This window comes from Notolepis coatsorum (assembly GCF_963971535.1).
Source record: "Notolepis coatsorum genome assembly, chromosome: 5".
Taxonomy (NCBI): Eukaryota; Metazoa; Chordata; class Actinopteri; order Aulopiformes; family Paralepididae; genus Notolepis; species Notolepis coatsorum.
This window is the reverse complement of record NC_140169.1, coordinates 112,882,300-113,026,478: the sequence shown is the minus strand read 5'-3', so window position 1 is coordinate 113,026,478 and position 144,179 is coordinate 112,882,300. Positions and strand designations below refer to the sequence as shown.

The window sequence follows — 144,179 nt, the reverse complement described above, 5'->3', positions numbered from 1 at the left end:
TTGATCTGAGGTTATCTAATGCAACATAATGAGTTATTTGACAAATCAGGAGTCCATTTGTACACAATATAAAATACCTGCAAAGCATTCCTATGTACGAAAAAACCACGTTTTTTGGGGCAAAACGTAAAATCACACTGTGATAGGACTCCAATGAAGACGTTTGATGGTGTGGACTCAATTTGGCGACATCTTTGATGATCCTTGTGTTTAGCAAAACCTTCTCGAGCTGGTGGGCCGGTTTTGAGTCTAAAGTAAAAAAGAAATTGCATTCAGATATTTCATTAGAGTATATTACAGTAGATTAGAATTATTCAAGCAAGTATACATTTGTAAATCACACCAATCTAGAATGAGGACATAAATAAATATGTTGAGTATATATTCATGATGAAAGACAGACAGACATACCAGGTTTAACCCACTTGCTACTATCTCTTGATACACGGTCAGCATGAAGACAACGCGGATAGAGTGGTTCTTCGTCGTGTTCATGTACATTCATCATGTGATTGAGACATGACTTCCACCTAGCAACCCTCTCATCGGCAGACTTCGACGTGGCAGCTGTCCAGTAGAGGTGGTTAGAAATGTGCAGGCGCCACTTTTTTATGACCTTGCAGTCTTTCGCCTGTGCAATTTTGTCAAGCTTCTTAGACAGACCTTGAATTACATAACATAACATAACATTACATAACAGTCGTATGACATACATGACATACAGATAGACAGTACTGCTACATCTACATTTTTTGACATACCAGATTTGCAATTACAGTACTGGTTGGGTGGGTGGGTGGGGGGGGGGGGGGGGGGGGGGGTTGGTAGGAGGGGTGGAATTGAATGTGGGATGCCTCTCGACATACCTTTGGCCACGTGCCACACATCGTAGAAGTGTTTGATGTCGTGATCTCTCAGGTACTTTTGGATCTGCGGGTGACGGTCTGTGACAATACAGTCCAAGGTCACGGATTTGGCGTCCAGAAGAGCGAGGCTTCTCCTCAAGCCCTCCAGTTCCATATGGTAGCTGCCTCCCACCTCATTGCTCTGGAACAAGGAAGGGAAGATCAATGAAATAGCCTTTTCAAAATTCCACAATTAACATTTCCTAACCCCCGCTCACACACACAGCCAGCCAGACCACTTCACACCCCGCTCACACACACAGCCAGCCAGACCACTTCACACCTACAGCGATTCAAGATTCAAGACCGAGAGCTTTGTGTTCGTTTGAGCACAATGAAGGGTGCAGTGTCTCTTCAGACTTGTTAATTACCTGAATTAGTTGGACGTCTATGACATGATTGGTGGCGAGTTCCATCACAGAGTAACTTCCGTACTTAGCACTGTGGCCTGTTGAAAATAATAATAACAATTTCAATCAATGTAGTGCAATATTAAAAATGTATTCATAAAGTAGGAATTTGTCATTGGGGAGCTTTTTCTAACCTGGACTATCGGCTCGCATGTCACCGCCGATTATCACGCTTTCTTTCTCGCTTAATCTGGCGAGGGTAACGTCTTGGTCCTTGGTCCACAAACTTAGAACAGCAGGTTCCAAGAACTTCTTGGCGTGTTCCCGAAACGCTCTGTACTTTATTGTGGAGACGTGTAACGCATTTAGGACCTAAAAGAATAAATGAATAACGCTTTGTTAATATGCACGTGTGAATCACAAACAAAAACATAATGTATATCTGACTTGTCAATCAAATCAATCAAATCAAATACCTTCTCCATTTGGGTGAAAGATGAGCCAGTGAAAAATACTGCTGCAGAAAGCTGAATATTTCCAGCTGGTGTGATGCCGATGAGAGGCTGACTCGCCCATTTACGGCTGTATTTACAACCGGGGCAAACTTGGGAGACAGCCAAGAAGGTCCCTCGCGTAGTTTTGGTGATATGACATTGAGCATTGCACACCGGACACTGTTGAAATAATTCCAGTAGACTGTCTTCGTAAACGATGTATTTCTGGACCTCATAGATTGGTTTTGACGGTTCCCTGCTCGAGAAAAACACAAATAAATAACACGGCACAACTATATAGCTTTTGTATTTTTACGGGCCATGGAGATGTTTGTAACAACTAACTTACGCTAGAATCGAGGGCTCGCTAATCAAAGAGTCAATGTTGAAAGTGGAATCCTGCGGCGGCTCTGGAACATCGATCGAGCTGTCGGTCACTCCATCGTCATCGTCATCAGACTCCAGTCGTGGTCTTTTACTGGGTCTAAACCCCTTCACAGGTGTTGACGTGGATGGTCCCTGTTGATTAGACCAGTATCCAGTATTTTGTGTCCCCACCGAGACCGACACGACTTTCGCCTGAACACCTATTTACAAAACATAGTTTAGTCAAACAAGGGATTTATTGATAACTTTGCTCACTCACTCACTCACTCACTCACACACTCACACATTGTGACCTGCTCTGGCGTAACAGCAACATGGTCACCACACTAGAGCTAGCATTGTGACCTGTGTAACACCAACATGGTCACCACACTAGAGCTAGCATTGTGACCTGGTGTAACACCAACATGGTCACCACACTAGAGCTAGCATTGTGACCTGGTGTAACAGCAACATGGTCACCACACTAGAGCTAGCATTGTGACCTGTGTAACACCAACATGGTCACCACACTAGAGCTAGCATTGTGACCTGGTGTAACACCAACATGGTCACCACACTAGAGCTAGCATTGTGACCTGGTGTAACAGCAACATGGTCACCACACTAGAGCTAGCATTATGACCTGTGTAACAACAACATGGTCACCACTAGAGCTAGCATTGTGACCTGTGTAACGCCAACATGGGTCACCACACTAGAGCTAAATTTGATTTGCAAATACAGTACTGTTTGTGATACTGAAGGAGTCAAGAAAAGGGAGTATATACATTTGACTGTATATACTGTATATATACTGTATATTGACAACCATACTGGGTAATTTACATTGGAGGTGGGGGGGGGGGGGGGGGACACTATACAAACAATCCACATTCCTTTACAGCTTTGGGTGAAAGCGGTGGGTGAAGGGGGCCAATCTAAACAATTCTGGGTCACATTATTACACATTATTACATTACATCACACTGAGTTACAAACCTACCTTGACTCTTGACATGCGAACGAAGTGTTTTCATAGAAAGCTGTGTACCAACAGAACGAATCTTTGGGTTGTCTGTCTGGCAACTGAAGTCCCTTGAAGCAGGAGAAAGGCGTACATTGCCGCTGGAACTTGTGGTGGCCTAAGAGTTACCAAATCGTAAATCAATTACAATATAATACAAGCCACTAAATATAACGTTACCTTGTTTACCTCTCACTAGTTGTGTTCTTTTATTTAGAAGTTATGACTAGCTTGCTTCAATAGTTTTCTATAACGTTACTTTATAAAGAGCAGCAGTTACTATAACGTTAGATGGTATTTATGATAACATATCTCACACGACATATCTACTTACTATTTCTTGTGTCGGGTCGCGTATTGAAGGCACAGCTCTTTTGGTTAGCACCAACATGGAGACCACTCCAGCATCAAAAATACCTTGATTGGTGACGTCGTCGGCGGAGAAATGTGCAGTACAAACCCGAGTATTAGACGTTGCAACGGAACTTGGAGGGTCACCAAAAAGGAACTTGTTCCATTGTTGGCGAAGTTCGGCATCAACGGGGAAACTGTGCAAAGACTTCTCGGTAGCTCTACAACCAGGAACATTACATCTGCGGGGTTTGCTGCTCATCGTGAAATTGAGGCGAGTGACGGCAATTTCTGTTTCCAGGTTGTATCGGCTCCAGGTACCAAGAATGGAGGCGGGCATTAGGTAAAACCACACAGCCAATCACATCACCTTGCGCTATAAACAGCGCCCTGTGACGTTGCCCAGCTCGTCAAATCAACATGACCTGATTTACTAGAGGCAAACAGGGGATGGGCTGTAGCTGAGGAATTCGTCAATATAGTATTTAGGCCCAAAAACACATTGATACGAACTCCTATTACTATAATACAATGCTAGAGACTGAAAAATTACATTTATAACGCATAGCCCCTTTAAACCTGGGAGTGAGGTGGCCTGTAGTCTATCGATCCAGCGACTTTCTTTCTGGTTTAGAATTCTTTGTCTATTTCCTCCTCTAGACGTGAGTGGAACACTGTCAATTCCGCTGTAAATAAAACAGAGGTACTATGGTGAACTTCATGAATATGTTTAGCCATTGCATAATCCATGTTGTTAGTTTTGATAGCATATTTATGATCTGCCAGTCGATCAAGTAGGCGGCGTTTCGTACGACCAACATAAAAAGAGTCACATTTGGAACAAGACAGTATATAAATAACATGTGTCGTTTGACAATTAATAAAGCTGTTAGAAGTATATGTCTGTTTTGTAACTGGCTGGGTGGGTAAAACCTTTTGATCTTATCACCACATTGCATTGTTTGCAGTGACCACATCTATACGTTCCTATAGGAGGCTTTGGTAACCATGTAGATTTGACATCTGCCGGTAGTACTTGTATTTGGAAGTCTTGGCCATGTATACAAATGCACCATGACTGGTCTGAGCATTGCTGCAATTGTACAATACAGGGTTGATCTCACTCCCTCTGTCTCTCTGTCTATATATCTGTCTCTCTCTGTCTCTCTCTGTCTCTCACATTCATTCATTCATTCATTCATTCACTCTCTCTCTCTCTCTCTCTCTCTCTCTCTCTCTCTCTAATAATAGCCCTAATAATAATAATAGTATGTATTCAGGTGAACTTCTATCTAGCGTGTGTGTCACTCTAGGCCTCCTGGGCCCAGTCATTGGAATAACAAAGGAACGACAGACTACGTGTGAATTGGTCTAGTGACATTGATCACATTGAATTCTGGGAGGGAGTGTAGTTATTTCATCAAATTGCTGAATTCACTTGAATCCTTTCAAACCCCTGTGCTGCGATTTAGTCAGGATTTTACCAGAATGTTTCATAGGACATTGATTGAAAACTATCGGCTCAAATTTTACAATTGATGGCTTATTTTGAAGGTATGAACCTGTAGTTTCATATTATGTAAACATTTAATTTTGAAAATTCTGAGGGAGGAGGAGCATAAGCGGCTAGACTTCAGAGGGTTATCATACTGCATACTTATAATGGACTTTCATATTTCATAAAAAAAAATGTCATAAGAGTTCTTCCAAGCAAGAATCCTAGCCATGTTAACACTTTCAGTGGCAATCACGACTATAGTCGGGTTATCTCGCCATGCGTTGAGCGCCAAAACCCGAGTATAGTCTGGTTTTCATCGTTTTTTCTTTTATTCAATTTTTTTATTCTATAGTCTCACGGACCTCAGTGTATCATTGGGACTCATTCTGAGACCTCGAGATTGCAATGCCGGCCGAATCCTGCTAGGTGGCAGTATCGCCTACCCTTTGAAACCTTATTTCACACTGTGTGTTACATTTTATATGGTCCGGGCGGAGAAATGGTACCCGGGCAAGTGAAAGGCTTCATTCGAGCCACTTGGAACGCGTCCAGCACACTTGATGCTTAGTTTGTCCCATTTCATGTCAGGGACCCGATGGACATCAATACTGGAAATCGCGATCAGACAATTGGAATATTCCTTTTGGAATACCTCTTAGCAAAGGTAAGGACTATATGACATCAATCCTACTTTGATCCTACAATGATTTCACATCGATCGCAATGATATGACATACTCCAAAGCGTATGCCGTTGCTGACGATCAGAGCATCACAAACCGACCCCCCCCCCCCCCTTTGATGCCTTCATGATGAAACATAATACCTATTATATACCTTTGATTTGGAAATAGTATCGTGTCCAGGCGAGCAACGCGAACGACTTTCGCAAAATGCACATAGCGCTCCATAACTCAGCTTCCAGGAATGAGCCCAGATCACTCTGAAACTATACAATATTCACCACGGGAAAACATGCAAATGTATACATGACATATTATTATTTTTTACATGTTGGACGAGAGATAGTGACTGTCAAATGAGCCATAGTATTGTCTCCATAGCTATAATAGAGACTGCAAACATTGTGACGCACCGTGAAAATGCCTATCTTTTAAAGCGTGGCCCATTGACAGCAGGGATGGGGATACACGTTGGCACTGAATGAGTTAATAATGTTTGTAATAAACCAAACCGTTTGTAAATCCGTAAAGATTTCAGCGAGTTAAGAGTATTTTTGTTTGTGCAGATCACTCACCAGCAGTACCACCGTAGCAAGATGGCCGCCAGTGAACTACGCAGGAGACTCTGCCTTGCGCCATCTAGTTTTTATATATGGACGCACCGACCAGAAGAGCATGCATGGGCAGTTTCTCTGTCCAACTGTGAATTTGCTGCTAAAGAAACAATATCTTACCATAAAAAGTTCTATAGTGCAGCTTTAATAAAAAAATAAATAAAAAAAACTGGATGTTTCAACCATAGGGTCTTCATATGACACATTCAATTCACTGTTTAATAGGTCATCTGGTTCTGTGACCAATAACCCCAATAACCAGCGGACGATGGGGTGTCATCTTGTGTGAAATACATCTGAAATACACTGATATTATTATACAGCTGGGATGGGATTTTCTTCAAGATACTAGAACTTCTACTGTATAGCAACCGGAAAGTGTACTTTCACGAGTCAAAACGATGAGCGGGTTGTGCTTCTTAATGCGAAGAGACACTCCCTCAGCACGGTTTCCATGAAATCTATTGCGCACGGATCATCTCTGTACTGATCTGAAACCAGCGCCTCGAAGTGATGAGGGAAGGTTGCCCCCATCTGGAGAACAGCGGGCATGGCTTGGAAGTACGGTGGCCTACACCGTGTGTGTCTGTGTCTATTTGATACGACTTTGCTAAAAAAGGAAAAATATAGTAGAAGTAGGATCATTTATTGAAGAGAAGTGATCATTAACCCTTTCACTACCACATTACAGAAGGTTAACCTTTCACCACCACACTAGTGTGACCGTCTGTAGTGTGGTAGTGAAAGGGTTAACATTCTGTAGTGTGGTTAACCGTCTGTAGTGTGGTAGTGAAAGGTTAACCTTATGTAGTGTGGCTGTGAAAGGGTTAACCATTTGTCGGGTCTCGGGTGGCAGTGAAAGGGTTAACCTTCTGTATTGTCGCAGTGAACCCTTTGGTGGTGTGCCGCAGGGGCGTCGTTCTGGTATGGCAACCATACCTTGGCAAAAAAAAAATAAAAAAAAAGAAAAAGAAAAATTATAATTGCTATTTTTATGTTGATTTAGAATTCGAATGTCAACATTATGAACGAAGCTTTGAACTATTCGGTACAGCCCTAGCATGTTTTGATATTGTCAATTTTCTCACTTTTACTAGGTGACTTTTGCTGTGACTAACTGAAATATGCCACAAAAAAAAGGAAAATGGACATAGGGACGTTTTTTAATCAAAGGGCAGCAGAGACAAGTGATACAGGGACATAAGGTCTTACAATGGCTTAGTGATTATAACAGTGCAGTTCAGCATTCAGTAACCCATACTTTTTGTGAATGTGTTTTTGATACTACATTCTGTTGAACACACACCTCAAAACCGTACCTAAGGAAAATTGGCTCAATTGCAAGAAAAATAATAGACAGTTATGATATTACATTCTGCATAATTCGTATGCAAAATATTGTGGTTCCCTGCTTTAGTCTGTTGACACATTTCTATACTAAAAATGATTGTGTAGTCCTGTGTCATATGTCATATAACTGAATTGTATAGAAATAACTCACCAAAAGTGACTATTGCACAACTGATTTGACAAAAAAAATCCACCAAGGGGCCTTCACCCCCCCCCCCCCCCCCCTCTCTCTCCTCGCCATACCTTGGCTTTTACTGAAACTACGCCACTGTGGTGTGGTAGTGAAAGGGTTAAAAAAGAAAAAGCCAAACACAATATAAAAAATTCAGGAACACTGCAACGATTGCTACATAAGGATTTCTTGGCAGGATATAGAGGCCTCAGTCTGAAACAGCATTAAATGACGTCAAAAGATAAACTCTTCACTGAAACCAATTCAATTCCACCCCAGCACCAGTTCAAAGGCAGAGAAGACCTTACTGTCATCTTTACAAAGGTCTGTGTTGTGAATATGAATCTGAAAGGCCAGGTGTTCATTTCAGTGTCACAAATGTTGCTGATATGTAGTCAGGGGCCCTGCTGAAAGCCCAGGAACAGATGAAACAGAATCTATAACAATGGGTGGGTGCTGGATCCAAAAATATACTTTAATATTAGAGCCGCACACCAAATAGTTCATGCAGTGAGTGACGTTTTGAGCATGACGTGCGGTCATGGAACCTCAAACATAAACATTGTGTATGTTTTTAATTGATTATGGTGCCTAAAATACCATTATGTCAAGGTAACTAAGAGCAGTCGTCTGGTGAGGTTTCCGGTTCGATTCCCGCTCCTCGAAGTGTCCTTGAGCAAGACACTTAACCCCTAACTGCTCCCGATGAGCAGGTTGGCACCTTGCATGGTTGCAAAATGTAAGGAACAAATTGTAAAGCGCTTTGGATAAAAGCGCTATATAAATGCAGCTATTTACCATTTATTATTATTATTATTATTATTATTATTTTAGCAGTTTCCTCTCTAGGCTCTTAGCACTCTGGATTCTCCTTTTTCTTCTCCTGCCCCGCTCTCTCTGGAGATTAAATACTGTGTGTCACTAAAATACCCATGAAATAGGCTTCATAATCTGAAAAAACAGCCTCCTCCCCACAGTTAAAAAGTGTGAATCATTTCGGGATAAACTTTTGAATAGCAGCACTCTCAGGTTTCTAGAGCCTTTTGACATCTTGAATATTATATTGTATAACGAGAGCTGCCTCCATTCTTTCCAAACCCGTGTCTTTATCTCGGGTTCCACATTTTTTATTTGTTTTGCGAACAGTAAGAGCTTCTTATCAGGTTTGCCTGGAACATGTATGTATGACTGCCAATATTGCCCATTGAGTGACGCAATTCCAAAGCAACCTCACCGCCACCATTATCTTTGCTGTTGGTTTAAGTCTGAGTAGAGTCTGCCCTCTGGTGGCCGAAAAACAGATCTCGTCTGAAGTTCATTTGCAGTAAAAATGGTAAATGGTGTTTATATAGAGCTTTACAATTGTGCTCCTCACATTCACCCACTCACTCACACCGATGGCAGAGCAAACTATGCAAGGTGCCAACCTGCTCATCGGGAGCAATTAGGGGTTAAGTGTCTTGCTCAAGGACACTTCAACTGTCCTGGGAGCGGGAAGTAAACTGGGAACCTTCGATTACCAGACGACTACTCTACCTCCTGAGCCACTGTCGCCCTAGTTGACAGTTGACAAGGCAAGCATCATCACAGGTTTCCTGTATCCATTTTGTACTGAAGGCATTTTCTTATTCTAGCCTCATTGTGTCACAATTCCTATAATCTTTTAATCTACTTCACAACCCCCCCCCCCTCCTTTTTTTCCACACTAATATATATGCGCCCCACTAACTGCTCCTCAAAACGACAAGCATTGTTTTCCTACCAGGAATAAGGAACGTAGATTTGGAGGACAGGTTTATTGACATGTGTATAGTGATTGTCTGTGCACCCGAGGATTACAGAAAGGCATGATACAAAAAGAATACAAAACAACTGAACTGAACACGGGCCTACCTGGTACTCTGAAAAGGAATGTACTGTAATGGTGAGGTCTTGAGCTGTGTGGTAGTAGTGTCTGCCAGCGATAACACGAGCTGAGAAGACCGAAGTCGTCCACACAAGCTGAATGAACACATTTCTATACACCAACCAAGCATGATCTCTGCATAACTTCCAACCGAAGTGGATTCAAAACCAGGATAAAATACAAGCATAGCAATAATAATAATATTAATAATAATAATAATAAAAAGAGAAACAAATAACATCAAAATAAACTGACATTTTATGCTGAAAATATACATGGTGCTGCAACCATTTCTCCATCCACATGCCAATTTGTAAAACATTTGCATCTTTCCAAAGCAGGAGACACCGAAGTGGACCCCGGTGGTTTTGGCGTGCTTAATAAGGGGCTAGGTGACTGGAACGTTGTCATTGTGTCAGGATCCACCTAGCCCCTTGGAAGTGGCAACCCTATTATTACTACCCGTATGTGAAGCATAGAAGGACTGATCCTGGATCTGCTGTGAGCTACTGTGTGTCCTGAATGGTCAGGGCATTTGACAAGGTCAAGATTCAACCCATTCCTTTGAAGGACGTCCGCAAGCTTTTTTGAAGACCTGGTCTAATGTCCGCCTGACCTTTGTGCAATACTCTAATCCTGAGCTATTTGATACTATAAACAAATGTTCATCCGTGTTTTAACCTTGTATTCACACTTCTATTATTCACATCAATATATTATTCACAATAATATATTTCTTTTGTAAAACAAACGGGGGAAAATATATATATATATAATACGCTCATTTAACTTGTTTCAACCGAGTGGAAGTACAATAATGTGCCTCGGTCCGAAGCAAACGTTTGTTACAGTAGGAAGTACAAGATGAAAACACGTGTTAAGGGAGACCATTGCTTCTGCGGCGAGTCGGTTTGGTGGAAAGTATTGGCATAGTAACGGATAGGGTGGGAACATGTACTATAAGTGTATTCATGAACAACCAAACGTCTTCATCGAGTACCAAGAGCGCATTCTCTCAGCCAGGTCTCCCTCTGACAGAAACACTGTGAAATTTCTGTCTCTCCAAGAGGTCGTGTTGAGGTTTTGAGATATCAGAAGAGCTGTTCTAACAGCAGAGGGGTTTGAAGACGTCAGTCTCGTCTCTCTCCTCACCCGGGGACGAGGGATAACACTCTTGGCTTGAATGTTCAGTTTGGCAATCCACAGTGCAAAGTGGTAAGAGAGAGAGAGAGAGAGAGAGAGAGAGAGAGAGAGAGAGAGAGAGACAGAGACAGAGATACAGAGAGAGAGAGAGTGTGTACTGTGTAGTGTATGTGTAGTGTGTACGTACTGTATGTACGCGGTTGTACATGTTTACGTATACGTTCGGCATGTGCAAGCGGAGACATTTTTCCATGTGGCTGTGTAATATCAATCATACATCCGTCCGTATGTTTAGGCTTATTATTTGACACAATCTGAATTTTTCAAGCTAGACCATGATATTCACTTACAAAAATAGTATCATAATATAGAACGATTCAATACGAGCACCTGGGAAAAGGCTAAACGTAGCCTGAGTATTTGGCTACATTCATTGTCTGGGCAATGTTTATGGTCGCGTTGTGTGTGTGTGTGTGTGTGTGTGTGTGTGTGTGTGTGTGTGTGTGTGTGTGTGTGTGTGTGTGTGTGTGTTTGACACAGTGTTGGCAATCTTATCTCATTCACAAGCTCTCCTAGATTTGTCTACCACACACACACAACAATATTCAGAAACATACAGAACTTGCTTACACTGAGAAACCACAGTTTTCTTTTAACTAAAAACAGTTAGAAAAATAGTTATATATATTTTTTTAAACACAGAACATCTAAAACAATCCCTCCCTCCCTAATTCCCAGTCCCACCCCATTTTCTAACAAAATAGCTTTCTTTGAAATGAAAAAACAAAACAAAAAAAAAGAAACTGTAGTCTTTTGAGGTTACATAAGTGACCCCTTTGATCCCCGTCATACTGTCACTGACCCTGTTTAACATTACTTCAGTAACCAGAGGTGTGTTCAAATCAACACGCATGCAAAACACATCCTATATTTTGCCAACGCCGGCTAACCAGACAGCAACATTCCTGTCTGCACATTTAAGCTAGTTTACAATGCAACTCAAACGAGTATTTGCGTAAAAACGAACGCAGGGGAGCTCCAGTAGCTCACCGCGTACCTCGGACGCTATTTTGGCGTCGGGGACAACCGTGCGCGTCACGGATCTGGGGTACACGAGTTCGACTCCCGGACTCGCCGTATTTTCTCAGTGTCTTTCCCCCGATCTATACCCCATTCAACCTGTTTCTGTCGATCATGCTTGACCAGAAAAAGCGATAAACGCTAAAAGAACCAGCTGACTGGTCAAAGTTAAAAAAAAAAAAAAAAAAAAACGCAAATTGTCTATCACTGTTGTTTTTCTTGAAAATCAGAGAGCCATTCCTCATGATATCCAAATGAAGATCCCGCTTGGAGCGCGAGACCCTGACTGAAAACAAACTTCCAAAGACATGAACACACCTCTGGTTAAGCCCTTAACCTGGACAACATATTCAGCCACTTTGAAGCGTGCTACAATGCAACACGTGGCTGAAAAGTAGCGCAACATCTAGCTTATAGGAGTGTATTGCATGGGAGTGTTATTATTGCTGTTGAGAGTTAAATAGTGAATTTAGCCCAAGTTCCACACCGAGCCCTCGCCTACCACCTTTATCTGCCTGTAGATCTGAACAGACTTGTCCTCCACGTGACACACAATCTAAATGTCAGTAGGTGAAACCTCTCATTGATCTAATAATTTACTCATCGTATATTTAATCCACCAAATCCCTCTCCTATTCAGATAAGCAAACAGTAAAGTGGGCGAAGAGGGCGGAGTGAAACATCAGCCCAGGGATGCATTCAGCAACACAACGTTGGCCAATGTTCATACAGACTGTAACGCGACTCTCTTAAAAAAAGAAAAAGAAGAAAAAAACGCATCACATCCAACTCTACGAAGACATTGGACTTTTTTTCCCCAACATTGCTCAACGTTTGAGCCCCTGAATGAAAACCCCGGGGCGTCATCCTGCGGTTGTGTTAGTGGTTAGTGAGCTGTGCGGTGTGTGTGTGTGCGCTCTAGTCGATGGGGCCCTGGAATATGAGGCGCGTCCAGCCGGGGGTGCTGAGTGCGCTGGAGCAGAAGGGGCAGACGGGCCTGAAGGCGTGGGTCCCGTGCGGCAGCGGGGTCTCGGCCCAGTACTTGGCTGTCCTCTCCGAGCAGACGTGGCCGCACGGCACCAACGCATGCGTCGGCGCCCCGGCGTCCACGTACACCGCCGGCTCGCAGCCCAGCCACAGCGGCACGTAGGGGCCCACGCTCCGGCACAGCGGGCACTCTCGGCGGGCCGTGGGGCACCCGCCCCCGCCCTCCCCCTCCGCCTCTCCTCGCTCCTCCCCGCCCTCGGACCTCTGGCCCCAGTCGTGGCGTCCGTGGACGTGGCCGCAGGTGAGGTAGACCCAAGGCTGGCGCTCTTCAAGGCTGGAATGACAAAAAGACGCCGGGCGGTCTCACGTTAAACGTCACGTCAAAGAAGAGCACTTTGTTTTAAGAGCACTGGACTTCATCACCGCAGGTTAGCAGTTTCTCTAAGAGAGGGTGAATAGAAAGGGCACCATTTTGCTTTTAGGCAATGCTCAAATGTCATGGCAGCATGGAATGAGATGAGTGGTTTAATAAACTAACATAACAACCAGTCACTGTGGTGCAGTTTCCCCAGAGGCAACTATTTAGAAAGAGTTAAGTATAAGTCTTTATTTGTCATCACATTAACACACACACATGCGATGGGCGACAAACCGGAACACACGCACACACATGCACTGAGTCGCTGACTAAATGTTCTCTGCACCTCCCATCCCATCATCCCCCCCCCACCCCCAAGGGCAGCCGGGAGCAGACAAGGGCCGGGGACCAGTCCAAGTGCTCCTGTCCGTCTTCGTCAGGGATGTGACAGCGTTAGCGATCTGTTGTGCATGTTTCCATTGGGTTTCTCTTATCGAGATAGCCTTATAGCTTATAGCCGCCACGTTAAGCCATGGGTATCAGCAGCAACAGATGTATACCGCCCTTTTCCACAATTGCACTGCAGTGTAAAACACACCAGACCCGCCGTGTTGTTGGCTAAATCTGCTTCGTAGCTTAGCCAGTGCCAGCTGTCCAGCCAGTTGGAATGTTACCCTGAATCTAAGTGATGAAAGCAGACAAAGCTAAAGCGCTCCAGTGATGACAGGTGGTTGTTTACGTTTCCCGAAGTGATAAACCTGTTGTTTATTGTTCCAAATACTTCCTGATAGAATGCTGAATTAACTATTGTTACTTATGTTACCAGGAAACACGTACAATTCAAGCCAGTAAGTGGACATTTTGCTGCTGGAAGAGTTCCAGACTCCTGAGTGTTGAAACCTTGACAGCTACATGATCACCAGCGGTCACATGCTGCTACATGTTGTCTACTCTACTAGATAAACAACCTCACCCTTCTCTATTCAGTTTAGCACCTCTTATAAATACAATGTCTGGTGTGTGCGTGTGCGTATGTGGCGTCTCTACAATTCGTAGCCGCATTTCTGCAGACCCCTCTCTGATTGGTTGAGCTCCATTTCTGCAGACCCCTCTCTGATTGGTTGAGCGAAGCCCCTCTCTGATTGGAAATGTACTACCAGATTCGCGTATAACGTTATTTCGCATGACTTCGCGGTTTATTCATAACGTTATGCACATTTCACAACACAGCCAGCTGTCAGAAACTGTACATTGTAACGTTGTTATTTCGCGGCCTTCCCATTTGATGTTCCCAAATCATATTCAGAAAGTATCACAGAGACTTCTATTGACCAAGGAATTAGTTATTATTAGTAAGACACAACATTTCCGTAGCAATTGACCACCAGACTCTTTCTCTTAAGGCATTAACTGGGTTAATTAATATAAATGTTATATTGTAACTGTCTAGTTACACATTGGTTCCGAAACATGTATGTTCCAGGCTGCACTTAAAACTTTGAATCTGAGAGAGCTCTGGTCAGCGAAGCCGGCGAGCGATTATTATTGGTTTTTAATGACAAACCAATTACATAATCCTATCCAACATATGTGTAAAGGCACACACAACATATTCCAGTTAACGGTATATTTTTTTAATGATTCGTTATGGCGTAATCAATACTTCCATGCGTATAAATTGCGTTCGCGACCTCCATGTTTTGGGGCTATTCATCAGAAAACTCGGATCCGGGATTCGGCTCCCATCCGTCGGGCAACAACTGTGGGTTTTCAGCCTCTCTCTCTGGAGCTTAACGGAGTTTCGACTCCTGGCTAGAGGAGCTTGTCGCGGCTCATGCGCATGCGTGCGCTCGGCCAATCAGAGGGGTCTGCAGAAATGGCCTCAACCAATCAGAGAGGGGTCTGCAGAAATGCGGCTACGAATTGTAGAGACGCGCGCGCGTGTGTGTGTGTGTGTGTGTGTGTGAAAAACTTAAGTTCCCTGCCTTGATACAAAGCTCTGGTATATGATATATCCTCACACTCTGTACTGTACGTCAACAGCTCTGCTTGAGAGAGAGCCAAAATCGGAACCAAATTGGTTTGAAAGAAAATGCAGCAATGACGTTGCGGCAATGACAGAAAAGTAAATGGACTATGTTTTTTCTGCTTACCCTCTTAAGCCCAAAAGCACATCATACCCAAGTAAATGGAAGATTGCTCCAGTTCTACAAGGTCCATTTGGATCTATGGACCTCAGGGAATGTATTCCCAGTGTCAGAAATATTGTGTCTGTTACTATGCTTGAGTAAATTGTAATGAACCAAATGAGAATATCAATATTATTATTATTAAAGAATGGATCGAATGGAAATCTCCTATTTCCAATGGCAGAGTTAAATCTGGATTTAGTACAGGGCAGCAAAGACCGTGAATGAAATCGACTGTAAGTACAGTTACTTTTGTATTGATTGATTGAACACTTTATTAACAGATTGCAGATAGATATAATGTCCATAGCTCCACAATTTTTTACCGCATTGCGACAGTTTTTTTTCTAGACGTTCACAGAAAGGTAAAGAAACAATATATGTTGTATTTTATGGCAATAACGTTCAGGTTTGTTCGACCCGTGAGATATAAACATGAAAATCACGTCAGAAAAATTACATGAAAAATGGTAGAAATGGTGTGAGCTGGGTCTCCTCTTTCTTAGGACTACAACGGTTTCATGAATGCTTCTTCTTCTCGCATCTAAATCCTCAGTTTTCCGGTGCAATGTGCTCATATTTCGCTAATAGCACTAAAAATCATTGGTAAACAAACGTAGTGCTGACAATATACACTTTGACTGCAGTTATGATAGGGTTAGGGTCTTTACTCTTGGCTACATTTGAAAAAGAAACAACATTACTTAATACGGACTGTAGTGATCTATTTATGACGTGAAATAAATCTTGTGCCGATCAGGCTTAAGAGGTTAAGGAAATGCCTTTATGGCTGCAGTTCATCATCGTTTCCATGGACACAGTGAATAAACAAGATGCAGCACAGACGCCGTGAAATAAAATTATTGAACGTTTAAAAAGAATTCGTATTCATAAAAGAGGCTATAAGATATGGGTGGGGGGGCAATAATATAATATTATTTATTCAATAAGTTAAGAGTAAATAATAAGAGGAAAGGTAGCACCGGTTTTTGTTTACTTCCTCTTTGGGCAGAGACGTTCGACAGTGGAACACTGTCCAACTCTCTGCGTAGGAGGATGGTATATCCCACCTGTGACTGCGTGGGAGGCTCGGGAAGGCCAGGGTGCTGAGGCCTACGGGGCACTGGGGGCGGGCAGCATTCAGCTCCTGACGCAGCGCCTCCAGGTGGCGGAGGGTGGGAGCGCGGAGCAGCCCCTCTCCAGTGCGCCACAGCAGGGTGGCGCCACACAGGTCCACCAGGGAGCCGTCCCGCAGGGCACTGCTCTCCCCCTCAGCCTGCAGGGGACCAGGGACGTAGGAGTCAAAAGACCCTCTCTGACCCGACAACATACACATTCTAAACAGGCCCCTTTGTATTTCCTGTTTGTTAATACAGTTGCTGACAGAAAATAAACAGGGGCCAAAGCTGTTCCCCTAGCAACGGAATCTCTATACAGACACATGATTACACACACACACACACACACACACACACACACACACACACACACACACACACACACACACACACACACGGAACAAGGAGTAAGTATCAAGAGTACACATTTAGGTCTACACACACCACACCCTGACACATTTCACTTCACTTTAAAGTTACACAGCCAAGTCTAAAAATGGAAAATCATCCAAACCATAATTATGTTTTTGACAGCTCTTTCACTGCCTGCCTATCTCATACAAGAATACAATATCTCACAACAACCCAGCAAACAAATGACTACTTCATTTCATTGCCTGTAAGGTTTAATATAGCTTATTGTAATTCCTTATTTCATATTCATGAGCCATGGAAAATGTAGTTCTCTTTCTCTCCCGACAGCTCTGTATGTCAGATCACTTGACCAGTACTAGTTGACTAGTATCTTACCCAGCGATTCAATTATTATTTGGTTCATCATCATTGGTTCTCATCCGTAAAACACACACACACACCAGTTTTCCGCGGCTGGGTCCGGAGCGTGTCTCTCGGAGGGCGTAGACGTCTCCACAGACAGAGATCTCCCTCCACAGGCCCTGTCTGGAGTCCTCTGGGAAGCCCTCTGGGTGCATCACCAGCACCCCGTTGGTGGTCAGACCGTCCATGTGGCCATCCGGGTTCTTCCACTTAGTGGCTTTCTCCTGGGAGGGGGGGGGGGGAGGATGTTAGAATCATCTTGATAAGGCTATACCACAGAGGACCCCCATCTGAGAACATTATTGCTGCTAAACACGATTCAGTACAGAACTGTCTATTCTAGTTTGAGTGCCAGCCTCCGTGTCCTATTTACCCCCTTGAGTGCCACCACCCACTTCAATGATAGCGCTCTCATATTTGCGAACGCATAAACTATGTCTTAAATTATGGGTCTAATCTGCCCGTCGCTTATCAATGACTTGTTTGCAGTCAACATTGTCGAAACGGATTGTTTTTTTAATCGGTTCATTTCCGTTTTATACCATTTTGAAAAACTCTAGTTTTTGGAAAGTTTCAGGAAAATATAAAGATTCTGTGATAAACGCCCTTTACTGAATATTCTGGAATACACAAAAAACGTTGTAATTTTTCGGCCTATTTATGAATCGTTTTCAAATAAACGCTAGATTATCGATAGTATATGTGTACTTATGCACGCTATAGAAGCAGGCTGAAAAATCGATTATATTATTTCCTGATCGCACGCACACACAGTCATACACACACACACACGCACACACACACACACACATAGGGCACACGTTCAAATCGCTAATAAATTTAAAAAAAAATAGATCTCTCGTCATTGGCACTGAACGGTCGGCATGAACAAACGAGATATCTCGTCGTTGGCACTCAAAGTGTTAAACATCGTCTCATTGAGACAATGAGACACTTTTCAAGCAAAATACTCTTAAAGGAACACACCAACATTATGAATGGAAATGATATGGACTAGGTAGCCTAGATGTTCACCAAAAACACCTCTCCCGGAGTGGTCTATATCCGCTTCCATTAATTTGTGCTAAGCTAGGCTAGATGGTCCGCTTCCATTAATTTGTGCTAAGCTAGGCTAGCTGATCCGCTTCCATTAATTTGTGCTAAGCTAGGCTAGCTTGCAGCCGGATAGCTTTCTATCTATCTTCTTGTCTGACTCTGGAGAAGATGGTAAGCAAATCCCATAATGTTGGCGTGTTCCTTAAAGATGTACAAGAATAAACAAACATGCTCCTATTTCCCTCTTGCGTGATCATACTGGTTCGTTAGCTGAATTACTTCTTTGCGTTTGCCTCGTGTCCCAGTCACTGCTCCGATTCCTTTGAGAATTACAGCGTATCCACTCGAATTCAATTCAAAGTCACTGTGATAAGTCACTCCATCCGTGCATACTCACCCCTAGGAAGATGTTTTTAGACGAGTCAAAGCCGGCGGCGTAGATGCGTGCCGTGTACGGGGGGTTGCGCTCACACACCACTCTGCAGGCGAAGCGCGAGATGGTGCTGGGGGCCACCGAGGGGTCCTCGCCCTCCTTCCCCCCCCCGGAGGTGTCCGTCACCACGAAGTCAATGGGACTCTCTGTGGAGCGACCGATCTGTGGAGGTAAAACACACAGAGTGTTGTCTCCTATAATCCACAGATAGAAAAGGTTGATCATCCCTGGATGGCTAATAATAACCATGTATGTGATCAAGAGAACATACATCAGGTTGGGAATACTGAGGGGAAGACAGGACAATTAAAGAAGCAACATTGTGGGAAATGCGCTTGCCGTCTTCTCCAGAGTCAGACAAGAACATAGATATAAATGTCCTCTCTCTGTGCGTTCAGTACAAAGCTATCTGGCTGCAAGCTAGCCTAGCTTAGCACAAATGAATGGAAGTGAATACGGATCAGCTAGCCTAGCTTAAAACTCTGGGAGAGTTGTTTTTGGCCAACAGCTAGGCTAGCTGATCCGTATCCGCTTCCATTAATTTGTGCTAAGCTAGGCTAGCTTGCAGCCGGATAGCTTTGCACTGAATGCGCTGAGAGGACATTGGTATCTATCTTCTTGTCTGTCTCCCATAATGTTGCCATGTTCCTTTAAGATTTCCGGGAAATGTTTAGGAGTTGCGTGTCCAAAAGAAAATTAAACAACAACCTGAAATCCTAGAAAAGGAATAAATCAAGGGAAAAGCCACATCACTGATATTTGGTGAACATTTAGTGAACATTTGGCAGCACGTCCAGCTTCAGAGATAATGGCTATCCTAAGCTCTGGGTAACACTGTGCCAAAGTATCCATGCTTCTATTCCTAGAACACTCTTGCTTCTTTGAATGTTATCTGGGTCCCACTTCTAACCTGGCCCCCCTCCAGCCTATTCTCAGGCTGGCTGAACATCCATGCACCCCCCTGCCGTGCGAGAGCCCTGTGTACTGCGGTCGATGCCGCATGGCACAACCCCAGCAGCGCTTGGCTACTGGGATGGGTTTTTTTTAAGTATTTTTCAGTTAGACAAATGATACATGTATGTTTTTTCCCCACTGTGAATATTATTACTCTGAAATTACAGTGTTGTATTTAGGAGTTCACCAGCTTGATTCATCGTGAAATCCCTTCTGGTAGACAGGTAAGCTACACACCAATAGCAGTGAGGAGGTGAATGATAACAATATGCTGAAAAGGACCTTACAGACTAATGGACATATTGTAGCTTAGTTGGCAATTACATTACATTACAAGAAAATCCTATGGTTTTGTACATTAATGCGGAGAGGTGAACACCTGCCCCTGTTTAACCCATTCACTACCAAAAAAACACATTCACTGCGACAATACAGAAGGTTAACCCTTTCACTGCCGCATGACACACCGTCTGTAGTGTGGTAGTGAAAGGGTTAAGTCGGTCCGTTATGTTCTAGAGAAGGATCACTTACCTGGAACATGTCTGTGTCGTTGTCATGGCAATACTCCACGACCACCGTCTGGTTCCGGGACAGAGTGAAGGAGATGCTGTGCTGCCCCCTGCTGTGGACAGCCTGCAACAACAGCACAAAAACACCAGAGTCAGGTACTGCATTCAGAGAGCCGAGAACAATCTGTCCCTTCTTCTCTCCAGAACGACCGGTCGCTGCCAAGAGCTGTCAGTCTCTTACTTCTAACTCTCCAGAATGGAAAGCAGAGGAGGATGATGTCGTCGAGGGGAGACTAAACGTGTGGTACAACCCATACAGTGGGAATGGGAGCGTACTTGTGCATACGTTGCAAAATTTGCACTATACCATGTCTTTTGTGAGGAGGTGGCAATGGGTTAATGATTAGAAAAACAAGCTTATAAGACTGAAAGGTTGCTAGTTTGGTTCCTGCCCTGGACCAGGTGCAAGGAAATCTTGGCAGGGGGTAGTGAACGAGAAGATCTCTCACTTCCCTAAACAACCAACGCCGATGCACCACTGAGCAAGGCACTGCACTGCTCAGTGGCCAACAGTAGTATTTTGGACAGCTCTGTGGTGCGAGTGTCTAACTCCTCCCCCAGACACAAGAATGTGTTCCTAGTCAATTTAGCTGGTTTAAAAAGGGTTAGCAAAAGAATAGCCACAGACATCCTTTGTGAGTTGTGTTAAACACACATGTTGAGTGTTAAAGTAAAAACACAGATACACACTAGGGATGCACCGAATGGGAAATTCTTGGCCGAAACCGATACCGAAAATAGGAAACAGTTGGCCGAAAACCGAATGCCGAAAGGCCGAAAATGATTCATAGAATAGAATTTTTTTTACCAATGTTGTTCAGCTACCTGATTATGGAAAAATATATGATTATGGCCAAACTTAACTTAAATAATCACTATTATGGGTCCATAAAACATTTATTCAGCACTTCTGAATGCATACAGTACATTAATTCCAAGTCAAGTGGCGGACATCTGTGCTCTACTGAGCGCACCTTTCTAGTCCGCAGACTAGACTTTGGCACAGTAGACGCGCAACGTGTATTCTCGAGAATGATAATAATAATAATGCTCTTCAGATTATATTATCAACGACAGACAGCGTCAATGTGAGAAACACAATCCCCCCCCTCTTAAGTTAACCGCGACGGGCATATAGTAAATAAGGATATAAAGCATGTTAAAGACGTATTTATTGGACGCGTTGCGCGCTGAGTTTACATAGAAACAGCGCGACACATAGAAACAGCGCGCATGTAATGACTGAAGCCACGTTTTGATGACATCATCACAACGACACGCGTTAGGTTACAGGTTGTTTCTGTTTCTGTGATATATTTTCGGTGAAAAAACTCTTTCGGCCGAAAGGCCATTTTTGGCCGAAAACTTTCGGTGGCCGAAATTTCGGTGCATCCCTAATACACACATCATGCATACTGATCCTTTCCTACACTGTTTCACTAAAGGGGAAAGCAGCTACAGGAAGGAAACTGATGACGCACACGAGCCAATGAGATACAATCAAATACCCACACCCACAGACACACACACCCACAGACACACACACACACACCTTGCTGTCCTGGGGTGTGTTGAAGATGTGCACGGTGCTGGGTTTGACACCGTTGGCCTTGGTCCTCCGGTAGAGAGCGAAGCGGCTCTTTCTGCGCCCACGGTCTCCGCTGGGGAGAGAGCCATTGTACCTAGAGGACACACACACACACACACACACACACACACACACACACAACAAAACTGAGCCCATGGAAACAGACACATTATCTGTTGTTGACTTACTGTGCTTATCGTGATCGCTGGAGAGATACTCTTGTGAAAACAGAGTTAGCCGTCAGGAAATGGCAACTATACCAAGCACTGAGATAAGCTATCAAAAATAAACCTTCTTACAAGCACCTAACATCAGATACCTTAGTTTAGCTATTTCTCTTCAACAGGTACTTAAAACATTGCGAAAACATTCATACAATTAATCTTTGAGTTTAAATCTAGCCAGGACAACCGAAACCTGACACATTTTCCGCCGTTAACTAAAAACACACTTCTTCAATCAATATCTGAAATGAAAAAAATTACTTTTTACTGTATTTTACTAGTAGTATGCACGTTGCTGCTACTAAGTAATCTAACTTGCCTAGTACCTACTATGCTAATAGTAGAGTTGTACCCTTCCTGCTAACCTGTTGTACCAGAACTAAGTCGCTCTGGATAAAAGCGTCAACTAAATGACTAAATGTAAATGTAGTTACCCGAATAAACTTTCAGAACACATGGCACTGTCTTTGCATTTCCGTTGACCACAGCGGGTTAACAGTGGCTGGTCAATGAGTGAAAGGAAAACATAGCTTTTCCTGTTGATATACAGAACATTAGTGTGGCTAGCCTAGGCTAATGGGAAGGGTATGTGATGACAGCTGTGATGACAGCTGTGATGACAACTGTGATGTCTAGTGATAGTGTTAAGCTGACAGTGGATAGATACAAAGCATCATGCTTTACACACTCCTTAGTAGGGCTGCTCGATTATGGCAAAAATCATAATCAGGATTATTTTTATTGATATTGAAACCACGATTATTAAAACACGTTTACTCATTGATTTGACAACATCATATGATGACGACAGTATTTGTTTTAATTTTCTTCTTGACCAATGGCTGCCTTTCTGTCATCTTCTACAAGTTACCAATGACGCTTGAAAATAAATGGAGAAAAGACTCCCTCTCAACACGAGCTGAAACTCGTTTGGGCTTGAGGGGGACAAAATGAGAGCAACACGGCATGCGGCACAATAACCGTTTTATCTCCATTATCTTGTTTTCATGATCGTGGGAAGACGAGATCATAATTGAAACTCGATTAATTGCCCAGCCCTACTCCTTAGCCACTGAAAAGTGATTAACACGCAATATCCTTGCATGTTGACAAACGGGACTTCTTAAAAGCCAGCAAGTATAAACCCACCTCTTACCTTAACCCTAACTTCAGCCTAATGTTTAAACCCACTCCTTACCTTAACCTTAACTTCAGCCTAATGTATAAACCCACCTCTTACCTTAACCCTAACTTCAGCCTAATGTTTAAACCCACTCCTTACCGTAACCCTAACTTCAGCCTAATGTTTAAACCCACTCCTTACCTTAACCCTAACTTCAGACTAACCCACCTCTTACATTAAACCTAACCTTAACCTCACTGGGCCACGTGCCCAACTTAACCGCCCATTGGATGTGATACATGACGTGGTACATGAGATGTCTGGTTTTTAGTGAATCCTGTGGCCACTGAACCCTGATGTTTATTACTGGTGATAACTACAATATTACTACTGTATCCTCTATGATAAGGTTAGTTGGTCTTATTACTTTAGTCTCTCTCTACCGATAGACGCAATAATCGTAAAATGGTATCTGTATATCTATGAAGCCCTGGTTGGAAAATTACCATCATATATTCTCCTATGTTGCATTGGAACTCTGGTCCACTTTTATCTCACTCCAGTGGCTGGTTCTTCAAGTACCTCGTGCCAGGACTGATCTTGGAAAGACTGCTTTTAGTATTAGTGCAGCAGACTCGTGGAATCACATGACCTAATACTCTTATTTCTCTTGGACGCTTTAGGATTATACTTAATAACCATCCACTATCGGCTTGTAACTGTTTTAACTGATGTTTTGTACGATTCTTAACTGTTTTGCTCATTGACTGTATGTTTGATGTCTCTGTTCGTGCTTGGCATCATTGAAAATGAGGATCTCTCTCAATTGATTCTCAGAGTCTTAAATAATCAAGTGCAAATTCACAATACCACGACCTTGATGCAATAGGCCACTCCCATTGCCCCGTCCCCTTTTACAAACACACAAACACACACACACTTGACCGCCATGTCCAATTTCAGCCTCCTGAAGAGGGAGAAACCTGTGGCCTCTAGAGGGTGGGGACATTTTAGTGGACGAACCAACCGACGGAGTGACCTATAGAGCTGCTAGTCGCAGCTAAAAATAAAGGTTTGAACTTTTACTGTGTAAGAATACTGTGCTAAATAATTGTATGTTTGCAAGCAAAGTGCAAGGGGGTATTGTAATCATTGTATTGTGTGTGTGTGTGTGTGTGTGTGTGTGTGTGTGTGTGTGTGTGTGTGTGTGTGTGTGTGTGTGTGTGTGTGTGTGTGTGTGTGTGTGTGTGTGCAGGGAACAAAATTAACTTTTTGACTTACCAGCCATTTGGCTGGTAGATTTTAAAAACTACCAGCCAGGCAGATTTTTTACCAGCCAAAAATTTAAAATAGCTTTTTAGTATATCGCCATGTGTTATTATTACTATATAATACTCTCATATGCTATTTTCAATTAATATCATAAACAACATAAGGAATATTAGCATAATTTTGAGTGGACTGAAGGAATGAGTCAGCGTTAATAGTTTTAAATGCAAATAATTTATTGAAACATAGAAGTGGGGTCGGGGACACACCCACTGTTTCAACTCACCACCCCCGCATCATATTGTAGTCTAGTCTGTCTTCAAACTTCCACTCCTCTCGAAACCTTTTTATATTTGAATATCAACATTATCTGTGCATCCTCAGTAATCCTCAGTTTACTACAATATACTCCTCTCCTGAGTCCTGACTAGTGACTTCATCGTCTTTCCAAACGCACGCACACAAGGGAGAGTGCCCCCCCCCCCCATTTCCCTTTCCCCAGTCCACACTGTCTGCTGTTCTCTATGGCTCTGCCGCTGATCAGGATTAGCTTGTTAGCTTACGCTAACATAACGTTCATTTCGGGCGATGTGGGCATAAAGGAATGGCGACGATGCAATGCATGTTAGATGCATTTGACCCGTTGTGAGAAGAAGAAAAAACCACAGACTTATTTCGGCTCGCAAAATAGGCGCACTGCTGTGTAGCTCTGCTCTCAGGGAACAAACTTAACTTTTTGACTTACCAGCCATTTGGCTGGTAGATTTTAAAAACTACCAGCCAGGCAGATTTTTTACCAGCCATTGGCGGTTGGCTGGTACTTATTTTGTTCCCTGTGTGTGTGTGTGTGTGTGTGTGTGTGTGTGTGTGTGTGTGTGTGTGTGTGTGTGTGTGTGTGTGTGTGTGTGTGTGTGTGTGTGTGTGTGTGTGTGTGTGTGTGTGTGTGTGTGTGTGTGTGTGTGTGTGTGTGTGTGTGTGTGTGTGTGTGTGTGTGTGTGTGTGTGTGTGTGTGTGTGTGTGTATCAAATACCAACCACTGCTCAGTGTGATGGCTGACCTTGGGTATAGGTGTAGATATAGTGTACTTGTATTCGGAAGTCTTGGCCATGTATACAAATGCACCATGACCGGTCTGAGAATTGCTGCAATGTCTAAAAGAAAAGCCAAACAAATTGCCAAATATTGCTCTGTCTCAGCTATTATTGGCAGCTTAGCCACGTGGAGAAGGAGGTGCTATGTGTACCCTTAAGTGTTCAGTGCTGCTTGGCCCCGATACATTTGATTCCCTGTTTATGTAATATAATTTGTGGAACCAAATAAAGTATTAAAATGTGTGTGTAATAGGGGTGTAAAGGTACACGTATCCGTACTGAACCGTTTCAGTGTGTATCGTACCGTACCGAACGAATACAACGGTATGTTAACCAATAACGACCGCCCACCGGGGCTATTTCTTTCACAATCTAATATAATAATTATTATTTATTTTTTCTTTACAAGTCGATTATTAATTTCAATATAGAATATTCATTGACAGCCCTACAAGTACAATTAGTTACAGCACACTACATCACCCCTGAGTGGAACATGGTAAGCCAAACTTTCCCCCACTGTACCCGAAAACCTGTACCGAACCGTGACTTCAAAACCGAGGTACGTACCGAACTGTGGTTTTTGTGTACCGTTACACCCCTAGTGTGTAACTGCAATAACTTTAGCATTTCTTATCCAACTTGTCTCAGACACGTGGGCTAGATCCACAAAGAATGGATTGCACGGAGCAAGTTGCACCCTTACTTACAATTCATTATGAATTGAAAATGGGGGACCCCGAAAATCTTTCTCTGGTCTGCATCCCTTTAACAATTGTGTGTATTGAGCTGTACTGTATTGTACCCATTCTGCAATCTGTTAATAAAACTTTCATTCAATCAATCAATCTGCACGGTGATTGATTGAATGCACATTTTATTAACAGATTGCAGAATGGGTACAATACAGTACGGCTCAATACACACGACGTGCATGCGCGAGCGTGCGTGACAGCCCTGCGCAGGTATATCGACTGTGAGTCAATGTGTACTCAGATATTTGTGATCGACACTGTCTCGTAACTAAAGCACTTCCAGGGGGGGGGGGGACTTTCCAGGCCAAGCATATAAAGCTGATTTGATTCATTTAACCTGGACACTCGCAACTATGGTTTTAGAGCAGAGAAAACTGTGCTGAAAACGGCAACAACCGTCAACGAAAAAGGACTACATGCTTTGTTTATTGTTGCCAATTGGATCGCAAAGACTGGGAAACCCCACACGCTTGCAGAGAGCTTTTGGTTGCCATGTACCAAATATGTGGTTTCTGTCCTTTGTGGACAAAGTGTTGCAGAGCAGCTCCATACAATACTGCTGTCAGCTGACACTATTTCAAGAAGAATTGACTGCATGTCGGACGATGTTAAGAGCCAAGTTGTGGAAAAAACGTAAGCAGAGCCCGTATTTAATGATTTGAAGCCCATCATCTGTAGCCACATAGAAGGGCTCATTGATCAATTTCGGAATTATTTCTCCGAAAGAAAGAGCACGGACAATTTGAACAACTGGATCCAAGATCCGTTCATTGCGCATGACGCTCGCAACAGGCCTCCCTCTGTCTGAGCAGGAGGCGTTGATCGATCTTTCGTGTGACGAGCTACTGAAAGTCAAGTTCACTGGACAGGCCCTCGCAAAGTTCTGGATATCAGTCCGGAATGACTACCCAGTGCTGTGTAATGCTGCGCTGAAAAAGCTTGTCCCGTTTGCGTCAACATACCTCTGTGAAGCGGGATTCTCGGCTCTGACATTAATACAAAATAAATACAGATCTCGCCTCAGAGTAGAAGCGGATCTGCGCCTCTTTCTCAGCACAACGCAGCCACGTATCATGGAACTATGTTCAAATGTACAAGCACACCCTTCCCATTAAGTCTCGTTTTTGTTTATTCTTGAAAAGCGCATGTGAACGCATAAAAATGGCTAAATATGCCTTGATCGTTTTATAAATGTGTATACAGAAACAATTCCGTTAGAATCTTGTCATTCTTGTAGTTCCTACACTACACCGTTACAATGATATATAAAATATCATATTTTATTATATATAACCATTCAATATGCACATGACAGAAAATATTATATGCCATTATTAATCTACTATTACTACTAATACTAGCCGAGAATAGGTCAAATTTGGGCTGGTAGCATCGACTAGGTGGCAAATTTAAAAGTAGATCTTGGTTCAAAAAAGGTTGGGCACCCCTGCGTATAGGTTATTAATATTAGTCAACCAAATTAGCCAATAGACCTGCACTAGTATTTATCCAAATAAATGTTAATTGATGTACTACAGCACTAAAGACTAAGACAGCCACTGGCTAGGGTTGGATACCGAACAATGTAGTTTTAAGGGTAACGACCGAATTACATCGGTACTACCGAGTACCGATTCACGCTAGATCAATCGGTACCTTTACTTGTTTAGTAAGAGTGTAATATACTAGACAAGAGGGAGCCTTTTCCACAAATATTATATATTACTGTCCCATCTCTTGGGTCTTTGGAAAGACCAGACAAGGTCAGTTTGATAATATTTACTGAGGATGGCCAGATAATGTTGATATTTAAATGTGTAAAAACATAATACATGAATGATCATGCAATTTATTTTGTGTGGTGTGTGTTACAACAATAAATTACAAAATGTTCTAAATAAATAGCAATGTTGACAATAAGAACTTTGGACTTATTTGTACAACTAGAATAAAAATAAATGTTAAAACAGAGAGAGTTAAGTACCGGAAAAAGGTACCGTTGGGTGACGATACTGAATTCCAGGAGCTGGTACTGGTAGTCTGGTACCGGTTCAAATGTGAACGGTACCCAACCCCACCACTGGCTGCTTAGTATTCTCCAAATTATTCTCCACTAAAGGCCTGCTTAGCATCTCTCTAAGACTGTTAGCGCTCTCTCTCTCTCTCACTCTCTTTCTCTCACTCTCTCTCATTTTAATTGCACTTCACACGCCACGCTTCCCACTCAGGGACGTCCTTGTGCTCGAGCCACGTACACCTGCTGAACCTCAACCCACCCAGACAGACAAACACCACTTGAACTGCACTCACTCAGCTGCCACTTCAAGCTCACTCACAGTAGCGGGCTGAGCTATAGTGGATCCTCTTTTAGTCTTTTCTAACACTGCAACGCCAATGCAATGAAGTGGGCTTCAATGTCACTCCTCCACACTATTTCTCTATTAACATATAGCCTTAGGCAACCAGTCTACTTAAGATTCAGAGGTTCAGAAATGGACATTTGTCTTGAGCTCAGTGTGTGGCACGAGCGTGATCCGTGAACTAGTTTTAAACATTCAATTTCCAGATTCTCTCTGTAAAGATGATTATCTCTGGCTTCTGTTGTTTTTGATGGGCGTCCGTACGACTAAGCCAGTGTTTCCTCTCTGATGGGGGATCCGGCCAGAAAAGAAAATAGACTTCATCATAATCCGTCCTCCATTTCCCAGTGAATACGAGTGGAACTGCCTTGTCATGGTTGGAGTTCACAGAGAAAGCTGTATACTGGTTTTAGCCTTTAGCCAATCAGTGGCACACGGCACCTATTAAGAACTATTCATTGGCTGCCCAGTGGGACTGGGCCTTTGTGAGGGACATTAACTCTGCCTCCAAATAGAATCACTTCACCGGGCGACAGGGTCCACCTTTTTTCCTGTTCTTTTTGTCCTCTTCCAGAACTAGCCTATATCAGGATCTCTCTATCAGCATGTTAAGACTGAAGTACCTCTCGACTTAAAAGGGTGCCGTAGGAGGTTTTTGTTTGTTAAAATAAGTGGTCTACATGTTGAAATAATAGCTCTACATTCCTACACAGCCATCACTGATATAGAGTGTTTTGGTCAGTAACATGAGTCTCTCAGTCCCTCCGCTCTGCAGTAAACAGAAAATAGATTTTCTGGTATCATGCTCCCACTTCAGGAGAGAGAAAAAATGGTCTGACCAAAAATAAGAAATAAAAACGAGTTGACTGGAAGTAGGTGCAAAACGTTCCTGTAAACATTTTGTGACCTGTGTATTTCCCCAAATTCTTTTTTTTGACATTTTCGCTTTCTAAGCAGATATACTTTTATATTTTTTTGCTGAACCACTGCTGCCTGGGCGCAGTCATTTCATCACCTCAAAAGCCCTGTCGCCCAGGCAGCAGGTTTGCAGGTTTGGCAAAATACATTTCAGAGTATATATCTGCTTAGAAAACAAAAATGTCTAATTATTATATTACTTTTTATTTCTCCACGTGGTAAATACACAGGTCACAAAATGTTTACAGGAAAGTTTTGGAGTTGTATTTGGAGTGTATTTCGTGACTGTTAGGAACTACACACTGGCACACCTGCTTCCAGTGAATGACGCTAAGCTAGGCTAACGGTGCAGCTGTTCCCTAAGCCTAATGCATGCACAGAGAAGAAAAGTGTATGTATCTGCTTGTCTAACTCCAGGGTAGATGGCAAATAAGCAAATTTCCCAAAAAGTTGGCGTGTTCCTTTAAGCAAATGTGTCCTTGAAACAAGTAAAACAAATCTACCAGTGCAGTAAGCAAATTTGGCTTGGCAAGATTTCTTGAAATAAGTAAAAATATCTAGGGTTCTCTCTCCTGATTGGATAAAGTGGGAAGGGATACCAGAAAATAAAGAAAGAAAGGCTCTGGGGGGCATGGTACAGTAGAAAGGCTCTGGGGGGCATGGTACAGTAGAAAGGCTCTGGGGGGCATGGTACAGCAGAAAGGCTCTGGGGGCATGGTACAGTAGAAAGGCTCTGGGGGGGTGTTATGTACCAGGAGCTGATCACTCCTGTGTCACTGTGCAGGCAGGTGAGGGCTGCCAATTAGCCAATTAGTGCTGATTGGTTACCTGCTGGGAGCTTTAAAGCCAGCCCTAGTAACACACATGCAGAGTCTGTGCTTAGAGAAAGAGCTGTCAGGTTCTTCCAGTCCTTGTCCGTTGGGTTTACATTAGTACATTAGTTTACATTTACATTAATAGTTCCTTGATATAGTAGCACTTTGAGTTAGAGCACAGGGTTTTGGTGTTGGTTTGCACATAGGTTGCGTGCCCATGAGCCAGGGTCGTAACAGTTGGGCGCTCGTCCGGGATATTTTACCCCTAGAAATTTGTTTGGTGGTTTTTTTTTGTGTTACACGGGGTGTCATGGTATTATGGTTTGGGTGGTGTTCGTTACATATGGTGTAACGTGGGGGCTTGAGCCATTTCATCAAACAGGTGAGTATGCCGTATTTGTTTGTAATTTGATGTGACTACTTATGCTGTTAAAATATATAGTTTAGTGGGCACCACATGTAGATAGGGACATTATTTTCTGGTTGTTGGTTAGCGTCCTGTGCACCACATACTCCTGGGGCAGTCAGGGAAGGGATTAGCACCATCTGCTTGTCTGGTACCGTATCATGTACTGGACGGGTGGATGGTCAAGTATGATCTTTGACTGGTAGCAGGTGTGGTTGAAGATGGTTAGGTCTACAGGGCATTAGTTTAAGGGTAGGTAGATTAGGGCGGCCAGAAAACACAGGTAGTGTGGTAGGGCTTGATTTAGTGTTTCTTAGGGTAGACATGTGGTGGGCCAGTTTTGACTGCAGTTTAGACGTAGAAGCATATGTAGTCATATCAGGTTAGAAGGCGCACCTGTTTGGAATTGTTTGTTGGATTTATTTTGTTTGTTTGAGTGTTTGGTGAGCATACCTGGTAGCACCTAACACCCTGTGTGTATGACACGTCTATTTAGGGTGGGTGTGTTTTATTTTTATTTTTATTTATTTTTTTGCAACCTAGAAAGGTGCGCTCCGTAGAGCTCACATTTCCACCGCGTTCCCTTCTGGTTGTTATTATTGGCATTTAGCATTCTTCAGTGGTTCTTCAGTGGTTCTTCATGGTTCTTCAGTGGTTCTTCGTGGTTCTTCAGTGGTTCGTTAGGGGGGTCTTCGTGGTTCGTTAGTGGTTCTTCGTGACTGTGAGGTAAAGTGTGTAGCTTGTGGTGGCTGGTACAGTGACGATGGTTTCCATCAAGGACTTTGTTGATCGCCCGTCTCATGACATGTTGGAGAAGTTTTCCAAAGAACAACTTCTAGAACTTGCTGTACACTACGGGGTAGAGCTTGCTGCAAGTGAGAAACGTTTGAAGCCAACTGCCTTGAGTGCTTTAAGGGTGTTACTCATTAGAGAGCAGGTGCTTGTGGCGAGGGTGGAGGAGCCTCCTTTGTCTGACGTGTCTCCGCTATTATCTGGTGCAGAGGGTGAGTGGAGGATTAGGGAGTTGGAGTTTAAGGAAAGGCAGCTAGAGCGGGAGCGTGAGGAGAGGAGAGAGGAGCGTGAGCTTAAGGAGAGAGAGAGGAGAGAGGAGCGTGAGCTTGAGCATGAGCTTAAGGAGCGTGAGCTTAAGGAGAAACAAATGTTGCTGGAGCACGAGCGTGCACAGAAGGAGCTTGAATATAAGCATGCTGCCTTGCAGGCGGGTGCTCTGCATCCAGAGTCACGTTCCGGGTTTGATGTAGGCAGGAATATTAGGATGGTGCCACCATTTTTTGAGAAAGACGTGGAAAGATATTTTCCCCTTTTTGAACGGGTGGCAACCACATTGAAGTGGCCTGATACCGCCTGGACACTGCTGCTGCAATGTGTTTTAGTTGGTAGGGCACAAGAAGCCTACACTGCTCTGTCCCTTGAACAAAGCGCTGATTATGAGCTGGTTAAAGCTTCCATTTTGAGGGCTTATGAGTTGGTCCCCGAGGCCTATCGTCAGCGTTTTAGGGGTTATCGCAGGTCGGAGGGGCAGTCTTATGTTGAATTTGGAAGGGAGAAGGAGAACCTGTTTGACAGGTGGTGCACTTCTCAGAAGGCAGAGTTTAAGAGAGAAGCTTAGGCAGTTGATTCTCCTAGAGGAATTTAAAAGATGTGTTCCTGATACCGTTTCCACACATCTAAATGAGCGTAAGGTATCGAAGATAGGCGACGCCGCTGTCTTCGCTGATGAGTTTGTGTTGACACACAAGTCCGTGTTTTTGGAGGACTACCGTGTTGAGTCCGGGGATAGGCGTCCTGTTCAGGGGGGCCGTTTCCCAAAACCTGTGTCTGCTGGTCAGTTAACTTCACCTCCTAGGCGGGGTGGTTCTGCTGGTGCATTCCCAGAAGGGATTATCTGTTTCTACTGTAAAGAACCTGGTCATATCGTTGCTGGGTGCCCGGTGCTTGAGCAGAAAAATTTCAGAACCGTGGCTCTGGTAGAAACCAACGTTAGATGGGGATGGGGGAAGTATCAAACGTGTGGACAAAGAGCTCGAGGGTTCCTCAAGGTTTATGATGAATGGATTTGTTTCCCTGACTAATGCACTAGAGTCCAAACAGGCTATAACAATTTGGAGAGATACCGGTGCTTTTCAGTCCCTCATTCTGGAGGGGGTTTTGCCGTTTTCAGAAAACTCTTCTTTGTATTCCGGTGTCGTTGTTCGGGGCTTTGGGGGTGGATTTGTGGTTGCACCTTTGCATGAGGTCACGCTCAATTCTCCCTTAGTATCAGGCAATGTTGTTGTGGGGGTATGTTCTCACATTCCCATAAAGGGGGTGTCCTTCATTCTAGGGAATGATTTGACTGGTGACAAAGTGTTGGCTACTCCGGTTGTAACTCCCATTCCTGTGGTTTCTGAGGTCCCTAATGAGCTGGCACAGAAACATCCAGGAGTGTTTCCTGTGTGTGCTGTGGCTCGGGAAATGTCAAAGGACAAAAGTGATGTTGTTGATACTTCGACTTGGGACATTACACTTAGTGACACATTCTTTGTTGAATTAAAATGTGTACCTGTTGAGAATTTTGGAAAGCACACTGTGGATCTACCTCTGCATAATGATTCTCTTGATTGTGGCTTTGTGTTAGGCCCGGTGGTGAAATCAGAGTTGACATGCGTGCCGGAGAAGCATGTGGCAGGAGATGGTATGGCAGCGCAGTGTCTCAGGGTCTTCCCAGCCTGTATGGTGGCTGAGGCCACGAACGAATTGGAGGAGGAGTGTGGGAAGGATGCTATGAGAGGTGCTGTTGTTTCATGTGACACCGTTCTAGTTGGAGAGGCTACTAAGCCTGACTTAGGCTGCCAGCCTTCCCACAGTAGCTCTATTGTCCCTAATGTTTCACTTGTGGGCAGGGATGGTCCCAGTATGTCAGTTGATGATTCTGACATTGATCCACATGTCCACACTGATTCTCTGCCATGCACTAGGTGTGATGGTCAACCTAGTTACCTGTGTCCTGTGGAGCAGGAGCCGCCTTCGCGACCTGGTCTGTTGAGTGGCAGCCATTTTGATTTTGATCAGGACAAGGTTATTTTGGGTGACGCCATTTTAGATGGTGTTCCAGACGTTTTTGTGACTGTCGTACTGCCATGTTCCCGGTACGCTGGGGCTGTACCTGAGGCGGTACATCCTACTCTGGATGTTCACGGTTTGCAGTGTCCTGAACTGCCAGTGCCAGGTGGGATGGATATGGGCGCGGTGGTGGTATCAGTGATCTATGGTTTTTGTTGTGCTGTGTTCTGTTCTGTTGAGCGCAGTTCTCGGGTTGATTTTGGTTTGCAGTCTGTTTTTGACAGATCGGTATCGGTGGAGCGGCCTGTTGAAAGGGAGCATACAACACGGTTGGTGGTCGTGTTCGACAGGGGCCGACCCGCTATCGCTGTTGTGGTAGTGGCCCTGACAACTAATGGGTCACAGTTTTTTTTTTTCTTTTTGTTTATGGGTTGTTGTGTGGTGGTTGCCTCTGGGGCAACCAGTTTGGTGGGGGAGGTGTTATGTACCAGGAGCTCACTCCTGTGTCACTGTGCAGGCAGGTGAGGGCTGCCAATTAGCCAATTAGTGCTGATTGAGTGTGAGGGGATGTAACACTAAAGATGGCGGCAATGACAAAGAATTGCTGCAAAATAAACATACATCTGTTGTTAAAAAAAAAAAAAAAAAAAAATTATACTTATAACAATTCGATAATTATCGATATCGAGAAATAAAATAAAATTATCATATCGTTATCGCGATATGATTTTTTTCCATATCGCCCAGCCCTAGGCTGTGGTGCCTCCGGCTCGGCCGACCGTCCATACTAACACAATTGGCAGTGTTAGAGGGTGGGAAGCCGTCGTGGGTGGGTCCTGGTCGTTGTAAACAGCGACTCCTACAGTTCGGTCGGGGCGCCTGCACAGCAAGGGAAGGATCTGGGGGAGGTAGTGTGACCTTCCACACGTTACACTCTGCCAGTGAGAGTCCGCACTGCCAGGTGAAAAGAAGCGGTGGGCTGGCTACACATGTGTCGGAGGAAGCATGTGATAGTCTCCGCCCTCCCAGACCGACGGTAGGGGGTAGAGTGTGCAACGACCAGGAAGGGGAGTGGGAATTGGCATAACGACTAACATTAGGATGGGAGAAAAACGGAAAAAGAAGGGGGAAAAAGATAATAAATATTTTTTTATTATATAATGGATGAAAAAAAGCATTACTTTGAAATTATGCAAATCTATTGTGGAGTAGTAGAAACGTTGTATTATGAAATAAGATGGGTGCGTGTGAGTCACTCAACTCTCTTTTTTGCATGATTTTCATTTCCTGACGGTGACCCCTCCTCATCTCGACTAGACTGTTTTTGTCCTGTAGTGTGTTCGCGCGTGACTTTCGAATTATTGTAAACACAACATAGTACTGTGATATTCTGATAGATATTTTTCGTGTAAAATAAATAAAAACGGAAATGGAAAAAGAAAATTAAATTAAAAAGGGAGGTTCGAATCCATTAATAAAAATTCGAATGCCAACGTAACGAATGAAGGTCCAAACGTTTGTGTGTGTGTGTGTCTGTGAGTGTGTGTCTGTGTCTATGTGTGTGTCCGACTACCGTAGTTTGTTGACATGTTGGTTCAGCTGAAACCACAGGCCAGATGAGTGCAGCAGACAGGCAGCAGCAGGCCTGGTCGTCAGGGAGGGCTGACGGAACGTACTGTAACTCTGACCTAGGCTCACCGGTGATGTCATATGACTCGTACGCACGCTACGCATGGCTTGTGAGTTGAAGCGTTCCCATATCAAAACTCCTACACAGGGAGGCCAAGATTGCGTACAAAACGGCCTGCCGGGTATCCAATCCATGTCTCGGCATGTCACAGCTTTGAATGGATCAGAGCTGGCAGGTAGGGAGCAGGTCCTGGGAGAAGACGAGAGGTGAAAAGCAGGGACGCACCAAAATAAGGCTGAACAATTTGGAAGAAATATCTGACTGCGATCACTTTGACTGATATTACAAATGCGATATGATTCACAATATGAGGGCGGCTAGGTGGCGTAGTGGTCTAAGGCACTCGCCACCAGTGTGGAGACGCTAGGATTCGCGTGTTCGAATCCAGCTCTCCACATTGTTTTTCAGTTTGGCTGGTCGTCCGCAGTAATACACATTGGCCGTATTACGGGGAGGGAAAAACTGAAGGGTGGGGATCGAACGTTGTGAACAAGCGACTCCTACAAGTCGGTTGGTGCGCCTGCGCAGTAGAATCAGGAGGTGTCGGGGGCAGCGTGAGCCTCCCACGCGTTACTCCTCGACACTGAGAGGTCGAGCTGCGCAGGTGAAAAGATGCGACTGCTGTTACCTCAAGTACCGGAGGGGACTTGTGCTATGTATGACTTAGTCCTCACTGCAGCCGGCTTGTGGGAGGCAAGAAACAGCGTTCGTGACAGGGGAGGGTTGAATTGGATGATACGAAATTGGGATGGGAGAAAAATATAGAAAATGGAGAAAAAGTGGATCAAAAAAAAAAAAAAAAATGATTCACAATATGAGAGGGAAGGATCATTTTTGAATCACTAGTCTCATTTCTATTGAAAAACATATAAAAATGTACCAAACAGATGCTTTCATCTGTTTACGTCTGTAGAATAGGATTTGTAGGCCAGGACATCTCTGCAGCGCCACAATACTCCGTTTAAAATAGTATTTTTTTAACACATATTTAACACAAATATTGCACCTCCTGCAATTCGGGTATTGCACTAAGACCACATAACGATTTCAATAAAATGTCAATTCATTGTTCAGCCCTATTACACTGAAGCCACTTTTTCACGTCCAACTCTGATTCTGAGTCCTACATTTTCGGTGTTCAGTCACCCATCACTGAGTAACGATCCGTTTTTGCGACCGTTTTAGTCGCATATGCTCCCGAAATTTAGTCTGTGCGACCTCCAAATATAATTGGGAGCATTTGTGCGAGTGCAAATAATTATTCCTCCCACCCTCCCGAACGTACATTCGCTAGTTTGTACACTCAGTATGTGCCTTGTGAGTTGACAGTGACCATTCTTTCTAACCAATCAAACGTGAGCTTGACATTCTTACCTTTAATGCTGATTTTAGATTGGTTAAGATTAGCCTTCAATCACTCCCTTTCGTGGTCTGTCCGCCATGTGGCGGGTAACAAAATAGTCATGTAAAATAATTAAAACTGCTGTGTGTTTTGGTCTTACGATAGATGGGCCTTGTGGCTTGTTTACCGACGTCACATCCGCTACTCTTCTGTCCTGACTGCCCATCGTTAGCTGTTATAACGATTAGCTAACATTAGCGTAATAACGTTAAATGGGTTACAAATATGTGGAACTATGTAAGGAGTAAGCCGACCGCTAAAAAGAAAACACACCGTGGCAGCGAGAGCGGGATCACCTAACAAAAGAAAGTTTCGAGAGGAATGGTTGGAGATAGCGGTGTTTCAAGAGACTGGCTACAGTATGATGCTGGGCTGTAGCGATTAGTTGTTCCGTGTGCCGCAAGTATGTCAAAAACAAAAACAACACGTTTGTCATCGGTAGTAAATCAATGAAGCTGGAATCCATTTGTGACCATGAACAGAGCCATTGTCACATTGGCTGCATCATGTCTGTGTTTCCCGGATTAAATCGGAGCCTCTCCTCAAGACCCTCTGTGGCTAGGCTAACAGCCATGTGAATGAATGAATGAATGAAAACTTTATTTAACAGATTGCAGAATGGGTACAATACAGTACGGCTCAATACATACAATTGTTAAGGGGATGCAGACCTGAGAAAGACGTTTGTCTTGTTTCCATCAGGGTCCCCCATTTTGTCAGAGCAGAGGTGGAAACTGAGCTAAACTTTCTAACAACCTGCCCACTGTACCAAGATATCAGAGACATATACTTCCCATGAATTGCAAACACCCAAACAAAGAGAGTTTGAAAACATGACAAATAACGAAAAACGCCCATACTTACTGGGTGGAGTACAGCAATGTGCAACTGTACAGAAAAGGACATCCAATGGAATACAACCACCATAAAGGCTGTCAATCATGCAAGTATTCCTGCACTACCGGTACTGTACTGATCTTTGTAGTGTACTACATATACCTGACAAACAAGCACATACCTTTAGTTTAAATACACTTGAAAGACTGCCGCTGTTTCTAAACGTTATATATATGTGTCATATGTACAGTATGTTTTGAGTTAGGTGGTGGTGGTGGCTAGGTGGTGTAGTGGGCAAGGCACTCGCCACCAGTGTGGAGACGCTAGGATTCGCGTGTTCGAATCCAGCTCTCCACATTGTTTTCAGTTTAGCTGGTCGTCCGCAGTAATACACATTGGCCGTATTACGGGGAGGGAAAACTGAAGGGTGGGGATCGAACGTTGTGAACAAGCGACTCCTACAAGTCGGTTGGTGCGCCTGCGCAGTAGAATCAGGAAGTGTCGGGGGCAGCATGAGCCTCCCACGCGTTACTCCTCGACACTGAGAGATAGAGCTGCGATGGCGCTGCTCCGACCGGCTGCCTTTCTGTTCGCTCCGTCGAGACTGTGTTTACTTTTGTTAATATTTATAGTTTTTAGAGTTTTGTTCGTACCAACTGTTGGTGCATTTAATGTATATGACCGTCAGTCACTCATAGACATTGGATTACGGGAAACTACCAACTGGATTACTCACTGGACCAGCTTTCCGAACCGCATCAATGGCCTGAAGAAATTCTCCGGAGATTAGGACCAGATCCTTTGTTCCTAGATCCCAGGAAAAGAGTACCCAGACGACGAGGAAAGAGGGCTGGGATCCGTAACAGGCTGAGATCCAGACGCCACCGTACACCACTGCCCAGTATATTGCTAGCCAATGTACAATCAATTGACAATAAACTGGATGACATCCGAGCAAGGATTCAATATCAAAGAGACGTTAGGGACTGCAACGTCCTCTGCTTCACCGAAACATGGCTCACACCGGAGGTTCCAGACCACGCAATTCAACCAGCAGATCACTTCTTTATCCATCGCAAGGATCGGTCATCAGAGTCCGGTAAACAACGTGGAGGAGGTATTGCCTTCATGTTTAACAAAAATTGGAGCGATCCAACTAACGTGAAGGAATTATCCAACCACTGCTCCCCAGAACTGGAATATATAACCATCAAGTGTCGTCGTTTCTTCCTCCCGAGGGAGTTAATGGCGATCGTCCTGATCGGAGTGTATATTCCACCGCAAGCCAGCAACAAGGTTGCGCTCTCCAGACTCCACAACGAGGTAAATAGAATACAAGTGGCGAACGTTAACGCCGCCATTTTGGTTCTGGGTGATTTCAATAGCGCCAATCTGAGAAAGGTATTGCCTGACTTCTATCAGCATGTGACTTGCAACACCAGAGGCGGTAACATCCTAGATCACTGTTACACGCAATTTAAAGGTGGCTACAAGGCTCATTCTGATAGTGGCTTTGGTAAATCAGATCACGCGTCCATCTTTCTTTCACCAAAGTACAAACAGAGAATTAAAAGTACTCCCGTAGTCTCGCGAGAGGTGCAGAAATGGGATTTGACGTCAGAGGAGACGATCCGGTCAGTGTTTCACTACACAGACTGGAATGTGTTCCGCGACACAGATAACATTAATGTCTACACGGAGACAGTGCTGGACTATGTTTGTACTAGGGTGAAAGAAACAATCTCCACTACCAAAATGAAAGTTTACCCAAATCAAAAACCCTGGGTAGACAAATCCGTCCGTGAAGCTCTGAGAGAGCGCACCAAAGCATACAACGACGGCCTAGTGGCAGGCAACATGAATGACCACAAGGTGGCGCGATACAACGTAAGGAGGACAGTGTCAGAGGCCAAACGGCGCTACAGGGATAAAATTGAACTCCAGTTTGAACAAGCTGACTCTAGAGCTATGTGGCAGGGGCTCAAAACGATGACAGACTACAAAGGCGCCTCCCTCAAACTGAACAGTGACATCTCCTTAGCAAATGACCTCAATACCTTCTATGCGAGGTTTGATGCTGGTAATAACAACACCAGCTCACAAGCCTCGGCAATGGGGGGGGGGGGGGGGGGGGGGCCGGCTGCTGATGGAGGCGCAGTGTTCAGGGTAACAGAGCATGAGGTGAGGCGGACCTTTAAAAAAGTGAATATCAGGAAGGCAGCAGGTCCGGACGGCATCCCCGGCCGCGTCCTAAAAGTCTGTGCCGACCAACTGGCCCCAGTATTCACTGACATATTTAACCTGTCCTTAGAACAGGCTGTCATCCCCACCTGCCTGAAGAAGTCCACTATTATCCCTGTACCCAAAAAATCCAAGCCTGCTTGCCTCAACGACTACCGCCCTGTAGCTCTCACCTCCATAGCCATGAAGTGCTTTGAGAAGCTAGTAAAGGGCTACATCTGCTCCTCCCTCCCCATCAACATGGACCCCCTGCAATTTGCATACCGCCCCAACAGGTCCACGGAGGACGCCATATCCCATGTGCTGCACACAGCAGCATCACACCTGGACAAGAGGCAGGGGAACTATGTGAGAATGCTATTCATCGACTACAGCTCGGCATTCAATACCATAGTCCCCTCCATACTCATAGCCAAGCTCAGGGACCTGGGCTTGGGCTATGACCTCTGCCAGTGGGTCTTGGACTTCCTGACTGGCAGACCCCAGGTGGTGAGAGCAGGCAACTGCACCTCCTCATCCATCACCCTCAACATAGGGGCCCCCCAGGGCTGTGTTCTGAGTCCCCTCCTCTACTCCCTGTACACACACGACTGTGTGGCTCAGCGGAGTAGCAATACAATCATCAAATTTGCTGACGACACAGTGGTGGTGGGCCTGATCTCTGCCAACGACGAGAGGGCCTACCTGGAAGAGGTCAAGGTCCTGGCGGGATGGTGCCAGGAAAACAGCCTCTCCCTGAATGTCAGCAAAACAAAGGAGATGATTGTGGACTTCAGGAGGTCGGGGGTCAAGGACTACAGCCCCCTCAGCATCGACGGGGCACCGGTTGAGAGAGTCAACAGCTTTAAGTACCTCGGAGCCTACATATCCGAGGACTTGACATGGACCACACACATTGACAGTGTTGTGAAGAAGGCACGACAACGCCTCTACTTCCTCAGGCGCCTAAGGAAGTTCCAAGTCAGCCAGAAGATCCTTAAGAACTTCTACTCATGTACAATAGAGAGCATCTTGACCGGCAACATCACCTCCTGGTTTGGGAATAGCACTGCACAAGACCGAAGCAGACTACAAAGAGTGACACGTTCAGCCGAACGCACAATTGGAGGGGGGCTCCCCACCCTCCAGAACATTTACTACAAGCGTTGCAAGGGCAAGGCTAAGAGAATCATTAAAGACTCCAGTCACCCGAACAACTGCCTCTTTGAACTGCTGCGGTCAGGCAAGCGATACCGGAGTCTCAAGGCGAGCACAGAAAGACTCAGAAGAAGCTTCTATCCCCAGGCCATCAGGCTGCTAAACGAACAATGAATGAACACTACACAACAACAACCACCAAACGCACATAGCACACACATCCACACGCACACACTCACTTTAAACAAACACACTGTAGCACCCACTCCACACACTTTATAGCACACACCCACTTTAAACAAACACACTGTAGCACCCACTCCCCACACTTTATATTTATGGATGAAGGATTGCACTACAACTCGTACACCTTACTGTAAATTGTACCTAAAATTGTACCTCATCCCATTTCTGCTTTGCACTAGATAGTACTGTACATTAGTACACTGCATAGTATTGTGTATTGTATATTATATGGTAACTCAGAACATTGTACATATGTCTATACCGAACACTGTGACCTCATTTTTCTTCTTCTAAATTCATGCTATATTATGTTATTATGTTATTTGATACTATCTTGTCTAGCACAGTCTCTGGAGCGTAACAGTAAGAAGCATTTTGTATGAAAGTATTCTGTACTTCTGTATGACAACTATTAAAGAACTTGAACTTGAGGTGAAAAGATGCGACTGCTGTTACCTCAAGTACCGGAGGGGACTTGTGCTATGTATGACTTAGTCCACATTGCAGCCGGCTTGTGGGAGGCAAGAAACAGCGTTCGTGACAGGGGAGGGTTGAATTGGATGATACGAAATTGGGATGGAAGAAAATATAGAAAAATGGGAGAAAAAGTGGATCATAAAAAAAAAACATTTTACATATATGCGAGTGTGACACAAAAATGCGTTTTTTTTTTTTGACAAAAAGAAATATGCTTGGCGGGTCGATTTTTCCCATCAGTCAAAAAGTAAAAAAGTTAATTTCAGACCCTGATTACATATATATTGTTGGTGGTCCTACTTTTTTGCTGGTGCTCCAAACTTTTGGGAGTAAAGTTTCTAGCCCTGGGGGGGGGGGGGGGGGGCATGGTGCAGTGAAAAGGCTCTGGGGGGACTGGAGGGGGCATGGTGCAGTGGAACTTGACAAGGAAAGAGACAGAGAAGAGCAAAGGTCAGAGGTGTGAGAAAAGGGTAGCTGGTGGAAGGAGACTGGAGAGAGAGAGAGAGAGAGAGAGAGAGAGAGAGAGAGAGAGAGAGAGAGAGAGAGAGAGAGAGAGAGACTAATGTGGCTGGTGGAGGGAAGTGATGGAAAGAAGGAACTGACAACTGAAGAGGACGTTTAGGAGAAAGAACAGTAGGAGAGGGAGAGAGAGAGCAGCTGACTACAGTACAATTTGCTTGGGCAGCTCTGACCTGCATCACGCATGTGCACGCACACGGCGATACACAGTATATGAAATATTCACTCCTTATTCTGCCACCCGACACAGGGTTTATTTTCGTTGAGGAGGCGAACCACTGAGGAGGCCCGTGTTCCTGAGAGTCAGCACAGCACTGGGCAGGCCGGGTGGGTGGGGACTGGGAAAAAAGACTGGAGGAATGCGACAGAGAGAGACAGGGTGGGAGTAGTAAGTGAGATAAAGAGGTGTGTGAGAGATAAATAGGCAGAGAGAACAAGGGAGGGTGTGTGTAAGAGAGAGAGAGAGAGGGAGAGGCAGAAGTGAGCTGAGCCAATGCCGGGCCGGGCCTGGGCGGAACACACAGTGACAGTGTCTGCTGCTCCATTATGGCAAAGATCCTAATAACGATTATTAAGCATGATTACTCATTGATTTGAGAACATCATATGAAGACAAATTTGTTTTACCTTTCTTCTCGACCAAAGCTTGCTTTTCTGTCATCTTCTACTTAGTTACCAAAGACGTTTCAAAATAACTAATAACAATAGCTGAAGGCGGCCGGGTAGCGCAGCGGACTAAGCGTCTGTCTACCACCGCAGAGACAGCGGGATCGAATCCAGCTGCGGTACCTCCGGCTTGGTCGGCCGTCCATACTGACACAATTGGCAGTGTCAGCGGGTGGGAAAGCCGGTGGGGTGGGTCCTGGTCGTTGTAAACAGCGACTCCTACAGTTAGGTAGGGGCGCCTGCACAGCGAGGGAAGGATCTGGGGGAGGTAGTGTGATCCTTCCACACGTTACACTCCCCCAGTGAGAGTCCGCGCTGCCAGGTGAAAAGAAGCGGTGGGCTGGCTACACATGTGTTGGAGGAAGCATGTGATAGTCTCCGCCCTCTCAGACCGACGGTAGGGGGTAGAGTGTGCAACGACCAGGAAGGGGATTGGGAATTGGCATAACAACTAACATTGGGATGGGAGAAAAACGGAAAAAGGAGGGGGAAAAAGATAATACAAAAAAAAACAATAGCTGAAACTACTGTTTGGGCTCGTGGTGGGCGGCGTAGGAGGGATACGCTGCATTTACAACACTAAGACTAAATGAGAGCAACTCGGCATGTGGCACAATAATAGTTTTATCTTGATTATCCTGTTTTCATTATCGTTGGGAAGCCAAAATCGTAATTGAAATGGAAACTTGTTTAACCGCCCAGTCCTAGTGTCCTGGCTAACTACGGGGCAGCGACTGCTGAAGATCACATGCACTGCACTGAGGCAGACAACGACCCCGAAAAACAGCATGTGGTCATGACGGCAGACAGATGGAGAATCATAACCGTGCTGGCAGCCTGGTATATGTAGGCCAGGAAAATATGACTGATCTGATGCTGATAGGAGCCTAGTTATGATGCAGACCGGTTCTCTCTCCACACGGCAATACCCTTCAGGGTGAAATCGAAATAACGGGAAACACAATTCCCTCCGTAGCGGTGGCTCTGACGGTGCAGAGGCCACTTTTTCTGACGGATCCTACACATTCATATGGAATCAAATCGGCTGACTTTTTCATCGACTGGTATTTGTAAGCATCTGTGTTTCAAATGCTGCCTTTCGCTGTTGAATATAGTTGATTTGGATATCCCATGTCTTTTGTTGTTGAATATCGTTGATTTAGATATCCCATGTCTTTTGTTGTTGAATATCGTTGATTTAGATATCCCATGTCTTTTGTTGTTGAATATAGTTGATTTAGATATCCCATGTCTTTTGTTGTTGAATATAGTTGATTTGGATATCCCATGTCTTTTGTTGTTGAATATAGTTGATTTAGATATCCCATGTCTTTTGTTGTTGAATATAGTTGATTTAGATATCCCATGTCTTTTGTTGTTGAATATAGTTGATTTAGATATCCCATGTCTTTTGTTGTTGAATATAGTTGATTTGGATATCCCATGTCTTTTGTTGTTGAATATAGTTGATTTGGATATCCCATGTCTTTTGTTGTTGAATATAGTTGATTTGGATATCCCATGTCTTTTGTTGTTGAATATAGTTGATTTGGATATCCCATGTCTTTTTTGGGGATACAGTTAATACTTGAAAAAGTACTACTTCTCTAAGAAGTCAACGTTCATCAGAGAACATTATTAACATAGTGATTTGTTTTGATTGCCTGCTCCTCCATCTCAACAAAAGAAATTCTGCACCAATTCCAAACTCTCCCGTGAACGCTATCATATGAATGATACAGGACATGGCGTGAGGACGAATGACTTCCAATTCCTGCTCTTTTCAAACCATTGGGAAACAAAACCCCATCTCTGGGGCCATGTGTAAAGGGGCATTAACAGTGATCAGAGTTGACCCTCGCTTCTATCACACGATGGGAATTAAATGCAACCTTCACTGCGGAGGAATCTTTATGCTGATGTTTCCAGCTGTTTTCCCCCTTTCCTTCTGTGTTTGGAAACAGGAAGACGCAACCCTCTGCGTCACAATGGCCTATATATAGGATCATATGATTTTGGATGGGATTCCAGTTGTTATAGTGTTTAATCCAGAGATAGAAAGTTAGAAACCACACAAGCCCTCTAGCCTGGCGCTAGCACTTCAGTGCCAAATGAACAACATTAGCAAGGATTTCAACAGGGACTTTGGCTCGGTTCACAATGCAAGCCTTAGTGCTCAAGTCTGATTTTTTTGTTTGGCTGTTCACTGTTATCGTTATTTTTTGTTTGTTTTAATGTGGCCAATATCAGATTCCAGTGTGAACTGGTCACGCTCCTGAACTGACCTGCATGCGCAAATTAACAATAAAGAAGATGGACATAAACATGGGGGACACTGACTGAAGTCGATGTGCAGTGGAGGCCAGCTAATTCACAAGTGACGTTATGTAAAAGTCACATGATCTTCCAACATGACTGTTCAGGCTGAGGTCACATTGCAAAAAAAAAACAGGCCTGTATCTAATTTAGGACCACATATGAAAGTGGCCCAAATCAGAATTGAAAAGATCAGATTCCATCATGTGATTTGTGCTGTTCACTGTTGTGAAAAAAATCAGATGTGAGTCACATATGAGCAAATAAAAATCTGATTTGGGCCACTTTCACCAGCAGTCTGAATGTTGCCTAAGTAACGAAGATGGCATCCAGACGCCATAGGATGCAATGCTTTCTCACTACTACCAATACCGATTCTGAGTACTTCACCTTAAGACGATACAGAGTTACCAATCCAATCCATTAATTTCACTGGACAGTAGGGCCGACCTGCATGCTCCAAACCCGCAATCACTGCCATAGTAATCAATATCAAAATCACTATTTGAATGCTATGTATCCTTTAATTTAGGTTGTGTTTCCTTTCCTTTAATCGCACCCAAAATGTTACTATTACATCAGCACAAGAAATTGCATAAATATAAATAACAATCTAACATTCATTTTGAAAATCAGTTCTTCTTAGACATGGATATTACAAGAAGAACATTCAGAAAACCTAAATCCACCCCATAGCTTTCACTTACCCATCGCACTAGCATTAGTGGACCCCAGTAATAGTAGCCTATGTCTGTGGCAATGGCTAATGGGGATCCGAATAAACTAAACTAAACTGAAACGTCCGCGTGGGAACAGTGAAGCTTCTTATTCAACGATAATTATTACTACTGAAACTTTGGAGCCCAGAAAATGGTTACAGTACTACTGAACAGTATAGACACCAGCCATTAGTTAGGAGTCACCAGGTAAAATTAAACAATATAGGCCTAATCAATCTTTCACCATTAGAGAGATCTAACATCTGTCTGCGTGCCAAACATCCGGAAGATCAAGTCACTGTGCTTTGATTTCTGACTTGTTACACGTGGTTGCTGGTATGGGATGTCGGGTCAGTATAGAAAACATGCCATGCTGATGACAAGCCTCGACCTCCCCACATGAAGCACGGAAAAGCGGAACTTCGTCATGACTGTGCCTATGCTCAATAGTGTGCCCTGGTCTCTGAATCATCGCTTCCTTCAAAAGGGTGCAATGGGAGGGATAACTGCCGTTGCGATCGACACTGCAGGACGAGGAAGATGAGGAGGAGGGACAGAGCCGTGTTTGGTATTGAGACACAAACTGCAGCATCCTCCTCGCACCATGTCCAGCCCGCCGGGGGCAAGAGGGGAAGAGATTAGGCCATGAGGTCACTTATCTTTGGCAAACACAGGAAGCTCTGCAGAGCAGGATGGAGGTCTATACAAGTCTCTCTGTGTGTGTATGTGTGTGTGTGCAGCTTTGCTGTGGCATTACTGGGCCCTGCAGAGACTGTCTAGGGATACAGAGGTGGAAATACAGTGCCAGCCGGTAGCTGTCATCAGCACATCCTGTCTGCTAGTGTGTGTGGGGGGTGTTCTTATGCAGGGCATGGTTGGTCGTTTAGGTTGCAGTGTTTTGTCATTTGGTAATAACGGATGAAAAAGCCTTTCTATTAACACTGATGTGGTGTAGTAGCACCAGACATTTTGCTCAGACATTGGAGTATCATCCTGTGTCCCACTTTCTGGGATCACAGATCCAGAATAGTATGACATCATAGGGATTTTTCAGTCTGAGCAATCGAGTGCTGATTTTACTCCCACTCAGACCTCCATTGAAGAAAAAAAGGCTTCATCCGTAGTAGCCCGATTTACTATGGCTATACCACATCACAAGGTGCTCAAACGTTCGCATATTACAAACACATCTTAAAATGAAGAAAATATACATATTTCGCCGTGTAGCCAAAGATAATAGGTTATCATTTCCGATACAAAGTTACTTTGTATAACGTTGCCACACCATCATCAGTCATACACCGACCTGAGACGTTTGCCTACCAAATAAAATATGTTCCAATGAACACATCGCACACTTATTGTTACTGTATTATCAGGCTTGCTATTGGGAAAACACTGATTATTTTTTTTTATATTTTGAATAAGAGCAGAGGGGAACAAAACCTGCCGAACTCACACGTCATCATCCTTCTGCCTGGTTTATTGTAGTGATGGAGTACCCTTATAAATACTAGTCTACTACTACTATGTTATTTATATACGTTTACTTACCCCAGAATGACCAGCTCGCCGTATTTCACCGGGTCTTTGAGGGGCACATCGTCTTCGTCCTGTTTCGGTGAATTCATCAGCCTGGCGTAGCTGCTGTAACAGAACGGGTTCGGGGCCAGCAGACAGTAGTAGTGAGATAAAAGAATGTACGCAACGTCAAAACTACGGGGAAGTTACTTGAATTTCAGTGCCTCCGAGTTTGGGCATAGGCCAAAGTTTTTTTTCGGACTTCTTGTTCCTCGTTTAATTGTTTTGATTCTGTGTAGAAGCATCTTCCGGAGCCTACAGTAGTAGTGTGCAGTGGTATCTGTTCTGTAGCAGAGGGTACAAAAACAGCTAGCGGCGGGGAGTCGGTCATACCATTGTATTGTTTAGTAGGGGAGCACAATTAATACTTACATAGAATAGTGGAGATGATACTGGTTTCACGTGCTCGTGTCTTCTTTTGGCATTGTTTCATAAATAATGCAAATATTATTTGAGTGATAAAGTTGTGAAAAAATATTCAAGAATGTAGCATGAAAATACAATTGAACACTCGCCCTCCCTATAAAACCACACATGACGGGATCTTGATGAGAAGCTGGCTCCTGACTGTTATGTAAAATAAAATAAAAACGCTATTTTCTAGTTGGGGGATCTCTCATTGAATTGGCCATCTAAGGTTTCTTCCCTTTTTTCAAGGTTTTTCCCTTTTTGTGGTTTAGCCAGGGGCTTTGTGGGCCTGTGAAGCCCATTGAGACATATAATGTGATTTTGAGCTATACAAATAAATATGACTTGCTTTGACTTGATTTAAAAATCCAGATAAAATGTCTTTCCTTTTGGTCCCCGTCATGGCTTATAATTTTGTCACATAACATTTTGTAAGACTTTATTGTCCAGGGGGGCATAAAAATGGCTCTGATCTCATGGGTCATTATAGAAGCTGACGTAATGAAGCGCTTCATGGGGGGTGTGTGTGTATTAGGATGTGGGTCACCATCGCACCCAGACCAGACGCGACACCTATTTTGCTGTCTGCATTTCCCATTACAATAGGAAGACTGTTAGTACTCTCTCTCTCTCCCCCCCCCCTCTCTCCCCCTCCCCCCTCTCTCTCTCGTTCTGCGCGCGCACGAGACGCGTGTGAGAGCTAGGGAAAGGGAGGAGGGAGGAGAAAATGTGAGAAAACCTCTGCTCATTTTAAAATGCTGTCGCCACAGGAGGGCAGTGCACTTCAGATGTAAGATCCAACTTTCTAAATGTTTAGCAGATTATTTCTCTCCCTCCCTCCAATAAGGATCTGGATAAGAATGTGTCTCACCTATGCAGTGGTCCATTGCAACAAATAGTCTATTCATAGCATCAGGGATTATGAACACAGGCCTGACCTGTCAGCTCGATTAACTCCCAGTAGAACTGTACAACTAAGGACAGTGAAGACATACAAATTACCACCCGGCTTGTAAAAATGTCCACCTCAGTCTAAACGTACTCAGTTGTGTTCCGAGGGGGTTCCCCAAACTATGAAGTTGGAAATGCCCTGGGCTGTTTGTGAGCATAACATCATCTCAAATGGGGGAAGTCGGGAAGACATGACAAGACAACTTGAATTACACAGTGGTGGCTCATGGTGTCATGATCACTACTTCCAACGTGCTTGGTTGCTGTTGATTGCAGTGTGATCAGGCGGAAAGTGAGCCCATATGCTGCAGGAATCTGGACAGGACCCAGCGCTGAAGAGCCTGTAAGAGAATCTGTTTGCGCTCCAACAGGTCACGGAGAGCCTCTGTCTAGAGCGACACCTGAGGCTGACAGGGGGGAACGTGTAAAAGCTTGTATGGAGGACAAGGTAGAGGGGTACCATGCATGCAGGAGGAATATTACTGGTGATACTAGCTTATTCTGTTTGATATTACACTCTTACTTCATTGTTTTGCCCAAACAATCAAACAAAGTACATGGGACTATTTAATAATAGCCATAAACCTCAAAGGGAGGCTTTCAATGTGAAGTGAAACAGTTGATGTGTTGTAGTCTATGGAGAGACTTTTTTGACGACAATGAATGTAGTGATGACTCATGAGTGAACTTCTGTGAACCAGACCACACCCAATTGCATTGGGTTTTAGTGACTACTCTGTGCAGTTGTAAAAGAGCCTTATCAATGGCAGCTTTGAGTCATACCTCACACCAAGCAGAGGAGCTACAGTAGAGACGGTTTCACATCGCGGATGGAAAGAAGAGGGAGGAAAGAATACTGAAATATATTACTCAAGTAATTTGATTTATTTTTGTGTCATGCACACAAAGTGCCAAACCCTCATGGGTTTAGAAGACACCAAATATATTGTTGAAGTGTTCCATTACATTACATTTAATATCATTACCTAAATACAGAAAAGATTACAGTTTGGTCTTAAACAAAATATGCTGCCTTCTCTTCCAAACTTGCCAAATAAAAATTTCTACAAAAAAGTTCCCTTCCTGAAGCACAACTTTGTTTTTACCCCATTGTTTTGACAAGCATCAGCTTTGATATTATGGGACTTGATCATACTCAGAACTGCCGAAATCATGTTCAAAGCTTCACACAACTCTCTTCCAACCCCCATCCAATATCGGTTCACTGAGAGGGTAGAGAGGGCCCTCATGCATCAACGTGGACGTAGAACTTGACCTACTTCCACACGTAAGCACGGAATGTAGAACTAGCGTACGCACAGGGAAGTCGGCATTCATCACACGTGCGTACGCAGGCTCTATGCCCTGCCGTGTTGATGAATACCACTTTGTTCTACCGTCAATGCTCGTGCATGATTATCCATATATGGTCATGAAAATGAGGAAACACCCCCCATGGGATGTGAAATAATGGACCGACCCGAGCGGGACTCCGAGAAACTCCACGGAGAATTCACTGCTGTCGAACCAAGAAGACACTATCGCGTATTGTGATTTATGGGATAAATAAAAGGCGGACTTGTAAACGGTGATGTCAGATATCAACGGCTCCCTAAGACCATTGCTGCAATTCTGCCTGGACAGCTCAAAATACTAATAAAGACCGTTCGTTGACCACTGTTTGGCGTTGGTTGTGTGTCATTATAACCGTGCTGTAATATGAATGCCTTTATTAGTTGTGTTCGATTGGCTATATGATTTTTAGAGGCATCTATTTTGTTGTCGGCTAATAAAGACAACGCTGGAATATGACTGCCTTTTCCCGTGTTGTTTGATTAATACCCACGGATTAAAGTTCTCCTCAATTCTATTCCAAATCGCGATGGATCTCCCGTCAATTTTCTACCTGCTGCATATGATTTCTAGAGGCATACTACAATCTATTTTGATGTCAGTATTGGGTAGCCTATATAAACAATATAATACGAGAGCATATACAAGAACAATGAATCTCACTGCATGTATGATGTATCCTGCCTTTCAATACATGAACTTGAATTCCATCATGTTTGTGTGCGGGACTCAAGGCTGCTGTCACAATGGGTGGTACCGGTGTACAGTAATAATAACAGTCCACACAATATCACGATCCATGCCATAGCCTATGTTCCATTAGGACATGATCTGTGACGACAAATGTTCTAGAATGTTTGATTAAGATATCATACTCTGACAGCATGCCTATGAGCAACAAAAACGCGAACTTGAATCCCATCATATAGTCTGTCCACTATCTGCATGGTGTCATTGCAATGCGTTTTCTATTCTTTCTTGTACAGTAAAAAGGGGGAAGAACACTATATTCATATGACTTATTCTGCTTACAGCTTCGAAATTCCACTTGTTTCGTTTAACGTAAAGCCTTTTAAATATAATCAAAACGTTCCCGTGTTTCGGCGGTCTGTGCGCAAAATAATAACGAGTTGAGCTTTATGATTTATGATGAATTGAAAATGGGGGACCCTGATGTAAACAGGACGAAAGTTGGTCTGCATCCCCAATTAACAATTGTATTTACTGAGCTGTACTGTACTGTACCCATTCTGCAATCTGTTAATAAACTTTTCAATCAATCAATCAATCAAGCTACGCGGAGCGCAGTCAGTCAGTAGCCTACACCCCGTATATTCCGATAACGCTATATAAACCATGCTGCATTCATTCTGAGAGAAAGATCTATTATTCCAAATGCTATTTATAGGGTTTTGACCATAATTACACTACTGTTGCTATCTTACGATGAACTATAATGAACTACGGTTCATACAGAACATCCAGTGTTATTATGCACAGAAGCTCATTTCCTTGTTGTAATAATATATTCTACCACTGGGAGCTAGGTACGCCAGGTCTGACCTGTGCGTAGATGTACGCACGAAGTCAAGTTCAAGTTCAAATTGATGAATCCCACTCTTTGCTTAGAAATGATCGTACGCACGGGTTACGCACAGATCTGTGCGTAGAACACGTTGATGCATGAGGGCAATTATAATCTGAGAGGGAAACAGAAACTTCAGCAACCGGGTGCAAGAACCACTCTAAAATCTATGTGCATATCTATTTGTGGAGTGAGATTATGGAATGGATTGGAGGAGGTTAAACTGAGTAAAACATAAACCAGTTTAAAAGAAAGTTAAAGGGAAAAAAAAATGAAAAAAAAATGAATATTGGAAAGGTATAAGGAGGAGGGTGAACATGACGTTTGGCATTAAAAGGAATGTTATATAGAATACTAATAACTAGTCAGACTCATGTATGTCTTGTTGAGATGCCGGGGGAATGTGGGAAGCAGAGCAATGTTACATGTTAGGTATAGCAATTGATGGTCAGGTGTGTGGGGAATGGAAAGTCATAAGCTTAGCTTCTTCCATCCCCCTTTTCAAACCATTAAGTGGTGTCTGTTGTTACTGTTATCTATACTGTATGTATGGTTTTGTGGTGGTTATTGTACTGTTTTGTGGTTGTCTTGTATTGTATAGGTTGCATGATTTGAAATAAATGGAACTGAACTGAACAACTCGTGTTTTTCATATCCACCCAGCTCAAGAAAATCAACATAAATGGAGGACATTTTACTAAAAAGTACTTCCCTTACATCCTTGTAGACAGGACAGTAAAACAAAAAATGAACCTCAATTTCACCTAGCAACAACAAACAAAGTCTGTCCTGCTCTGGGTGACATTAAATCTGCTGGCCTCTAGAGCTAGAAATAGAAGTATTGTTACTTTGGTAAAATTGTACTTTGATCTGTCTCCAAGTCCAAGATTTGGGGATGGTCCATTTTTTGTCATGCCAACAAACCTCTGTCCAGTTATGTCCAGAATGACTATGTTTGACTGTAAATGACTTGTTGAGATAAGAGACTCTGTATGGGATTGTTAGTAACTGTCCAACTGTACATATGAGTCATGACTGTTTACACTAGTAACTGTTTATCTGTGTAGACAATTGTCTCCATCGGTGGTTGCTTTGGCGCATGTATATCTGTCCCCACTGGAGGGCGCTCTGGGCTTAGCCACTCAGGTATTCTACTTTAGAGGGACTATAAAAGAGGTGGTGCCCGCCCCTATCGCTCTCTCCTCCAACGTCTCTCAAAGAGAGAAGAGTGTTGTACAACTACTGCTTATGTGTGAATAAAAGAAGCCACGCCAGTTCAGGCACAAGATAGAAACCATGCCTCTTGACCACATTATTGCCGCCCTGAAGTGAGTTCTGTTAACAGGTTATGGGCCCAGATAACGCCGGGGCGAAATAGTGGAGGTACTGTATCAAGCTTAGCTGAAGTAATAGGCTAGGATAGCACCGGGAGCACCGCGTGGCTAGTCGCTAGACCGACCGGAGTAAAAGCTAAGCATACCATTAACGAAGAGGATGGAAGGCAAAAGAGAAGACGGGTGGCCGATATTCAACGGAAAAGCAGAGAACTGTGAGCTCTGGGGAGAGCGCATGCTGTGCAGCATGCACGGGGCGGGACTGAAGGAGACGGTCCTGGCGACCCCCACGGGAGAGCTGACGGCGGAGGGGCACCTGGCGGTACTGAGAGAATCTCATCGGGCGAGGAAGACCCAGAGTCGTGGACCTATACATAGCACTAACAGGCCTGAGGAGTGCCGGAGAAGCACCGAGCGACGGGCTAATGGTGACGATGATGGTGAGAGGACTACCGGAGCTGTACAGGCCGTTCACACTCCTGATAACACACGGTTCAACAGATATTACGTTGGGACAGTTCAAGGTTAAGCTAAGGAACTTCGAGGCCTCAGAAGACACCCACCCAGCCGCCACGCAGGAGGGGGAGTGGGTGCTGAGGGCCCGAGCAACACCAAGAGAGAGAACCAGGACCACGACGGAACTGGCGTGTTGGCGGTGCGGAGATAGGAGCCATCGGAGAGGCGAATGCACAGAGACTGTCTGGTGTGGCTTCTGCAAGTCCGCGGGGCACACAGACAGAGCGTGCATGAGGAAACTCGACCAGAGCGCACGATACGCGCATGGACAAGATGGCGGCTACAGACGAGTCGGAGGCCACGAACAAAATGGCGACTACGGACAAGATAAAGGCTGTGGACAGGATGACGACAGCGGATACGACGGCAGCGACTATCGACGTGAGATGAATCGAGATGACGCCCGGAGAATCGATGGCAGTGACTATCGACGTGAGATGAATCGAGACGACGCCCGGAGAATCGATGGCGGCGACGGTCGACGTGAGGCGAGTCGAGACGACGCCCGGAGGATAACGGGGCAAGGAGACTGCGCTTTTGGAGCACGGACGGCAAACATCGCCGGACCGGCCCAGCCGCAGCGGACCCAGAGAAGGGGTCTGATCGTGGGCTGGACACAGGTGCGTCGTCCCATGCCATCAACGACAGGAGTCGGTTCAAGAACTTTGACGACACTTTCCACCCAGAGAGGCACTGCATGGAGCTAGCGGGCGGGAGATGCACCTGCGGGTTGGCGCAGGAGAGGGGAGACGCACAGGTATGCCCATGGACAGCAAGGGGCGCCGGCGTGCGGTGACGCTAAAGAACGCTCTATACGGACCATCGTTCTTACAAGGACTATTCTCTGTAATAGCTGCTACTGCATAGCTATCAAACAAGTTACTAGAGGGCAGGCAGTCAGTGGGAGGGAGATGGGGGGGGGGGGGGTATTCAACCCAGGAAGGTATTGAAGACCACTGTAAATACAAAGTATGGTTCATGGAAAATTGATTGAATGCTGAAGAATTGAGCCATATATTTGGTCCCATGTTTAAGTACAAAGGTGGGTGGTTTACAAATGTTAAAGTACAGAGGTGATCTATGATTAAAAAATACAGAAGTGGAGGATTTGATCATTGCTCCAGACCACAAAAGAAAGACCTAGGCAGGTTAAACCATTTTTATAGGTATGGACTTCGAACAGTCTGTCAATTGTATAAAAATATCCCAGAAGAGATATGGGGGAGAAGGTCCTGAGATGTTTTTTTTTGTTTGACTGAAGTGAGAAATGTATAGATAAACTGTGGGTAACTTCATTCTGTTGGACAGCCTGTACTCGCCCTGACCTATGTTCTGTAGTGAGTAAGAATGTCACAGTATTCTTGTTGTTGATCCCACAGAGAATCATTGAACTACGTCAAAAATATGTTTTTCGTTATCCCAGAGGTGCTGCAGACGGACAGCAAGGGCTTAAAGGCTTAGAGCCTACAGGGATACTATCAGCCTGTGAAGCTGAGTATATATCTCTAGCTATGACAATAAAAATGTGTTTATCTAGAGCAACTGTTCGAAGTGATGAAGATAAGGTTATGAATGCATTGTTCAAGATGTAGTAGGTAATTGAAATATATCTTCTCTACCAAATATGGTGTTTTTGTAGAATGGGCATTCTGTCTAAACCATTTAAAATGATGAACATTGTGTATATATGGAGACTGTTGTTCATAGGGGCAACCAGGGGACCATTGTGGTTATTAGGAACCTGAGGTGTCAATATAGATGTGAACATGTCATTATAAATAATATCATTTCTGTTATGGTTTGTAACCGACCCCAATCGCACAACACAAGACAGGTATGAGAGTAAGCCAAAACAGGGCAAATATTTATTATAGAACAAAAAGCGGCACAGTCCCTTTAAGGGAGAACACAAAAACACTAGAGTCAAAGAAATATGGAAAATGCGGCACTGTGCCTTTAAGAGGCGAACAGGCTAAGGGACTAAGGCTAAGGGCCAGGGCTAAGGACCAGGGCTAAGTGTCAGGGCCAGGACCAGGGGCACTGGAGAGGGGGACAGGGACAGAGGCCCGGAGAGGCGGGCTGGAGACAGGGACAGAGAACAGGGTAAGGCCTTGGACAGGGCGAGGGCCAGAGCTGCTTACAGGGATGAGGACAGGGTTCCGACGGCGGAGGCCTGGCACGGGGACAGGGGCCCGACGGCGGAGGCCTGGCACGGGAACAGGGGCCCGACGGTGGAGGCCTGGCACGGGGACACTCCTCCTCCTCTTCAGATGCTGCAGACGGGCAGCGCAGAACAAAGGGGGTCCCAGGGGACCGGGATGGGAACACGCCATCCTCCCGTGGAATACTAGGGAGCGACGACGAGCCTGGGTCCAAGGGGAACGGGATGGGCACACGCCGTCCTCCCGTGGAATACTAGGGAGCGACGACGAGCCTGGGTCCAAGGGGAACAGGATGGGCACACGCCGTCCTCCCGTGGAATACTAGGGAGCGACGACGAGCCTCACCCCAGGAACGAGGATCACGAAGAGACGCCTTCCTCCCGTGGAATCGGGAGCGATGACGAGCCGCCTTGACGTCTGGAGTGGGAACACTGGAAAACCTCCCGTAGAGAATTAGAGAGCGAAGACGGTGTCCCACTCCAGGCAAACGGCGACAGGTGGTGACGGCTGGGCCGTCGTCTCACGCCGGAGACGCGGCAGGTGATGGTGACGTACAGAATGGTAACGTCCAGAACTCCATGAACAATGAACACAGATACAGAGTCCAGAACACAGAACGACCCGACAAGGACTGGAGGGGAGTCTGCAACCTATGTACTCTCCCGAGGTGATTGCAAACTCCCAACAGGTGCGTGAAGGTAGAGGATCAAGGATGTCCAAGGGTGGGGGCTGGTGAAGAGTAGAGGAGAGTAAATCATCGCAAGGGTGGGGGCTGTTGAGGAGAGTAGACAGGGAAAACACAGGAAAAAGGTCCAGGGACAGGCGAATCCTCACAGTACCTCCCCCTCCACGGGAGCCACCGGGTGACCCAAAAAATCAGACAGCGGGGCAGGGGACATGACAAAGCAACAAACAAAAAAAAACTGGGCCATGCTAGCAGGGGAAGCTACACCTAAAGTGGGGCTAGCAGAGGGACTGGGTAGCTGCCAGAGCATTGCTAGCTACAGGGCCTATGCTAGCTGTACTGCTACATTAGCATAGAGGCTGCGCTAGCTGCCGGAGCTAGGCTAGCAGACAGGGCTGGACTAGCAAAGGAGAACAAGCTAGCTGGAAGGACAGTCCTAGCTGTGGGGAACAGGGTAGCTAACAGGGGAGCTAACGAGGCTAACAGGGGAGCTAACAGGGGAGTCAACAGGGGAACTAACAGGGGAACCAACAGGGGAACTAGAGGGGGCTAGAGTGGGTTAGAGGGAACTAGAGGGAACTAACAGGGGCTAACTCACATACACTGTCTGTGCTGGCTGGGGTCGTCGACTGGTCGGGTCGTACTGTTATGGTTTGTAACCGACCCCAATCGCACAACACAAGACAGGTATGAGAGTAAGCCAAAACAGGGCAAATATTTATTATAGAACAAAAAGCGGCACAGTCCCTTTAAGGGAGAACACAAAAACACTAGAGTCAAAGAAATATGGAAAATGCGGCACTGTGCCTTTAAGAGGCGAACAGGCTAAGGGACTAAGGCTAAGGGCCAGGGCTAAGGACCAGGGCTAAGTGTCAGGGCCAGGACCAGGGGCACTGGAGAGGGGGACAGGGACAGAGGCCCAGAGAGGCGGGCTGGAGACAGGGACAGAGAACAGGGTAAGGCCTTGGACAGGGCGAGGGCCAGAGCTGCTTACAGGGATGAGGACAGGGTTCCGACGGCGGAGGCCTGGCACGGGAACAGGGGCCCGACGGCGGAGGCCTGGCACGGGGACACTCCTCCTCCTCTTCGGATGCTGCAGACGGGCAGCGCAGAACAAAGGGGGTCCCAGGGGACCGGGATGGGAACACGCCATCCTCCCGTGGAATACTAGGGAGCGACGATGAGCCTGGGTCCAAGGGGAACGGGATGGGCACACGCCGTCCTCCCCGTGGAATACTAGGGAGCGACGACGAGCCTGGGTCCACGGGGAACGGGATGGGCACACGCCGTCCTCCCGTGGAATACTAGGGAGCGACGACGAGCCTCACCCCAGGAACGAGGATCACGAAGAGACGCCTTCCTCCCGTGGAATCGGGAGCGATGACGAGCCGCCTTGACATCTGGAGTGGGAGCACTGGAAAACCTCCCGTAGAGAATTAGAGAGCGAAGACGGTGTCCCACTCCAGGCAAACGGCGACAGGTGGTGACGGCTGGGCCGTCGTCTCACGCCGGAGACGCGGCAGGTGATGGTGACGTACAGAATGGTAACGTCCAGAACTCCATGAACAATGAACACAGATACAGAGTCCAGAACACAGAACGACCCGACAAGGACTGGAGGGGAGTCTGCAACCTATGTACTCTCCCGAGGTGATTGCAAACTCCCAACAGGTGCGTGAAGGTAGAGGATCAAGGATGTCCAAGGGTGGGGGCTGGTGAAGAGTAGAGGAGAGTAAATCATCGCAAGGGTGGGGGCTGTTGAGGAGAGTAGACAGGGAAAACACAGGAAAAAGGTCCAGGGACAGGCGAATCCTCACAATTTCATCAGGTATGCCATCGGATAGGAAAGAATGACACCGGTTTACTGTCCAACGGACAACAGGGTAATAGATACTGTGAAGGGACCTGTTTTCAATTAAAACTGATGTGATTTGCAAGGGTCATGTTTAATGTGAAGATATTGAATGCCATACCCTATGAATGTTTTTGAGTTTATATATATATATTATTTCCTTTGTTAAAGATGTTTTTCCCAGAAGTCAGCCAGTGCACTAAAAAGTGGGAGTGTTGAGATAAGAGACTCTGTATGGGATTGTTAGTAACTGTCCAACTGTACATATGACTGTTTACACTAGTAACTGTTTATCTGTGTAGACAATTGTCTCCATCGGTGGTTGCTTTGGTGCATGTATATCTGTCCCCACTGGAGGGCGCTCTGGGCGTAGCCACTCAGGTATTCTACCCTAGAGGGACTATAAAAGAGGTGGTGCCCGCCCCTATCGCTCTCTCCTCCAACGTCTCTCAAAGAGAGAAGAGTGTTGTACAACTACTGCTTATGTGTGAATAAAAGAAGCCACCCTGAAGTGAGTTCTGTTAACAATGACATATCTAATTTTTATCAGTTCTCCTTGTGACCAAGAATAAAACTTGAAAGAAAAAAGCCGAAGTAAATACTTAAAAATGTAAGCGGAAGTAAAGAATGAAAGAATACTCAAAGCATCTAATACAATCAATTACAGTAACTAGAGTAAATGTAATTAGTTACCTTCAAAACTCTGATGGAAAGTTTATTTAAGCATTCCGTCTTCAAAATACCTTTCTTATGATTTCTTATGACAAGATACAAACTGGATGAGCCAGATGTGAGTGATGTTAGTTTTTGTTTCTCTCTCTCTCTCTCTCTCTCTCTCTCTCTCTCTCTCTCTCTCTCTCTCTCTCTCTCTCTCTCTCTCTCTCTCTCTCTCTCTCTCTCTCTCTCTCTCTCTCTCCATGGCTGTTGTTTAGTGTCACTGTATAAAGCTACAGTAGCCAATGTGCTCTGCATCTGTCATGGAGAATGAAACCAATCTGCTCCTCTCACTTTCCTAAGGTTAGGGTGACCTCGACATCCAACCGGACAGCACCATACTGGACGGTGATGAGTCTCCTCTACTCCAACAGGAAACTATAGTCAAAGATTTCAGTTTTACAGAGTGAGTGTCTGGATGACATTCAAATCACACAACTCAAAAAATTCAAAAGGGCTTAATTGGCATGAAAAATGCATTTACAGCATAGCTGTCAACCATCCCGTTTTGCCCGGGATTGACACGTATTTCAACCTACCTTCCCGCCGTCATCCCGTTCCCGTATTTTTCCCGTTTTTAATATATATATATATTTTTTTACAAATGGCTGCAATTCCCCTCCGTGACGACAGCAGATAGATTAGAACGTTAGCACAGGAAGTCAGACCGGAAGATGGTTGCCACCAAAAGAAGAAGAAGAACAGCGACCGGATAAAGGAGTGGTTTAGCGTGAAATTTATTAGATTCTACAACTACCTACAAAAGACAGACACGATACCGGCAAAGTTGGGTTGTTCCCGGAGAGCTCACTCTCGGCCGTGGTTTCTCAGTGTATAATGTATGGTGCTCTCCCTCAACATGCGAGTAGGGTGAGACAACACCATTCTTTAGTCCAAATAATACCCTACTTTATACTATATTATTGTCATTCATTTAATGTAAAGTCAGTCTTACATTGGCACTGCTTTAGCGTTGCATTTACCCATAATCCATTGCTGTATTAGACGTGCCGGTATAACTTTTGTAATATGAATGAAGAGCAAATAATAAAGTTAATCAATACACAATGAAACAATATCTTTATCTATATGTAGCACCCTGAATATGTTGCTATTATTCAGAAGTGCTGACTTGCCTTTTATCTCCCCTGGTGCACCAAGACATACTAACTAGTTTCCATTAATATTCCCTCGAACAATGACGCAGGCTTCTCCTTCTTCTACCGGCTGGAATATGGATTATAAACAGTATCACTGAATCATATTCTACCACCCAGTTTTCCCTGTGTGACTAGTTGGCGGTACCAGCAGGGGGCGGTGGCAGGCAGAGAGCGTACGAGAGAGATGGGGAAGGAAGCAAGAATGGAGACGGAAGGGGGAAGAACAAGCCTCTTCGAGTTCGGACTTGGACGTGATCAGACGTGTCTCGACGGAGCACCCGGTGTGGACGACACGGGCGAACGTATTGAACTTGAGTATATGACGGGTTATCCTAGAAGGACCCGTGATAGTGCGTGAGTAAGAGAAACTGAACCCAAGGACTAACGTCCATAGGTAGCGTGTTATAGTAGCAGTGTGTGCGGTATAAGTAGCATGCTACTAACGGCTATATTGACTCCAGTGAACACCGAGCGCGAGACGCTGAAGAGGACAGTGTGGTGTAGCCAGCCACGTTGCGCAACAGTATAACCGTGTAGCAGGTGGGCTGTTTGGGGACCCAGAGAGTAGCTTCAGTTTAAGGTAGGGCAAGTGTATGGCTGCGCGTCAACCCAGCGCCGGCTGTCAACAACCAGCATTCACCGGCGTTTCGACGTCTGCTCTGCTCCGGCGGTCGACAGCCCAGCACGGGAGTTCTTCCGTCCAGCAGAGGTCGCCATCACCCAGCACACGCTCTCAGCCAGCTACTGCCCCGCTGCTTCAACCCCGCTTGCTAGCGCCCGTGACGAGAGCGTTCGACGCCATCTTGCTACCTGGACGGTGGTGGCACGGCGAGGCCGCCATTTTGGTTGAGTACAATCGAGCGTCGATGCTCCGGATCTATTACACAGTACACAGTGTGGTGCGGCCTACGGGCGAAGCTAATGGTTGCTAACTACAGTTCATAGGCGTACCCCATAAACATTACATGCCGGCATTAGCATAGGACTTTTGTTCTGGTACAGTGGGCCCACCTTTTTCATTTCTTTTGAGTGTAATAACGTGTATGGCCATGCCTCTTAATTTCCCGTCTCGTTCAAACTGTTTCTTCCTGGGGTCGAAGGTATTATGGTATAAGTGCTATATATGTTATTATTCTAATTATTAGTAATTAGGAATAATGATAGTGTATGCCATTTGACTCATTGCCAGTAGTACTTGTCACTGCCCAGTATAAGTAATACTAAACGAACTAAGACGGGAATTGTTGTGTGTGCGTGTCCGTTATTGAGTCTAACCCTAACCCTTTTGATGCGGGTAATATTATTATTATTTGACCCTTTCTCCTTCCAGTCATTAAGGTCTCTAGTGGTCGTCGAGGGAGGGTACTGCTTGCGGGGGGAACGAATCTATTTAGGCATATCAGTCACTAGGTGTGGGAGGGCCCACGGAGGTATTCAGGGAAGTGAGAGCGAGTTGGGGAGTACTGCTGACCGCCCCGGAGAGGCGAGGAAGACCAGAGTACCAAACCAGGTTGGTAAATCCCGGGCCCCATTCACTCCCACTACCGGGTCCCAGTTTGACGCTCCAGGCCCAAAGACGAGGGTGCAGTCAGACGGAGCTCTACTGTGTCCAGCTACCTTGTGACTGCCAGCAACCGTTCCCACAAAGCAGGGATAATCCACCCTGCTACATATATCACATGTCAAAACTACTTTAATAAAAGAAGATTTCCGTTTTTCATTTCTACTCATTCATCCAAAACAAGACAGCAATTCTACTTCTGCATGCACTGGGAGAATTGAGCTCATAGCACAGATTTGGAGTTGATAGAATGGACATTGCTGTTCTTAGGAAATGTTGCACATGGTGGAAATAATGGAAATGAACATTTCTAACATTAACATTTAGTGTATGTTTAAAGTTGATACATTGAGGCATGGTAGAATTTCACTTTATATTACAGCAGTATCCGTTTTTAACATTACAATTAGTGTCTGACACTATAGACACATGTTAAAAGTCAAAGTCAACATTGTCATTTTCCAATTTGTGCAAGACATACAGAAAAATTCAATTACGTGCCCCCCTTCCCACGGTGTATATAGAAAGAGACAATAAACACAAATAGGACACAATATACAACACACAGGACTATGTACAATATAAACAGTGCCTACAATTAAATTAATTAATGAATTAAATAAGAGGTAAAAGAGAACTTAGTGTAAATATTCTTTAATTTGTGTCAACATTATAAAAATCCTATTGTATTCAACAAATTAATTATGATACACCACAATGTGCCCTTTCTATCTATTCTAAATCTATGGCCGCGCGATTCCATGGCTGCGCAGTGCAGACAATAATATATATATATATATAGAATCTACATACGAGGGGGAGGAGACTACATTGGGAGGGGGCGGGGAAAGGGCGAAATATCCTGTTTTTTCAAATCCCAATGTTGACAGCTATGATTTACAGTCCGTTCCTCTGTCTGGCTGCATCTATAACATCATAATCATGTTAGATGTGGGTGTTCCGGCAGAGTTAAAATGAAGAACAACCCGCTGATTAAAAAGAGTTTTGGGGCAAAGCAGCTTTATAGCGGCAGCCATGTTAGTTCCACAATCTTGCACCACAGCCGTTGCTAAGTAACCGTTAGTTCTGTGCCAGGACATCTTTAGCGTGTCAGTCAGTAACACCATGGTGATGTTATGGAGGACGATGTTATTTGCAGTCAACAGAGATCAGAGGAATCTTATTATTATAATCAATATAGCTCTGGAATAAGGCTATTTCCCAAAACACTAAATATCACTCACCGCAGCACATCGGTCATGACATCACAGTGAGAAATCTCCATATACTGCTGCTTGCTACCAGGCTTGGCTTGCTGGGATAAATGATAGGTGCACCCCAAAGTCAGCGTAGAATTTGAACCCTGGAACATACAGTGTGGAGAACTGCCCTGCAGCATCACAGAGACTTTCTAGGAACCATATTTGGTGAGCTGGTCACAGATCAGACTCTAAGCCTTATTGTGATAATGTGGAATGCATTACTCTGGCTATCGAGAAGCAGTGAGTGGATGAAAAGTTATTTCAAGTCAAGCTAGAAAAAAAAGCTTTGAAAACGCATGTCCGAGCACTGTGCACACACATGATGAGCACGCACGCACGCACGCACGCACGCACGCACGCACGCACGCACGCACGCACGCACGCACGCACGCACGCACACACACACACACACACACACACACACACACACACACACACACACACACACACACACACACACACACACACACACACACACACACACACACAATGGTGGTGATCTCATAGCAGCTCAACATGTTCCCTGGTCACAGTTCACTTACAGAAGAGCCAGTCTTACGTAATGATGAATGTGACTAACTATGGGTGGGAGGGACTGGTATGCATCCATCTTGTCATAATTTATCCCCATCCCAGCATGCTTGTGTGTCAGTGGTTTACAGACGCCTCTTCCCCATTAAATCTACTAAAGCATAATTCACACTCATTTAAATGATTTAAAAAAATACATATTTGGTAAACACTTTGGTTTGGTCACATCTATGGCATTGTATGACTGGGATGAGAGACAAGGCAGTCAAGTGTCTAGACGGTTTGGATGCACCCCTTGCCATCCACTGCGGAGTCTTTGTCAGTATCACCATGGAGATGAGAGCAAACAAAGGCAAGGTATTTCTGTAGTCGAGTGATTCCCATCTCTGATGCTCTGATTTCAGGCCTCAAGCCAGAAGCAGACCAGGGGGCTTTGGGGTGTCCTTAATGCTACAGCGAATAGCTAGTGCAATAAATACTATAACACAATACTATTAGGAGTCTGATACAAATACATACAGTATCTGTGTGTGTGTGTGTGTGTGTGTGTGTGTGTGTGTGTGTGTGTGTGTGTGTGTGTGTGTGTGTGTGTGTGTGTGTGTGTGTGTGTGTGTGTGTGTGCGTGCGTGCGTGCGTGCGTGCGTGCGTGCGTGCGTGCGTGCGTGCGTGCGTGCGTGTGTGTGTGTGTGTGTGTGTGTGTGTGTGTGTGTGTGTGTCTGGCTATGCTCCTTGCACTTGATGAGAGAGTTGTCTCCCGCGTAGGGCAGCCATGATGCAGCAGATGGCTCAGCATATTTCTATCCTCTATGGGCATTCTGACACAACAGGCCTCTCCTCTGCTCCCCACAGGGAGACCTAATTGTTTACACAAACAGGTTTGTCACTAAGCAGCCACTACTTTATACAGATGGCGTTTAAGACAATAGACAGACTGACTGACAGGCAGACAGACAGAAACACACACAGATACAGGCAGACAGGCAAACACACACACACACACACACACACACACACACACACACACACACACACACACACGCACACACACACACACACACACACACACACACACACACACACACACACACACACACACACTCCCACCCCCTCTACGACGAACGAGCTGGTCAAGATGAGAAGCACGTTCAGCCGCAGACTCATACCCCCCCGACACTCAACTAACCGCCTCGGACAGTCCTTCATACCAGCGGCCATCAGGCTCCACAACAGCGGGCAGGGACTGCTGCCAGACATCCAACTAGAACTAATAGGAAGCTAAAAAGGACAATAACACTGCCTTATGCATACTGCACCTTATGTGAATACTGTGATACTGTGAATACTGTATATTTCATTTCAGTTAGTTAGATAGTAAATTATAACACTACCTTATGCATACTGCACCTTATGTGATACTGTGAATACTGTATATTTCAGTTAGTTAGATAGTAAATTATATTGACTTATTTGTTTACACTGGTTGTGTTGTTTTTACTACCTGTACCCCCCCCCCCCCCCCCCTCCTCCCCACCCCCCATGCTGCTATGATGCCTGAATTTCCCCAAGGGGATCAATAAAGGAATATCTTATCTTATCTTACACACACACACACAGAGAGTTTTGAAAGAGTACTACATTTTGCAGACATCATTGCATAATAAAAATCTGGCTTGAATATAGAGCGAGAGCAGAAAGAGGATGAATGGGGTGTGAGGGGCAGAGCGGAGGGAAGCAGGAAGCAGCTTGGTGAAGGCCCTGATGGGCGATGTCATAGAAACAACCTTTGACCCAGAACACAGCAGACAGTAACCAAGCTACATTGCCGACTACATGACGGGACTTGCAAATGGGATCAGGATCAGGAAATCAGGGGGGAAAAAAGAATTCTGAGCAATGTGTTAGTACCGAAATATGAAATCAGAATTGTTGTATTTTTTAAATGGTAACAATACGGTTTGAAATGAACACATGAAAGGCCTAATTGTGGGACTGTGTGATATAGGTCAGCATAATTACCAGAGCCAACCCAGTAACTCTGAAATTCATATCCTAATAGTAACTCTGTCTATTCAGCTGGGAGGTTTTGCTACTTCCTGCACAGGGTGTAGACCAGAGTTCTTTAGTGTGTCCTTTGGTGCACTGGTTCTCAGAGTGAGGTCATTGTGGGAGTAATTCCAGCTAAATGGGTAATAGTTGAATTCCACTAATATTGTATTCACTAGAAGTTAGAGTCATATATTCTGTTGCATATTAATTTGGGGTCCTTCACAAGAAAAGGTTTGAGAACCACTGTTTTATTGGACTGAACAGAGGGGCTCAAGGAGCACCTGTGTGACCTGTTGCCTAAAATAACCTCTCAAGCCAATAGCCAGACATCTGCATACAGAACCACACACATACAGAAACACACACACACAGATAATATAAACACACATGCACTTGCACATGCGCACAGACACACCGCACATGCATGTCATACACACACACACACACACACACACACACACACACACACACACACACACACACACACACACACACACACACACACACACACACACACACACACACACACACACACACACACACACACACACACTCACGCACACACACACTGCACACACAACACAGACTCACGCACACAAACATGCAGCTGCTGGTCTGGGATTTGCTGACTGTTCAATGTAAAAGCAGATGGCTCTTCAGATGGTCGTTAAACAATGAATGGAAGGTGTGTGTGTGTGTGTGGGGATTTAAGGATTTATGTGTGTGTGTGTGTGTGTGTGTGTGTGTGTGTGTGTGTGTGTGTGTGTGTGTGTGTGTGTGTGTGTGTGTGTGTGTGTGTGTGTGTGTGTGTGTGTGTGTGTGTGTGTGTGTGTGTGTGTGTGTGTGTTAGGAGCAAAGAGTCTATAACATATAACATGCAGACGGACCACAGACGGTGCGACATTTAGAATAATTGGCTTCCTGTTAAGTCTGTCATTGCTCCACAGTATTAATAATTACTCAAAGAGTGAAGGAGAGGTGCCAGTCCAGCCCCAGTATGTCGTTATACTGTAGCATAATTGACCATCATACACCAGTTGGTAAAAGCTTACTTTCAGGGACACAAATATTGCAGATGCTGGGCACCTGTTTGATAGAGAATATATTTTGTGTGAGTCCCGTGGTTCAGACCCCTCAATTCTCCTTTCATCCCTTTTCACATGATGAAGTATTAGAGACTCTCCAATCCATAGATCCCAGGACCTCTAGTGGTGAGGATAATTTGCATTATTTTATTTTCTAAAACTGGCCTTTAATTGCAGAGCAATTGACACATACTTTTAATCTTTCTATCTCAACTGGAAGATGTCCTTGTGTCTGGAAATCTGCCCATGTGATCCTGTTGCATAAAGGTGGCGTTAATGCTCAATGGTCTCTAACTACCTCAAGACCCATACGCTCTGCATCTTCTGGCCGCCTCAGACCCACTCCTAACCGAGCTCCTGGGGGGTCATCAAAGCGAAGCAGGCTGTCCTCTCTGTCCTCGCTCCACAATTGTGGAACGAACTACCCACCACAGTCAGGACAGCTGCAACCCGGCGTCGACTTAAAACACACCTCTTCAAACAATATCTGAAATACAAAATAATAACAATAAAAACGAACCTTCTTACTGTCTTTTTACTATTATGTACCCTACTACTAAGCTACTTATAATACTACCTACCATATGTCTATAATACTATGCACTCAGAGTGTAACACTCAAGCTCGATATTATTATAATTTTTTTTTAATTATCTTTTCCCCCTTCTTTTTCCGTTTTTTCTCTCCTCCCAATGTTAGTCGTTATGCCAATTCCCAATCCCCTTCCTGGTCGTTGCGCACTCTACCCCCTACCGTCGGTCTGGGAGGGCGGAGACTATCACATGCTTCCTCCGACACATGTGTACCCAGCCCACCACTTCTTTTCACCTGGCTGCGCGGACTTTCACTGGGAGGTCACACTACCTCTTCTAGATCCTTCCCTTGCTGTGCAGGCGCCCCGACCGAACTGTAGGAGTCGCTGTTTACAACGACCAGGACCCACCATCGCCGGGTTTCCCACCCGCTAACACCGCCAATTGTGTTAGTATGGACGGTCGGCCAACCCGGAAGCACCACAGCTGGATTCGATCCCACTGTCTCTGTGGTGGTAGGCAGGCGCTTAGTCCGCTGCACTACCCGTGCCCCAAGCTCGATATATATATATTTTTTAATCCTCTTTTTCTCCGCATGATTTTTCTATTTTTCTCCCCATCGCGTTGTGGGGAATTGTGCCAATTCCCCCCCTCCCCTACCTGGTTGTTGTGCGCATGTTCCTCCTACTGGTCGGTACAAGGGAACCCTGAAGTCCACCACATGCTTCCTCCGACACATGTGGAGACAGCCAGTGGCTCTCTTCTCACCTGGCAGCGAGGACTCTCATTGGTGAAGCGTAACGCGTGGGAGGTCACGCTGCCTTCACCATTTCCTGCCTTTCACTGAGCAGGCGCCCAGACCTGACCTGTAGGCGTCGCTGTCCACAATGCCAGATTACCACCCACGACTTCCCTCCCCCATACCTCAGCCAAACGAGTTAGTATGACGACCGGCCCAAGCCGCAGGGCAATGCTGACTCCGGGAGTCGAGACCGTAGCCTCTTGCATTGGTGACGAGCGCAATCTCCGCTACGCCACCCGACCGCCCAGCAAGCTTGATATTATTTGACAAATAATGCCAATGACCCTTAGCTGCCAGAGATGTACCCTCCTGGTGACTTGTTGTTCACAATCTGTAAGTCGCTTTGGATAAAAGCGTCAGCTAAATGACTAAATGTAAATGTAAAAGTGGTGTTAGAGATGATTTAAATAATTACTGTCCTATCTCCAAGTTACCCAGCTTAGCGAAAGTCTTTAGTGAATAATACATTTACGTCTTTTCTCTCAAATCACTCTGTACTAAGCCCACACCAATCTGGGTTCAGAGCCAACCATAGCACATTATCTCTCACTAATGTGTTACTAATGACACAATATTGGCTTTAGACAAGAAGAAACACTGTGCTGCCCTCTATATTGATCTGTCAAAAGCTTTTATTTTTTATCTACTTTTTTTCTCCTCCATTTTTCTGTATTTTTCTCCCATCCCAATTTAGTCGTTATGCCAATTCCCCCCTCCCCTTCCTGGCCGTTGTGCGCATTTGCCCCCCACTTGCCGGTCTAGGGAGCCCTGAAGTCTATCACATGCGTCCTACGATACATGTGGAGACAGCCACCAGCCTCTTTTCCACCTGACAGCGAGGACTCTCACTTGGGAAGTGTAACGCGTGGGAGGATCACACTACCTTCCCCAGTTCCCTCCCTCGCTGTGCAGGTGCCTTGACCGACCTGTAGGAGTCACTGTTTACAACGACCAGGATACAACCCACCGGCTTCCCACCCGCTGACACTGCCAATTGTGTCAGTATGACGACCGGCCAAGCCGGAGGCACCGCTGACAGCCGGATTCGATACCAGTGTCTCTGCGGTGGTAGACAGACGCTTAGTCCGCTGTGCTACCCGGCCGCCCTGTCAAAAGCTTTTGATACAGTCGATCACCATTTACTTAAAAATATTTTTGCTACTATTGGTTTGGATAGTGATTGTCAAGATGATCTGTCAGGGTGTAAAGTTGGGTTATGCCCAATCTGGGCTATGCCCTTTTTATCAATAACTAAAGGTGTGCATCTTTGCTGAATGATTATCAAGCCCATCTGTATGCAGATGATACTGTTGTATATTTTATTGCTGACTCTGTACAACTGGCCATTGAGAACTTACAACTTTCCTTTATTTCCCCCCAAGGAGCTCTTATTAAACTTAAATTTGGCGGCACGGTGGTGTAGTGGTTAACACTGTCGCCTCACAGCTAGAAGGTCCTGGGTTCGATTCCCACTTGGGGACCAGGTTGCCGCATTGCTAGGTACCGAGTTGGGGTATCTCCCGGGCATTACTGTGTGGAGTTTGCATTTTCTCCCTGTGCTCGCAAGGGTGTCCCCTCCCAATAAGATAAACCCAATGGAAAAACATGCAGAACAGATCGATAACGCTGTCACTTCCCTGACGAAGACAGACAGGAGCACTTGGATTGGTCCCCGGGCGCGGCCCACGCTGCAGCCCATGTCTGCTCCCGGCTGCCCTTGGGGGGGAAGGATGACAGAATGGGAAAAGTGCACAGAGACATTTCATCGGCGACTCAGTGCATGTGTGTGTGTGTGTTCCTGTGGGTCGCCCATCTCGCATGTGTGTGTGTTAATCTGCATGATGATAGTAAAACTAAATTTATGCTGTTTTCTAGAGCCAGAAATATTGAATATGATGGTCTACCATAAGTGGTTCTAGCATCGAGAGAGTCACTGAATATAAATATCTTGGTGTGTGGCTTGATGATAAATGTACATTAAAATCTCATGTGGACAACCAAGTTGTGACAGGAAATTGGTTTCCTATACAGAAACAGAACCATCTTTCCTTTGATTAGTAGGAAGAGAATTGTCAAAGCAGTTTTCTTATCAGTCTTGGACTATGGTATGTAATTGTAAATGTAATTTATAGGCATGCTGTGGCATCAACCCTTAAATCCTTGGAATCTGTCTATCACTCTGCACTCAGATTCATCACTAATGATAGATATGATAGACACTCATCACTGTGTCCTTTATGAAAAAGTTAGTTGGTCCTCGCTGATGGAGAGGCACAACCAGCTCTGGTATGTGTTGTTTTTTCAGGCTCTTATTGGTAAGCTACCTCCTTATACTACATCATTATTGGTAAGCTACCTCCTTATACTACATCATTATTGGAATGGATTCTTGGAACGTATGGAATCCATTCTAGTGACTGGTTGGTCCATAACCCATTCTCCGCTATTCACGTGTTAAGGCGGGTTTCTCCGCCATGCGTTGTCTGCCAATAACTCCGTAAGGCGTTTTTTAGATCAATATTTCATATTTTCGTCATGGTATTCATATTTCACCCACGGAGTCTTGGGTGATGCTGTCTGATCCATTACAACTCTGCAACGCTTCAATACCGCCACCTGGTGGCCGATCGGCAAGTTGCCAAACCGGAAGTTGCCCAAACCGGAAGTGGTCCGTCCCCTATTTTCGTCCGGCCACTCGCTTATCGTCCCAGGGCTCAATACAGACACCGTCGATATGGATATTTGCCATAACTCAATAATCAACATGATTTGGACGTGTATTAGTAATATACAAACCGGAAATGGATCGCATCGATCAACATCCCATAATTGGGATCTGTTTGCTCCACTCTCATCGCCCAACGGTACGAGGAGACTGGGGTGAGTTTCAGCGTTTTTCTTTACCATTTTCGATACAAACTGCTCTGATCAATATATCACCCATACTACATAAATCATTTAACGTCGGTCATTGAATTATAAACGACCCCCCCCCCCCCCCCCCCCCCCCCCACAGATGACCAGTCATGACGTTTAGGACCATGTACAGTTTAAATTTTTAATATAACGTTGATCGGTATCAAACTGCATTTGATCATCTAATATATGCATTTATGCCTATATCTCACGTTCTATGAAATACTGCAGAAAACGATAAAAACATATTTATACTCTAGACGGTATTTTAGTATGAATGTGTGAATGAAAAAGTAAAACGTTCCTACATCCTGAACGATAGATAATTGATGTTGAATGGGCCATAGTAATGTCAATTTAGCAATACAATTAAAAAAGTTATAGCCCTGCAAAGAAGGTGAACATCTCCATAGACAAATAGCGCTGGCAGAGGATGGTTTAGGATGGATATAAGCCCGGCAGAGAATGGGTTAAGGTTCCCAGAGTTTGCGCTGTTATGATGCTCATATAGCTCATGGAATAAACTCCAACAGTCCTTAAAGCTTGAGATTCCCCCCTCTGTTGCGGAGTTTAAAACCTTGATCTCCAACCTTTGTCAATCAAGTTGTACGTGTTTGAATTGATTTGTTATCCTTGTTTTTTGTCTCATCTTGTTGTCTTATTGTTATGATTTTATATGGTGTGTATTTTTATATGCTTTTTTTGCTCATTGCTGTCTCGATGTGACTGTAAATGAGGGAAACCTCAGTTGCCTTTCGAGTTTAAATAAAGGTTTGAAATTAAATGAAATTAAATGCTGCCTCATTTATGAATTTGTATTCTGTTTTTGAACAATTTCAGCCTGGTTTCAGGGCTTTGCATAGCACTGAAACAGCACTTTTAAAAGTCACTAATGATCTTTTATTAAATGCTGACTCTGGTGACTGCTCAATTGTATTCCTTTTAGACCTCAGTGCAGCATTTGACACTGTCGATCATTTTATTTTAATTGAAAGGCTGAAAAACCTGGTTGGCATAAATGAGGTAGCTTTAGAGTGGCTTCGCTCATATCTAATGTACAGACGTTTCTCCAAGGTAATTGGGGAGGCCTCTTCATCACGGGCTCCTTTCAAGTGCGGAGTTACTCAAGGATCAATTCTGGGTGCCCTACTGTTGACCATATATATGTTGCCAATTGGCAACATTATTCGGAACCATGGCATCCAGTTCCACAGTTATGCTGACGACACACAGCTATATATCCCCTTAAAACCTGGTGTCGCAGGAAACGTATACCGTCTACTGGCTTGTCTCTCCGACATCAAGGAATGGATGTCACAGAATTTCCTGCAACTGAATGAAGCTAAATCTGGAATAATTATATTCTTCCCCCCAAATTCCACCCACCCCTTCCTTTCAGAACTTGGCACCTTAGCCTCTAATGTCTCACACTCAGCCCACAACGTGGGCGTATTCTTTGACCCAGACATATCCTTCAACACCCATCAAGTTACTAAAGTAGTCCAGTCCTGCTTCTACCAGATCAGGAACATCGCCAAAATAAAATCATTTTTGTCCTCTGCAGACCTTGAAACGGTCATACATGCTTTTATTTCTTCGCGATTAGATAACTCCCTCTATTCAGGCATCAACAAAAAAGCCATATCACATCTCCAGATGGTGCAGAACTCTGCGGCACGACTTCTCACCAACACAAGGAAACGTGACCATAATATAATACCCATCCTGGCTGCTTTACACTGGCTGCCTGTGAGCTGCAGAATTGATTTTAAGATTTGATTGATTACTTTTAAAGCCCTACATGGACTGGCCCCCGGCTACATTGTGGATTTGTTGGAACCCCATGTTCCGGAACGCTGCCTCAGATCCGCGGGTAAGGCCCTCCTGGTTCCTTATAAAACTAGCCTGCATGGTCACCCGGGGGGACCAGGCTTTTGCGGCCCGGGCACCCATGCTCTGGAACGCCTTTCCCTTGGATCTTAGGCTAGCAGAGTCAGTGTCCTCTTTTAAGTCACTTTTAAAGACACATCTGTTTTTTAAATGTTTTTCCTAATGTTATGGGTCTAGGTCAGCTCTGATTGCATAAGCTGTTTTATCAATCAGCCTACAAATCCAGTTTGAAAGGTTTTTTGTCTCTTTTTCTCTTGTTTTATTTTCTATTTGATTTTTTCGCCTTTCCTGATGTTCGCTGGTTGCTGCTTTTAACATGTCTGTAAAGCACTTTGTAACTTTGTTTGGAAAAGCGCTATACAAATATTCATTATCGTATCATATATTCAAATGCATTCATTCATTCATAATGGTGTTGCCATACTTCTGAACCATGTCCCAGAGGCTGTGTGAGGATTGTTGAGAGTCTTCTTTAAAATGACAAAGTGGAAGTTAAAGGAGAAACAATGACAAATAATGATAACTGATGTTGTTATCCCTCTGCCTTATGAAACCCAACAGTGAAAGCAAAGTCAGCATGTGAGGATTTGAGTGCCGCAATTATTTCCATTCCTCAATTTCACTTACAGAGTAGAATCCCTCTCAAAACCTCAATATGGTGACACGTCACTCATTTCATAATAATAACAACACTCAGCCCTGCCATCCTTCCCCAACAGAGGCCTTGCACGGACTGTTTGTTGTAGTTCTCTGTCTTCCAACATGACCGCCTGTAAAATAGCAAGCGTTGTTTTGTACACAGCAATGGAAGACATTCCGGTTGCTATGTGTTGATACATGAGAAATACTGTATTTCTCAACAACAACAAAAACATAATAATTTGGTGTCTCATTTGACTGGATCTCATAAACAAGTCACAGTAGAACAGTATATCATCCTTTCCAGTGTCTTTGCCATTGCACAGAAATTAGGCATTTTTGTTTTGAAAGTGGTTACCAATGGTTACAGGCAGCGAGCCAGCCACACAGGAAGAGAGAGAATCACATAAACATTCAGTGCAATGGCCTCCATTATTTTATTTAGGCCGTCAGATTAGTTGCTTGGTCCAGAGATTGACTATCTCCTACTGTGAATGAGAGGGCTATAATCACAATACGCCCATCTGTCAGAGTGGGCCGCCATGTGTCACGCAGGATGAGTGCGTACTGTAGGCCTATGTCACTTCCTGTCACACTGGGGAGCTTAATGTAGTGACTAATCTAGTCTCATGAGTGTCTTGATATCATATAGATTTGGCTAACTTGTTACAGAATCCTGTTTTGCTTCAAAACTGTTTTCTGTTTGCCAGAAAACTAAAAATATGTAGTGTCTCCACCTGCTGTTATGTGTAAAAAGACACAATGTAACTTAAACCTGTCTTTGCAGAGTAGGATGAGGAGGAGGAGGAGGAGGAATGGGTGCGTTTTCAATGTAAGTGAACAGCCTCCATGTATTCAGTGTGGCAGCTTGCATCATTTCCTGCAGCACAGGGGCCACAGCAGCACACATCCCTCCCACGGCACGACTCCTCTTCCAGACGCGCACGCACGCACACACACACACACACACACACACACACACACACACACACACACACACACACACACACACACACACACACACACACACACACGCACACACACACACACACACACACACACACACACAGGCTCCCTTTTAATTGTTAGCACATTCACAAAGGCAGAGGGAAATGCTTGTGTGTGTGTGTGTGACAGTTTCTAAAGAGCTTCTAAGTGCCTGGAGGACTCAGTGACACTCTGCATGGAGCTTTTACAAGGCATCCGTCCATGACAACCCACACTTTTTAAGGAGTAGAAGAACCCTGGCCTATACGTCCAGTCAGACTTAAAGATCCTGTCTGGGTGTCTGAAAGTGGGTGTTGATGAGACAGGAAACGGGGTGGTGGTGGTATAGAAGGTCATTGATGACCAGATCTCATGGGAGAATCTCCAAGGTCTTGTATACAGAGTAAGCAAGTGCCAACCAAAGTATAGGGTACTATTAACACACACACGTAGGCTTTTCAACTTCGAAGATCATGGCAGCTTTCCTGCATTTGATCTTGAATAATTGCTCCCGATAAATAATAGGTATTTGATGACACATAACAGAAACGACTGAACATAATTGTGTGGCGCAGAGGAGCAAAATAAACATGATGTAATCCAATTTGCAGCTTACAGTTTCGATGTCACGCACGTCAACACCGATGGGATGTTTACAGTCAGGCATCTATAAAGGAAAGTCTGTTGGGTCCTCGGTGTAGGTGGTCCACTTAACTTTCCCTGATCTCTTCAGTGTAGTTTACACTCCACAGATACCAACCATACATATATTACACCTCACGCACGCACGCACGCACACACACACACACACACACACACACACACACACACACACACACACACACACACACACACACACACACACACACGCATATACAAACCATAGTGGGAACAAATAGAAACTCATTGGAAACACACACAAAATATGTGCTTGATCAAAATGCGTGGCAAGATCCCTCAAAAACGAAACTGTGTTCAGCGGTAAAGCGTTCTCACTGTGCTTTTGTTTGACTTCTGACTGAGACCAATACGTGAACATGCCATCCCACAACCCTAAAGAAACAATTGTAGGTGAACCCAACTGATACAACTATAGAGAGATAAGAAAGATCATCTTTCAAAACACAAAGTTTGTATATTAAACAACATTCCGCAGACAAGGCGTATCAGGTGGCCTAACGGTTGCCACATGAATATGGGTGTATGTGTGCATGCATTTTTTTGCACGTCTTCATGTGTGTGTGTGTGCCTGTGTGCATCTGTTCATGTGTGTCTCTGAGTTCCAGAAGAAGAAAAAAAGCGCTAATGAGGCGAATTGAGTTAATCAAGTATATGTTTGTGTGCGGCTGTTTATTTCTATGCACACATACATCCGTGTTTGTAGCAACTCGGCCCACAGCTGTGCCTGGCAGTAAATACACCTAATGCACATCATTAGCACATCAGTTTACTACCAAGCCAACACAGTACATCCAGTATGTTTTGGGAGTTACTGGAGCTGCTCTCTAACACAGTTCATATTGAGAACCTGCGTGTGTCACATAGTACGAGCCCTTTCAAACAGGACTGTGCAAGCAGTGAGCACAGATTTCAATACTCAATCTATTGCCTTCACTGTCTACAACTGCCTTACACTGTAATCATAACTACCTACATCAACCTAACTATAGTCTACACATATGACACTGTATGATAGCTATGTATATTAATCTATATCTGTATGAATATATCTGCATATACTCCTGTTTAAATACCTGTATACATACCCACTCTGTGCACTGTACTGTCTATACTATATATATACACTATACAATATATATATATATATATATATATATATATATATATCCCATACAGGGGTGTAAAGTACTTGAGTAATTGTACTTTGTTACAATACTTACTGTTTTTGGGGATTTGTACTTTACTCAACTATTATTGGGTTTGTATACTTGTACTTTTACTATTACATTTCAGAGAAAAAAAACATACTTTTTACTCCTTACATTTAAAATGCAGACCTACAAAGTACAAAGTACAAATCTTGCAGGTCCAACTATTTTAATTAGTATATTTGTTTCTCTGGCAGAACTACCATTAACGTTATTAATCCTGCGGCCGCACTTTATTTAACAGCCAATCAAATCCCCATCAATGGAAAATGAACCCGCCCATACCCATGCTGATTGGTCCTTGTGCAAGACTAGAAAGCGTGGATCTTTGATTAAACACCTGCTATCAGAAGAATAGACAGTCAGAAAAAAAGTTTTTACTTTTACTTTTTAGTACTTAAGTACATTTAAAAGTAGAAACTTTTTGACTTTTACTCAAGTGTGTTTTTAAGCCAGATACTCTGACTTTTACTTGAGTACGATTTAGAGACGGTACCCATACTTTCCCTTAAGTATCATTTCTGGGTACTTTTTATACCCCATACCTACTCTTAGTTATACTACTGGCCAGTATGGCCTATTACCATAGCATAACACACTGTACATAATAATACTATACATATATATCTAATTACCACATTTACTCAGTAGCTACGTTATACAGTATATATTCCATTTAATCACTTGTTACACTGTATATTGCAATGCACTTTACTGTTACCTTGCACTCTAGAAGCCAACTTATATTCATTGTACTGTACTGCACAAAATGTTTATCTAATCTAATCGTGCCTTAAAAAGGCAGAATCTATAATTCCCTCAAACAGCGACCTCTGGGCAAAATAACCCCTCTGACGAGTTTAGTAACTTTAAAATTTCTCCAGACCTCTCTTATAGTCTAAGGTGTGGCCAGCAGTAGCAACCCCTCCTCTATACCCACTCAACTCCAGTCCATACACATCAGACCAAAACTAAAACATTTAAATATGCAATACCAAGAGGGGTTCTTTTGCCTATTCATTTCTAAATCATTAATGATCCTAGCAACACCACCCGTGTTTATGGTGTCAATAGTCCTGTTTTGTTGAGAGGGGAACTGATGAGATTAAAAGCTGAGGAACGCCTGAGTAAACAAATTACAGGGGAAGGCAACAAGCTCCATTAAAGGGAATTGTTTGAATCCACCCCCAGTACAATAGACCAGTCCACCCCCATCCCCACCCTGCGCAACACAATGGAACAGCTCAGGGCTTTAAAGCCTGCCAGCAAAATGAAGCAGGTCTGATGAGCCACACATTTAAATCAAACTCAATGTGATTCCACTGTAACTTTCACTGGTAAATTGGTCACAGGAAATACATCTGAGACATAACAGTCAGCGTGTTATGAGAGTTTCTGAGAATGCCGAACAAAAGGGCAATATTCCCCTCTGAATGCAAGACGTATCTGATAGCCTATATCAGACCTGGGCATTGTATCCGGCCCGCGGGATGATTCTGACCGGCCCGCGAAAGATTACATGATAATAAAAAATAAATAAAAATAAAAATAAAAAAATATATATATATTTTTTTTTTTACTTTTTTCTTTTCATGTCAACGTTCACACGCACAATATACGCTTAGGAGACATGCTCAGAAGATGTTGGTTCTCTTTGGATCCACCTACATTATGTGAACAGACATTCTCAGTCATGACGTTTACCAAGTCCAGGTACAGATCCTCTCTCACTGATGAACATCTGGCAGCTGTGCTTCACATCTCCACCTCAGACATGCAACCTGACTTTGATGGACTTGTTAAAGCTCAACAGAGACTGGATTTCTCACACTGAATGAAAAAAAAGAACTGAAGAACACCAAAATGTGGAAATATAACAAGTGAAATGGGACACTTGATATTTTTTTTTCTTTTTTTTGCACAGTTCTGAAAACATTAAATGTATAATATAGGCATGTAAAGTAAAAAAGGCTACAAAACTGGGACACTTTTCTTTACACAGTTCAGTGACATGTCTTGTTTATTTTTGCTATAAGATAATGTGATGTCTTTAGAAAGCTAAGAAAATCCTTGTTTCAATAGTATATGAAACTCAACATTTTGGAAATAAATTCTATTTGAATAAATGATATTTTTGAAAGCTAACCTCACCTTTTAATTGCCAAATAATAACATACACTCTTACCAGGGGTCAAAACAATGCCATTTACTGCTTTTTATATAGAAATAAAATGTATATTATGCATAATTGAGTTTGGAATTTTGGCCCGGCCCCCCAACATATTTTCAGTTGCTCATTCGGCCCCCTGGGAAAAATAATTGCCCACCCCTGGCCTATATGATATCAGCAAGATCAAAGGGTAAATGCAGGAATGAGTGTGTTTGTATGTACCGTTTCAGTACAAAATTACCACAGGCTTTCAAGTCAGAGTAGAGCAATGTTGATTGAATTCTGCCACTCACGACTGTCCACTACTACTACTTTATTACTTTGTTCTATTATTATTACTACCTATCCTATCTGTACCCCCCCCCCCCCCATGACACTTGAATTTCTACCAGGGGGTTAATAAAGGAGCACTTGACTTGAATAATCAATAACTCCTCTGAAACAACTTTCAAAATATCTTGTCTTGTTTTTAATCAACTAACATAAATATTCAGCATACCTTACATTCCAAGGATTTTTTTTTATATGCTTTGGCAACAACCAGTAACTTTTGATACCAAGGATTTCAGAAGAGTTTAGGGACCCATTTCAACCTTCCTGTGACCCAGCATGGTCCCCATCCACTGCCCGTTTAACACATGACCACAGGTGAGGCTGACAGCAGTCGACTCTGGTGTGTGCTGTGCATCTGCTACTGAAGCACAGGGACAGCTGTACGCAAGGCCTCTGACACGTGTCTAACTCATCACCTCCCCGTTGCGCCAACATCAATGGCGTTGTCTCAATACTCTGCATTCTCTACTCGTTCACTTTCTTCGCTCACTTCTGATAACAAGGGGGAGGTGCCGGGCCGGTAGATTTCCTCTGGGCGCGTCCCCTTCCCATTCTCTCCTACCTGGAGCAGTAGTGCACATAAGGAAATGAAGCTGCAATTGAAAACAATTGAGATCCAGTCCATGAGGCTTCATAGTTTGCATGCAAGGCAAATAAGACTCATTACTTTTTAACGCTCGCCACAAAATGAGGGCATGGTAATTTGTATGACGAGTGAGGCCTAAGTTTAAACCATTGCTAAGGTATGTAGGACTGTTTGAATTGATAACGAGCCTGCCGCATTTAATCTTGGCTACCTCAGTTTCACTACCTGTCCTTCATACTGCACTGAGTCACATGAATGGTGCCGCTTGCAGTGCGGCGACAGGTCAAACTCCAAATCAACAGTGGCAGAGCAAACACCACATGAGCCAACAGGGCCATTTCCCCCCCAGCGAGATAGGGAGGGCGGGCCCATTCCACCACCACACTGACCAGAGAGATAGGGAGAGCAGCATTCCTTCACATAAAAGTCATGGCTTGTTAATGTTACTATTTTGAACACTGACATAGTAACTAATATTCACCAATATCTTTGATCAAAGAGGATGTTTTTTAAACAATATATATATGACCAGCAATATACTAATCTATGAATGAGAGCAAATGAGGATCCTGACACTGGGTGATTGTCAAACAATTACTATGACAACCATTTTCTCCCTTGAGCATTTCCTGATATTTCACATGGTGATGTCACTGCATACCCACATTTCACTTCTCTTTCCTTCCGAGCTGTAGAATGTGGAGTGAAACGTCCCCAGACGCTGATCTGAAGGACAAACTTGCGTTTTCCTTTCTCATGGCTTGCAAAGGGTAAGTTGATCCGATATCTGTGCCTACGGGGCAACTTGTATACCCAGGGCAGGCTGCCAGGGCTAGTCTTTTGTGAGCCTGTCACCCTAACCCTACTGGTCACACAAGCATGACATCACTCTCACATCCCGAGCCAAACAAGTTATCTCGCACCCAAATTCACTGCACATGCCAACAGATTTGCAATTAAATTGTAGTGTTTTGTGGTAACATTGTTGCAAACAGCAGTTTATGTCTATCAGGGTAAATACTAGTTATCATCAAATCAGACCCGGCCCAAGCCTTTATGGAGCCCTAAGCATCATTTGATTTGGGGGTATTCCGCCACCGCCAATACTATTGACTATTGTCAATACTTGGATCATTCGTACACCTACAGCTTGTTTTGTATTTTCTTGTGAGCCTCGTTTTGCTTGTATCCTGGCTGTGGTCTTTTACTTTGTAAAGCTGTATAATTGTATTGATTTTTGTCTAATAATAAAAAATAATATATTGGCTAGCCAACCCGTTTTTGTATGATTACCATTGAAATAATATATAAGAAAAAAAAGAAACATTTCAATCTCTCTTGTGGGGTCCTTCAATCGGGGGGGGGGGGCTCAAGGCCAGTCCTGCATCAAATAAATCTTGTCCTGCATCAAATAAATCTTGAGCGTGTAAAATGTTCAAGGAACGTTTCCTTTTTACACAAGAATATTTTAAACATTTTACTGTTGTGGGAAAAAATTTGTAAAGTGTACAGTACATGGGTGTATACTTATAAGAGAATAAACCCTTCCATGAACAGTCCCATACAGACATTTGAAGGTATTCGAGATTACCCATCCCATCTATAACTTACTATGGATTGTTCCACTTTACCCTGTCAAAAAGGTTTTGATTGTACAATACATTATATGAGAACCATGGCCAGGCTTTACTTAACTTTCCTTTGCTTAAACAGATCTAGGTGACACACTAAAACCTCAGGCAAAAGTAGGCGTATACCTGCCAATCACAACCTCGAAACCAGAGATGTCATAATTTATTCACAGCCTATGACTCACACGTACGTAGAAGAGCAGAGGAAACAGGCTTAAACAGAATTCACAGTTGATTCTAAAAGGGTTCTCTTTCGACCATTTTATCGCCCAAAAAAAAAAATCTCACTTCCTCTTTAACTCGCTGTAGTACTTATTAGGTCGAGTTGTCTCCCGACGAGCACCGGTGGCTATGAACGCTTAATGAAAAAGCCCCCCTCTCCGTATTGATCTGGATATATCTTTTTATTATTTCATCAGCATAGCAAAAAAAGAACAAATAAAAACAAATGATTTTCTTTTCTCTCTTTTTTTAACACAAAGTAGATTTGCCGGTCTGCATGACGTTAGCTGTACAAGCAGAGGATGGACAAAAAAACAAAAAAAGAAAGCAAGGAAGGTCTGTCAGTTACTGAAGCACCATGAGAGTGGTGGGGGTTGGGGCTTTGGTAAACACTTGTTAGGGTCCAAAAGTCAGTTGGAAAGTGTAAAGTGTGCACTTAAGTCAAAGAGCCCAGCCCAGGCCCTCTTGTTTCCTCACCACCTTGTTGGTAAGCCCCTTGTCATAGTGCAAACTCAGCAGCGAGGACCATCTCTGCCATACTAACTGCCGTGTCTGTTGTGAGCACCTGTAACTGGAGGTCTTCCAAAAAGGCAGCTGAAACTACAAATACTCAACTGTGATGGAAGCTCTTGGAGGGGGGGGGGAAATAAACAGAGGCGATAAGACTAGTAGTAGAAGACTCTGATCCTGAAACAAAACAAAAATATATCCATATCACAGTGTCCGTATATCCAGAATCCACGTGTCTCTCTCTCTCCGTCTCTCCCTCCGGAAAACCTCCCCAAGAAAACATCATGGATGGAATCACTGTACTTGAAGTAGGTACCAACACGGTTCCACGATCATCTCCGCATTTTGGGTACAATCAACAATGAAAACAGTACTTCTGTGAGGTCCCAACATGTCCATAATACACATTCTTAAAACCCACTGTGGCAGTTATGAACCATGAAAGATGATATGCTGATGTAGGCCATAGTTTCCGGTACAGACATGAACAAAGTTGTGTCCTAAAAAGAGGCCCCTGGACTTTCCCACCCGTTGAATTCAAACTTGGGTAATGATTTGAGAATACTATGTGAAAAAAAACTGAATGAGGGGCAGTTTCGGTATTGACTGCCAAAAATATAAACGCAAGCCCTAACCCACAGTCCCCTAAAAGAAATTATACAAGAAAAGAGGAAAAAGACAACAGAATCTGTATTAAGAGCTCAACATATGTTATGAAGTATTCACAGTATTGATTATACAGAATGTGAGTGGAATACTAGAGCCAAAGCAAACAAAAAGAAAGCCTGACAAAGCAGTTGTCTCGTTTCAAAAGAAAATCTGGGTTATAGGGAAATCATTATCAAAAAGGAAAAAAGGGAATATAATCACACTTCTCTTAGATATATACTCATTAGAGAAGTCATGTTATTGATTTTAATTGCTTGAGCTTGCTGTTTTTCCCTCTCTCTCTCTCTGGTGTTTGTAGCCTACAAAATAGTCCAGGCAGACGTCGGTGGCGAAACATTAAGATTTGTAATTTGAGGTAAGCCAAGTCAGGCCCTCAAATAGTCCATCTCCTGTTGTCGCACACGAGGGCTGAACGTACCAATTCCTATCCCTGATCCGCGTCAGGCCCAGCTTCTCCTGGATCTCGTGGGGTTTCATGGCGTCCGGGAGGTCCTGCTTGTTGGCGAAGATGAGGATGATGGCGTCCCTCATCTCCCGGTCGTTGATGATCCGGTGGAGCTCCTGTCTGGCCTCGTCTATCCTGTCCCTGTCCGCACAGTCCACCACGAAGATGAGGCCCTGTGTGCCCGTGTAATAGTGCCTCCACAGCGGCCGGATCTTGTCCTGTCCGCCCACGTCCCACACGTTGAACTTCACATTCTTGTAGGTGACGGTCTCCACGTTGAAGCCCACCGTGGGGATGGTGGTGACCGACTGGCCGAGCTTCAGCTTGTAAAGGATGGTGGTCTTGCCGGCGGAATCAAGTCCAAGCATGAGTATTCTCATTTCCTTGTTGCCAAATATCTTTGAGAGCATTTTCCCCATCTTGTTGGCTGTGCATAAAGACTCAGGTCTTTTGTAGAAAATTACAACTTCTCACGTTAAAAGAGAGTACAGTTATATTCAATACAGCTGATCAGTCTGTCTGCTGCTGCCCCCACACATCCACGTGATAGTAGGCTGACACAACTGTCAATATTTTAAAAGCCAGCACTCTCACAAGTTGAACAGCTGCTGCACACAGTGGAACGATCAATTTGCAGGCTTAGAAATGTACAGTTGAAAAACTGACCTGTCCTGAGCAGGTGATTTGCGAGACAACAGTCAACAGGAATTAGGTACACAGAAGAGGGTGGGGAAATACTTCCATAATCCACCGCGTTCAGATCTTAAAAAACTATAGCCCTTGAGCCCTGATTCCCGTCAAAATCCACATATCGGATCCCAGTTTTGTGACAAATCCCAACGCGTTCATTGGACTTCGGTGAAGAGGAGATTTCAAAAGGACGAACTATGATTGCGCTTTTCAAATTAGGCCCCTGTTCAAGCCCGTAGTTCCGACTTCCTCCTTGCCTGCCGGGTGTCCACACTTGCCCTTTGCCAATTCCCAATCGATGATTTCAGACGCACCGTAGGTCTCTTGGATTCATTGTTATGGCGACAAAAATGAGATCACTCCCGCCAGTGTATCTGCACCGGGACATCCAGTGGTAGAGCGTCCAAAAGGTCATTGATTCATCCGACTTTCAGCTCTTCCCTGTAACACAAGAGCGGTTCGGAAAAGGGAGGGGTGTCAGTAGCACAACTTTAGATCGTCGCGCACAGTCCTGGGGTGAAAATGGCTCCGAAAAACGGAATTCTGCTACAAAACACGCTAGGCGGGATAATGATGTGATAGATACCTGTGACTGCGGCAGCCCCCGGTCCCCAGGTTAGTTCTCCCCGCTCTCTCTCGCCTCTCTCTCTCTCTCTCTCTCTCTCTCCCTGGCTCTCTCTCCCCAGCCGTTCAGTCACAGCGGCGGGCGGCGGTGCTGTGTTACCGGAAGAAGTGCGGACCTACATCACCCGCCACTTCCTCTCCGCGGCGCGTGCACTCCAATAGGGGATATCTGCAGAGCCGCAAGCCCAACGTCTGGGCGGGGCTTCGGGGCTTGTACTAGGTTTGAGGCGGGACTTCGGGCCTTGTACTCGGTTTTACTGACGTTGGGCTTGCGGCTCTGCAGATATACCCTACTCCGTGCACTACGCCATTTGGCATGCGCGCGCTGCAGAGCGTTGAAATGGACGCCACTTGGGCTTCCGATGTGTTATAATTATAATCGCTTCAAAGTCACAACATATAACATTTGCATAATGGTTTAAATGTAATAAAATTAGAGATCATTTGGTTTGATTTCAACGCGTTTGCCTACATTATATAAATGTGTTCTCCTTCACTCGGAGTGAGTGGCACCTTTCCTGTGACTGGCTGTAATTAGGCTGTGAACTCCCCCCCCCTAAAATTCTCGAAAAGCAGTTTATTCTAAAATAACCCTGGGATTTTCTATAGACCCCCCCCCCCCCCCCCCCGCTCTCTCCTATGAGCTAAAAATACCGGAAGTATTGCGCTAGTCTCTATCGGGGCGCCGCCCCCCCCGCACTCTCCTTTGAGCTCAAAACACCGGAAGTGTTGCGGTAGTCTCTATCGGGGCCCCGCCCCCCCGCACGCGCACTGTGTGTCTGCCCTTCTCGCTGAAAAGCCTCCTCGAAGTTGTGGAGAATGAGTTACAGCCGCGGCGGCACAGCTACTAGTTAGATAAAGTAACGGAGATTGCCACATCATAGTTTGAGCTAAATTTCATGGAAGATACTGGTAAGATTCTTAAACAATTCCCCCTCATTCAATGTTTGGTGTAGTATATTACATTGTGTTGTAATTCCATTGCAAACAATCGGCGAGATGCTTAACGTTAGCAGGGAAGCTAACGTATGCTAGCTAACGTGGAGATGGGATCGAGTTGCTGCCAGTGCTAACATTAGCTGACTGCGTGTGTGGAACCAAGCAGTGCATGGGAACTTGTGTTATCCCAAGTATACGTTTTACATTATAGAACAAATGTAACATTTTAGATAACTTTATTGTTAAAATGTCAAAACGCAGACGTTACCCACTCAGCAAATTAACGTCATTCCCGACCTAATGTCAACTAGGCCCAGAAGAAGCTATGTTTGACTATTGCTGAAATGTAAATAAGTCACCGTTCTGGTTTCAGCGTGTCACCGTATATCAGGCACACATGTGCCTAACAGTTATAGTGAGTAGCGACTCCCATCTCGCCAAGTGCGATGTGCTAGTTGCTTTAAGTTAACGTTATGTAATTTCACGGATTTAACAGATATTCCGAGCATGTTATATTATATTAGCAACATCAACTAAATTGCCCCCCCCCCTTTGACAATAATGGCACTAGTAGGAAGTGTCTTGTTGCAACAGCTGCGGCTTCCAACATGGTGACCTTATGTGTGAGTTTGCATATCATCATCTCGGGTTTGAGCATTTCCACGGATGGCTTTTCACCTAACTGTTAGCTGCTGTGTTTGAAAATAGATTACTAGCTGTATATAGCTTAATTGCACAGTTATATCATGATGTCAATATGTTTAAGTTATATATTCCGGAAGTAGCTTCTCTTATCAGTGGTGTCATTTTGACATCTTAAACCGTTATTTTAGAGCGTTTTGTGTCAATATTAAACGGGCAAAGGTGGCTATCCTGTTTTCATATATTCGCACAAGTTCCCATGCACTTTATTAGATGCACGACATTGTGGAGAACATGCCCCCACATATACCCCCCCCCCCTCTTTAACATTTAACAAAGCATTATTTTTGGCTTTGATATACATTTGAAATATAATATGTGAGCAAAACAGTATTCACCTGATGGTCAAACTGCCGTATCATCTGGTATTCACAGACCTGCACCTAGACGAGCCCATGATGACGGGAATGCTGGACACAGACTCCCCCGACAGTGGGGACTCCCCAGCCATGGATGGCTCCGAGGACGGCTTTCTGCCAGACCTTCCTGTCCTCACCCAAGCCGCAGACTGGTCCATGGACAATGTTCCTACTGACACTCTCACCACCATCCTGCCTGAGGAGGACTCGTCTCAGTCCTCTGATCAGTCCGAGGACTCTCTCGTGGAACACCAGCCAGACCAGCAACAGGACCACACTGGGCTGAGATCAGTAGAGAAGGCGGTAGAGCAGTGGGACCACACTGGGCTGAGATCTGTAGAGAAGGCGGTAGAGCAGTGGGACCACACTGGGCTGAGATCAGTAGAGAAGGCGGTAGAGCAGTTCCAGATTGCCAGCGCTCAGCTCTTCGAAGGGGATGAACAGCTGCCGCCGCCGCCCCCACCACCACCACCGCCGCCCCCACCACCGATGGAGCAAGAGCACACAGAGCAGACCCAGCAGTCTTCTGTAGAGGACACAGCAGAGTCTCTGAAACACATTCAACAGATGAGTCAGGAGCTGACTACAGTTTCAGAACCTGCTGAACAGGATGGAGTCCAAGGTAATGAAATGAAGAATGCATTATCAACCATTGCCATACAGTACATCATATCATCCTTTTCAGATCTATGGGTATGGTGGTCTGCTACATGGGACTAGAATTGACTTCGGAATGATTGATTCAATAACCCTCGATACATTACCAAGTTGCTAGTTCACCGACGAGAGTCATGCAACAATTTTTCCTTTTGCATTGAGTTGATTGAGACTATTCAAAAAGGCCTACAGCCACTTTTGATCTCATGTCGGTCCATACCTCATGTCTTCTGAAATTAGATATCTATATATATATTGTGACAGACTCAGGGGTGTTATGAGTTGTCACTAGACTGGATTTAACCAAATACACACTGCACACAGTAGAAGCAAGTTTAACAGCAGTTTTAATGCTGTTTAGGGAAAAAGGAGGGGTTAGTGTGATCATCAGCCGGTCCGTAATTCTAGAGCAGCGTTTTGGTCCGTTAGCGGGGTTCGGTCCACAGAGAGCGGTTCTCGTACGGGCGGGGGATGATCCGGGAGAAGAGACGTTAAATGAGCAGCGGTTGATGCACAGGCGGGTTCTCGTACGATCAGGGGATATAGCACACAGCAGGGTCCTCCTTCCGAAAGCAGATAAAAACACGTGTGTGTATATATATATATAATATGGGTGGAACGGTTCACAAAATTGACGGTTCATTTCGTATCACGGTTTTGGGGTAACTGTTTTCGGTTCGATATACCTTGTTTTTATTTTTTACATTTTTTTTTTAAATGTAACACTCTAAAAATGTAAACATGCTTCTCATTTATTTAAAAAAATAAAATAAAAAAGGTTTACAGCGGCGGTGTGCCTTAAATAATGTTTGGCAGACCGAACTGACTGAAAAATATAGGCTACATTTGTCAAAGTGTATTAACTTAGTGCAAACAAAATAAAATAATTAAACTTTTCTATTTTTGTGGCCACATTATAGACAAGGGCCATCAACAGATTAGTTTTCCGCTTGAAATTAAAGTGCAGTATTTGAAATACAATGAAAGGAATATGGCTGGATTTCTTATCAAAAGGAAAAGTGTCATGGTGTTATTTAAAATAAACAAACAAATTGTACAAACCATGCTAACGTTATGATGTGTGTAGGCCTATGTAATGTTATGGCTATGTTTTTAAAGTCGTAATGAAGATTCATTTATAATATATTGCGCTTGCCATTTCCACAAACTGACTAGCACCTGCTGCCAGCTGAGCAGCCGGTGCGTCACCTTTCCCGGCTCTAGGGCTGTCTTAAATACTTCGAAGCTTCGTTGGCACAAGCTTCGAACACAAAAAAAATATATCGAATTTTTTTTTTGCCTCCAAAATCTTGCGCCTCCATTCCAATGAAACGAAAGTAAGCGGCGCCTTGACTCCACCTCTCTACAACAAGCATGTGGAGATTATCTGTGTTGAAAACAACAAGGACATGTGCAGCAGACATGTCGACGAAGAAGTCATCAGACGTGTGGTTACACTTTAAAATATGCAAAGACAATGCCCAAAAAGCCGAGTGCCAGATATGCCAGAAGAAAATGGCATATCACAACTCTACAACAACTTTGTCAAATCATAAAAAACGTAAGTATCGTTGTACACGACGGCGACGCCACACAAAACATTAATAAGGCTATGCCTATGCTGCTATGACTAATGTGTTACCAAGTTGGCTAATTTAATTGTAATCATCTGCTTTTGTAGGTGCATTGTCTGATATAATTATAAATGATAAATTAAATATAATATAATTGTTTGCTTGATGGAAGAAGGTTGCAACATAATTATATAATGTCATGTCGTTGGCTGTGAGAGCAGCCCCACTGCACCCAGGCAGCGCAGCCGAGTGAAACCTTGTTGGCTGCGTCACAGTCACGAAGGGGCTACTTAATTAATCCAATCCACTTTATTTATAGAGCACATTTAAAAACAACAGTTTACCAAGTGCTGTAAAAGTCCCACAACATAAGATAAAAAAGCAAAAAAAATATTTTAACTAATATCTTTTTTTGTAATTCTTTTTTCTCTCTCTCGAAGCTTCTAATTAAAATCGTTCAATTGCCAAAAAAAGCTTCGAAGGTCAGCCCTACCTGGCTCCCTGCCAAATGAAGATGTATATTTTGCTCATCCCGTGAACCGTACAATACACACACGCCCCGAACCGGGGAGGTCGTGCCGAACGGTGTACGGTTCGAATGCATACCGTTCCACCCCTAATATATAAACATCTGCCAGTGCCATCACAACGCTGTTTGACCCCTTCCTTGTATTCTGCTCCAAGATGAGGCCCAGGAATCTCAGGCGGCAGAGGATGTCATGGAGCTGGAAGACTCGACCAAAGAGATGGAAAAGGAGCCTGCTGTTCCAGAGGAGCCATACATCCCTTCTGAGTGTGAGAAGCTCTTCAAGAGCTGCGAGGACAACCCTGAAGACTTCAATGGCTGGGTCTACCTGCTGCAGTTTGTGGAGCAAGAGGTGAGTTGTTGCCATGTCCCAGCCAACAATGTAGGGCTGGACAATAAATCTGTATAATTGATTGTCTTTTACTAAAGATCATAATTATGTCTTTTACTAAAGATCATAATTATGATTATACACAAGTTATCTGAATTGATAACAGGCACACATATTGACCCAAATTCATCAGAAAATTGTATCTGAAATATTTGAGCGAACGTTGGTGTAAATAGCCGTTTTGGTTTTATGTCACACTTTACATTAACCACACTTCAATGAGATGAACATAAACTCGATTACATAACACATGATTACACTATGTGAGCAGATATTGCAATAAATATTGTATTGAGAAAAAGTGCTTATCATTATTGTGGCATTGATTTTTTCCATATCGCCCAGCTCTGGCTATTACAATGGCGTCCAAAGAACAGCTAGCCTATTACATAATCTTATAATTGTAATGCTAACTAGCCTAAGTTAAGATTTTGTTTTGCTTGTCCCAACAGAATATCCTGACTGCTGTGAGGAATGCGTTTGACTTATTCTTCCTGCGTTACCCCTACTGCTATGGCTACTGGAAGAAATATGCAGACATAGAGAAAAAGCATGGCAATACACAGGTTGCAGAAGAGGTAAGTACGAGAAACTGTTTTGATGACTCGTGCACTGAAGACTGCCTCTTGAACACCTGCTTCACTAGTTATATGAATTGGCACAATTGACCAAGCACGGTAGCTTAACCCCCTCTCCCAAAAACGTTTGTGTATATATCCTGGGAATTAAAGCCCCTTTCCCTGGTTCAAATCCACAGTCCAGCTTTTGGCAACAAGATGCAAAAATAATCACTGTAGTGCATTTCAGGTTTATATATATTTAAAAAAAATCGGACTAATGCTGAGCAAGTCCTGGCTTGTAATATTTGGCAGTTTTTGGAAACAGGTTTTTCTGGATGTAAAGATTATTATATATATATATTTTTAATTGATACGTCAATCAATTTAACCCCTTAACACTTTCGCGGCCACTGGGATGAGTCTAATTAATCTCAAGAGGACCGGGATATGTAAACAGACGTGGGGCTGTTTGTAGAGCTAAATCTATACTTTATAGTATTGCTATCTGTCCATTCTCATTGTGAATTGAGACCATAAACCGTCCCTTCAAAATGGCTTAAAGAATTTTTTTCCCCATCAATACGTTCTCATTTTATAGTGCCGTGAATATAAGCATTATACCGGATTTGGTCTAGTATATTTCCTGGAAGCCGAGATAATGGGCTAATAACGTTAAATCCAATGGCATATATCGTTATAGATACGCTCCAGTTAAAACTCAAACTGCATATGATCGGCACGATCCTCACGCATGTATGCATGAAAGGGGGGGGGGGGGCGGGGGACGTCGTTTCTGATTATTGATTACCAATAACCGTGTTAGCCTCATATGCCGAACGCCTGGATGGCTATCAAAACAACCGATCGGGATGTACTTTACGTGAAAAAGATCTTACCGTGGTCCGGTGGGATCCCCCCGAGCATTTCCCCGTTATCGATTGCCATCTGGTAGATCGATATGTCCATTGGCTGATGATAAATCCTATTATTGCATGGTGGAATCTAAAAACGTAATCCAAGCTACAGGCTGCAGATCCAGAATCGAGCTAGCATAAAACTCCATTGAAAGTAAAAAAAAAAAAAAAAAAAAACTGCATTATCGCGATAGCGCCCCTAAGAGGATCTGGCCGGTATTGCACCTTCTTGAATTCAAAGAGTAGGGTATATCTGCAGTGCCGCTCTGCGACCTTGAATAGGTTATTAAAATGGAATAAAAGCAAACAACTTGCCATGGATTTATCCGTGCTTCTGTCCACAACGGGTGGAATCGAAACACGTTGTTCGTCCCCATTGTGTTAAGCCAGAGGGGTCCGGTACCGGACCATAATGACATCACGTCATAAATACATCTCCTACAGAATGTATGAATTAATGTTGTGTTTTTTTTCTTCAAATGTAGCCAGGGACCGAAACTAAAGCCCGCCGCCCGCCAGGGGCGGGCTGTTTTTACCTTTGGCGCATGACACTTAGAGGGCTGCCCGCCGTGTGGCGTGTAGACGTGTAGTTCATAACGATACTCTTGTGCGAGTACAGATTATAGCCGCTCGTCTTTTTTTTCTCCGCCGCGAGATCGTTAAAAAACTACAAGTCCCACATCGCACTCAAGTCAACGGTCCAATCACAGTAGAGTGACGTAACTGGTTTCATGAGAAAAAAAGCAAATGACCAATCGGAAGCTATCATTTGGCTTATTTACTTCCATCTGCTCTAGTCTATATCGGACCTCCAAGAGCTAACGTTACTGTTTAAACAATGACCCAGTCAACTATTCACTTTTAGTTTAATACATGACGAGGCATTGTCTAACGGTATCTAGCTGGCTAGCTACTGATAGCTGCTGATATCAACAAATGCTCCAGCAATAGTCTACTCGAGTGCATAATACCTCCGGTCCCTCGTTAGCTAGCTTAGCTAGCTCACGTTGATCCATCTGTCCCAGTAAACTAAATTGTCTTAACGTTATCTACCGGGCTAGCAGTAGCTACAGATGGCTCCTGATATCAATGTCTTATAACATTGATTGAATGCGTATTCTAGCTGAGGGCATGTTGAATGTGATTTGACAAAAGAACGGTAACGTTATAAATAGGTCCAGCTGCATCACCGGAGAATCCTTGCATGCTGAATGTAGGGTCTAGCTGAATATAGGGTCTAGCTGCAGGGCCGGAGAATCCTTGCTGGAGCTGGAGGCTACTCAAGTATACACACAGACAGTGGAGCTGTTTGCAGATAGCAAGCATTTTGACTTATTGCGTGGTGGCGATGTCTTGCAGATAATACAACTACAAGTATGATTATATAATATATATTTTATTTAAAAATTTTTTTTTATATAAAATATATATATATATTTTTTTTTAATCAAAAAAATTTTGGCAGGTAAGAAATATGCTTGGCGGGTAGACTCTTCCCATCTACCCACCACTGGCCGGTGAGTCAAAAAGTTAATTTCGCTCCCTGAATGTAGCCAAGAGTAAAGACCCTAACCCTGTCAAAACAGCAGTCAAAGTGTATATTTTCAGCACTGTTTGTTTACCAATGGTTTAATCATCTTCCCTTTATTAATTTCCTTCGATTTTTTGTACACGTGATCTCAAGAAATTTTTCATGTCTGGTCATTTTTAGCATGCTGTTATTCACTGTCAAAGATGCAAAGAAAAATCATAAGTTATATTCTCCTTTTTGGTTCATCACAATTTACTCAAGCCTAGTAACAGACACACTATTTCTGACACTGGGAATATATTCCCCGAGATCCCTAGATGTCCCTAGATACCAAGAACATGCAAATGGACCTTGTAGAAGTGGAGCAATCTTCCATTTACTTAGGTATGTATTTTTAGGGCTCAGGCTTAACACAGTCCCGCCCGACCACAGATAAATCCGTGTTTCAAATCCAACGGTTGAGGACCAACCACGGACATGTCCGTGGCAAGGTTGTTTTGGCTTTTATTCCATTGTAATAACCTACTCGATGTCACCGAGCTGCACTGCAGATCTACCCTCCTCTTCGAATTCTGAAAAGTGCATTACCGGCCAGATCCTCTTAGCGGCGTTGTGCAAGTCGCGACTGAACTTTTTTTGCCTTTTGACGCTACACAAATTGATGGATATTTATCGGCTACTGCCCATCGGCACATTCGAGCTTATAGGCCGATTGCAGTCAACAAGGCACTTATCGGCCAATACCGATACCCGACCGATACATCGGTGCACCCCTATTCAGGATAACCTAAGATTAGCCGCGGAGCTAACGCTAGCTCCGCGGCTAATCTTAGATTACAGACATGGCAGACTATTTGATTACTTAAAGCCTCGAAACTGCCTGGGTTTTGGTCATATTCTCCCGAAATGCTCCCGCTGTTTGGCTGCTTCTATGTGCAGTTAAAACAACTCTAATACTTTAGAACCTAGTCATTGATTTAGTCAGGATAACCTAAGATTAGCCGCGGAGCTAGCGCTAGCTAACGTGAGCTAACGCTAGTTAATCAAGCTCACAGAGGGAGATAAACAGCTGACAGCTGATGGTACAGGTACAATAAAAAAGCGGGTGGGGGCTGTTGTGTAAACCTTGTACTCTTTAGTTCACATATAATAAGAGACGGAGTGTTTGTTTACTAGTTGGTAAGCCCATAGATATATATCTATGGGTAAGCCAGGCAGTACCATGCAACATACAAATGTGTCCGTGTAGCAACACAAGCCAATACCTTACAGGACAGGAGCCCGGGGAGGGAGCTCTGTGTGTGTTAGTGATGTGACGATTCATCGATTTGCATCGGTGCGCCGGCATAAACGTTCACGATGTGAGTGCACCGGTGGAATAAGTCCGCATCTGCAAAATTTCAGGCTGAACTCGCGATGCATCTTGTTGTAGCGTCTTTGCGTCGGTCAAAACCGATGCATTCATATAATTTCCTCTCATCCACTTCTGTCAGCAGTGCACTGTGACTGCACACACAGCAGATACTATTGCTTCGCTACTACATAAGGCGAGAGCCGCGTCACAGTTATCAACAAACGGTGGAAGTCGAGGAGGAGACATGAATAGAATTGATCAACATGGCTAACGCCAGTTAGCTGTTCAGCTAACGCTAAACTACAGTGTCTAACTAACTAACTAACTAACGTGACAACACCAGTTCCATTAGTGAGGAGGGGGGGGGGGGGGGGGGGGTATATTGAAGACTCTTGACAACAGGGGTTCAAAGATAACTTCACATTTATTGGCTATTCGTTTCTTAATTATATCGCTTCATGCATCGGCATACAAGCATCCAGGCAGGCTCTGTGTGGTTTACATCATAGTCTAGTGTGTGTGACATCATCAACTGTCGACGGCAACTCAGACGGGGAGGGTCTCTCGCTCTCTCATATAAAATCATTAAGTCTGCTATAAGCCATTGTGTGTTTTTAGCTAAAGTGGATAGAAAAGACGGTAGCCTACTATGCAAAAGTCTTCTTAGGCACCCAAGAGTTTTATATATAAATGGTCTTACAGTAGATTCTTTTATTTTTAATAATAATATAAGCTGCATATAAGGAATACAACCAAATCCTCTGTCATACCATAAAATTCTATCATTATTTTGCATCGTGTTGAATCGCATCGTATCGCCCCGAATCGCATTATGTTGAATAAAATCGTATCGTATCTCAACAGGGGGTGAATCGTATCGCATCGCCCGGTGCTTCAAATGTATCGTTAATGTATCGTATAGTTGGCACCGTATCGAGATGCGCATCGCATCGGCCTCAGTGATGGAGATGCACATCCCTAGTGTGTGTGAGACAGAAGTCAGAGGAATAACGACCTGTTGAATGCAACTACAGTTCAATAGATTAAATTAGTTTAAGATATTGAACTGTAGTTACATTCAACAGGTCGTTATTCAATAGATTAAATTAGTTTAAGAATAAAAAAATAAATACATTTTAAGAGAATCTCAAATTTATTTTAAGTGTAGGCTATAGTTAATGTTTTATTTTTTACAGTTTTTGTATTTTTCTGACAATAAATGACAATCAGAAATGTCAAGTTGCATGTTGTTATTCTAACCAGCTTAGTTCTGTTGCATTTCCTATTTATTTAAATTATAAATTGATCAGGAATCGATAAGGGGATCGATAAAGAATCGAATCGATAATGGAATCGTATCGATAAAATCCTATCAATTCCCATCTCTACATGTGACACTACTACTCCACTCTGCCTGTGTGGCTCCGACTTGCATAAGGTTACTGCATTCCTCAGAGTTTTTATGAAGGAATGCTGGCACTCCTCGTAGTCATACGTCATGGAAACTGACACCTGTCAACAACCGTTAGCTAATGTGAACTTGCTAAGGCTAACGTTACAGCAGTTGGCTCTGGTAGTGCTGCTGTTAGCCTGACATCACACTGTAGTTGAGCTTGGAAGTTACCTGTGATGCACAGCTTGCTTGTTTTCTGCAAACGCTGCCTTGCAGACTTGTCCAACTGTGGCAAAACAACGTCTTGTTTCTAAATTAACTTGTAGTCCATATATCTGATTCTGATACCTGGGAATGAGTGTGCCACTACTACATGCAGACTTCCGGGGATGCACTCATGCCAACTCTGCGCTGACTTGGTGAACATTTTCATAAACAGCTTAAATTTGGGGAAATTTAAAAGTCTGCATTGTCAGTAACTGCCTATGCCAATGCTTAACCTCTTAAGCCCGGAGCCCTATTTTCTGAAAATCCGCCTAAAATACATGCCAAGTAAATGGAAGATTGCTCCATTTGCATGTTCTTGGTATCTAGGGACATCTATGGACCTCAGTTAATGTAATCCCAGTGTCAGAAATATTGTGTCTATTACTAGGCTTGCTTCAATTGTGATGAAACAAAGGAGAATATGAATTATGATTTTTCTTTGCATCTTTTGACAGTGAATAACACTATGCTAAAAATGACCAGACATTAAAAAAAAACTGCCACTAAGCTCGTTCAGTACCTTCTTGAGATCACGTGTACAAAAAATCGAACGAAATGAATAAAGGGAAGATGATTAAACAGAAGGTTTTGTAGATGGAGTACTGAATTCTGCCATCCGGACCCATGCAATTTGAAATATTATTATAGAATATGAGGCCTATAAATGACCTTATTATAGCCAACTTGCACAGCTATGGATCGGGCCAAATCTACTCTTTCCAATGGCAGAGTTCAATTTGGATTTAGTATCATCAGGCGTGCATGAAGAACAGAGAATGAAATCTACTGTATGTACAGTAGGTTTTTTATTCTTGCGACAGCTCCGCCATTTTGAAACTGATTTCAAATCGGATGGTTGCTAAATGTTTACAATAGGGGAGACAAACTAACTGCGCTCCAATATATGCCAATAACGTTCAGTTTTGTGGTATATAATCCAGAGTAATAAGATTAATAAAAGAAATTCATACACAAGTAATTTGCTTGAAGGCAGCTAGAATCCGTTGGGAAGTGTAGTTTTTAGAAATTCCAACGCTCATTGAGAGCTCTGGATGTCCTCTTCTCAAAATGACTACAATCGTCATCATTCAGCGACGGCCGCTAATTCAAAATGGCTGATCTCCGCGATCAAAACACCACATTTCAAAAACCACAATCTCACTAATGGTAATAACACTTTAACCTATTAAACGTATTGCTGAAAATATACACTGACTGCTGTTGTGACATGGTTAGGGTGTTTACTCTTGAATACATTTGGAGAAAAAAAAATGATAATTATGTCGGACAGTCTAGACTCGCGAGAGTGATTTATGACGTGATGTAATTTGCGGTCCGGTACCGCATGGGTGGAAGAGGTTAATGCCCATGTGCAATTTCAGATTGATTGGCCAAACCCGTTGATGCAGATCGGCAGGCGAGCGTTTTATAGTAGGATGTATACTGTATATATGGGTATGTTAGCCATTCATGTAACTCTGTTACATGTTAAACTGCCTTTGACCTGTGAGTGCAGGGCACGAAATTTACTTTTTGACTCACCGGCCAGTGGCGGGTAGATGGGAAAAATCTACCCGCCAAGCATATTTCTTACCAGTCAAAAAAAACGCATTTTTGTGTCATATATATATATATATATTAGAGGTGGGCATAGATTAATTTTTTTAATCTAGATTAATCTATCTGCAATCCTGGATTTAATCTAGATTAAAATGGCTAAAAAAAAAAAAAAAAAAAAAATGCCGAAGGCATTCAAAATATGTGTGTTCTACCCAAATAATGACCAGAAGTAAGTCCTTACTTTTTCTTTCCTCCTTATGTTTCTCAGGCCAGGTGGCCCATTACACCATGAGCCCATCTCCCGTTTCCAAAATGCATTACAGACTGTTTGAAAAAGCTGTTTTGCTATGATAATTGGTAATGAAATATCAAAATAATGTTCAATAATACTTAATAATAATAATACTTGTGTTTAATAAGTTGTTTTATTCAGAAGTTAACACAAATAAATAATATTACCAGTACAGTATCTAGCACACTCTCAGGAGCAAAACAGAAAGAAGCATTTCAAACTTGAACTATGTGACATGGCTTGACTCAATCAGTCCAATCTCTATTTCTTCTTCTTCCACCAGTCACTCAGGCAGACCAGCTTGTTTTATGTAGCGATGTCTACTTATAGTGCCTATAATATTTTTCTTGTTGGGTGCCAATGCAAATCAACTGCTCCAGTGGAGTTGCTCAGTGGCCAATGGTGTCAACTGTGGTTGTACTGGGCAGCTTCCAGGTGTGAATGGAACTGTGTGAATGTGAAGCAGGGCGTTCCTGAAAAAGAGCATCTGTGCTCAGCGAACCTACCCTGGGTAAATAAATGATTTTCTTTTTTTTTATATTAATGCGTTAATTATATTATCGCGCGATAATAGTATTGCGTTAATGCAGCACGTTAACGCTGTTAACGGCCCAGCTCTAATATATATATATATAAAGAAAATTCAGTAAATTTCAAGTAGATGGGGTATTGTGTTGAAGAATACACTTCAATAAGAGGCCAGAGTAAAATTTTAAGCAAATTATTTTAATATATTCATTGATGATTGATTAATCAATACATGTCAATCTTAAGCTTAAATTGTAACCTACTGTTAAACATCATCAGACTCCTCACTCTACCCTCTTTGCAGGATTTAACAGAACATAATAAAATGTGAAGGTTTTATAAACCTAACTTAAACCTCCTCAATCATGTCCTCATCAGAGTCCACAATCTCATTTATTCACTACCTGTTTCTGTTTTTCTTTTTGACTTTGACTGAGAAAATAATAATCACACACAAAGGGATAATGGCTTATAGCAGACTTAATGATTTTAGAATATTTCAGATAATGAAATGAAATGGTTATCGACTATCCAGTTAGTATTTATAGTGTAGAGAGAGTATTTATAGTGTAGAGAGAGAGAGAGAGGGAGAGAGAGAGAGAAAGCGATATAAAGAAACCAATAGCCAATACATGTGAAGTTATCTTTGAACCCCTGTTGTCAAGCCTCGTTAATATAACCCCCCCCCCCTTTCCGCACTAATGGAACTGGTTTTGTGGACTCACTGACTGTGCTTTGAGCATTTCCAGGGTTAGCAGCTAACGCTAATTAGCTTAGCTTAGTCAGCTCATGGTCTGTGGTCTGTGTCCATAATGAAATGATAGGAAAAGCTCTGCGAAACGTTCTTTTGTTAGGTGGTCCCGCTCTCGCTGACGCGGTGGGTTTTCTTTTTAGCGGTCTGCTTACTCTTTCCATAGTTCCACATTATTTGTAACCCATTTAAAGTTATTAAGCTAACGTTAGCTCCCGGCTACAGTGCAAGCGGGCGCCACGGGCAGTCAGGACAGAAGAGTAGTGGATGTGACATTGGTAAACAAGCCACAAATTAGGCCTGTCGTAAGACTATAACACACCGCCGTTTTAATAATTTTACATGACTATTTGGTTGCCCGCCACATGGCGGACAGACCTCTCAGTCTCACTCGCCAAACATAAAATCTGCCCGCCAATGGCGGCTGGTGGGCTCTAATTTCATGCCCTGTGTGAGTGTGTTCGTTTTCTCCAGTCACGCTTGCTTTTCCACTGTCCTCAGGTGTACAGACGGGGTGTGCAGGCCATCCCTCTCAGTGTGGACCTGTGGCTTCACTACCTGACCTTCATCAAAGAGAACGCAGACCCCACCGACCTAGAATCGGAGGGACGCATCCGAGCGTGAGTCAAGAAATCAAGTTTGTTTTGAATATGAGACTTTACTGCACGGATGTGAGAACATTGTTGTTGATCCTCTCGCTATGCCTGACATTTTCATTTTCTGCATCAGTGCAGACGAGGGAGCTACAGTCGCAAATGAAAAACCGAGTGTTTGAAGCAGCCACTTTGTGAATCATGTTGTTTTGGTGGGCTAGAGAGAGAGCGAGAGACACACTCTTCTCATTTCCCCCCCACGCAGGGTCTACGAACACTCAGTGCTAGCAGCGGGTACGGACTTCCGCTCCGACCGGCTGTGGGAGGCTTATGTCAACTGGGAGACGGAGATGGAGAAACTGGCTAACGTCACAGCCGTCTACGACCGCATCCTGGGCATCCCCACCCAGCTCTACTCACAGCACTTCCAGAGGTAGGGGGAGAAAGCATAAGATATCTGGTGATGTTGATCTTGAACGTCTGGCTAACAACCTGGTCGTAATAAAGTTCTCTCTTATCTCTCTATCTTGTCTTGGATTAATATTCCTTTGTATCCCTTTTTTTCTTCTTGGAAGCGATTTAGCTTTGAAAACGTTTATTCCAAGTTCTGATTCCAACACTGAATAGCTGTACTTTGGTGTCTTTGGAAAACATGACTGTTATCTTGGCAGGTTCAAGGACCTCGTGCAGAGCAACAACCCCAAACACTTCTTGTCTGAGGAGGAGTTTGTTCAGCTGAGGGTAGAGCTCTCTAAAGCCAACACAGTAGCCCCGGCTAGCGAGGACGAAGAGATGTCCCCGGCTGCCGAGGACGTGGAGGAGTTGCCACCCGGCACAGAGGACCTTCCCGACCCCGCCAAGGTACGCCCCAACCCCGCCAAGGTACGCCCCGACCTCGCATCAGAGGAATGCATGCAAACATACCAGCGGCAGGGTTTAGCAGCTGTTTACCTTTTTGGTCCATGGAGAAAGAAAGAGGTTTTTGAAGGTTTCAGGTTTGAAGAAGGTGTCTTTCCCATCAGCAGCCCAAGCCAATGAATGCCTGGTGGGATTCAAGTTGGCATCCGGTCAGGGAATCGGCCGATACTGGGTCAGGATGGACCGTGGCCCGATGACCCAGTACCAGCGCCCAGGGCTGGCCACAGGCTGATATGCAGGGTGCATACATTGGTGCTCCTCCACAGGCTTCTTGTCTCGGGCAAACGCTCATGGTGATGTAAATTCTTTGGCCGCAGGACTCGCAGTTTGTAATCAAGTGGAGAATGAGATACTAGTTTGTTGACTCGGTGCACAAAGGGCGCTGACCATGTCCGTCTTTTGTTTGTTGTTGTTGTTCTCGTGTAGCGGGTGACGGAGATCGAGAACATGCGCCACAAGGCGATCGAAGCGCGACAGGAAGTGTTCAACCACAACGAGCATGAAGTCAGCAGGCGTTGGGCCTTTGAGGAGGGGGTGAGTGCATGTGATTCCTGCCTGCCAAGCAGAATAACGCTGAAAACTGCTAGCTACCTCAAAGATTTGGAGCCCCTTTTTAATTGTACTTAAAAATTATGGAATGGTTGGTTTAATTAGCAAAACAACTAACGGACGATTTTCTGACTATTTGGCATGTTGTCTTAGCATTGACAACACCTGATGATCTTTCCAGATTAAAAGACCCTACTTCCACGTCAAAGCCCTGGAGAAAACCCAGCTGAGCAACTGGAAGGAGTACCTGGACTTTGAGATTGAACATGGGACTCCAGAGCGCGTTGTTGTTCTCTTCGAGCGATGCCTCATCGCCTGTGCTCAATATGAAGACTTTTGGACCAAGGTAACCTGACCTTTGACCCCTCTCTCTCTCCCGTTGCCCCCCCTGCACCCCCCCCCCCCCCCCCCCCAATTAACGATGATATCACATCGAACAGTAAATCGTCTCCTGCACTCTTCTTTGCGTGTAACGTTGATATGTGACTGTATCTGTTGTATTAGGGGATGGCCAGCTTGCCACACAAGATTTGACTCCAGCATTTGCCAACTACTACGTTGCATCTTCTCCGTCTCCCACTACCTTACAGAAACTTATCTTATTGGTTCCATGAAGGTGCTGATGGGTTTACAAAGAAAATTTCTAAACGATCTTGTCAATGAAGAAATTCACATGTTCTGTTAAAAGCCAGAAGTTAAGGTTTCAAATTTGTGTTGTTCTTCCCCTTTCCGGTCTCTCTCTCTCCTCTTCTACTCTTTCTCCCCCCGCTGCTCTTCTTTCAATTCCTTGTTTCTTTTTGCACTCTCAAGTATGCAAAATATCTAGAGGGCTACAGCACTGAAGGAGTGAGACATGTCTACAAGAAGGCGTGTACCATCCATCTGCCTAAGAAGCCGCCCATCCACCTTCTGTGGGCAGCCAGTGAGGAGCAGCAGGGTGAGTGATACACGTCCCGTCAGAAGCAATTGACTCATCTGAAACCCTGCCATCAGGGTTAGAAATTAAAAAAAAAATCAAGGGCTTTTTTTGCCCCCCTTAATTGCTTTTCGGGGGCTTTTTTTTGTATTTCGGGGCACAAAATTTTTATAATGAAAATTAACAAAGATTATAAAACATTGTTGACACTTTTTTTTACAGTCTTCGTCCCTATGTTTGATAACGTAATGTTAATGTCTCCATATATAGGGCTCTACGCTAACCTTTTTCCCAAGGAGCACATGTGCTCCTAAATAAAATTTTAATAAATAAAATCTAAATACAAATTTAGGAGCACACAGAAATTTAGGAGCACAGTGACAATTGTTCAAGTAACACACACATGTGTGACATCATGGCTTGGTTTCATGTTTTGAGGTACCTTCAATTATCTGTAAATAAAATACATACATACTCTATCTAAATAGATTAAATATTATTGTCCCTGAGTGAGGGCAAGTTGTGTTGTTGTCTTGATATATCTACAAATAGCAGACGAATAACCGGTTGCCTCTGGATCAATGAATGTCTAATATTGAATAATATTATTAGATGTTTTATTTTTAACATCCCTAATTCCAACAGTCAAGAGGCTTGTTTCAAATTGATTAAAAACCCCACACACGCAACGTTTGTGAGTATAGGCTCTGGCCAGATCGATCAATGAAATACGTTGCGCGCTCAGCGCTGTGGAATGAAGGAAATGCGCATCGGGATCGGATTTGGATGTTATTCTTTTGGAGTTGTTACAAATGGAATGGTCTTTCCCCGCCGAACACAAGTTACTTAACGTTACACAGGTCGCGCTATGCAGATGCTTAGCTTGCTAACGCAGTGTAATGCTTGATGAGAGCAGAGCGCTCTCTCTGTGTTCGCAGCACCTCTCAAGTGCCTGTAACACGCAGCGGGCCCCGCCTCCCTCCTCCTTGGAACAAACATTCCACCCAAAAACTGAATTTCAGTCCAGTTTCAATCTGAACTATTAACAGCGGAGCTGTTTTGTAATCTTCACAATCACTCGTCTGTCTCGCACACTGCAAGTAAATGATTTTTCCGGTTTGCACACACACATATTATTAGGGGCAAATACGAGGGAAATGCTCGCACTGTAGAGCATATATATAATTATATATATAATTAGTAAACTGTCTGGGGCTTTTTTTGCCCCCCTTAACTGATTTTCGAGGGCATTTGGTCAATTTTCGAGGGCATTTTGCCCCAAGCCCCCGTTAATTTCGAACCCTGCCTGCCATCTTTTTTTGATCCTCCAATCACAACTGTTTATGTTATGATTGGAAGATGGAGAAAAGGGTGCAGGCATCAGAGTCGCTGATGAGAATATGGACAATTATAGTGGCCCCCACTGCTGGTTGTGATCTTATCTATTGGCAAAATGTAGTAGTTTGATTAATTTATTCCTGGTTCACCACAGGGAATGTCGAGGAGGCGCGCGGCATACTGAAGGCGTTGGAAGAGGTCGTCCCGTCCCTGGCCATGGTGCGGCTACGAAGGGTGAGCCTCGAGCGTCGCCACGGTAACCTGGAGGAGGCGGAGGCCCTGCTGAGGGAAGCCATGACGTCCGGGAAGAATGCCAGTGAGACGTCGTTCTACGCTGTGAAACTGGCCAGGCAGCTGCTGAAAGTACAGAGGAGCCTCAGCAAGGCCAGGAAGGTGCTGCTGGAGGCCATAGAGAAGGACCAGGTGGGTGTGGTGACATCATTAAAGATGCAATGAATCTAGAATGGCAATCGAGAGAGGGAGATGACTCATTCCATGTTGCAGCCCGTGTCAACCTATTCCTGAGTAGTTAGGAGAAAATCAAGTAGACTGCTGAGACGTATTATGTCATTTTACATTGAGTAGACCTTGGCGCTGACCTCGCTCGGATCCCCACCTCCTGTTCAGCTGGAAATGTTGGTCGCCATCTTGATCCTTCCCATTTTTGACAGATCTGGTCAATACTTCAACAGTGCGGGTCTATGGCCAACTGTCAATAGATCAGTTTTTTTCAAATTGGATGAGATGTTGGTTATTTGGACTGTATAAATGCTTGTGATTCGATAGCACTAGCTACACATGGCAACCAGTTATTAATGGTTAACCTGGTATGCTTAAAATATGCTAAACCAATGGTTTTGCAACTGGAGCAGTTCACCACGCATAGCAGTTTGTACTTTCTGTTTTAGAGTTGATGCGTTTCTGGGAGAACATCGTTTTCTGAGATGGGATATTGTTTGCCTATACATGCGCTCAAGATGGATCTATCACCTGACCAATGTTTCCCTGAGGACACTTTGAAATGAAGAGAGGAAGGAAGAACTAGTCGTCATGACGTACTGTGGATAGGGGGGTCAAAAGTTCTGCTGTAATGTTATCAAATAGGAGCTCCGCCCACAATGCTATTTAGAACGCTGTTTTGATCTGGTTTCTGCCCTTACATTTTAAGGCCACTCTCTTCATAAAGAGCCATAGTCTCAAACGAAATTGTAGCCAACCCCTGTGCACTACTTTCTCGTGCTGCTACAATAATTGTTTATAGCCGGGTAAAGTTATTTTTTATTTTGCCACTAAACTAACATTAAAAAAATATATATATATGTTGTAAGACCATCTCACAGACGTGGAATATGCTATTTAAATAAATATTGTCTACTACCACAGATTTTTATATAAGAAAAAACTGACTGCAGAAAAACTTTGACCTGGGGAGAGAGAGCTGTGTGTAAAAGGCGGAAGTGGTCATGCCTATGGCCTGCTAGAGGTTTGTGTCAGTTTAGGCCATGGTACACATTTTCACCTTCTTTGCAAATTTAGGTGAAAATCTAATTGGCTGAAAGTTAGATTTTTTTGTGGAAATATAAATGCAGCAGTAGTGGTAGGCTAGTGTGTAGCCTAAGTGAAATTGTGTTCCTTGGTAAGCTATGTTTAGGCAGGTGAAAGACAAATTGACAAACATAGGCATAAATGACCAACTAACAGTATTGGCATCTGCAGATATTTTTAGTAAACAATTGGTTAGTGATATCGAAGTATTTTCAAATTGGTGCGTCCCTTTCGTTTGACTGCTGCATACTATAATATAATGTATGTAAATTAGGGGTGTAACGGTACACAGAAGCCACGGTTCGGTACGTACCTCTGTATTGGGGCCACGGTTCGGTACGAGTTCGGTACAACAGAAAAAAAACATTTATTATTATTAATATAATTTGTTTTTTTGTTTTAATTTATATATTATATTTATGATAATTATTATTATTAAATAGAATAATTTTCTATAGGCTTGCCGTGGTAGTCGGTGATACTGGTGTCACTCTGTGTTCAGGCATCCAGAGTAAATGAATTGCCTAGTGCCCCTTTAACAACTTATAGGCTTGGTAAGTTTCACTTTCACTTCTAGAGAGGATTTAACTGCACGAGACTGAATACTAGAGAACAGATGACATGTTACACAACTGGCAGAGGCAGGGTTCGTACGGGTGCTGGAAATCCTTGAAAATGCTTGTATTTCAATGTGCTGTTTTAAATGTGCTTGAATTGTGTATAAAGTGCTGGAAAGTTATTGAAATTGTAATTGCACTTTATACTTTAATAATAAATCGCTATCTGACTGAATAGTTTGGTTTTTAGACAAAGAAATAAAATAAGTCGGAGCGACTCGCAAGCCTATTTTGTGTTCGCCTTTCATGCAAAATGAAATGTGGCTCGGCCCCACCCCGTAGTGTTTTTACCTGTGCCATCTGAGAACAGCGCGTGTGTGTGTGTGGCCAAAATGCCGGGAGGCTGCCGTTTTAATGAGCTCTGGCTCGGAGATATCAAATATGCAAAATATGCAGAAAGGACTTGAAGATTTTTACCATGGGGATTGGGGGAGTCTGCACGTTCGAGCCACGTTGAAAGGTGAGCCACTGAGCCATGGGTGTTATTAACGTGTCTCGGCCTGGCTCGCCAGGTAACTAAGTTCGAGACTACAAGTGCTCCACACCTGTCTCCGTAAATGTTTGTTATAAAAATACCACTTCAATAATCGAAATAGTCAAGTAACAGGCAAAATACACTAATGGAATTACAAACTCGTGTTTACCGGACTCTGTTTTTCACCGCAGTGTTGTAGCATGTAACGTTAGGCAAATCAACGTTAGCTAATTTCCTTTCATGTATTTCAAAACACGAAAACTTGTTGTGTATTGAAATGGTATTTTATTTTTATAACGGAACATTTACGGAGACTGGTGTGGAACTGGTGTGGAGCTGTTGTAGTCTGGAACGCAGTAACGTACTGTCTACCTGTATGTCGTGTATGTCATAAATGTTATGATGAATTGAAAATGGGGGACCCTGATGTAAACAAGACGAAAGTATTTCTCTGGTCTGCATCCCCTTAACAATTGTGTGTATTGAGCCATAGTGTATTGTACCCATTCTGCAATCTGTTAATAACGTTTTCAATCAAACGTGACGAGCCAGGCCAATTTTAGCATGTTTATTTATGGAATATGCAATCTTAACAGCTAACGTGACCTTTACAGTTAATTACATGGATAATAATGTTAAGGTAGTTGGTTCATTCCAGGCCATCATTAGGCTCAGTCTAAAATTCATAGGCAGTAGCCTATAAATGAAAATGAAATATACATTTATAATATCATAATGATCCATTTAGATTAGATGTCAACATTAAACAATAAATACTCTTAAAGTTAAGTGCAACCAGTGAGATTAAATTAATAAAACACTTTGTTTTATTTATAACATGCTGCTCCTTTTTATTTAGGGAAGAAGCATCAAATTCTGATGAAAGCATGTCTAAATCCAGGTCCTGCATTAGTGGATTATTTCCAGCAGACAAGCAATGCATCAAGCAGCACAGCTACATCCACATCAACAACCAGCAGTGTAGTGAGAGCCAGAGCAGCCAGTGGAGGAGCTTGCAGTGGAGTTGCCCCTCTACCATCCCCAGGCTCATCCAAGAACCAGTCAACCAGCAACACCACAGGCACCATTAAATCATTTGTTACCTCTAATCCAACACTTCAAGCTGAAATATGCTGGGCAACAAAAGCTGTAACCAGCCACTATTCCTACCATTCATGTAATGACATGGGGGCCATGTTTCAAACAATGTTTCCTGACAGTGAGATAGCAAAGCAATTTACTTGTGGGGAGAATAAAGTGGCATACCTCACCACATTTGGGATAGCTCCTCATTTCTCTTCCCTGAAAACTTTATTAACAGATTGCAGAATGGGTACAATACAGTACGGCTCAATACACACAATTATTAAGGGGATGCAGACCAGAGCAATACTTTCGTCTTGTTTACATCAGGGTCCCCCATGTTCAATTCATCATGACATTTATGACATACACGACATACTGCATAACACATCGGCTCAGCCAGGTTATATATGATGCCAAGTCTACATAATTTTGGTTGTTTAGCACAATAACATCTGATTTAATGTGATGGAAGAAGTGAAATAATCATTTTGAGTAAATATTTAATTTACCACAGCCGCATAAGATGCTGGAAAATCTTGAAAATGCACCTTGAAAATGCTTGAAAAGTGCTTGCATTTTGCCTTGGAAAAGGTGTACAAACCCTGCAGAGGATTATTTGGATTTAAACGCAATAGCAGTTCAACTGGAGTCGAGGAGCTCAGATGATCAGTCCGAAAAAGTGTTTATTTTTTTTATTTGATCAGCGTGAGTCCGGCGGGGGAGAATGTTGTTGTTTGTTTGGCGCGTGTGTGTTGGCGATGCACGGCGTGTGTGTGTTGGCGACGCGCGGCGTGTGTGTGTGTTGGCGATGCGCGACGTGTGTTGGCGACGCACAGCGTATTCTCCTTATGGCTGAGCACACCGCACCGTGACGGCCGTACCGTAGATTCGCGGGACGAATACACGTACCGTTACACCCCTAATGTAAATGTCTGATCGTTCCCATCTCTACTTACCATAATGTCTTCATTCTTCACACAGAGGTCTAATGATGAAGCTACAGAGCTAGAATAGGAACCACTCGTATGGAAGCAGAGAATATTAATGGACATGTGCTTCAAATACAGTGAACTGTTTACTATGTTTGTTGTATGTATCTAGTTAGAGATGCACATTCTCACACGCTTGTGTTTTTTAACAGACTAGTCCAAAGCTGTACCTGAACCTACTGGAGCTGGAGTACAGTGGAGACGTGCAGCAGAACGAGGCAGAGATCTTGGCCTGTTTCGACCGAGCCCTGACCAGCCCCCTGCCCCTCGAGTCTCGCCTCGTCTTCTCCCAGCGCAAGGTGGAGTTCCTGGAGGACTTCGGCAGCGATATCAACGTGTGAGTTCCTGGTGACCCGTTTCAGTGACTCAAGGGAAATTATCTTGATCGTCACGGTGCAATGGAAAGTTTTTCATATTTAACATTTCATTCTTGTACAATTTCACAGGCTTGTGACTGCATACGAGGAACACCAGAAACTCCAGAGAGAAGGTGAATCAACGAAGAGGAAAGCAGAAAATGGGTAAGCATTGAGGTGAAATGTTTGAACAGAGATACAGAGGATCAGCCAACGGTTGAATGAATTGTTTCATTTAGACTGACAATGCTTACTCTTATTTGTCTGCATTTACTTGGACATTAATATTCCAAATGCAAGCTAATATCCCAGCTATGGATGGGTACCGAATCAGGTACTTTTAAGGGTACCGACCGAATCACTGTAGTACCGATTCACGTGAGATCCATCTGTGCCACATTTCGGTAGTACTGTTTTTCTTTTCTTTTATTTTATGATTATTTTTCTCTGACGTCAACGTTTTGTTTACCACGAAACCTATGAAGTGTGCTGCACGTTCACGTCAACACGCACAATACACGCATACCTAGGATTTGACTTGATTCAACAACAAAGCAGTCAGGGAAATGGCAAGCCGAAAACGGTCGCAAGTGTTGTTAAACTTTACAAAGCTAGATGCAGACAACACTCACTATATATTTGGATTTTTATTTTTTTTTTTACAACTGAGGTAGGTCGATTACATTTTTAGAGACTAAAGTACAGAAAAAAGGTACCGTTGAGTACCGGTATCGGTTCAAATGTGAAAGGTACCCAACCCTAATCCCAGCTAAGGTCTCAGTCTGGATAAAGGGTATATGGGCATCCTCATATCTTAATCGACAGTATCTCCATATGCATGGGTGAATGGAATATTATCATGTAAATGAGAAAAATAAAACGACTATAGCTCGGCAGAGAAAGTGCAGATCGACTTGGGATTGGCCGTGTTCAGGAGACTCGGTGTATAAAAAATCGATTGGATCATATCTCCAACAACAACCACTTAACACTTTGAGTGCCAGCAGGGGGCGCACGATTTATCGCTTGAATGCCAGCCATTTGAGACTGATTTTCCGATATTTCATGATTTTCGCGGAGCTATTTCTATATTATGGCTATGTGTCTAATACGCCCATCTCTTATCAATGACTTGCTTGCAGTAAACATGTACGAAACGGATTGTTTTTTCATCTGTACATTTCCGTTTTATACCGTTTTGAAAAACTGCAAGTTTTTGAAAATTTCCAGAAAGAAATAAAGTTTCCGTGATAATAGCTCTTTAGTGGAATACACAAAACACGTTGTCATTTTTCGGCCTATTTATGAATCTTTTTAAAATAAACGCTAGATTATCGATAGTATATGCATGCTAGAGAAGCGGGCTGAAAAATCGATTATCTATTTCCTGGTCAGCGCTAACTAGGGATAGGTACCTTTCACATTTGAACCGATACGGTACCTGTGAATCGATACCGGTACCCAACGGTACCTTTTTTCGGTACTTTAGTCTCAAAAATGTTAATTTACCTAACTCAGTCGTGAAAGAAATAATCCAAACTTCAAATAACTACAATTTCGACCGTTTTCGGCTTGCCATTGCTCCAACTGCTTTGTTGTTGAATCAAGTAAAATCCTAGGTAAGCATATATTGTGCGTGTGAACGTTGACATGAAAAGAAAAAAGCAAAAAGAAAAAAAAAAAGCAGTATCTCACTTGAATCGATACTCGGTAGTACCGACGTGTTTCGGTTTGGTACCTCAAAAGTACCGAATTCGGTACCCATCCCTAGCGCTAACGTCATACAAGCACACACAGCCACACGCACACGTTGTGAAATATGTGAAAAATACATCTGATTACCCCAAGACTGGTAACATAGATTCCTTACCTCGCATCAGATGTTCTGCAAAAAGATTATTCCAATTCCTGATCGCCATTCCAAATATTGATCGCGTTTATTGATCCAACGTTAGGTACTCGAAACACATATTCCACGCTGTTCTGAGGGTCTACAATGAATCCGATCGGCTCGGGTTACATGCCTGAGAAGTAAAATGTGGATTCCGGAGTTTTTTTTCTTCTCATGCAGTCCAATCCAATGGGTACATTATCATCCGGGAGACGATAGGGGGCGGTATTTTCCCTGTTAGAGCTCATAGACAGTCCCAATGGTAACGTGAGGCTAGATTGATGAAAAATGAATGGATATCGCTAATAAAAGCAATAACGATTAAATGACGATTTCTCGTCCCTGGCACTCAACGCATGGCATGAAATAATGATTTCTCGTGGCTGGCACTCAATGTGTTAATGTCGAGGCTCTCATCCACATTCATTCATTTTCTCCCCCCGCTCCCTCATCCATGAGCTCAATGTAACGCAGCAGTGCAGTGGTCTATAAGATATTTATCATGCTTCTGTATCCTGGCTAATATCGACAAATATTTGCTATCATATTGGGGTTTCCTGTGGTGGGGAGGGGGGGAAACCTTGTCACTTTTTGATTGTCCTTCTCGTGTCACCGGCCACAGCTCCCAGGAGCCGGACTCCAAGAGACAGCGTGTAGAGGAGAACTCGACCTCGGGACCTGTGGTGCCCGACATGCAAGCCAACGCCAACAACTCGGCCTACAACTACAACTGGTACCAGGTAAGGCCTAGACCAGTGTTTCTCAACTGGTGGGTCGTGACCCAAAAGTGGGTCGCGGGGCCATTTTGAGTGGGTCGTGGATGTGTGTAAAATTTGCACTACCTATCTTTGTGAAAGTGGCTTCTCAGCTCTGGTCCAGCTGAAGACAAAGCGGAGGAACAGATTGGACATTGAGCATGACCTCAGAGTTGCTTTGTCTACCATCACCCCAGACTTTGAGACTCTTGTCAGGAGCAAACAACATCCCCAGTTATCCCATTAGTTCCCTGGGATGTTAAGCTAAGAAGTCTGCTAAGAAGGATATATTATTTATTATTATTATTTTATTTCATTGTGTTTTTAGCCATAGTTGCACTTTTGTTGCAACCCCAGTTATCCCATTAGTTCCCCCAAACTTAGGTCTGTTATGTTAACACTTTGACTGCCTAAAAACGCTTTACAGCGTCATTGCTGGCCATGCTAAAGTTGCCGGGGGACGCTGTACAGCGTCCTTATATCAATATTTCAAAAATCTGGAATCGGATTCATATTCCCCCTCCGCTGGCCTGATATCCACCAGCAGGACCCACTGAGCTCTCTGGCGGTTCAGGAGCGCCATCTGGTGGCCGATCGGCGCAACCGCTTAACAGGAAGCGCAGTAGAGGTTTTGCTGGTCGGCCCTATTACTTCCGGCCACTCGGTATAGGTTCCGGCACTCTAGCTCGTCACTCTACATAGCGATCGATTGCCAATAACTCGATAAACAACATGATTTGGACGTATATACCATTATACAAGCTGGAGATGGACCGGGTAATAATATATCCCATAATGATAAAATTTCTACTCGACGATGATCGCCCAACGGCGCGCGGAGACTGGGGTGAGTTTCAGCGTGTAACGTTACCATCTTCGATACTAACTGCTTTTATCAACATTTGACCCACATTAGATGATTGGTATAACGCTGCCCACGGAATTATAAACGCCCCCTCGCCCATCCGGTCAACATCAGATGACGTGTAGTAACTTCTAGAAGTACGTCTAGTTGGAATTTTTTATATCGCGCTGATTGCCATCAAACTGTATTTCATCATCAATATAATGCATTTGGGGCTATATATCACGTTCTGGAGAAAGTTGCAGAAAGAGATGAAAACATACTTATACATTAGACCATACTTTACTATGAATATGTGAATGAAAAAGTTTAACGTTGCTACACAATGAACAATACATATAGGACTTTGAATGGGCCCTAATAATGGCAATGTAGCAATAGAATTTAAAAAGTTATAGCCCTGCAAAGAAGGGGACTTTCTCCATAGACAAATAGCGCTGGCAATCTATGGTATATCATTAATTTAACCCAAGGCAACCAAAGTGTTAAGCTAAAATCTGCTAAGAAGCATTATTATTTATTATTATTTTATTTCATTGTGTTTTTAGCCCTAGTTGCACTTTTGTTGCAACCCCAGTTATCCCATTAGTTCCCCCAAACTTAGGTCTGTTATGTTAAGCTAAGAAATCTGCTAAGAAGCATAATTATTTATTATTATTTAATTTCATTGGGTTTTTAGCCCTAGTTGCACTTTTGTTGCAACCCCAGTTATCCCATTAGTTCCCCCAAACTTAGGTCTGTTATGTTAAGCTAAGAAATCTGCTAAGCATATTATTTATTATTATTTTATTTCATTGGGTTTTTAGAAATAGTTGCACTTTTTTGTGTTTATTTCATGTTTTGAAAGATTGCGTATTACTGCAAAAAATTTTTTTTGACATAAATCATAGTGGTTCAAAATGTTGGGTCGCGACTTAATGACTAAGGAAAATGTTGGGTCCCGAGGCTAGACCAGTTGAGAACCACTGGCCTAGACCAGGGGTTCCCAAACTTTTCAGGCCAGGGCCCAGAAATTAAGGCGTCAGAGAGCCGCGGCCCAATGGACATCGTCAGGCTTTTTTTTTTTTTTTTTTTGCCAGGTGACCGATTTTTTAAGCCAAATATCACTTCAATCCTATTAAGTTAGTTCAAGTTAGTTATTCATTTATATGTGCTATTTATGAGAGGGCTAACTTGTTAATCATCTCGCGGCCCACCCGTGGCTGCTCGCGGCCCACCTTTGGGTCGCGACCCCGACTTTGGGAACCACTGGCCTAGACGACAAGAGTTTTTATAATTTTTATTATTTCTCTGATCAAATCACAACTGTTGCTTCACTTACTTTGTTTGTCCGAGGGAAGCAACTGTTGTGATTGGAGGATCAAGAAAAGAGGGTGGGTTTGAAGGCCTGATTTATTGTTGAATGTGCTTAATGTGTTCTCCTGTCTTTCCAGCAACAACAGTACAACAACTGGGGACAGAACTCGTGGGGGCAGTACAACCAGTATGCCCAGTATAACCAGTACTACCCCCCTCCTCCTACATGATGGGTGTACAGATCCTCACACTAAGAAGAAGAAAGAGATTCACAGAGGAAGCATCCTTTCTGCCCTGCCGAAACTGATCTAAACCATCCCTTTTCTTTTTGTGTCATATTTTGTTTCAACATCGATCGACCGATTTGCTACGTTCATTATCTCCTACTTCATCGATTGGATGCTTTTGTGTTATCTAATGCATGTGTGTTTGTTGCAGACAACAAGTTGGTTCAGACATAAATACATTTTTAAGATGTTTTATTTTATTTTTTATTTTTTTTAGATTGGATGACTTGAGTTTGGTCTCTTGTGCGCGCCCTGTCTTGGAAGAAATTTGTTATGTTTAATAAAGACTTAGATTTGTAAAGGAGGCATTGACTGATGTAACGTTACTTCTCAGGCCCCTTTCTATGCTTTGTGAATGGAGAGCTTTTTAAGATTTCAAAGTTTTTTTTTTTTTTTCATTTCCTGAGACACAGAAATATGCTTTGCATATTTTCTTCTTTTTTTTGACTTCATTTCATAATAAAGAGATTGATATCATATGATTTGGTCAGTTATTGAATTTTTCCAGTTTGTCACAATCTATAAAATGGTAAAATATTTAGTTTTAGAAGATTATTTATTGGCAGGTTAACAACGGGTGTAATTACGGTTCAAGTCATTCAGCTGATGCTTTTATCCAAAGTGATGTACAAGTCAGCAGGAGTGGTACACCTCTGGCGGCTAAGAGTAAGCGGTATTGTCATCTAGCAGTACTTCACTCTTGAGTGCATAGTAGTATAGACATAATTGGCATAGTAGGTAATGGTATAGGCATTTAGATGTGTCAGCCATTTCAGTGAGACTGCATACACAATACCAGGGCCCTGCACTCGCCTAAATGGAACGGTACCGTAATTAATGTTATTAATTACACCCGTTTTTAATCCTGTAAATTAGTCTATTACTATGAATAATATTGATGAGGAAACACTACGTTTTTTTTTTTTTTGTGTGTGGAACTTCACTATGCAGGGATTCCGTTCATACTGCTATTATATGCTATGGCCCTCTAACCCCATATCAACCTCCATGTCAAACTGGATTTTATGCAGTTACATTTAGTGAATGATGCACACCAAATTTATTTTACACTATTGGCTTCCCTATATGGATACAAAATTAGGATGATTTTAACATCCAACCATGTTAATGCCTTAGCCACTTTTGCGCCCAACCCTAACATGGTTTTACACATCTGCTTCTATTTTCACATCTCTGAATTCAGGATAGTGTCGTCGTCGAGCCCCCCCCCCCCTATAATCTGAACTCACGTTTTTCAAGTTCTTCTCTCCTCACACAATACTATGTAAAATGCAGGTACTGTAGTGATTATATGATATTTGAGCCTATATAAAGAGTAGGGCGTTCCCCGACGTTCCTGGCCAAATTCCCAATCAGGTCTCTGACATCAAGGCCACCGGCACCTAATCATCCCTACCCTTCCCCCTTAACAGTAATCTTCCCCTTGAAGAACAGTAATCCAGAACTATTTTATTGCACTGTAAAATATATATATTTTTTTTAATCTATTCTATTCTACAATTTTATTGCACTGCACTATTTTACTCTGTCTATTTTATATTGCTCCTTTTATTATTGTATTGCTCCTTTTATTATTGTCTATTTAAAACTGAATCAAACCATAAACTAGGTGGCCTGTTGGGATGTTAGATCCTAATGTGAAAAACTGATTTTATATGTCTGCACTTTGTGCTCATTTTATGCCTCTTTTTTCTGTTGTGAAGCACTTTGAGCTGCAGTTTCTGCAATATTATTATGATTGTTGTATCAACCCTAAATCTGAGTTGGGGGGGGGGGGGGGGGGGGAATGCAATGCAGACAAACAGTGCAACCATTTCACTCACATTTGCCCATTCATTTTTGGACACATCACACACCATCGGTGTGTGTACTGTACGTGTGCTGTCATAGCTCCACCTACAGGCCTAATGGAGAACACCAGGATGTGAATGGAGGGTGAATGTGAGGTATATCGTGTAAATAAGTTTTGATTGATCGCAAGACTACACTGTAAAAAAAAAAAATAAGTTACCAGAACTTCAGTTACTGTGCATTACGGTTTTCAGTTTTCAATCCATAATAAGTTAACAGAAAAATAAGTACACAACCACATTATTTCAACCTAATAAAACTATGTTTATTGTCATTGTTTTAAGAACACAAGTTGACTTGGTAATACTCACATTTTGAGTAAAAAAAATTGCTTTTAACATGTGCAATGTTAAATGAAATAGAAAAATAAATAATAAAATGTGTTGATTAATCCCACTGGTCACAATGGTGACCATAATAATGTTTTTGTTATAAGGTTCTGCAAATGTTACTGAATGATGTAGCAATGTATTTCCAGCTAAATTGAAATAAAATTGCTTTTAACATGTGCAATGTTAAATGAAATAGAAAAATAAATAATAAAATGTGTTGATTAATCCCACTGGTCACAATGGTGACCGTAATAATGTTTTTGTTATAAGGTTCTGCAAATGTTACTGAATGATGTAGCAATGTATTTCCAGCTAAATTGAAATAATAAACAAATAAATTAAATATGTGGTAGTAAAAAGAACCTGTGGGAGGATTTCAACAAGATAAATGCGACAACAGTGCAAAATATTTCACTATAATATTTCAAAGCAAGTGCCAGTCTATGGCAGCCATTGAGCCTGCGTAGCCCAATGTTGGGTGCTACCAGTGGTGGTGAAGGAGGCCATTTCCACCCTACATTGTGGGGAGCACTTTGAGTGTCTAGAAAAGCGCTATATAAATGTAATGAATTATATCAGCCATTTGAATATGTACAGAAGGACATGCACTAGTAGTCAGAGACATTTCTGGTAGTCTCATTCATTACAGAAAGTTGGCTATTATCTCCCATGCAGTCCACATACATGGTTGTCATGTTGCATCTCAACACATCTCCACGTATGTAATATTTACTAACCATGGAGCAGCAGCTGTATTTGCAAATCTGGTATGTCATAAATGTATAGATGTAGCAGTACTGTCTATCTGTATGTCATGTATGTCATATGTTCTTATGATTAATTGAAAATGGGGGACCCTGATGTAAACAAGACGAAAGTCTTTCTCTGGTCTGCATCCCCTTAACAATTGTATGTATTGAGCTGTACTGTACCCATTCTGCAATCTGTTAATACAGTTTTCAATCAAGCAGACAGGGTTCAGGGTTGCTGTCTGCGGCATCATATCAATAAAGGGGAGTGGCCACAGCTCGAGCGTGCACACATGCGCAGTATCGAGGCCCCGAAAGTCCTTTTTTGCCTAGCGTTGAACGACTAGCATCGAGCGAGGTAAGGCCTGTGGAAAGTGAGCTTAAATATCACATTAATCCAACTCTTTGGTATTAGTTAGGTTATGCACAGAGTTAACATAGTATTCCGCATGTATAGCAACCCATCGTTCGCGTTATTACTCGACATTATTCGGTGATATTTTGTAGTCGTTATGAAACGCGTCCCCCATGTGGCTAGCTAGATTAGCATTAGCGTTAGCTAGTAGCCGCTAGCCAGCTTCTACTTCCAGGCACGTTGGTCTCATGGGTTCATCCACTTGTACTCTCTGTCCAGTTCACATCGTCGTTTTTTTGTTGTCACTGTTGTATTTAACGTTAATACATAAGCACACAGATCATTGCAACTAACGATAAGCTCGACTTCGCTAACGGTAGTTAACCTGAGCTAACATGTTGTTGGTGTTAATCGGAATGGCTTTCTGAACTACGCTAGTAGCGGATGTTGGTCGGTGCTTGACGGTAACTTTACGCCAACATTACAACGTCAACTGACTCTACTGGTCCCCTCAGAGGAACCCAACTGACCAGGCTGTATGTGTGAAGAAACTGAAGATTGAATAATAGCAGTGACGGGTTATTGAACTAATGCCTTTCTGTCTTGTGTTTTGAGCTTCAAGATGCAGCTCTTCCTACGTGCCCAGAACACACACACCCTTGAGGTGACCGGACAGGAGACTGTCGGACAAATCAAGGTAATGTGGTAACTGACATCTAAACTTATTGCTCCACATGACTGATCCCTGACCACCAAAACATCCTGCTTTAGAAACTGCTTTTTCCCCACTGCCATACTGACACTGAACTCCCTGTAGCACCCCCCCCTACCTCTGTTGCTATGGACATAAACTGATATTGTGGTCTTTGTAATTATGTATTAACTGCATGTATGTATTGTAAGTGGTGTTCTATGTTGGAACTATGCTGTAACTGAGACCAAATCCCACCAGCCTGGCTGGGTGGTCATTAAATAATCTAATCTAAGTTGTAACACCAGTGACATCTATACTTCTTGCTCCATATGACAATTACATTTGTTTCAGGTCAGTTAATGCTGATGCCAAGCTTAACTCAAAACAGTCGATAATGCCACAATCCCTGCTAACTCATTTGACATATCTAATGAGTATCCTCTGTGATTATGTATTATTTCAGGCCCATGTCCAGACTCTTGAGGGTCTCCTGGTTGAAGACCAGGTTCTGTTGCTAGCTGGCTGCCCCCTGGAGGATGACTCCTCCCTGGTGTCCTGCGGTGTCTCTGAGCACTGCACACTGGAAGTGGCCGGCAGGCTGCTGGGAGGTCAGTACAATTAACTGCCAACAGTGGAGTGGTTGTGTTTAACGTAGAGCCTGATATTGGGTTGAGAATCCCCAAAGACGAGAGTCTTAATTTTGTGGTCAATTGTGGGACGTGGTTATCAAAATATAAATAATTTGCTGCACTATGAATTTGTGTGGATGTGCCTTTATATATGCTAGACCTGATGGATATAGTGGCCCACATTTATTCTATTAAAGGTGGGGAAGACTATTTACAGTGAGCAAGTTTCAGAGTAAGCTTACATGTCCATGATTTATTTTATATATAGTTGTACATTTTTACCTGTGTTTTCTTGATTCTGACAATTCTCTGGAATCAACATTTGTCTCCGCTGGAACTTATCCCTTAAAAAAACAGCGACGGAACAAGAGTAATTTTCTTAACTTCCACCGGGGACGGGACAGGGGAATTATATTCATTGTATCGCTGGACGGGGGTGAAAATACACTCATATCAGGCTCTAGTTTAACAGGGATTCACACAAACATGGCATCTACAATGGGTGGTTAAAGTGTGGCGTGAGACAATGAGCATAGTTAGTTTATACAAGCGGGACCGTTTTTAGGGAGTCCTGTGTTTCAACATAATTCATGACCATGAGCCGTGAGATGAAGAACCACATAAGTCCATTTGAATGAGAGCATGAATGCGATTCATCGCCTGACTGTCGTCTACCTTGCTGTCGTAAATTGAATGCATACTACCATCTTCAGATGGAGTGATATTTGAAAAGATTCCCACGTAACCCTTTCACTGCCACACGACGGAAGGATAACCCTTTACTATCACACAACCGACGGTCGTGTGGCAGTGAAAGGGTTAACATTCTCTGTATTGTCGCAGTGAAAGGGTTAACCGTTTGGTAGTGTGGCAGTGAAAGGGTTAAGAGCCGTGGTCATCATGTACATGCATGCTGGACTGTTACGGCACTAACCTTCCATTCTCTCCCACCAGGTAAGGTCCACGGCTCTCTGGCCCGTGCCGGAAAAGTAAGGGGACAGACACCCAAGGTTAGTAGAGATCTGATGCTCATCTCACTGCCCCTCTTTCAGTTTTGGACCACGCATAACATTGTCAGGTTGTGCTAAATGTTGATGTGTAGGTCTACCAATACTGGTATTGATCTATTTCAAGCGCTTGCCCTCTTTTCTTGATTTTCCAATCACAACTGTTGCTTCCCTTCGGACAAGTTTTGTTGAAGCAACAGTTGTGTGGAGTATCGGGAAAAGAGGGAGGGCGCTTGAAATGGGTCCATTAGGCGTGAGATCTAAAACATGATGTTGGCAGTGAGAATTTCCACCGATATTAAAAGTCCCAACACCAGAAGCCATGTGACATGTCAGGAATCGACGTGACTTAATCTTCTTTTTGTCACAGAAGCGTGTTAGATCGTTTTTGTCTGGTGACCACATCTTAATGGTCAAATTCTGTATGTACAGTGAAAGTAATGGATCATCTGTACTCCGTATTGATGGCAGATACTAAGTTTATATAGTAAGGTATTTTCATCCATTATTATAGTCTGTAGAATTATATCATTTGTAAATCATTGAATAATCACTGTTTCAATCTGGGACAATTACTGAAGATGTTCCACTCTTGTCACTGGGTTAAGATTCACTGAGGTATCCAGAGAATTGACTCCTCTTTTGATCGTCCATCACAGGTTGACAAGCAGGAGAAGAAGAAGAAGAAGACTGGTCGCGCCAAGCGTCGCATCCAGTACAACAGGCGCTTCGTGAACGTGGTGCCCACCTTTGGCAAGAAGAAGGGACCCAACGCCAACTCCTAAGTGCTCCTGCACCCATGAGGAGAAACTCGACCATCAGATCCCATCAGTTTTTACCAAGTTCAATGTTATCCTTCTGTACAGAATAAAGATTTGGCTTGGATGAATGATCACTGCGTTTGACTACGGTATACAATTTGATGTGTCTTGGATCAATGAGAAATCCTTTTTAGGTTTAAGGATTTTTCTTCTAGGTTGGATTTATACAAATAAAATAACTGATTTAATGTTACATTAAAGGGGCAGTTCATACACACAACCTTACCCCGAGTGATATTTATCCATACAGATCGTTTGTGTGATTTGCTTAATTTTGGACATAACTGCCCTCACTCCAATGCAATGGAGTCACCTTTAACTAGATATAACATGGGTCACAGTTATGAATTACTAACTGAAAATCCAACCTTAAGGACCAGCAGCAACATTTATGCCAGAATTGTCTTAACCAGTATGCACAATACTTTGGTGGTACAGAGGAACAAGTTTCATCTAGACTTAAATGGTGAGATTGTTCACCAATTTGGTTATCAAAATTAAATTATTAATTGCACTATGAATTTGTGGATGTGCCTTTAACTTGTTACATAGACCTGGTAGGTATAGTGGCCCACTTATTATTTTAAAGGTGGTAGACTATTTAGGATAAATGAACACGTTTCAGAGTGAGTTTAATTTCCAGCTGAAATCAAGTCCGGTCCATTGACAATTTGAGCTCTACACCAATGGATTTGAAATTAAATTAGGATGTGCTTTTAAGTGCACACTTTCAGCTTTCATTTGATGGTATTTGTATCCAAATTAGATGGAACAGTGTTGGAATTATGACCGTTTCTACAAGCGCTGTCTAAGCATTTGGCTGAATATTTAAGCAGATATTGCCAAACGCCATAACAGTACCACCACCATGCTTCACTGATAAGGTGGTATGCTTTGGACCATGAGCAAATCTTCCCTTCTCCATACTTTCATCAGTCTATAGGATGTTCCAGAACTATGGTTTACATCTTGTGGTGATCCCTCTATTCACTCTGAAGTCTTCTTTTGACTATTGACTTTGACAGATGCCTACCTCCAGTAGAGTGTTGATCTGGCCAACTGTTGTGAAGGGGTTTTTCTTTATCAGGGAAAGAATCCACCAGTTTGTGTTGCCGAGCTCACCGGTGCGTTTTCCTTTAATTAAAAAAAATTACCAGTCGATTTGGCCACAGTGCTTTTGCCATCTCTTGGTGGGTTTGGTTAGATTTCTCACCCCAATGGTGGCCTACTTCACTCATAGTGAAGCTCTTTGGACCTCAAAGGAGTTCACGGCAATAGATTCCAAATGCAAATACCACTTGAAATGGACTAGACTTTTATCTGCTCCTTGTAAATGAAATTAGGGAATAACACACCTGGCCATGGGACAATTGAGCTGCCAATTGTCCCAATTAGTTTGTTAAAAAGGGCGAGGCACAAATTGTTGTAATTAATACACCATTCATTGTGGCGGTGTACACTGTACAGAGCCAAAATTATGCAATTTGTGTTGATAAGCTCTGCATTTCAAAGGCACAGGCAGCTTCAAGCTGGATACAAATAAGGTTAAACATTTCCCAGCCCGATAATTAATTTGATGAGCAGTGAGTTTTACTATGTAACCCTGAGAACACCACTTGGTGGACAAATAAAAATCAAGATCAGTTTATATTTAGGCCAGGTGTTTGAATGTCTGATTTTATAGCACATGGTAATTGAATGTAAATGGTGCACACATTATATTGTGGCCTGTAACTCATACTACTTATCAGTGATTTTGGTATTGTTCATTAGTCTGACTGGCAATAACTTGTTAAAATCAGTTTCAATAAGGACTCACTACAAAGATGAATTGTTGATGCATCACGTATGGGCATCAAAATATGATCACAACTCCTTCAATTCAGTTTCCAAAACGGTTTTATTTATTTCTCTTTACAAGTTACATGCAAAAGAACAGAACAAAAAGCAGGAATAAAACAATACTAAAAAGACGCCTTCCTCTGTTGTGTTTCAACTGTAAATCGGGGTGCTCCATCTGTACAGTGCTGCCAAAGTCATCACATTTGGCCATGCTAGAAAAGTCACTTAATGCACTTTTATATTTGAAATGCAACTGGTTGCCATTTCCACTTTTAACCAAACCGTCAAAAACATAATAATGACAAATAAATTGTACAGTACAGATACAAACTGGCAACCAGGCTGAACGTAAACCAAAATATTATAGGAATTTATGGCTTTCAAGCATGGCCATCCAGTGACAACCATTTCCTCCTTCCCTTCGAAATAGTGCATGCCGAGGATGTTGCTTTCGTTAATCCACAGCCACCAGCTCAACCTCAAAAATGAGCTTGGCGTTTGGTGGGATTCTGGTAGAGAGGATGGGTTAAGGATCAGACTGAGGAATCTCTAGCGACAGCAGACTGATGACTAAAACAACGAGACGCAACAGTTGTGATCGGAGGATTAAGAAAAGAGGGCAGGTGCGGCTAGGTGGTGTAGTGGGCAAGGCATTCGCCACCAGTGTGGAGACGCTAGGATTCGCGTGTTCGAATCCAGCTCTCCACATTGTTTTTCAGTTTGGCTGGTCGTCCGCAGTAATACACATTGGCCGTATTACGGGGAGGGAAAACTGAAGGGTGGGGATCGAACGTTGTGAACAAGCGACTCCTACAAGTCGGTTGGTGCGCCTGCGCAGTAGAATCAGGAAGTGTCGGGGGCAGCGTGAGCCTCCCACGCGTTACTCCTCGACACTGAGAGATCGAGCTGCGCAGGTGAAAAGATGCGACTGCTGTTACCTCAAGTACCGGAGGGGACTTGTGCTATGTATGACTTAGTCCACATTGCAGCCGGCTTGTGGGAGGCAAGAAACAGCGTTCGTGACAGGGGAGGGTTGAATTGGATGATACGAAATTGGGATGGGAGAAAATATGGAAAAATGGGAGAAAAAGTGGATAAAAAATAAAAATAAAAGAGGGCAGGGTTTGAGTGCAGTCACTACCTACCGACACCTACTTATTGGCGTTTTAAATCTAAATTTAATTATTATATTTTATTTTACATTATTCTCAATGTGTGGTTATGGTCTTTGTGAGCGCAAGCATAGGGCCAACTCCCTTCTACGTGTACTTTGTGAATAAAACTGATAATGACATCTCAAATTATGGTACTAAGCCACATCTAAACTGTAATGGTAGAATGTGGACCTATTTATACTAGAAAGTAGTGTAGCTTTTCACACCTTGCTTTGAAAAGACATTTAGCAATTTTACAAAGAGGCCAGAATCTAGTTCTCACCTCTTATAGTAGAGTAACAAAAAGGTCTTATGATTCAGCCTAGTCACGAACAGATTACACACATATTCACAATTTACAGACAAATTAACGCTTAAGAGAATTATGAATTAAGTATTCGATTAGTAAAAGCTCATGGACCATAATTACCAATGCCATGTATGAATAAACTCAAAATGACAGGTGCTTCGACTGATGACATTATTAAGTTCAAACCTCTCACATAAACTCTAACGCAGATCGAAATAGTAACACCGGGTTACATTTTGCAGCTCTGTGAAATGCATTAATTGGGAAACAAAGTTACTCTGCTCAAGTTAACAAAAGGATACTTTGAATCCGGAAGACCCTTCTTTCCATAGGCCCACTCTGGCTCGATCTCCAGCCTGGCAGTCTCCCCCCTGCTCATCGTCAGGATGCCCTCATCCCACTGTGGAAGCAGGAAACATGACATGGTCAATGACGAGTAGTGAAGGAGAGTGTAAAAAAAGGATGCATAATGTTTATTTTAGCACCTTTCAATACACATGAGTAGCAGAGTGGTCCACGAACTCCCAATATCAAAACAAAAGCAACTGCACAATAAATATACACTTGACAAAAACACAACCTATAGCAGATATGGAAAACACCTGTGAACAAAGGGAGAATTGGGAGAATTAGGAAAATTAGAAGTTTATAATTAGCTATACGGTCACAGTATGATATTAAACTAGGGATGGGCATGAGTAATGTTTTCCCAGATCAAGTACTATTTACTATTTTTAGAACGCATCTTAAATCAATCAGTGCCAGCTATTAGACTGGGCCTGCTGTAGTTAGGCCAGCTTTCCATTACAACTTTTCACTGTGCGTCAAATTGTTTGTAGAGCTAAATCTATATTTTATATTATAGTTCTGTATCCAATATCATTGTCAATTGACACTAAGAACCTTCCGTTCAAGATGCATATAAGAAATATTTTTAATATGTTCCCATTTTATACCATGGTGAATATGAGTGTTATATCGGAATGATCTGGGATAATCCCTGCAAGGCTATTTATAAGGCGCTAAGCTAATAACGTTAAATCCATAGCGTTTCGTCCCTACACACAATCCAAATGCATATGATCGGTATCATGTTCCATCATGAATGCATGAAGGGGGGGCGGGGGAAGTAGTTTCTGATTAATTGATTGCCAATAACGGCATTCGTTATTACCACAACATAGGCTGATCTGGGGGATGGCTATTAAATCCTTGCACGATCAAAGCTGAAATTGACATCAAATTGCTCTTACCTTTGGCCGGTTGGATTCCAAAAAGAATTTTCCAATTATTTGATCGCCATCTGGTAGATCATATGTCCATTGACCCATGCCATAATCCTTTACTGCATAATGAATTCGGCATCCCAAAGAGTATTCCATGCAATCGAGTGAAGCCCTCGCTTCAGACTAACTAAAAAGTCTGCCCGGAGAGATTTCAGTGAGACACCTGGTCTGCAACAGGGGTTACTGCATTCTCGAGACAGCGCCACTACCAGGATCTGACCGGTACTGCACATTCGGACTCCCAATATGCCTTTTCCAGCCAAAATACAGCTCAGACAGTGAATATGATATTAATATAAAAAAAATAAAGAAAAACGAACCAAAAACACATTACGTGGCTGGCACCCAACGATTGTCGGGCAAACGCGTAATATTACGTGGATGGCCCCGAATGAGCTAAAGAGCATGGCAGCAGCAATAACGAGATATTTTGCCGTCACACACAATACCGATTTTATCATGTCTCGCTCCGACCAATGCCCAGTAATATACCCGATGCTTAATGCGTATCGTCAATCAAAACAGTTACAATTTGTAATAATAACATTACCTCCATTCTGTCTGCAGCAGGTCTCTCTGCTCATGGAACGGCATGTCCGTATATCTATGAACGTTACGTTAAATAATGCTAAGATAGCTGTATTCCAATGCAACAAACGTTTTGTTCCACAGCTTCCAGTGTTGTCTTCCTGCAGCAACTCACACCTTGCAGGATTTCAGAGCGAGACTTCTATTTAAAAAACAATCGAGCACCCTTAGAAACCACTCGAGTTCAGTTGAAATGACGAGTAATCGATACTCGCACCCATCCATAATTTAAACCACGTTAAAGAGAGGGGACGAGTGTGTATATCGAGGGGATGAGTATAGACATCGAGGTGGAATGAGTATGGACATCGAGGGGGGATGAGTAAGTATGGACGTCTGAGGTCGGTAATCGAATCTAGAGTATGCATAGTTTTCACCTACTCCTCTAATGACTTTGCCCATGCCGACCTTGAAGGTCAGTGGTTTGGTCTGTTTCTTCTTTCTGGCCGCTGGAGAGAGGGGAAAGCACAGGAAAGTATGGGAAGACGCGAAGAGGGCCATCTTTGTGACAGCAAAGAATCCACAACGATCAGAGGTCGGGCTGCCCCATTAACTAGGGCTGAACAATTCATTGAATTTTTTTTCCGAAATCGCAATACAGCCTAGTGCAGTGTCGAAATCGCAATATACCATTCTAAACGAAGTATTGTGATGCTGCCGGCCTACAAATTTAAGGACATAAAGCATCTTTGTTGGTACAGATCCCTGCAAAAAGAAAATCACACCATGATCATTTTAACATGCTTTTCAATGAAAATTATGGAAAATAATGAGCATTCCCTCTAATATTGTGAATCACATCGACTTGCAAGATCAGTCAAAATAGTTGCAATTAGATCTTTTCCCCAAAAATGGTTCAGCCCTACCATCAACCGTCATCATAACACCCTCCACCTTGATGGACACCACAACAGAATCTCAGTTTAGCAGACTAAAATATCATTCAGAGAGAGATCAGCAAATGGGAGGAGTAGCTGTATGTGGTCCAGTTGTCCTACTTGTGGGGATATTGGTGTCGAAGACGGTTCCGTCCTCCAAGGATCCGGTGTACCAACAGCTCACAGGATCGCCTTTCTTTGGGAAGTTAGTCTTGTCTCCTTTCTTCAGCACCGACTTGAAGAATTTGGGCGGACCCTGCATTCATCACATCATGATGAATTACCATTTGTATTGAGCAATTTATTTTCAAGGAGGTTGTACGATAATTGTCATTATACAGCACAAGTACAGTACAATGAAAAGAAGTTTGGCATCCAAACAGAGTGCAAATGTTAAACTGGGTACAAAATATACAAATTAGTACTACCAAGTGTAGCGCTAATCAGATGCATGTACAGAGTTGTAGTATAATAAATAAAGACGTATGACTGGCCAGCAGCGTAAATATATAGTAGGATATGTACAGATATAGATATAGTAAAGGATTATGTGCAGGTAAGTACATATAAAAGGTGAGGATAGGTATATATGCGGTGAGAATAAATTATATATATATATGGTATATACAGCATTATTGTACATGCTATCATACAGAGCTATGGGTTATAAGCAGGTGTACAAGTATAAAGATGAATACCAATTTAGCAAACAACGTAGAAATAAATGTAATGGTCCACAGATATGGATCCCAGGCTTAGAGGATTTATCATTAATAATACCAGTACCTCATCCACAACCTCAATTTCCTTGGGCTTGTCGTCGAGCTTCACAGACTTGATCTGCTCGGTCACTTCTTCAATAGGTTCTGTGCCAAGAAATCTCTGCAAGTGACACAGATGTAAGGAGAAAAATGAAGTTTTCAAATTAATTGTATACATTATATTATATACTACATACTGGAGTGTACTGTTCAGTACAGGGGAGTGCAGTATACCACATACCACACTCCTATGCGGAGCCATCTCCGCACCTGTAAGCCACAGCCTGCTAAACAGCTCTGCCCGAGATCCTAAACCTGTACCGAATCCAGACATCCGCAACCAAAATTGTTTGAATGAAAATGCAGCTATAACTTTGAATTGGGTGTATATACAGAGTATCATAGCCAAAGATTACGCTTTAACTCAAGCATTTGAGTTGTGTAGTTATTAGAAAAGTAAACCAACCATCTTTTCTACATAAGATAAGGAAAGTAGGAAACCATATCTTTATGGCTGCGTTTGTCGTTTCCATTCCATGCACAGATGCCGTGAAATGTAATTATTTGATTATAAATCTTCTTCGGTTCTTATTTATGAAAAAATATATGAGGGGAACAATGATATGCTAAGGGAAAATAATAGTAAAGGTAGCACCAGTTAGTTTACTTCCTCTTTGGGCAGAGATGTTCTGACAGTGGAACGTCGTCCAACTCTGCGTAGGAGAATGGCGACATACAGTACTACACGCAACATACTTGAGGACCTGCACACCCATGTGGAAGTGGCCGTTCGTAATACCATAAGAAAAAGATAAAACGATTATTGTGCCGCATGCCATGTTGCCCTCATTTTGTGCAGCATAAATGCAGCGCACCCTTCCTTCACAGCGGTGTGCTCCGTGAGGATAATTCATACAATGTAGTATGTAGCATGGACAAATTCTACAATATAGTACTATGTATTATGGATAAACCATACAATATAGTATGTGTCATGGATATATCCTACAATATAGTATGTAGCATGGATAAATCGTACAATATAGTATGCATTATGGATAAATCCTACAATATAGTATGTAGCATGGACAAATCATACAATATAGTATGTATTATGGATAAACCATACAATATAGTATGTGTCATGGATATATCCTACAATATAGTGTGTATCATGGATACATCATACAATATAGTATGTATTATGGATAAACCATACAATATAGTATGTAGCATGGATAAATCATATAACATAGTATGTAGCATGGATAATCCATACAATGTAGTATGTAGCATGGATAAATCATACAATATAGTATGTGTAGCATGGATAAATCATACAATATAGTATGTAGCATGGATAAATCATACAACGTAGTATGTAGCATGGATAAATCATACAACATGGATCTGCCCCCAGATATTTATGCTCTCGTATTGTCCTGCGTGGCCAGGTCCACGGACGACAGTTACGGTCTGGACAGCTCTCAGTTTATGAGCCTAGAAAGGGTTCCTATTCACAGAATGGCTTTCAGTCTACAGCCTGCCGACTGTGGAACTCTCTGCCCAGGGCCATCCAAAACTCCCCCACTATTGCCGTCTTCAAGAGGGGTGTGAAGAGACATCTGCAACAATAGGTTGCAGAGGGTGCTTGGCCACCACTCTTGAAGAACAGGAACATGACATGCTGTAATGAGGCTCTTTCAGAAAATTGTCTCGTCTATTTTATCTTCTTAACTCTTTCTTTGTGATTTATTGTATTCTTCTTGGGACCATGTTGAAAACAAGTAGACAGACTTTCACATGTTATCCTTGTACCCCTTGTTTAACTATTGTATAAATTGTATGTACTAAATAAAAATCTAATCAAATCAACATAGTATGTAGCATGGATAATTCATACAACATAGTATGTAGCATGGATAAATCATACAATAGTATGTAGCATGGATAAATCATACAACATAGTATGTAGCATGGATAATTCATACAATGTAGCATGGATATTTCATACAATATAGTATGCAGCATGGATGAATCATACAATATAGCATAATGTAGCATGGATAATTCCTACAATGTAGCATGGATAATCCACACAATATAGTATGTAGCATGGATAATTCATAAAATATAGTATGTAGCATGGATAATTCATAAAATATAGTATGTATGTAGCATGGAGTATAGTTAGCTCTCATGCTAGGATGAGATTCATTTATGAGGAATGTCTGGTTGCATCCATTATATTTGCCCCAAGGTGTAGTAGTATGCTTAATAGGTTAGAAAATAATTTTAATGAAGAAAAATACTAATATAAAGTTAATCCTGCTTCTCGGACTGTGTTGAATGATTATTGATATTATTGGTTTATATAGTGTCCACTGTCCACGCACTTACCTTGCTTTCAAACAGATCATTGTAGGCCACCATCAGTTGTTCCTTTTTGGCCGTTTTGGCTACATTTTTTATGTTTCCCATCAGCTTGTGGTCAACAAGAAACTGAAAGAGAAATAGTCAAAAGGATGAAGGTTATATCAGTACATGTCCTACTCCCCCCCCCCCCCATCACATGTCTGCTGCTCCAGTGAATCACATTTAAAGTATTGGATTGCAATGTCTGGCAAAGCAACACACTGACTGACGCACATTGTCGTCGTCTGCTAGCTATTGTGAGGCTAGGTTATGTTATGGCATGAATGTTAGAACGGATTGTAATTGTTTGACATATTATTGATTTAGCCTACTAGATGGTATGCTAGATGCTTGTAAACTGAGGGATTTGGCAAGCGGCTCCATCAATGCGGAATAAGTTTGCTAATATTAACCCTACTCGTGTCGTGCATCATGCGTGCCGAGTGCGGAGTCTGACGAGCATCCGCGTTTCAAACTGCGCGCGTCGTGCACAAATGTCAGTCTAAAAAGGGAAAAGTATAAAACATACCGATCGTGCTGCATTGTCCTGAATGAACTTAATAATGTCTTTTTTAGGCAAATCATCATTTTTGAGTTGATCGTCGCTCCAGTCTCTGGTTGGTTCCGCCGCCATTTTGCAAGGCGAACTAAGAAACTCTCAACTCTGACCTCACTTAATACTCCAATCAAAAAGGGTTACCGGTTGTTTGCTTCCCGCATAAATTTCAAGAATTCAAAACTGCATAGCTACATGACATACTAATAATACCAATAACAACAACAATAATAATAATACCAACAGCAAAAATAATAATCATTATTATTAATATGTGTGTGTGTGTGTGCATGTGTGCGTGACTGCGTGCGTGCGTGTGTCGTGTGTATGTGTGTGTGTGTGTGTGTGTGATAGAAAGAGAGTGAGACACTAATTTGGGTGTTAGGGACCAATTTTAAACATTGCTTCTGCTGGTACAATTGATATACAATGTAGAACAGACTCTAAGAAGCACAACGCACTTTGTTTCGTGAAGATAGGACCTACCATTGCAGAGATACAACACTTTTTGTGAACCAAGACAGGGTCAAAAAGGTCACACACCTCACTCATTAATGAGACACCTGTGTTTAGGAATGGCACCAAATGCACCTTTTTTACCACTACTTTTGACATACTTTCCTTAATAGCTTAATATAGGTTGGTCACATTGTAATGACATTTTCAGGGATGATAGAGACTATAATGCAAAAAATTAGAACAGTCTAAAAATGCAGTAAACAACAGCTTTATTATCACATTGGGATATTGACAACCATACTGGATAATTTACATTGGAGGTGGTTGGGGGGGGGGGGCACACTGTATAAACAAGTAAAACTGTACATTGAGGGGGGGGGGGAGACACTGTACAAACAAACAAAATTGTACATTGGACTATTGACAAAACCATACTAGGTAAATGACTGTACATTGGAGGGGGTTGGGTTAGGATATTTACAGGGGCCAGTGTTGAATTGCAGTCTCCCGTAGGTGTCCCTTGAGAGAGGTTTTGAAAGTGGGTAGTGATCCACATTCCTTTACAGCTTTGGGTAGGGCGTTCCACATTGATGTGGCATAATTGCGAAACGTGTTTAGTCCCTTATTTGAGCCGAATCTGGGTTTAACATGATTTGTGGAGCTCCCTCTGGTGTTGTGATCGTGGTATTCACTGACCTTTGGGAAGTATTTTGACATGTACATGGGTACCTTGGTCGTGTAGTGTATCTTGTAGACCAGGCCCATTGCAAGTTGCTGTACTCTGTCGTCTACTCTAAGCCATCCTAGGTTGTCAAAGTGAGCAGGGGTGAGGTGGGTTCTAGGAGTAAGGTCAAGCAGTAGTCTGACCAGTTTGTTTTGAGATGTTTGTAATTTTGTTTTTAGCGCCTTTGAGGTGCTTTGGTACCATGAGGTGCAAGCATAGTCGTAGTACCCCTGAATGAGTGCTCCTGCCAGAGTCTTCAGGGTATTCTTGTTTACCAGAGAGGAGATCCGGTACAAGAATCGAGTTCGTTGGTTGACTTTTTTTATTACATTGGATGCCATTTTGTCACAGGAGAGATTAGCCTCTAGGATGGAACCCAGGTAGGTAATTTCATCTTTCCTTGTGACAATATTGTCACCCACTGTAACTGAGAAGCCGTCGGTCTTGCTGAGTTTGTTATTTGAACCGAAGAGAATGGACTCTGTTTTGCCCATGTGTAATGATAGTTTGTTATCAGCGAGCCATATGCAGATTCTGCCTAGTTCCGAGCTGAGGGTTTTTTCAACCTGTAACTTGTTCTTGTCAGAGACCAGCAGGGCTGTCTCTCCTCTCTTCCCCTCCCCCTCTCTCACACACACACACACACACGCACACACGCATGCACGCACGCACGCACTTGACCACACCAGGTTTTGCAAACAGCACTAAAAAGTGAAATCCCGCAGAACGCACATTCTGCGGGTCTGTCACTGTTTTAATGATCTCATTACTTATTATTATTAAAACGGACATTGATCAAATAATACAAAACTTTAAAACAAAACACATAAACGTATATTTTAATGTTGAAATGTAAAATGTATTGTCATATATTTGGCACAGAGTGGATTTTATATTTGTACTTCTGTGTTATTTTGTAGAATTCTTCCTAGAGTCCACATTCTGTCACATGACCTAACACCCATATGTAAAAAGAAAAAGAAAATCCCTCCAAGGCAAGGTACGTTTTTTTTTTATTATTATTTTTTTATTATCTTTTCCCCCCCTCTTTTTTCCGATTTTTCTCCCATCCCACTGTTAGTCGTTATGCCAATTCCCAACCCCCTTCCTGGTTGTTGCGCACCCCCCCCCCCCCTACCCACTTTCAAAAACACTCTCAAAAAACACCTACGTGAGACTGCAATTCGAAACTGGCCCCTACAAATGTCCTAACCTAGTTGTACAGTAAATGACCAAGTAAGGCTTTGTCAGTATTCCAATGTACAGTGTAAAATGTGTGTGTGTCCCCTGTCCCCTACCTCCAATGTACAGCCCTCACCCACCCACCCAACCCTACCCCACCCACCCAACCTCCTCCAATGTACAGTTTCTACGCCAAATGTATATACACTCTTTTTCTGGACACTTTTGTGTCCCCACCCCACCCCACCCACCCAACCTCCTCCAATGTACAGTTTCTACGCCAAATGTATATACACTCTTTTTCTGGACACTTTTGTATCACAAACAGTACTGTATTTGCAAATCTGATATGTCATAAATGTATAGATGTAGCAGTACTGTCTATCTGTATGTCATGTATGTCATATATGTTATGATGAATTGAAAATGGGGGACCCTGATGTAAACAAGACGAAAGTTTTTCTCTGGTCTGCATCCCCTTAACAATTGTATGTATTGAGCTGTACTGTACTGTACCCATTCTGCAATCTGTTAATAAACTTTTCAATCAATCAATCAATCAATCAATTCACATGGTATGAGCAGTAACACACTCTCTGTGAGAAGTAGGTGGGGGAGAGAGGTCGAGTAGGAGGAGACATTCCTATTTATACTCGCCACCTGGTGGTGTCTTGAGTGGCTCCGCCTAGAGCACCCTCTAGTGGAAACAGTTATATATGCAGTTAGACAGTTAATAACAATCCTACCTAGAACCTCTGACTTCAACAAATTGCTTTTAGCTTGTCAATCAGAATGGTGTGATTGCCAGTGTCGAAGGCCTTTTGTAGGTCCAGCATGACCATGCCGCAGTATTTGCCCACGTCCACCTCTTGTTTGATGTGGTCGTTTAAATAGAGAAGGCATGTGTCAGTGGAGTGGGATGTTCTGAAGCCAGATTGGAATTCGTAGATTAGATTTTGTGGCCACCATTGATTGATTGATTGATTGATTGATTGATTGATTGATTGATTGATTGATTGATTGATTGCAGAATGGGTACAATACAGTACGGCTCAATACACACAATTGTTAAGGAAATGCAGACCAGAGAAAGACTTTCGTCTTGTTTACATCAGGGTCCCCCATTTTCAATTCATAATGACATTTATGACATACGCAACATACAGATATATATCATGACATTGATGACATACATGACATACAGGTATAGAGTACTGTTACATTTGTGACATACAAGATATGCAAATATACAGTACTGTTAAACAGTGATCCTAACAGAAAATATATACGAGGGGGAGGAAACTGTACATTAGGAGGGGGTGGGGGGGGGGGTTGGACAATTACGGGGGCCATACAGATATATATATATGATGACATTTATGACATATACATGACATACAGGTATACAGTACTGTTACATTTGTGACATACAAGATATGCAAATATACAGTACTGTTAAACAGAGATCCTAACAGAAAATATATACATACGAGGGGGAGGAAACTGTACATTAGGAGGGGGTGGGTGCACTGGGTGGGTGGGTCGGGGGGGTTTGGACATTTACAGTTGCCAGTTTCGAATTGCAGCCTCCCGTAGGTGCTCTTTAAGAGCAGTTTTGAATGTGGGTAGGGATTCACATTTTTTACGGCTGTGGGTAGGGCGTTTCACATTGATGTGGCATAATTGCCAAACGTGTTTAGACCCTTGTTTGTGCCGAATCTGGGTTGGACATGATTTGTGGAACCCCCTCTGGTGTTGTGGGCGTGGTATTCACTGACCTTTGGGAAGTATTTTGACATGTACATACATGGGTACCTAAGTGGTGTAGTGTATATTGTAGACCAGGCCCATTGCAAGTCGCTGTACTCTGTCGTCTACTCTAAGCCATCCTAGGTAGTCAAAGTGGGCAGCGGTGAGGTGGGTTTTAGGAGTAAGGTCAACGGTAGTAGTCTGACCAGTTTGTTTTGTGATGTTTGTAATCTTGTTTTTAGCGCCTTTGAGGTGCTTTGGTACCATGAGGTGCAAGCATAGTTGTAGTACCCTTGAATGAGTGCTCCTGCCAGAGTCTTTTTTTTTTTAATTTTTATTTAACCTTTATTTAACCAGGAAGTCCCATTGAGATACAAGATCTCTTTTGCAAGGGAGACCTGGCCAAGATGACAGCAATAACACCCGCAAACATCAGACAGCAATAAGAGTCTTCAGGGTATTCTTGTTTACCAGAGAGGAGATCCGGTACAAGAATTTAGTTCGTTGATTGACTTTTTTGATTACATTGGATGCCATTTTGTCACAGGAAAGATTTGCCTATAGGATGGAACCTAGGTATGTAATTTCATCTTTCCTTGTGACAATATTGTCACCCACTGTAACTGAGAAGCCGTCGGTCTTGCTGAGTTTGTTTTTTGATCCGAAGAGAATGGATTCTGTTTTACCCAGGTGTAATGATAGTTTGTTATCAGCGAGCCAGGTGCAGATGCTGCCGAGTTCTGAGCTGAGGGTTTTTTCAACCTGTAACTTCTTCTTGTCAGAGACCAGCAGGGCTGGCGCGAACAAGAACAAGTTGCAGTCACAAGCTGACGCCATGTCATTTGCATAAATTAGGAACAGTAGCGGTCCTAGTATGCTTCCTTGTGGAACACCACAGCTCACTGTGAGGGGGGGGCGCAGAGTACCGTTTACCTCCACCATCTGTTCTCTCCCCTCCAGGTAGGATTGCATCCTCACTGATAAACTATCAAAAGTTTCAAAACCAATTGCTTTTAGCTTGTTAGTCAGAATGGAGTGATTGCCAGTGTCGAAGGCCTTTTGTAGGTCCAGCATGACCATGCCGCAGTATTTGCCCGCATCCACCTCTTGTTTGATGTGGTCATTCAAATAGAGAAGGCATGTGTCAGTGGAGTGGGATGTTCTGAAGCCAGATTGGAATTCGTAGATTAGATTTCTTTCTGCTAGTGTAGCCGGTGTGATCTTACTGCATTGTGTTTGTTTTGATTCGACCCCTGTTAAGGGATCGCCCTGAGTGGGAGTTGAACCCCGGTCTCCCGCACCGCGGGCGACATCGCAGACCACTGTACCAAGAGGTGAATTCACTTCTTGCTACTGGGTCTGGAATGCCTCTGGGGAGTGAGTTTACTTGCAGTACCGCTTAACGTACCAAAGCACCTCAAAGGCACTAAAAAACAAATTACAAACATCTCAAAACAAGCTAGTCAGACTACTACTTGACCTGACTCCTAGAACCCACCTCACCCCTGCCCACTTTGACAACCTAGGATGGCTTAGAGTAGACGACAGAGTACAGCAACTTGCAATGGGCCTGGTCTACAAGATACACTACGCGACCAAGGTACCCATGTACATGTCAAAATACTTCCCAAAGGTCAGTGAATACCACGATCACAACACCAGAGGGAGCTCCACAAATCATGTAAAACCCAGATTCGGCTCAAACAAGGGACTAAACACGTTTCGCAATTATGCCACATCAATGTGGAACGCCCTGCCTAAAGCTGTAAAGGAATGTGAATCACTACCCACCTTCAAAAACACTCTCAAAAAACACCTACGTGAGACTGCAATTCGAAACTGGCCCCTACAAATGTCCTAACCTAGTTGTACAGTAAATGACCAAGTAAGGCTTTGTCAATATTCCAATGTACAGTGTAAAATGTGTGTGTGTCCCCTACCCAACCCCCCCCCCCCCCCCCACCTCCAATGTACAGCCCTCACCCAACCCCACCCCACCAACCTCCTCCAATGTACAGTTTCTACGCCAAATGTATATACACTCCTTTTCTGGACACTTTTGTATCACAAACAGTACTGTTTTTGCAAATCTGATATGTCATAAATGTATAGATGTAGCAGTACTGTCTATCTGTATGTCATGTATGTCATATATGTTATGATGAATTGAAAATGGGGGACCCTGGTGTAAACAAGACGAAAGTCTTTCTCTGGTCTGCATCCCCTTAACAATTGTATGTATTGAGATGTACTGTACTGTACCCATTCTGCAATCTGTTAATAAACTTTTCAATCAATCAATCAATCAATTCAATCAATCAATCAAACGTCCACAGCCACTTCACTTACTGTACCTCGTGACTGTGGATAGACTGCGGTACCTCCGTTACACTAGGTACTTTTCGACCTGTTCGTAGACTATTTTTCCCATGACTTTCGAGATGGAGGTAAGAATAGAAACAGGGCGGTAGTTGCCTGGGTCTAATTCGCTGCCTTTTTTGTGGAGGGGGGGTCACTCTCGCAATTTATAAGTCTTTGGGGATGTGTCTCTGTTTTATGGAGAGGTTTATTATGTGTGTGATGACTGGGGTGATGGCGGCTGCTGAGTCTCTGAGGAATTTGGAGGGGATATTGTCATGGCCTTGTTAGGTTGGAGGACGCTCAGTTTTTTGAGTACCTCATCTGTTGAACCATTTCCAGTTTGAAGTCATCTTTGCGGACCCCTAGGTTTTAAGTGCATGTGAGCGGAGCGGCCGGTTTTGACGTGAGCGAGGAGTGGGTTTTAAAATGAGTCGGCGCGACGTACGGAGCGAGAGTTCTCCTCCGCTCCAATCCACTCCAGGCCGCTCACAGTGGTTTAACACTGATGTAATATATACATGCAGTACAATGCCAAAGCAACAGATGGCGATGTACAAACATGAAGGCCATTTTCAACCAATGAGAAGGGTGAACCTGTGATAGGCTGTTCGTTCAGGCTTTGTCACTGTAGAGACGCCCACACTCACTCCAGTTAGAAAAAGTATATCGACGCCATTGTTGTTGACGTTAGCTTACATGCTAACGTTAATGGCAGCGACCATAGCATTGTGGCTCGGCTAGCCTATCATCGCTTAATAGAGATAGTGAATGGATAAACAACGTTATTTAACATTGCAGAATGGCTACAATTACAATGCGGCTCAATACAAACAATTGTTAAGGGGCCCAGGGGGTGTAGACTGTTGTAGTTTGAGCTCATTTACACCATGCTCCAAAAAAAGAAGAAAAAAAACTGCCGAGCGATCTGGCGCGGGGAGCGGGGAGCGCTCGATTCAAGGTGAGCGGGGAGCGAGCGGAGAGCGACTTGGGGGCGGGGTCAACATGAGTGATTAGCGGAGCGGACCAAGCTTTAAAGAGCGAAGAGCGGATTTCTCGGCCGCGCCGATCCGCTCACGTGGTCGGCTATGATGTGTTCTACCCCCAAATGCCCTGAGTGGGAGGGTAGTTTATTAACCAGTGTTGTGGCTATGTTTGTAAAGAATATGTTTAGGTATTTGGCCACTTCCAGCTTGTCTGTGATGAGAGTGTTTTCTGTCTTTATGTTTATGTTTGTAAATCTGGTTTTTAGTTTTTTGATGTAGCCTAGTTGGTTGTTGAGTAATTTCCAAAGTTCACAGGGTTTGTTTTTGTTTTCCTCAGTTTTGTCATTGATGACATTTTTGCGGATTTGATCATGGTGTTTACATCGTTTCTGTTTCTTTGTATTTTGAGTTCAACCACGTGGGCTTGGAGTTCACTGTTTGAGCTTTTGGCAAGCTTTGTCTGACTTTTATGAAGTTCAGAGCATTTTTTGTCTCTGGTTTTCATAGCGGTCAGTATTTCAGTGTGCATCCATGGCTCAGCGCGATTTTTAACCCTGTTGGTTTCTTAACATACTAATGTTGTTAAATGATGAACAAACAAAGATCACAAGTAAATAATTTCACAATACAAGGGGTAAAACTGTGCATAATAGTGCAAGTGGCTAAATTATTACATGTTCAACTTCAAACATTGACATGACCTAAAGTTTCAACACCAGATGTAAATCTATTGACTGCCCATATGGCTGTCATAATGACAACGATGTGAGAAGGATTGTGGAATGTAAGACGTGTGTCTATTATGAGGAAGAGAGGGCTATGGGCTCTGCAGCATATAAAATGCATTCAATGCAACATAATTGGCATTATGTTCCTGCCATGATATGTGGCTGTCTTTCTTAAATCATGAATTGATAACATAAGCTAGCTATCCCAAAATAACGAGTCATGGATATATCTCAGGCTCAGTCCTTCAATGTATATTCCACTTACAGTGTTAGACTCCTGTTATTCACCAGAAAGTCCTGTAGATGGTGCTACATGTCCACAGTCTATAGGCCTCTGACACCGGTGTTGTGGCAGTGCTAAGCTACTCTATTTACCCCAGCCATTTACCTTATGAAAGTAAAGGTTTATTTAAAGTTTACAGGGAATTTAAGTGGAAGAATATTACCAGATAGATAATTAGATAGATTGGGTAGATTCCAAGGTAAACCTGAGGAGGAGCAGTTGTGTGTTCTATGTGATCTGGGAGTGGTGGAGGATTAATATCATTTTGTTTTTTATTGCCCTTTGTACACCGATTTGAGGAGGGCTTTATTTGAGAAAATTCAAATTGTAAATCCGGATTTGTTTTGGCAGTTTGAGAGTTGTATGTCTTGCAGGATTTTTGGAGAAAGCATGGCACTTGAGACAAAACACACTATATAATATATAATTGTATATGAATTCCTCTTGTTTCTTTGTTTACATACATGCTTACAGCTTGTGTTATATTACGTTTTATTGTATTTTCTTTTTCTTGTGGCCATCTTGGTCTATGTCATTTGTCAAGTACTGTTTAAGATATTGTTTAAGATATATCAACAACAAGACTCAACAAGACGTTCATCAGCAAGGTGGCAGGATATTGTAGTGTGAACGATTGTGGGTCATGCACATTTCGCAGAACACCGTTTCAGATGATCCCCATCCCCACCGCTTCACCATCACCCATGAGGAGAGGGGGACGTCACATAGTTGTTCAGAGGAGCGCCTCTTCAGCAAGTCTGGCCCGACTATTATTGAGAACTGAATCAGAGGGTCGGTTTGTTATAATAACAGAATACACGGGGAGTATCGCCGGGACACTGTCCAGAGGGAAGGGGGCAATAGAATCCGGAGGCTAATACCCCCAAAACCGGAGGTGAGTTTAATAAGATTAATAACAAAATGAGCCTACCGTCTGCGTCGAATATGATATATAGGCATTTAAATAATAAATAAATTTATTTAATTTTAATTAGCAATAACAATAATTTGTTTTGCCCCCCCCCCCCCCCCCCCCCCCCCCATCATGGGCAATACCAACCACCCTCTCCACCACACCCTGGTGGGGCAGAGCAGCAGTCGCAGCGGACGGCTCATCTCCCTGCACTCACGGACTGAGCGGTACAGGAGGTCCTTTGTCCCCACAGCCATCAGACAGTACAACAGCGTAATATAGTGCGGGGGACCTGACCTCTGACCCACACACCTGTTTTTACACCTGTTTTTACACCTGTTTTTACACCTGTTTTTATACACTGTTTTATACACCTGCTTTTATCTAATCACGCTCCTATTAATATTGATGGATATGATATAATTGAATTTTATAATGTGCTTATTTTTTATTCATGATGCAGACATAACGTGTAATAACTGAATGAGAACGGTCAATGTCTGTATACTGTGTGAGCTGCGAGATACCCTGAATTTCCCCAAGGGGATTAATAAAGTATCTATCTATCTATCTCTATCTAACAACAACAGCAACAGTGTGAGTTCATGCCAGGTCAAAGCAAGGGGAGAGGAGTCAAGATGTCATTCAGATGGTAAAAGTGAGGTCACTGCAGGTCAGACCCAGACAGGAAGCCCATCTCCACAACCAACTCCAGGAGGACATGATCCTGGAGCTCTCTATGGAGGACATGGTCCTGGAGCTCTCTATGGAGGACATGGTCCCGGAGCTCTCTATGGAGGACATGGTCCCGGAGCTCTCTATGGAGGACATGGTCCCGGAGCTCTCTATGGAGGACATGGTCCCGGAGCTCTCTATGGAGGACATGGTCCTGGAGCTCTCTATGTAGGACATGGTCCCGGAGCTCTCTATGGAGGACATGATCCTGGAGCTCTCTATGGAGGGCATGGTCCCGGAGCTCTCTATGGAGGACATGGTCCCGGAGCTCTCTATGGAGGACATGGTCCTGGAGCTCTCTACGGAGGACATGGTCCTGGAGCTCTCTATGGAGGACATGATCCTGGAGCTCTCTATGGAGGACATGGTCCTGGAGCTCTCTATGTAGGACATGGTCCTGGAGCTCTCTATGGAGGACATGGTCCTGGAGCTCTCTATGGAGGACATGGTCCTGGAGCTCTCTACTGAGGACATGGTCCTGGAGCTCTCTATGGAGGACATGGTCCCGGAGCTCTCTATGGAGGACATGGTCCTGGAGCTCTCTATGGAGGACATGGTCCCGGAGCTCTCTATGGAGGACATGGTCCCGGAGCTCTCTATGGAGGACATGGTCCTGGAGCTCTCTATGGAGGACATGGTCCCGGAGCTCTCTATGGAGGACATGGTCCCGGAGCTCTCTACGGAGGACATGGTCCTGGAGCTCTCTATGGAGGACATGGTCCTGGAGCTCTCTATGTAGGACATGGTCCTGGAGCTCTCTATGGAGGACATGATCCTGGAGCTCTCTATGGAGGACATGGTCCCGGAGCTCTCTATGGAGGACATGGTCTCGGAGCTCTCTATGGAGGACATGGTCCTGGAGCTCTCTATGGAGGACATGGTCCTGGAGCTCTCTATGGAGGACATGGTCCCGGAGCTCTCTATGGAGGACATGGTCCTGGAGCTCTCTATGGAGGACATGGTCCTGGAGCTCTCTATGGAGGACATGGTCCTGGAGCTCTCTATGGAGGACATGGTCCTGGAGCTCTCTATGGAGGACATGGTCCTGGATCTCTCTATGGAGGACATGGTCCTGGAGCTCTCTACGGAGGACATGGTCCTGGAGCTCTCTATGGAGGACATGGTCCTGGAGCTCTCTATGGAGGACATGGTCCTGGAGCTCTCTATGTAGGACATGGTCCTGGAGCTCTCTATGTAGGACATGGTCCCGGAGCTCTCTATGGAGGACATGGTCCCGGAGCTCTCTATGGAGGACATGGTCCTGGAGCTCTCTATGGAGGACATGGTCCTGGAGCTCTCTATGGAGGACATGGTCCTGGAGCTCTCTATGGAGGACATGGTCCTGGAGCTCTCTATGGAGGACATGGTCCTGGAGCTCTCTATGGAGGACATGGTCCTGGAGCTCTCTACGGAGGACATGGCTGTTGGGCTTGCAATTCTTTGGACACTACAAGCTCTTCTATATAATTCTATGTTCCTAAATCTGCAAACAAGTCGTATCCATGGCAACGAGGACGTGGCGGCACTTAACCCTTTCACTGCCACACTACAGAAGGTTAACCCTTTACTATCACACTACCGACGGTAACCGTTGTGTGGCAGTGAAAGGGTTAACCTTCTGTGTATTGTCGCAGTGAAAGGGTTAACGGTTTGGTAGTGCGGCAGTGAATGGGTTAACTGCGTGTTAGAAAAGTTCTATGATCACTGGCTACTCTTTTTCTTCTTCTCTAACAACCTGCCAATGACACATATAATGGTATTTGTACCCATGGGAAGATAAAGCAATTCACAGCTTTTTTACTTCTTTGAGAAAATAAATGTATTGTAAAAAAGGCCAACAACTTTGAAATAGGCCTGGCTTTCTTATCTTGGACACTCCCTGGGTCTTTAATAAAGGGGCTCCTTAAACTACCAAACTATCCCCAGCCCCCTAAACCATTGTTTGGTGTGTACTACAGACAGAATGTTTTTTAGTTTTTGATATATATGACTACATTCATTCATTCATTCATTGGATGACGACATGACTGATATATTTGCGCACTAAATTAAAGAGATAGAGAACAACAAAGTTCACAGCACAGTTAGGAATGTACTGTTACACTGCAGCATCTGATGGATTTTGTGTAGACACTTGTTTTGCTTTGAGCCTCTGGCTGCAAAGCCAGTTAGAAAGAAAGTCCGCCCACCGCAATATGACGGAGAAATGAGTTCAGCACTTTTGGCTGTAAAGCACTTTTGTGCCGAGTAATGATGTTGTGTGACAACTTGGCTAAAGTTTAGCAGATTCATAAACAAGTTGGTTTATTAGTACTGAGCCACAACTGGAACCCAATGGGCCTCATGTTGAGTTGTTGGGGGTCTTATTTTCTAAAGGAGTCGCATCAGATAATGATAAAAGAAAAATTCCACAATATATTTTATTGTAATTCTTTCTGTTTGCTTAACAACACAACTAACATTGATTGTACAGCACCACTGGTTGGCTCTTGTGCTTTTAAACGTGCTATATAAAAAAATTCCTTGACTTGACTTGAACATACATAACATATGTCCCCATTCACACACATACATTCAACCTGCTAATTCAAGTGTTATAGTATAAAAACATATATAAGAGTAAAAAAATAAAGAATGTTACATTTTCCTTAACTCTCAGAGGTCACAGCTGTTTTGTGATATTTTAGGTTTGCCTGCATGGTCAACTTTAATAAAACTGCTTGTAAAACCACAGCCCTGTATTGTCAAGGTATACATGCGTTATACCACTATAAATATATAATACAAATATATATTGTATTGAAAAAAATTACTTCAGTTTTCCTTCTGTACTCTTCATTTTGTGATCTGAACCAACTCTTAGGAATATTATTACCTTTGACTTTCAACTGTTGTGCTGTGGCGATGTCTTAAAAAACTTTATATATATATATATATATATATATATATATTATATATCCCATGCTACTAGTCATCACACTTGAAATGTGGGGCCCTTTCATTTCTCTAATATGAGGATAAGATTATTCATCCAAGCTTTTATTTTTTTCATTTGCCTTGGAAACTGGACCAAGTGTGGTTCAGGACACAATAGGGAGGAAATTGAAATCTACGAAGACCTTCACTGAATGTACTTCAGTACACCAGCGATTCATATTCAACGCACAGCTATCTAACCTGCGAATCCTTTTCCATGCATACCACAAGGTGAGACCATATGTCTTTATATTTATACTCACAGCTCACAGTGGGACATCCACAGTACAGATTGTTACTTATGCCATAAAAGAGAGGTAATGAGGCGAAGGCTCTCCTGTAGGGAGGCATTCACTTTCCACATGCACCTGCCCCAGAGTCTAAATGTGTTGCCTTTTTTTTTTATCCATTGATGACAATGGAATATTATTAAGCCTTTGACTTTCAACTGTTGTGCTGTGGCGATGTCTTAAAATATTATATATATATATATATATATATATTATATATCCCATGCTACTAGTCATCACACTTGAAATGTGGGGCCCTTTTGTCCTAATACAAGGACAAAATTATTCATCCAAGCTTTTAATTTCTTCATTTGCCATTCATTCACAAACAAATAATATAAATGTACTTGAACCGGGTTGTTGTGAAGCCAACCCGTTCAGTGAGTGCTTTTAGCACAGGTCCCGGTAGGAGGAAATAATAAAGCGTTTTCAAAGTAAATGATATTTATTAAACAATGGGGAATGAAACCCACAAACACAATTTAGCACAAGGGAAGGGAGAACAAAACAGGCATATACAATATGACGAACAAACAAGGTAAATGATGACCCTAAACAATAACCCCACCCCACCTAATGGGGAAAACAAGAGGAAACACTAAAACAACACAAGTGACCTAGTGTCACTGGACACAACCAAACGCCACATGGTTGGCAATCTGGGAACCACCCGGCAATAACACAAAACACAAGGCTAGTACAAATACCCAGGAGTGCCCCTGGACACACTCAACCTTACCTGGTTGAAACACCAGTAAGATAAAACAAAGCTACTGAGTAGCTTTGTGAGTCACAAACGCACAGTGAAATAAGGCCAATACAACATACACTCCAATGGTAATGGCAAAAGGCCAACTCCCAACCCACAATACAGAGTCTGGTGATAATGGCAAAAGGCAACATAGTATCTAAACTAGGGCTGGGACTTTATCGCATTAATTTCGATTAATTAACTACAGAAAGAATTAAAAGTTAAAAAAAAGTATGCATTTAATCGCATGATGATTTTTCTTTATTATGTAAGAAGAATGTTACCTTTCAAAGGAGACCAGACTCATGCATGTGCTATAAGTATAAAGTATAATAAATCGCAAATTGATATGCAATTAAAACTTGATTAATTTAGATTAATTAACCACAAAGTCTCGAATTAATTCAATTAACATTTTTTATCGAGTCCCACCACTAATCTAAACCACACAATAGTGGC

At 43.3% G+C, this 144,179-nt stretch overlaps 5 protein-coding genes across 5 annotated transcripts; 2 read left to right on the top strand and 3 right to left on the bottom strand.

Moving 5' to 3' along the window:
• Positions 1–9,596: 9,596 nt before the first annotated feature.
• Positions 9,597–48,090, bottom strand: LOC311228962 (E3 ubiquitin-protein ligase pellino homolog 2). Its single transcript, XM_084314931.1, has 7 exons — positions 47,796–48,090; positions 21,932–22,061; positions 20,342–20,443; positions 18,821–19,018; positions 17,406–17,591; positions 16,543–16,748; positions 9,597–13,259 (listed from the first exon to the last, which is right to left on the bottom strand). The coding sequence occupies exons 1-7, from the start codon at positions 47,870–47,872 to the stop codon at positions 12,857–12,859; spliced, it is 1,302 nt and encodes a 433-aa protein (XP_084171057.1). The 5' UTR covers positions 47,873–48,090; the 3' UTR covers positions 9,597–12,856.
• A 33,698-nt stretch (positions 48,091–81,788) lies between these two features.
• arf6a (ADP-ribosylation factor 6a) lies at positions 81,789–84,659 on the bottom strand. Its single transcript, XM_084314731.1, has 2 exons — positions 84,526–84,659; positions 81,789–84,380 (listed from the first exon to the last, which is right to left on the bottom strand). Exon 2 carries the CDS (start codon positions 83,666–83,668, stop codon positions 83,141–83,143), a length of 528 nt encoding a protein of 175 aa, XP_084170857.1. The 5' UTR covers positions 83,669–84,380; positions 84,526–84,659; the 3' UTR covers positions 81,789–83,140.
• Positions 84,660–85,346: 687 nt separating this feature from the next.
• Positions 85,347–113,816, top strand: prpf39 (PRP39 pre-mRNA processing factor 39 homolog (yeast)). The gene is made up of 15 exons (XM_084314435.1): positions 85,347–85,475; positions 86,580–87,185; positions 89,479–89,672; positions 90,164–90,289; positions 99,363–99,481; positions 99,720–99,887; positions 100,126–100,315; positions 100,799–100,906; positions 101,103–101,267; positions 101,732–101,858; positions 103,330–103,598; positions 108,040–108,224; positions 108,334–108,408; positions 110,757–110,874; positions 113,188–113,816. Exons 1-15 carry the CDS (start codon positions 85,463–85,465, stop codon positions 113,278–113,280), a joined length of 2,556 nt encoding a protein of 851 aa, XP_084170561.1. The 5' UTR covers positions 85,347–85,462; the 3' UTR covers positions 113,281–113,816.
• A 2,769-nt stretch (positions 113,817–116,585) lies between these two features.
• On the top strand, positions 116,586–119,867 carry faua (FAU ubiquitin like and ribosomal protein S30 fusion a). The gene is made up of 5 exons (XM_084315094.1): positions 116,586–116,648; positions 117,261–117,342; positions 117,803–117,947; positions 118,923–118,978; positions 119,635–119,867. Exons 2-5 carry the CDS (start codon positions 117,268–117,270, stop codon positions 119,758–119,760), a joined length of 402 nt encoding a protein of 133 aa, XP_084171220.1. The 5' UTR covers positions 116,586–116,648; positions 117,261–117,267; the 3' UTR covers positions 119,761–119,867.
• Positions 119,868–121,677: 1,810 nt separating this feature from the next.
• fkbp3 (FKBP prolyl isomerase 3) lies at positions 121,678–129,677 on the bottom strand. Its single transcript, XM_084315093.1, has 7 exons — positions 129,560–129,677; positions 129,016–129,117; positions 126,641–126,736; positions 125,975–126,110; positions 125,358–125,425; positions 123,405–123,502; positions 121,678–122,147 (listed from the first exon to the last, which is right to left on the bottom strand). The coding sequence occupies exons 1-7, from the start codon at positions 129,662–129,664 to the stop codon at positions 122,093–122,095; spliced, it is 660 nt and encodes a 219-aa protein (XP_084171219.1). The 5' UTR covers positions 129,665–129,677; the 3' UTR covers positions 121,678–122,092.
• Between the last annotated feature and the right edge of the window lie 14,502 nt (positions 129,678–144,179).

What these genes read in the sequence shown, in the direction of transcription:
- prpf39 (XM_084314435.1), top strand. An exon ending in ACCTTCCCGACCCCGCCAAG is followed by an intron (nt 100,316 to 100,798) that starts GTACGCCCCAAC and finishes GTTCTCGTGTAG; the next exon opens with CGGGTGACGGAGATCGAGAA. An exon ending in ACAACTACAACTGGTACCAG is followed by an intron (nt 110,875 to 113,187) that starts GTAAGGCCTAGA and finishes CTGTCTTTCCAG; the next exon opens with CAACAACAGTACAACAACTG.
- arf6a (XM_084314731.1), bottom strand. Translation starts at nt 83,668, where the DNA reads ATGGGGAAAATGCTCTCAAAGATATTTGGCAACAAGGAAATGAGAATA.
- faua (XM_084315094.1), top strand. Translation starts at nt 117,268, where the DNA reads ATGCAGCTCTTCCTACGTGCCCAGAACACACACACCCTTGAGGTGACC. An exon ending in AGACTGTCGGACAAATCAAG is followed by an intron (nt 117,343 to 117,802) that starts GTAATGTGGTAA and finishes GTATTATTTCAG; the next exon opens with GCCCATGTCCAGACTCTTGA. An exon ending in GGCCGGCAGGCTGCTGGGAG is followed by an intron (nt 117,948 to 118,922) that starts GTCAGTACAATT and finishes CTCTCCCACCAG; the next exon opens with GTAAGGTCCACGGCTCTCTG.
- LOC311228962 (XM_084314931.1), bottom strand. Translation starts at nt 47,872, where the DNA reads ATGAATTCACCGAAACAGGACGAAGACGATGTGCCCCTCAAAGACCCG. An exon ending in GACCCAGCCGCGGAAAACTG is followed by an intron (nt 16,749 to 17,405) that starts GTGTGTGTGTGT and finishes GGTCCCCTGCAG; the next exon opens with GCTGAGGGGGAGAGCAGTGC. An exon ending in AGCCTCCCACGCAGTCACAG is followed by an intron (nt 13,260 to 16,542) that starts GTGGGATATACC and finishes TTGTCATTCCAG; the next exon opens with CCTTGAAGAGCGCCAGCCTT.
- fkbp3 (XM_084315093.1), bottom strand. Translation starts at nt 129,664, where the DNA reads ATGGCGGCGGAACCAACCAGAGACTGGAGCGACGATCAACTCAAAAAT. An exon ending in AAATTGAGGTTGTGGATGAG is followed by an intron (nt 126,111 to 126,640) that starts GTACTGGTATTA and finishes TGATGAATGCAG; the next exon opens with GGTCCGCCCAAATTCTTCAA. An exon ending in AAGGGTCTTCCGGATTCAAA is followed by an intron (nt 122,148 to 123,404) that starts GTATCCTTTTGT and finishes CCTCTCTACCAG; the next exon opens with AATCCCACCAAACGCCAAGC.